Source organism: Oryctolagus cuniculus, chromosome 11, assembly GCF_964237555.1.
Source record: "Oryctolagus cuniculus chromosome 11, mOryCun1.1, whole genome shotgun sequence".
Classification (NCBI taxonomy): Eukaryota; Metazoa; Chordata; class Mammalia; order Lagomorpha; family Leporidae; genus Oryctolagus; species Oryctolagus cuniculus.
Genome location: NC_091442.1, coordinates 10,602,670 through 10,724,565, shown reverse-complemented (window position 1 = coordinate 10,724,565; position 121,896 = coordinate 10,602,670). Strand labels below are relative to the sequence as shown.

The following is a 121,896-nucleotide window of genomic DNA, read 5'->3' as shown; positions in this document are numbered from 1 at the left end:
GCGTGGGAGACCTGGAAGAAGCTCCTGGCTCCCGGCTTCGGATCAGCCCAGCTCCGGGCATTGTGGTCACCTGGGGAGTGAACCCGCGGATGGAGGACCTCTCTCTGTAACTCTGCCTTGCAAATAAATCTTAAAAAAAGAACTAAATATGACCTGAGGAAAAGAACAGAAAACCCAAGCGACTGACTTCAAGGCAGCAGGAACAGGAGACAGGAAGCCCGACACTGCACTGACGATGGAAGACGCTTTATTGTTATTTCTGTGATCACCTCTCAACACTTCAACTCTTGGCAGAAATCAAAGGCAAAACATTCGCGCACACTGACCCGCCTGTCACGGAGGAAGACGCGCGGCCCACCGCCCAGGCGCCGAGGAACACGGGGCTCTGCCGGGCCGGCCCGGGGCTGGCGCTGTGTCCGGCGTTCCGTGGCGTCGCGGTTGCCGTGGTGACTAACGCTGGAAGTGCGGCCCGGGAGGCCGGCGTTCTCGGAGTGGGCAGGCTGGCCGGCTGCTCTCGGCAGTCACAACGGTGGCTGAATTCGGCTTATGTACACACTATCATCTGCAGGCCGGCCGTCGGCCAGGTTTATAAAAAAGAGCCTTAGAAGATTTGGAAAAGCTTAAAATCACTCAGCTGAGTTGGAAGAACGTCAGCAAGTTCACAGTGGCCTCAGGACTCAGCCGCATCGCAACTCCGGAGCGGAACGCCGCCTTCTGGAAAAATCCGCATCCGGTACCCCTTCGCGCTGGCTGCATCACAGACACGTATGGCTACAGGTGTCACTAGTCCGCAGGGAAGCAGTTCATGTTCAGAGTCCCGGCCCCTCCTCTCCGGCCCCCACCAGGAGAGCCAGGGGCCCGCGGCTGGCAGGCGCTGGAGGGGCCCTTGGGTTTGGAGGCTCGGAGGCTCAGCTGAGTGCCCGGGGCCACCTGCTGGGCGCGTGCCCACTCTCGCCCACTTGTAGTGCAAAAGGCTCGCAGGTGCTGTCCCAGACGAGTCCCTGGAGACTGGTGGTGCGCGGAGGACTGGGTGGAGGTGGCGGAGCCGCGGAGGAAGTCTGCAGTGCACGCCCGGCGCGGGCCCGGCGACTCCGCAGGGCGAGGGCCTGCAGGCAGACCGGGCCAGGCGGCCGCCCCGGCCCCGAGTGCACACTGGAGGTAGGTGTGTAGAGATCGAGGGAAGACGCGAGCGCTCCACCAGCTTGGGAACCCGCCGCCGCCTCTCCACGCACCCCGGCGTGGGCGGAGGACACAACTCGGAGGACGCAGGAACCCAGGGCATTTTTATAAATAGCTACATAATTAATTTCTTACCCACTTTGAAACACAGCAAGTTGAATATTTATTTAAAAATAAATCTCAAAAATCTCTATTTACAGTACAGTGAGAGGGGCGTGTGCAAACAACAGAAGGGGAGTGTCCCACCGTGCGAAGGCCGCGCTCGCTAACACCGGGCTGACCAAGCTGGGGCGGCAAAGACGCTCGGCTAACACGGACTCGGTTCACCTTTGACACCTGGGGGGCGGGGGGGGGGGGGGGCTGGGGGTCCTTGTGCTTGGGAAGGGGCGGCCAAGGGCTGAGCCGGTGGGGGGAGGCCCAGTGCGGCAGGAGGGCTCATTTCACAAGCCAGCAGGCCTCTGGCTCACCACTCGGGGGCGCTGAGGTGACCCGGAGGGCCCTTCCCAGTCAAGCTGGCTCTGCAGCGGGAGGGGCGGGAGGGCAGGCAAGGCGAGAGTCCCAGAGATAGAAATTCTCTTTAAAGGAGAAAAAAACACAACTGAACGGGGAGCGGAGAGATCAGCAAAAATGAATCTGAACGGAAGTGCCACCCTCCGTCTTGTCAGACGACAGCACAGCCAGCAGTGGAAGGAGCTGAGCCGCGACGGTACTCCCACGCGGGTCCCCCGGCTGCTGGTCAGGCGCGTGTCCTCCCCACCGTGCGGCCGGCAAGGCCAGCGGGGTAGCCCTTGGAGCGGGGGGCGCCAGGCGGGCCTATCTGTACACGAGCTGGGAGAACGGGCTGCACCTGTAGCTCAGCTGGCTGTGGGGCAGGAACCTGTGCGGTTCCCCCTTCCGGCAGCAGGGGTCGTAGTGGTAGGCGCTGAGGCAGGCGTCGCAGGAGACCTTGGAGCACTGCGTGCAGGTGTTGGTGGCGCCGGGCCGGTTGCAGAAGCCACAGCGGGAGGTGGCTGTGCCGGGGGGCTTGGGCTTGGCGTGCGCGTGTGGCAGCCGCTCAAGGCCCTGGGCCTGGCCTGAGCACTTCTCCCGCAGAGAGGCCCCGTGGGCCAGGCTGTCGTGGGCGGGAGCCTTGCCGGGGAAGGGGCCGGGCTTGGAGGCTGAAGGACAGGCGAGCAGGCTGTCACAGCGCTGGCACAGGGTCGAGCTGCAGGAGAGGCCACAGTTCTGGCACTTGGAGAGAGCCGACTCCTTGGCGGGCGGCGTGCGCTTGTGGTAGGCGGGGTGGGCGTCGTTCCTGACCAGCCACACGTCCGGCCGCAGGGCGTCCTGCCTCCGGTACGCGGCCCTGGGTTCCGAGTCCGTGTACAGGTCCACGTCCTCCTGCGCGGAGAAGTAGGTGCCCCGCAGCAGGCCCAGGCCGTTGCCGGGGGACGTGGGAGGCAGGTCGTCCGGGCTGCCGTGGGGCGAGCTGGACATGGTCAGGAGCGAGGGGGACGGGCGGATGATCTCGTCCTTGAGGTCGTCGCCCGAGTCTGCGGCCACGGGCTCCTTGCGCAGGCTCAACGAGGCCCTCAGGGGCGGCTTCCTGCTCTCCCAGTAGCTGTCATAGGCGTCCACCGACCTGGAGGGCTTGGTCACCCGCGGCTTGTAGTAGTCCTTGGCCGCGCGCTCGCTGGCCGACTTCTGGAGCGCCACCCGGGCCATGGAGGCCGTCAGGTGCTCCCTGCCCTCGGCCCGCCGCCGCAGGGCCTCCGAGCAGCCGCGCGCGTCCTCGGCGCTGCTCCTGCGCTCGCTCACCACGTCCAGCTCGGAGTAGCCCTTGTCCTTCACCTGGGAGTGGATTTCCAGCATCTGCTCGCACTCGACCTTGGCCAGAAAGAGCTCAAAGGAGACCATCTTCACCTGGAGGGTCTCCACGAGCTCCCTGAGCCTGTAGGCGGTCCCCAGCTCGGGCACGTAGCCCATGTAGCTCAGGATGGCTCGGATATCCTCCTCCAGCAACGTGGACTTGACGTAGTACACGAAAGGGCCCGTGTAGGTCTGGGGGAGAAAGGGCGTGCGCGAGGTGGGTTTTCTCCCAGACACGCAGCAGAGGCCGGGTCAAAGCAAAGGGCGTCCCAGGCTATGGCAGGCGCGGGAGGAGGTGGGGGAGGGGAGGAGGGGAGAGGGGCCGGGGGCCTCGGCGGCTCCTCGCAGCAGACCCAGGGCTGCCGCCCACTGGGAGCCCGGCGCCTGGGGGGACCTGCCCGCCAGCGGCTTTCTAAGCCCAGGGGACAGTCACTTGCTTTTTCCACGAGGGCCAAAGGTTCTGCTCCATCCGGAAATGGGGTCAGGGCGGCCACCGTGAAGAAGGGGGGTGGGGATCACAGCAGCTCACTGGGCCAACCCGAGAGCCTGCTGTCCCTCCCGGGCGCGCCTACAAGGCTGGTCACGTGAGGCCGAGGGCCGGCGCCGACTCTCCTGGGCCCCCCAGCACAGGCTTCAGGAGCCCCTCCCCACGGCTCCGCCCACCGTGACCATTCAGCTCCAGCCGCCCCAGCTCGCTCGCACACGGGCGAGAGCCCCCTGACAGCGCCTCCTCGGCCGACCTGTGCCCCTCTCTGATCTGTTTCCTGCGCAGCAGCCGGGGCCTTCCCCAGAGTAAACCAGCTCCTGGCGCTACCTTTGCCCCAGCCCACTCCAAACCTGGGCCTCCTGCTCGGGCTACAGGGCCCTGCAAGACCTCACTGCCGCCTGCCTTGCTGGCCTCTGGGCTTATGGAGTGACTACCCTAAAGTCCCCGGGGGCCCCAGGAGGGCGCGAGAGCAGGGGGAGGAGGCGATCGTGGGCAGGCCCCTCCCGGATGAACAGGAAGGAGGAAGACCCTCACCTTGATGCTTCTGAACTCCTTCTTCCACGGGTAGAGGAACAGGTTGACGGCCACCGTCTCCAGCACGCTGAAGGCGCAGTGCAGGGCCCGCAGGCTGGAGCTGAGCGAGCGCAGGGAGCTCTCCACCGCCTCGTAGAACTGGATCAGCCGGAATCGATGGAAGGGATCCACCTTGTGCAGGCTGAGCAGGGTGCAGGCTGCCGCCCGCAGGTGCCCGTCACCGCCAGGCCGCTGCTGGCCGGGGGCGGCGTCCGCCCTGCCCTCGTGGAACTGCACATACTTGCGAAATAAGTCGTCCTTGTACTTCGCATCCATTGAACTGGGCTTCCCCGTCCCTCGAGGGGCTACCTTATCCCCTCCATGGCTTCCAGGTGAGAGGCAGGGGCGTGGCGAGATGCACCGACATGCTGCCCGCTGGCGCTGGCCCGGCAGAGTGCTGCGGAGGGAGGAAGAGAGCCAGGTCACACCTCGGACTGCGCCCCCGCTCCCACCCTGGAAAGCACGCCTGGCCCGGGCCACACGGCCACCACCAGCCCGGGCCCTCGGCACATCCACCCAACACCCAGCACAGGCGAGGCTGTGGTGTGAACAAGGAGAGGCCCGTGGCTTCCTTGAGCTCACAAAGGAAACATTAACATCCCTGCAGGAAACGCTCCAGGTGAGCGTGTGGGGGCGCCTACGCTGCTTTTGTGGGGAGAACAGGGTGGGCAGGAAAGCCCCCTGGGGGAGACGATCCCCCTTGAGGACGAAGGCCTGCCCCGGAGGGGAGCGAGCGGCAGGGCAGAGGCGCAGGAGGGAGGCCTTGGCCACCGCTGCCAGCGTCTCAAGGTTAACCCACTTCGTCTTTAAACCCAAGTCCCTCTTAGCAGGGCCACCAGCCCTCTGCAGCAGTGTGAGAGCTGACACCCGGGCACATTGGGAAGCCTGGTCAAGAGTGGGAGGGGCAGGCGTTACGGCACCGCGGGTTCAAGTCCCAGCTCCTGTAATTCCAATCCAGCTTCCCAGGACTGTGCCTGAGAGGCAGTGGACATGGTCCAAGAACTTGGGCCTGCCACCCCCATGTGACAGCTGGGTGAGCCTCTGCTCCAGGCTCCAGCCCAGCCGTCTTGGCTGCTGGGGGCAGTTGGAGATGGAAGGAGTGAATGGAGGATCTGTCTGTCTCTTCCTCTTTGTCACTCCGCCTTTCAAATAAGTCAATCTTTGGGGGAGGAGCCTGGAGGCAAGCATTCGGTTCGGGTTAAGTCCCCAGTTGGGATAACCCGTGTCCTTGTCAGAGGGCAGGGGCTGAGTCCTGGCTCCACTCCTGATTCCACTTCCTGCTCGTGCACCGGGAGGCGGCAGTACTTGGGTTCCTGCCACCCTCACGGGCAACCTGGCCCGGGCTCCTGGTCCCAGTGCCCAGCCACCGCAGGCACTGGGGAAGCGAGGCAGCAGATGGCGGCTCTTGTGCGCTTGTTCTCTCTGTCCCTGCCTTCAAGCAAACAAACAAACCAAGCAATCCCACGCCAGTCCTCTGCCCCGCGATCCCGCCAGTCCTCTGCCCCGCGATCCCGTCGCATCCCGTCGCGCGCTCCCTCCTGCCTGTGTCCTGCTCCCAGCCCCACCGCGCTGTCTCTGGACTATCCAGATGACGCATGGCTGGCGCACAGAGGCAGCTCCAGTGTCCAGCCTCAGCTCTGAGACGAGGGACCCTTGGCACGGGGATCACTGGGAGGGAGGGCCCAGCCAGCCTGCTCGGGGCTGCAGCCCGCGTTCCAGAGAAGCGCCTCTCTCACTGACAAGAGCCGAAGATCCATGTGCCAGGGAACCTTACAGGTTAGGGGGAAGAAAGAGTCCTACACTCTACCACTTAAAGATCCATGAGGTGGGGGCCGGCGCCATGGCTCATTTGGTTAATCCTCCGCCTGCAGCGCCAGCATCCCATATGGGACCCAGGTTCTAGTCCCGGTTGCTCCACTTCCAGTCCAGCTCTCTGCTGTGGCCCGGGAAGGCAGTGGAAGATGGCCCAAGTGCTTGGGCCCCTGCACCCGGGTAGGAGACCAGGGAGAAGCTCCTGGCTCCTGGCTTCGGATCGGCGCAGTGCCAGCTGTAGCAGCCATTTGGGGAGTGAACCAACGGAAGGAAGACCTTTCTCTCTAACTCTGCCTGTCAAAAAAAAAAAAAAAAGATCCATGAGGTGGGAGCTGGTGTTGTGCAGTAGCAGGAAAAGCTGCCACCTGCAACTTTGGCATTCCCCTAATGGGCGCAAAAAGAAACTTGACCAATGTCATAGAACTCTTTTAAGAGTGGGTGGTCCGGCGCCGCGGCTCACTAGGCTAATCCTCCGCCTTGCGGCGCCGGCACACCGGGTTCTAGTCCCGGTCAGGGCGCCGGATTCTGTCCTGGTTGCCCCTCTTCCAGGCCAGCTCTCTGCTGTGGCCACGGAGTGCAGTGGAGGATGGCCCAAGTGCTTGGGCCCTGCACCCCATGGGAGACCAGGAGAAGTACCTGGCTCCTGCCTTCGGATCAGCGCGGTGCGCCGGCCACAGCACACCGGCCGCGGCGGCCATTGGAGGGTGAACCAACGGCAAAGGAAGACCTTTCTCTCTGTCTCTCTCACTGTCCACTCTGCCTGACAAAAAAAAAAAAAAAGAGTGGGTGGTTTGGCTGACACTGTGGTGTAGCAGGTAAAGCTACCACCTGCAGTGCCGGCATCCCATATGGGCACCGGTTCAAGTCCCAGCTGCCCCACTTCTAATCCAGCTCTCTGCTGTGGCCTGGGAAAGCAATAGAAGATGGCCCAACTGCTTGGGCCCCTGCACCCGTGCGGGAGCCCCAGAAGAAGCTCCTGGCTCCTGGCTTTGGATGATCGGTGCAGCTCCAGCCATTGTGGCCATCTGGGGAGTGAATCAATCTCTCTCTCTCACTGTATGTGTGTAACTGACTTTCAAATAAATATTTTAAAAAAGAAAAATGGATGGTCATTTGATGCAGGGTTAAGCCAGGGCTTAGGATGCCTGCATTCCGTATCCAAGTGCCTGGTTCAAGTCCCAGTTCTTCCGCTTCCAACCCAGCTTCCTGTTAATACACAACCTGGCAGACAGCAAGTGGCGCCTGAAATTTGTGGGCCCTGCCACCCACGTGGGTGACCAGAATACAGTTCCAGACTCCTGGCTTCAGCCTGGCCCAGTCTTAGCTCTTGGGAGCATCTGGGGAGTGAATCAGTGGATGGAAGATTTCTCTCTGCCTTTTTGTCGTTATAGAGAGGGAAAGAGAAAGATCTCCCATCTGCTGGTCCACTCCCCAAATGGCTGCCAACAGCCAAGGCTGTGCCAGGCCGAAGCCAGGAGCCAGGAGCTTCCTCCAGGTCTCCCACGTGGGTGCAGGGGCCCAAGCACGTGGGCCGTCCTCCACTGCTTTCCCAGGTGCGTTAGCAGGGAGCTGGATCGGAAGTGGAGCAGTCGGGACTTGAACCGGCGCCGGCATCGCAGATGGTGCAATAACCCACTGTACCACAGCACCTGCCCCATCTCTGCCTTTTAAATAAAGGGAAAATAAATGTGTATTTTTAAAAACAGAACATTGAAGAGGCAGCGAGCTAAGATCGGAACGCGGGCAGTGCGGCTCCGAAGCCTACGCGGACCCACCACACCTGCTTTCCTGCGGCAGGAAGGGGCCTGCACACAGCGGCGAGGCTGCAGGAGAAGCAGGGCCCTGCTCCCAGGGCCTCACAGCGACATGGGAATCCTGCGGCTCGGTCAAGGAGCCGTGCGAAGCCACTGAGGCGTGCGGGGAAGGGGAGGGGCCGTGGTCACGGTTTGAGAGAGGCCGCCCAGGCTGCTGTCTCCCGCGCACGCCTTCATCTGCCCCCGCACGCCTTCATCTGTCCCCGGGGGCCTCGCTTCCTTTCCCTGAAGAGCTATCGCAGACCTTGACTGGGGGAGACCCAGGGAGTCTGGAGCTGGGGAGACCGTGGAGGAGGCCGTGTCACTGCTTAGCCACTTGTTAGCAGAAGCTGCACAAAGCCCACAACACCGCTGTCACTACAATGTGCTGAGGGCCATCACCAGGGCCAGGGAGGGCAAGGAGGAGAGCAGGCTGCAGGCCGTGGCCAGGCTGCCCAGGTTCGCCTCTCCGGGTCACCTACCGGGAAATGGTGACCTGCCTCCGTGTGGGTTTCTCATCTGACAACAGCGCCCTCGGCCCAGAGCTGGCAGGGGATTTCACACGGGCAGCAGGGAGAGCTCTTCACTCAACAGCGGCTCCCACGGTCCGAAGGCGCCATGCCCGGGGAGGCCGAGCTCCGCCCAGGGTGGACGTGCCTCATCACCTCTCCTGTCCTCCCTTCCTTCCCGGGGCTCCGAGGTCCGGCTGCGACCACCGTGCTCAGCAAGACAGCGTGCATACAGCGCCTGGGGCAGAGGCCCCGCTCCACAAACACGGGCTGGCGGCGGGAGGTGACGGGGCCCAGAGGTAGCAGATCTGCACTCGGGCCGGGAAGTCCTATAGGCCGACAAGCTGGCCTCCATCGCAAGGTCAGAACGTCACCCACGATTGTCCTCAGCTTAGGGAGACCTAGGCTGGGGGGAGGCGGCCCCGGGAGGCACCTCCTGCACCAGCGTCCTGCTGAGGGGATGCAGTGTGCAGGGGAGGCACAGCACGGCCACTCGGGACACATCTCCCCCGACAGGACAGAGGCCCAACACGGCAGCCCCACGCCACCGCTCTCAGCTGCCTTCCCCTCTTCGTCTGGTCCTCATTTACTGCAGGATCTTTGCACAGGACGCATGTTCTCTCTCAGACCCTTCCCTCCACAGCTGGCTCAATCTCGTCATTCAGGCCTCGGCTCGGAGGCCACCCATTCAAGTCACGTCCACCTTCCTACCCCTCACTGTCGCGCTGACACTGCTGCTCCTTGCTCATTACCAGCTTCCTCTCTCGGTCTGCCCCCATTTCCCAGTAAGGTAACATCAGCGTCTGAGCTGTTCACCACGACACCTTAACACAGACCCCGGCACATAGTAGGTGTTTAATAAAACAGGGAAATGAGTGGCAAAGGATACGAACACATGTAACACCGACCCAACAGTTTCTCACTTCACACCACCCAAGAATCCTGGGAGGAGTCGGCGCTGTGGCACAACAGGTTAAGCGGCCGTCTGCAGCGCCGTCATCCCATACGGGCACTGGTTCGTGTCCCGGCCGCTCTGCTTCCAATCCAGCTCCCTGCTAATGTGCATGGGAGAGCAGTAGAAGATGGCCCAAGTGCTTCGGCCCCTGCACCCTCGTGGGAGACCCAGAAGCAGCTCCTGGCTTCAGCCTGGCCCAGCCCCAGACACTGTGGCCATTTGGGGAGTGAACCAGTGGATGAAAGATGGCTGGCGCGCGCGCACTCTCTCTCTCTCTCCTAACCCTTCAAATAAAAAAAAAAAAAAAAAATCTTAAAAAAAAAAAAAAAAAAGAACGCTGGGCGATGAGCTACAGAATCTCGGCTGAGAAGCTGCCGCGGCCCACCGGTTGCAGACAGTGGACCCGAGACATCGAACGCAGCCTTCCGACTCGACACCCCGAGTCTCTCACCACCCACGTTACGCAGCCAGACCAGGGGCTGGACCCAGCGGCAGGACGGTGATGCTGGACAGGGAGGACGGCAGTGAGGGAGACAGAGCCCGACCTCAACGCTGGCCGAAGAGCTTCCCGGCTGGCAGCAAAACACTGCGTTCCCGAAAAAACTTCAAACACGCTGCGACCCAAGAGGTGCTGCTGGGTCCGTGTTACATGGCCAGACTCAGCCACCATTTGTGATGGAGCTAAGGGGAGCGCCCGTCTTGCCTCCGATCCAGGGACCTCGTGTGGTGCGGCTGAGCACGGCTCACACAGAGGGGCGCCGCGCCGGGGGTGCTTCTCAAGGAAGTCAGCCCTGGCTCAGAGGCCGGTTCCCAGCCGGCCACCCCCCCCCAACTCAGCCACCCCTCCCCCGAGCTCAGCCTCCCCCTCCCCCCCGCTCAGTCACCCCCCCCAGGTTCAGCCATCCCCCCAGCCACCCCTCCCCCGAGCTCAGCACCCCCCCCACTCAGCCACCCCTCCCCCGAGCTCAGCCATCGCCCCCCCCAGCTCAGTCATTCCCCCCGCCCGGGCTCAGCCATCCCCCCAGCTCAGCCATCCCCCCAGCTCAGTCATCCCCCCCAGCTCAGCCATCCCCCCCAGCTCAGCCACCCCCCCAGCTCAGCCATCCCCTCTGGGATCAGCCACCCCCCCCCCCAGCTCAGCCATTTGGCTCAGCGGCCGAGGCTCCACAATCCCAGCGCCGTCCACACCCCTGTTTGTCGCTGGCAAATAAGGAGGAACAGGAAGCCACCGCGCAGCTGGGCTCGAGTCCTGCACACGGGACGGGAAAGCCTGCCGAGAAGAATCCTGGGCCAGTCTGGGGGGTGGGGGTGGAGTGGAGACCCGTGAAGGCCACAGGGGATGCAGGACAGCAGGGAGGACGCGCACAACTGCTGAGGCCCTACTGCGTGCTGGGCAGGCCGCTTCCCGCCCCATTCAATCCTCAGGATCCTACCAGGGAGCCGGGGGCGGGGCTGGGTAGCAGGCCCCGCCCCTCACCCCCCCACACACTGACCGTCCAGCTGCTGCCCTTTCCCAGAGGGTCCTGCTCTGTGAAAACCAACCAGAGTCACCAGAGCCCCGAGGCTCCCAGTCCTACAGGGCTGAGACCCGAGCGGCTCTCGGGGCAGGGGTGAAGCGGCTGCTTGGGCGTCCACATCCCATTTCCGGGTGCCGGGTTCAAGTCCCAGCGGCTCCACTTGTGATCCGGCCTCCCGCTCCAGTGTATACAGAAGGCTGCAACACCTGGGTCCCTGACACCACGCGGGAGACGGGACTGAGTGCTGGGCTCCTGGCTGCCACGAGCATCTGGGCTGTGACCCAGCGGATGGAAGCTGGGTCTCTCTGTGTCTCTGTGCCGTTCAAATAAAATGAAAATGTAAAAAAAAAAAAAGTTTTTTAACTCTCCAAAGCGAAGCCGTGAGGCTGCTGCTGCTGGCCGGCTCCCAGCTCGCCCTGCGTCAGGACAGGCAGCCCGAGGTCTAAACATTCCTGTAGTAGCAAAATCCCCATCTTCCCACACAGCGTGGGGCTGGGAGAGCCACAGGTCTCTGTGACGTCAGCTCCAGGCCAAGGGGAGAGCCGGCCAGGCGCTGGGCAGCGGGGAGGCGGTTACATCACCCCGCCCCTGCCTGCTCGGGCACACAGGCTGCCTTGTGGCTGCGCGGAGCCGGCCGCTTTCCTGAGCACAGGGCCAGCGATTTATCCCTCGCACTCTGCAAGAACAGCCACAAAGAACAGGCTCTCTGCAAAACGGTGTGGCTACAGGAGACAGAGCCCAGCGACGGAGCTGTTCGCTTCTCCAGGCAACCGAGATGGGAACGCCAAGCCGTGCCAGTCTGGCGGGGGAGGGGAGAGACGGGGAGGGGGCAGTGCACCATCCGCATCCAGAGCCGGGCGGGGGCCCAGAGCCCCTGGCCCTGGCAGCGCCTCCTGCACCCACAGCCCGGGCCCGAGAACAGCAGGCCAGGGCCCGCCCGCGGCAGCGCACAGGCAGGGAGGCGGCGGCTCTGTCCGTGGCTGCGTTCTGAACACCTCACGGGGAAGCTGGACCTGTTTCCAGCCCCCGAGTGGCACTGACTCCGGGCGGCCAGGCCTCGGCCTGGCTTCCCCTCGCTGCCCCCGCCCGCACAGGCACACGCTATTTTGGTCCCAGCGCTGCCCCAGCGCACGGGTCTACGCGGGACGGGAGCCGAGGCATCCGGCCAAGCCCCTCCACTCCCACCCCTCTCCTGTGCGCTCCTGCCAGCGCCTGGGAAGCGCCAGAGGCGGCCCACCCCCCGCACACAGCAGATTCCCGAGAAATCCACACGGAGGCCTTGCAAACATCCGAAAACAGCGGGCGGCAGCGGCCCCTGCCAGGGGCTCGGGGCTCGGAAGGCAGCGGGCCCCCTCCCGGCCGGGGGCTCCCACCGCCACCGCGGGCCCCGCGGGCTGCAGGAAACACCCCAGGCTCAAGCCCGGGGCCTTGGCGCGGCTCCGTGCGCGCACCGCGGGGCCCGCCGCACGCCAGCGGCCGCGCTGCACCTGCATCCCAGCCCGCGTCGGCCCGCGACGGCCCCGGCAAGCAGGCGCACGCCCACTACGCCCAAGTGACTCGTCCAAGGTCACAGCGCGAGCCCGCCGCCGGGGCCTGAGCTGCAGACCCCCCGCCCCCCGCGGCACAGTCGGGGTGCCTCCTGCCTGGCTAGCGGCCGAGGCCGGGTGTGCCCGCCGAGCGGCCCGAGCGCCCTCGGCCGGCCTCAGACGCAGCCTCCGGGGAAACGCGGATCCTCGGACCGGCTGAGGGTGCCGGGGGCGCCGAAACGGCGGGCCTGCCCGGCGCCCCGGGGCCGCGAGGGAACCCCGTCCCAGGGCGGCCGAGCCGGCGCCCCCTGCGCCCGCGGCCGCCCCCCACTCACCTCAGCACTGCCGCCGGCGACACCCCCGCAGGGACAAACCAGCGGAAGCTGCGGCCGCCGCCGGAGCCCGGCCCGACTGGGCTCTCGCCGCTCCGGCCGGCTGCAGGGGACCAACACCAGTACCCGGGGGCCAGCGGCGACCCGGAAGCACTTGGCCCGGAAGTGACGGCCGTTGGGGGCGGGCCCAAAGGCAGACGGGACCGCGGCTGCGCGCTGGGCCTGGGACGAGGGCTAAGCCCTCAGCCGGCGGAGACTATGAGAGGGCGGCGGGGGAAGGCGCGGGAGGCAGGAGAGCGCACACAGAAGCCGCGGAACTCCGCTCTGGGGCCTAACGGGCCGGAGCCGCGACCCGGAAACGGACGATCCGGAAGTGACGCACGCGAGCCCGCCGCGGGATGGCGGCTGGCTGGGTTGTCATGGAAACCGACCCGGAGCCGGGAGGGGGAGAGGCGCGGGGCTGCTGGTTAGGTCAGCGTCGGCTTCCACTCGCGGGGCCTGCCCGGTGTCGAGGGGCTCGGCGAGCCGCCGCGCACTGCGCCTGAGCGAGCGGAGCCGGTGGTCGATCCCATTTTACAGATGGGAATACCGAGGCTCAGGGAGATGGCAGGAAGCTGGAGGCCAGGCACTACTTACTAGCTACGTGACCTGGAGCAGGCGCTCAACCTGGCTGAGCCGCAGCTCTCCCACCTGTGAAATGGGGTCATAGCAGCACCTGCCTCAAGACCGTCTCCCGTGGGATTCTCGTGACAGCCGAGTTAATGCCTAGGAACCACGTGGTGCACCGGCTGGCACACAGCTAGGACCTGCATACATTTTGATGTGCAGTCTGGCTAAGTCACAGGAAAGGGTCTCTGCCCTCAGCTTCCCTACAGGGGAGACAGGGGCAGGAGGACCACGCCCCCTGCTTTGTGGCCGCACCGGCGGGCCCTGGGTCTCTCCACTGCTCCCCACCGGGGGCTCCCCGTTGTTGGCTCTCCTGTAACCTGCCACCCCCCGGAGACCCCAAGTCCCTACTCGTCGGTGTTCCCGAGAGCTCCCTGGGCGTCTGTGGAGGACCTGCTGCCCACGGGCTCCTGGCAGGGTCCTCTCCCAGCCTCGGTGCCCCGGGCTTTACCGGGGTGGGGGCCCGCGGAGTCAGTGGCCTGGCACGTCCGGACATGGGCAGCCCCCGCGGCCTGAGCGCCACGCTGGGCCTCTGTGCCCTTCGTCCACTCACGTTTAAGCAGCTGCCAAGTGCCAGTGGTCACGGGGCTCCAGCTGAGGAAACTGCCCGCCAGGACCACGCCGGCCGGGCAGCTGAGGCCTCTCCCCTAGGTGGCTGCTGAAGTCCCCCCGGCCCTGTGGTTCCGCGACAGCCGGAAGGGAAAGCGAGCTTCTGTAGGAGGGCTTTCCCGTGGGAAATCCTGGCCGCTGAGCCCCCGGATGTCCGAGGAGGCACCCTCCTCACCCCTCACCCGGCTGGAGACGCGACTCCGCTGGGCGTCTCTCTCAGGCTTCCTTACATAACCGGTAGCAGGTTATGTAACGCCCACGTGACAGTAAGTGGGCACCTCTGCTTCCTGAGAGCCAGCAACTCAGTCTACCTACCTCTTTCTATTTTTTAGTTTTTTTTTAAATCACAAACGTAACGTGATTCCGGCAACACAGGGTGCAGAGGACAGAGGGAAAGAGAGAAGAGACCTCGTGACCTAGCCGCTGGATTTCTCCGAGTCTTCCAGAGAACCCTGCACAAGCACCCGCAGAGGCCTGTCGCACCGCACCTGGTACCCCAGAAACCACAAGCAGAAGCGTTCTGCGTGGGGTCTGGACTCTGGTCCTCACTGGGACACTCGTGTGTCCACCCACGCGAGTGCACAGCCCTGGGACCGGGTGCCCCAGCTCCGAGACTCCGCGGCAAGAGAAGGGGAAGACGTGCTGTGAAATGGAGGCGCAGTCGGCTGCATGCGTGCGTGTGTGCACACGTGTGTGTGCGTGTGTGTGCACGTGTGTGCGTGTGGCCAGTCAACTGGAGATAGGGAGAAGACACAGACATCAGTTTTTCAGCCCCCCCACAATGACACATCCATGGGATGTTCTAGTCCTGTCTTTCGGTGAACTCCAGGAAGACAGGACTGGATCGGTACCAGCACTTGTGTGCCCGAAGGCCTACAGGTGCCGGGTTTGCAGGTCGTTTAAAAGGCCTGACTGGAAGCGGCTGAGCTGCCTGCCCCACATGGGAGTGCCTGGGCGCTATTCCTGCCCTTGGCACAGAGGAGGCAGGGTGATGGCTCCAGGGACTGAGTCCCTGCCACCGTGTGGGACACCTGAATTGCAGTCTCAGCTCCGGGAGTGACCAGCAGGTGAGCGCGCGCGTGCGCTCGCTCTCTCTCCCCCTTTCAAATCAAAGTTTACTGTGAGGCAGACAGACACAGCCCCAACCCCTAAGGAGTGGATCAGAGAGAGAGGCTACTGCCGAAACCGGAGGAGGAGCAGGAAGTCAGACCCCTCATTCGGGACAGGAGGTGGCAGAAGTTGGGAGAGGGGTCCAGAGCTGAGCTCTCAGGGAAGCCAGACAGCCTCAGGGCCCAGGGCTGCGGGAGCTGAGCCGGACAGCCTTGGGGCCCCGGGCTGCGGGAGCTGAGCCTTGAGCTCAGCTTTCTCTGCGGCTGGAGGGAAGAAAGCCTTGGAGGCGAGGACCAGGGGCTGAAAGTGACCGGCGTGCGTGCCCGTCTCGAGGGCCTGCGCGAGGCACTGGTGCCCGGCGCTGCTCGGAACCAGGGCTGGGTAGGGGGGTGGCCCAACACAGTGCCGGGCCCGCGGCAAGCACTCGGTCAGGACTCTGGAGAGAAGGCAGAGGTGGCAGAACCCCTACCATTGTGGGCGCTGGCGGTGCCCAGCTCCCCGCTCGCCGGAGTGCTCAGATCTGCACGCCTTTGAGGAAGGGCCGGACACCTGGACCGCCGCGTCCTCTGTCTCCAAGAGGCCCAGGAGCGCTGGCAGCTCCAGCCACGACCACCCAGGAGGCAAACGCTGCTTCCTAAGACCCAGTCTCCACTGAAAGGGGACGAGGCTGTTGGAGAAGTGGCTGCTTCCAGGGGACGACGGGGAAGCGGAACAGGAGCCCGGGACATTCACCGAGCCGAGCCGGAGAGAAGCAGTTCCCCTAAGAGTGAGGGCCACAGCTGCCCTGATGTGCGGGCTTCGGAATCCGAGTGACAGCAGGGGGGTACAGCACCCTCGTGGGCCACAGAGGAGACCCGAGCTCACCACCCTCGTGGGCCACGGAAGAGACCCGAGCTCGCCACCCTCGTGGGCCACGGAGGAGACCCGAGCTCGCCACCCTCGCGGGCCACGGAGGAGACCCGGGCTCAGCGCCCTCGCGGGCCACGGAGGAGACCCGGGCTCAGCGCCCTCGCGGGCCACGGAGGAGACCCGGCTCAGCGCCCTCGCGGGCCACGGAGGAGACCCGGGCTCAGCGCCCTCGCGGGCCACGGAGGAGACCCGGGCTCAGCGCCCTCGCGGGCCACGGAGGAGACCCGGGCTCAGCGCCCTCGCGGGCCACGGAGGAGACCCGGGCTCAGCGCCCTCGCGGGCCATGGAGGAGACCCGGCTCAGCGCCCTCGCGGGCCACGGAGGAGACCCGGGCTCAACCGATGCCAGGCGGGAAGAACTCGCCCCATCTGCCCGAGGCCTTGGCCCTGCCCGAGGATGAATGAGGAAACCCTAGCAGCTCTCTGTGTGGCCTGGGAGAGCAGAAGAAGACAGCCCAAGGCCTCGGTTGAGCTGATCAGAGACACGGGCGCAGAGGATGCTGGGAAACCACCCCAGTCTCAGGGGCCTTGGGTCTGGATTTGACCCTGGGAGGGGGGGGGGGGCTGGGCGTGCACAGGAAAGAGGACGAAGTAAGAGACGGCACCTGGGAGCCCAGACACGTGCCGTGGTGGAACAGAAGTGGCCGCAGCCAGCGAGGCCTGGGCGGAAGCCCCCGGCACCGTGCGGAGCAGCTGGGCTCTGAAGCCAGAATGCCTGGGCTCAGAGTCTGGTGTGGCTGCTGGCCATCTAGGTAACCCTGGGCAAAGTGATCCCATGGCTCTGGGCCTCGGTTTCTTCGCCTGTGAGGTGGGGCAGAGAAGAGCGGTACCTACCAAAACAGACACCAAGCGACGCAGTCCCGGAGCAGCACTGGTTACCACCGACAGCCCGGCTGCACCGCGCCCTGCTTCACTCACAGCCCCTTGCCCGCTCTCCTGACTGAGCGGGTGTGGCAATGCTGCCCGACCAGCTCTTACTTCTGGGCCTCAGTTTCTCCCCGTGGTCCTCTGGGGGAAAAGCGCGATTTTAACTCTGTCGCCAGTTTATCCTGACCCTGGTAAGGGCGGACTCCAGTCAGAGTGCCTCGCCTCTCGAGGCCTCGGTCTCCCCGCCTGTGAAGTGGGGCCAGCGCTGTGGCGTAGCGGGTGAAGCCGCCGCCTGCAGTACCGGCATCCCATGTGGACACCAGTTCAAGTCCCACCTGCTCCACTTCCGATCCAGCTCTCTGCTATGGCCTGGGAAAGCGGTGGAAGATTGCCCAAGTCCTTGGGCCCCTGCACCTGCATGGGAGACCCGGAAGAAGGTCCTGGCTCCTGGCTTCGGATCAGTGCAGCTCCGGCCGTTGCGGCCAACTGGGAAGTGAACCAGCGGATGGAAGACCTCTCTGTCTCTCTCTCTCTCTCTCCCCCTCTTCTTCTCTGTGAAACCCTGACTATGAAATAAATAAATAAATCTTTTTTTTTAAATTTTTTTTTATTTGAAAGGCAAGGTGACAGGAGGGGAGAGACAGAGAGAGATAGGAATTCTATTTCTGTTCACTCCCCAAATGGCCAGAACGACCCAGGGCTGGGCCAAGCCAAACCCAGGAGATTCCTCTGGGTCTCCCACGTGGGTGCAGGGGCCCAAGGACCTGGGCTGTCCTCCGCTGCTTTCCCAGGCCATAGAAGGGAGCTGGATCGGAAGTGGAGCAGCCGGGACTTGAACCGGCGCCCATATGGGATGCTGGCACTGCGGGCCTTGGCTTTAACCCGCTGCGCCACAGCGCCGGGCCCAATAAATAAATCTTTAAAAAAGAAAAAGAAATGGGACTAAGTAATAGTACCTTCTTCTCATGGGCAGCAGGTTAAGCCGCCGCCAGCAGCACTGGCGTCCCCTATCAGAGTGCCAGTTAGAGCCCCAGCTGCGCTGCTTCCAGTCTAGCTCCCTGCTGGTGCACCTGGGAAGGCAGCAGATGACGGGCCAAGGACTTGGCTCCTGCACCCACACGGGAGACCCAGATGGAATACCAGGCTTCTGGCTTTGGCTGGGCCCAGATCCAGCCATTGTGGCTATTTGGGACTTGACCCAGCAGATGCAAGCTCTCTCTCCCTCCATCTCTCCCTTTCTCTGTCACTCTGCCTTTAAAATAAATAAATAAATATTAAATCTCTTTTTTAATATAGTACCTATATAAGGTTATTTTCCTTTTGTTTTAAAAGATTCATTTTATGTATTTGAAAGGTCTTCTGTCCACTGGTTCACTCCCCAGCTGGCCACGGTGGCCGGGGCAGCGGCTCCCCGCTGTGTCCACGCTGGCCCCCACACAGGTTCTCCTGCAGGTGGGGTGGCTACTGCAGGGAAATCCTCCCCCGGGGCCCAGAAGGCAGCAACACACGCCATAATGAGGGTTGCTGCTGTGGGTCCACGTGAACATGGGGACCGAGGGTTCTTTCTGGCCCCCCGAATTTAGAGTTCCTTCCAACCCCCCGCGTACAGAGGCTGTGAACCCGCAGAACGCACTCGTTAATCTGAAGCTGTCCCTGTCTGCTCCTCCGCCAGCTCCCTTTTCCCCTAAACATACACCCAGCTGCCTGTCGCTTCAAAGTCCTTGGGGCTGAGACGGGAGCCTCCCGAGTCCAAAGGTGACCTGGGTGGCTGAGGCTGTTAGGAGTGGGACCCACCCTGCCCAGCCCAGCCCAGGGACACCCAGCTCACGGGGTGGCTGTGATGGGCTCCATCGAGCTGGGGCCAGTCGGCGGGGGTCACAAGCTCCTGGTGTGCCCCGTGCCGGCCTCTCGGCGCACTGGGCATCAAAGGAGCCCAGTTTGGAAGGAAACCTCTGTGTCCTAGAAGCAAGCCTGCAGGGAAAGCCACGCCCAGGCTGTCTTTGTGATAAAGCAACCTTCCCCGCCAGGCAGGCCGGGCGGACTTGGGACCCACACCTGGGTTCAGATCCGTCTCTCCGTCTGCTGTGGTTACCTGTGGGAGCCTGGTCCTCAGGGCAGCTGCAAGGGGTTGTGGGTGGCTCCAGTGGGAGGCGGTTACTGGCCCCACCCCATGCTCTGGCTTCCGCTGCCACCTGTGTCACCTGCCATTGTGATGCCACCTGCCAGGTGCCCTGGGGCTAAAGAAGCCTCTGTTTATGAAGCATGCCCAGCCTGGTACTTCCTGGTAGCAATGGGAAACAGACGCCGCCACTGTCCACCTGTGTGCCCGTGGACAAGCTGCCTCACCTCTCTGGGCCTGGATTCTCTTCCCAGTACAGTGGCATTAACGGTACCCCTGAGGAGGGTTGAGACACCCACCCGCTAATGCACCGGCCACGTGTTGGGTGAGGGTGCGAGACAAGCTGGCTCTGAGTATCCACTCCGCGGCACCGGGCCTGCTGGGCTGGGCATCCAGCCAGCCTTGGCCCCGGGACACGCGGTCACACCTGTGCTGGTGCGTCCTGGGCGCTACTCAAGCAGGAGGATTTTATAACATCCGGAGTAGACCAAGAACGCCCACAACGCAACAACAGAAAGACAGCCCAACGGAAAAGTGGCCGTAGGACCTGAACAACACCTGGCCCACGGAGATCTCCAAGTGGCCGATGAGCTGAAAACGCTCAGAGCCGGATCCTTAGGAAAATGCAATCAAACCCACCGTGAGATACCACTTCCTGCCCTGCACGGTGGCTCCAGTGGAATTTTTTTAAAAGATTTATTTATTTATTTTTTGACAGGCAAAGTGGACAGTGAGAGAGAGAAACAGAGAGAAAGGTTTTCCTTTGCCGTTGGTTCACCCTCCAATGGCCGCTGCGGCCGGCGCACCGCGCTGATCTGATGCCAGGAGCCAGGTACTTATCCTGGTCTCCCATGGGGTGCAGGGCCCAAGTACTTGGGCCATCCTCCACTGCACTCCCTGGCCACAGCAGAGGGCTGGCCTGGAAGAGGGACAACTGGAACAGAATCTGGTGCCCTGACCGGGACTAGAACCCGGTGTGCCGGCGCCACAAGGCAGAGGATTAGCTTATTGAGCCGCGGCGCCAGCCGTAAGAGTTATTTTATTGCGGCCGGTGCTGTGGCATAGCAGGTGATGGGGCCAGCATCCCATATGGCTGCCGGTTCTAGTCCTGGCTGCTCCTCTTCCCATCCAAGCCCCCTGCTATGGCTTGGGAAAGCAGTAGAAGATGGCTAAGTGCTTGGGCCCCTGTACCATGTGGGAGACCCAGAAGAAGCTCCTGGCTCCTGGCTTCGGATCGGCACAGCTCCAGCCATTGCAGCCATTTGGGGAGTGAACCAGCAAGTGGAAGACCTCTCCCTCTCACTGTCTATAACTATTGCCTTTCAAATAAATAAATACATCTTTAATAAAAATTAAAAGAGAGGGAGAGACCGTAAGGAGAGAGATCTTCCATCTGCTGGCTCACTCCCCAAATGGTCACAACTGGGGCTGGGTAGGCTGAAGCCAGGAGCCTAGAACTCCATTTGGGTATCCCATACGGGTGGCAGGGACCCAAGCACCCAACCACTTGGGCCATCTGCTGCTGCCTTCCCAGGCACATTAGGATCAAAAGTGGAACAGGGACGCCGTCATCAGACTGCAGCTCAGCCCACTGCACCACAACATTTCACCCCAGTGAAATTTTTTCATAAAATAAGGGGGCCAGCACTGTGGCATAGTGGGTAAAGCCACCGCCTGCAGGACTGGCATCCCATATGGGTGCCAGTTCAAGTCCTGGCTGCTCCTCTTCTGATCCAGCTCTCCGCTACAGCCTGGGAAAGCAATGGAAGATGGCCCGAGTCCTTGGGCTCCTACAGCCGTGTGGGAGACCTGGAAGAAGCTCCTGGCTCCTGGCTTTGGGTCAGCCCAGCTCCAGCTGTTGTGGCCACTTGGAGAGTGAACCAGTGGATGGAAGACTTCTCTGTCTCTCCCTCTCTCTGTCTGCAAGTCTGCCTCTCAAGTAAATAAGTAGATATTTAAAAACAATAAATAAAGAAAATAACAGCTGTTAGCCGGGACAGGAGAGCCGGGAACCCTGCCCCTTGCTGGAGGGGACACGAGCATCCCCGCAGCTGTGAAGGACAGCTCGGTGACTCCTCTAGAAGTGAGAAACGACGTGACCCCGAGCCGCAGCAGGTCGCTGCCGAAGGACAGACCTAGCAGAACCGAGGACGGAATGCGGAACAGACGCCGTACACCAGAGTTCACGGTGGCTCGCTCCAGCCGGGAGAAGCTCCTGGCTCCGGGCTTCGGATTGGCACAGCTCCAGCTGTTGTGGCCAACTGGGGGGTGAACCAGGGGATGGAGGACCTCCTCTCTCTCTCTCTCTCTCTCTCTCTGCCTCTCCTCTCTCTGTGTAACTCTGACTTTCAAATAAAAGAAGTAAATCTTAAAAAAAAATAAAAAAACAGTGTGTATTCTAAAAAAAAAAAAAGACCGTATTGAAACAACTGGCAAAATTCAGATAACGTCTGCAGATTAGGTCGTGGAATGACATCACTATGAATGACATCACTATGGAATGACATCACTATGAATGACATCACTATGGGATGACATCACTATGGGATGACATCACTGTTAGATAAGGCCTGCAGATTAGGTCACGGAATGACATCATATTAGCTTCTCTGTTGAATATTGTACTGTAGTTTTATAAGACAATGGCCCTGTTCTTGGGAAATACACACTGAACTACCACGATTTCAAATGTCTACAAACCACTGAATTGTCAGGAAAAAGGCATACGCACGAAGGCATACGCAATCCGCGTAAACAGATGCGCACACAAAGAAAAAGCTCCCTCTCCCTGTCTCCCTCAAGACAGAGAAAGGAGAAAGGAGACAGAGGAGACGAGAGTTAGGGGCTCGGGGAGAACGAAGCTCTGGGGGTTCTTTCTTCTTACAATTTTTTTTTTAAGATTTTATTTATTTACTTGAGAGGCACAGTTACAGAGAGAGAGAGAGAGAGAGAGAGAGAGAGAGGTCTTCCATCCTCTGGTTTACTCCCCAAATGACCTCAACAGCCAGAGCTGGGCCGATCTGAAGCCAGGAGCCAGGAGCTTCTTCCAGGTCTCCCACGTGGGTGCAGGGGCCCAAGGACTTGGGCCATCTTCCACTGCTTTCCCAGGCCACAGCAGAGAGCAGGATAGCAAGAGGGGCAGCCGGGACTCGAACGGCGCCCACATGGGACGCTGGCACTGCAGGCGGCAGCGGCTTTCCCTGCTAGCCACAGCGCCGGCCCCCACACAATGGACTTGTAAAATTCTCATCCACAGCTGAAGAGCTGCATCTTTGGATCCTGTGCACTGTGGGTGTTTTTCCATTTTTTTTTAAATCATTATCTGCTTTATTTATTGGAAAGAGAGACAGAGATCTCCCATGCACTAGTTCACTTCCCAAATGCCTACAATGGCCCCGACTGGGCCAGGTCGGAGCGAGCAGTCAGAGCACCGTGGAGGTCTCCCGTGGGTGGCAGGAACCTTAGAACGTGGGCCGTCACCTGCTGCCTCCCAGGGTGACCATCAGCAGGAAGCTGGAAAGGGAGCAGAGCCCAGGCCCTGCGACATGGGCTGCAATGTCCCAGGCAGGGTCCTATCCGCAAGGTCAAACACCTGCCCCTGGAGGTGGCGTCCCCTGCGTTCGTCCGGTTGCGTTGGAGTCATTCCCTGCCCTGTCTCCCAGCAGTGTGCTGAGCACACAGGAGTTCTGGCTGCGGTGACTACTCCTGCGCCAGCGTCTCCCTGTCAAAGCTCCTCGCAAGCACAGACCGCGGCCAGGAGCCAGACGGGGCAGGGCTGGCCAGCTGAGAGAGTGTGGTGCTCGCGTGCCCTCTAGTGGTGCAGGGGGGAATCCTCCCGGTCCTCTTCCAGTTTGGCAACCCACACAGGGGCAGACATCAAGATGGAATCATTGCCCATTATAAATGGAGAGGCACGTGATGACGTAAACCGTGCCCCACCTAGATATGGAAAGCGACAAGTTTACTTGTGACCCGAGGCTGCGACAGGGCTCCGCGGCCTGCCAGTGATGCAATCATCTCTAAGCATCTCCATGCATCATGGCTTAATATTTATTCAGAAAAAACCATAACACATGGACTTGGTAGAAAAGTTTGAACAACACAAGAGGGAACAGAACGGCAAAGGATGCCTTCCTGTGGGCCCAGAAACTAAGCACCAGGCCCCCAGTTCCCCTCCTAGTGGGGGCTTCCAGCTCCAAATTCCCAGAACAGTTCCCGGAGAAACGGACTCACGCTGGGTTTTCTGGGACTTTCCCAGCCTCCTGGGAAACCCCTCCCTTCCGGGCAAGCCTGGCAGTGGGCGATCCTACTTCCAGAAGGAGGCATCTTCGTGCTTCTTGCCATGGGAGTCTGCAAGGGGGCTGCCCCCCGCCCCCGACGCCGGCCAGGGAGGCAGTCTGCAGTCTCCCAGCAGAGGGGGTCGGGACACGTGGCGTCATCGCGGGAGTGACAGCCACCGCCTGTGCCACGTTCTGTGGCTTGGCAACCAGTCACGGGCCCAGCTCCCCCCGGAGGGGGAGGAAATATTCCAGTGCGCAATACTGAAGGATCTGGGGGCCGGCGTCGCGCTGCCGCAGGTTAAGCCTCCGCCTGCAACTCTGCCATCCCATACGAGCGCCGCTGTGAGTCCCAGCAGCTCCACTTCCGAGCCAGCTCCCTGTATGGCCCACTGCAAGTTAACAACACCGGGGCTGGTGCCGTGGCGTAGTAGGCTAAGCCTCTGCCTGCGGCGCCAGCATCCCATATGGGCGCCGGTTCGTGTCCCGGCTGCTCCTCTGCTGATCCAGCTCTCTGCTGTGGCCTGGGAAAGCAGGGGAAGATGCCCAAGTGCGTGGGCCCTGCACCCGCGTGGGAGACCCAGATAGAGTTCTCGGCTCCTGGCTTTGGTCTAGCCCAGCCCTGGCCTTTGCAGCCACTTGGGGAATAAACTAATACATGGAAGATCTCTCTGTCTTTACCTCTCTTTCTCTCTAATCCTTTCAAATAAATAAACAAGTCTTTAAAAAAAAAAAAGCATTCAAGGAACTGGACAGAGTGCGGAGTCGGCCCGCCCAGGGGTTGGGCCGCAGACACTCCCACCCTGTTTGCGCACAAGGGCTTCTCCGCTTGTTTGGGGGTACGGGTATTGCTGCTCTTCCCCACTCTTCTCCCAGAGAGCTCCTACTCACCCGCATCACTTCAGCCTAACGCCACTTCCTTAGGGAAGCCCTCCCTGACCACCCAGAGCAGATCTCCCTGAATTTCTCCTTAGGGCTGAATAATTTAAAAAATTATTTATTAAGCCTGCATTGTGGCATAGCAGGTTAAGCTGCTGCCTGCAACGCCAGCATCCCATCTGGGTGTTGGTTCCGGCTGCTCCAAGTCCCAGCTGCTCCATATCCCAGCTGCTCCAAGTCCAGGTGCTCCATATCCCAGCTGCTCCAAGTCCCAGCTGCTCCATATCCCAGCTGCTCCAAGTCCCAGCTGCTCCATATCCAAGCTGCTCCAAGTCCCAGCTGCTCCATATCCCAGCTACTCCTTGCTAATGCATCTGGGAAAGCAGAGGAAGATGGCCCGAATTCTTGGGCCCCTGCACCCACCCAGGAGACCCAGAAGTAGCTCTTGGCTTCAGTCTGTCTGACCCAGTCCTGGCCATTGCGGCCATTTGGGAAGTGAACCAGCAGACTGACAATCTCAGTCTCTCTGTCTCTCTGTCTCTCTCTGTGTCTCTCCCTCTCTCTGTAACTCTGCCTTTCAAATAAATAAACCTTCTGAACAGTGTTTATTATGTGATGGGTAAAGAGAGAGAGAGGGAGGAAGGCGGGGATCTTCCATGCACTGGCTCATTTCCAAATGCCCACAATGGCCAGGACTGGGCCAGGCAAGGCCAGGAGCCTGGACACCGTGTCCCAGGGTGCGCATCAGCAAGACTGAAGTCAGGAACAGGACGGACTCGAGCCCAGGCACCCAAGAGGCGGGCTAGCGCACTGCCACGCCCACCTGCAAGGGATTTAAAGGCCTGATCCTTCGCCTGTTCCATCTCTCTCTCGCGCTACGCCGGGGCGAGCCGTTAGGACTAGGACATTCGGGGCAGCTGCGTACGCGGAGGAAACATCAGGGTGCGGGCCACGAAGCGGCCCAGCCTCAGACATGACGATGTTTCCCCCAGGCCGGTCCTCACACCGAGGCGACCTACAGCGACACACGACCTACAGCGACACACGACCTACAGCGACACACGACCTACAGCGACACACGCACGGGAGACAAAAGCAGCAAGTCCTGCAGGAAGGGGGAGCCGCTCTCCAGCTCACCCCGCCCCCACGTTCAACTGCGCATGGTCAACAAGACAGCGCAAAGCGCACACACAGGAAAGTATGGCCCCTGCAAGTTAACAACACCGGGGCTGCTGCCGTGGCGTAGTAGGCTAAGCCTCGGCCTGCGGCGCCAGCATCCCATATGGGCGCCGGTTCGCGTCCCGGCTGCTCCTCTTCTGATGCAGCTCTCTGCTGTGGCCTGGGGAAGATGCCCAAGTCCTTGGGCCCCTGCACCCACGTGGGAGACCCAGAGGAAGCTCCTGGCTCCTGGCTTCAGCTTGGCCCAGCCCCAGCCGTTGTGGCCATTTGGGAAGTGAACCAGTGGATGGAAGATCAATCTCTCTCTCTCTCTCTCTCTCTGTAACTCTGCCTTTCAAATAAACAAATAAATCTTTTTTTTTTTTTTAAATGAAGGCCAGCACTGTGGCGGAGCACATAAAGCCACCGCCTGCAGTGCTGGCATCCCATATGGCCACCAGTTTGAGTCCCAGCTGCTCCACTTCCAATCCAGCTCTCTGCTGTGGCCCGGGAAAGCAGCAGAAGATGGCCCAAGTGGTTGGGCCCTGCACCTGCATGGGAGACCTGGAGGAAGCTCCTGGCTCCTGGCTCCTGGCTTCAGATCAGCTCAGCTCCAGCCGTCGCAGCCAACTGGGGAGTGAACCAGCGGATGGAAGACCTCTCTCTCTCTCTCACTGTGTGTGTGTGTGTGTCTTTCTGTAACGCTGCCTTTCAAATAAATAAATAAATCTTTAAAAGTCATGGCAACAGGAAACAGGATGATGGCCGCAGAAGGCGACGGGATAAAGTAAGCACCGTCTCGTAAAGGGCACACACTTGCTGTGGTGCAGGACCGGGGGTCTGGCGCCGCCTGGTGGCCACATCTGGATGGCGACGGGCGTGCACCTCACACCGCGGAGCTGGACGGAGCTGGGTGGAGCTGGCCGCTGTACCACGGTCCAGATTCTACCCACAGTAACAAAACCGAAAAGGGGTAAGTCAGCCTCTCCGGTTCAGTGCACAGAGCGACACAACAGGAACAGGCCTGGAACCCCAGCTCGCCGTACTTGTGCACACAGAGTGCTTATCTGCGAGCACCCACTGCACACATCTGGTGCCTTCGAAAGCCCGGCCCCGGGTCTCCTGCCCCTGGCACTGCAGCCCCCACCCGCCCACCAGGGCCTGCAGAAGCCTCCCCAGGGGCCTGCACGTGCGGCACACTCTGCTCCCTCAAGGACACCGCAGCCCCTGGAGGGAAGGCGAGGCACACGCGGACGGGGTCAGCAACAGGAGAAACAGCCAAGAGGACGCACTGGGCTTCTCGGCGGCTGCCCCAATAGTCAGGTCGTCCCGCGGGACAAACATGCCCCTCCCCCTCTCTCCCTCTCTCTTTTAAGATTTATTTATGTATTTGAAAGGCAGAGAGAGAGAGAGAGAGAGAGAGAGACAGGTCTTCCATCCGCTGTTTCACTCCCCAAATGGCCGCAACAGCCAAAGCTGGGCCCATCTGAAGCCAGGAGCTTCCTCCGGGTCTCCCACGCGGGTGCAGGGGCCCAAGCACTTGGGTCATCCTCTGCTGCTTTCCCAGGTGAATTAGCAAGGAGCTGATCGGAAGTGGAGCAGCCGGGACTCGAACTGGCGCCCATATGGGATGCCAGAGCCGCAGGCGGAAGCTTGACCGTCTGTCTGTGCCACAGCGCCGGACACCCCCCCCCCCAATAGCTGAAAGAACCTGCTGCTGTCCGGTCAAGTGAAATCAAGTGAGGGCACGGGAGCGGCCTCCACAGCGTCTAAGGTGCGGGCCTGTCTGCACGCTGCCTTCCCGGTGGAGAGAACCAGGCGGGACCGCGGCAGAGCTTCGTTGGAGGTGCACCGGTGGTGACCGCGGTGTCCACTCTGCACAGAGGCGGCCCCCAGCGCTGGCCACGCTGGCATCCAGCATGAACGCCGGTTCGAGTCCCGGCTGCTCCACTCCCAACCCCGCTTCCCGCTCACGCTCCAGCGAAAGCAGCAGAGGGTGGCCCAATCCGTGGGCTCCTACTCCCACGGGGAGACCCGGCCGTAGTTCCAGGCTCCTGGCTCCGGCCTGGCCCTGCCCCGTGGACGGAAGACCCGCCTTTCTGTGTCTCTCCTTCTAACTCTGCCTTTCAAATGAATAAATAAATCTTAGTAAAAGTGCTGTTGGCTAGCTCCCACACCTAATAACGGCCGAGACCCCTTTGACCATCAACAGCTCCCAAGGTGAATTAATCCTGTTCCCATCGCAATGGATTTTGCGACATTGATTTGACAGCTGCAGCTCAGGAGAGACATCAACTCCCCTTTACGACGTACTGAAGCTCGGGTGGCACTCGGCATGGCAGTGAGGTTGCCGCCTGGGACGCCGCGGTCCCTATCAGAGTGCTCGGTTCGAGTCCCAGCTCCTCCGCTGCCCATCTAGTCTCTGCCTTTGCAATAAAATGAAAATATATTTTTAAAATGTCGGTTAGGCTTATATGAATCGAATGGAGTTGATTCGAAGAGAAGCATGAAATCACAGCGCAGCTAGCGCGAAGCTAACATTTTCAGCTTGGAAAACCGGCCGCGACCGGCAGCCGCCGCCTTCGGGGTCCGCACCTCCCAGACTTCCCTCCCCAGCTCCGTACGGCGTCCGGGGGGCGTGGCCCGCCACTAGCCCGCCCCCAGCGTGCGCACGCACGACCTACAAGCCCCGCCCCTACCGGCGCACGCCGCACGCTCCGCCCCGCCCCCACGCGCGTGCTCGGTCGCCGCCGAGGACCCGCCCCCTCGCCGAGCGCCTCCTTCCCGACCGCCCTTGCGCGGAGCTGAGCGGCGGCAAGATGGCGGCGCAGCAGCAGGGTCGTGAGGGCGGCGCTCCGCTGGCCGCGGCAGCGGCGGAGGCCGACCCCTTGGGCCGCTTCACCTGTCCCGTGTGCTTAGAGGTGTACGAGAAGCCGGTGCAGGTGCCCTGCGGACACGTGTAAGCAGCAAGCTCGCGCCCGGCCGCAGGGCGCCCGGCTGGGAGGGGAGCGGAGCCGGGGAGCGAGGCCCCTACGGGGAGGGTCTCCGGGGCGGAGGCGCAAGGACGGGCCTGGGGGGTGGCAGCTGGCGGGGCCGGCACAGCCGACTGCCCCCGGGCGGCCCGTGAGGCGCCGGGCAGGGGCCGAGGTCCGCCCTGGGAGAGCCAGAATGCGCCTCGGGGCTAGGGCTCTGGGCGTCGGGGCTGGCGTTGCGCACTGAAAATGGGGAAACGCCGAAGGAGGGGGAAATAATGAAAGGGAAGTCCGCTCGGGGCGCGCCGGGCTGTGCTTCTCGGAGTGGGGGGCTGGCCCGGGAGCGGGGGCCGCGCGGGGGCCTCGCTCCGACAGACGCTCCTAAAACTAGGGGAAGAGAAGAACAAAACAAAACAAGCAAACCTGTAGGCGAACGGGTTCACCTGCGTCGTGCTTCCCCGCAAGGCCTTGTTCCTCTGTGGGCTCCCTGTGCTAGGCACGGCCGCCGCCTTGGCGGGGGCCCGGGGATCCTCTGTTGGTCGGCGGCGAGCGCACCTGTAGGCACTCACAGGCGGTCGTCTGCAGGGGGCACCTGTGCAGGGGCGGGGGCTGGCAGCCATTTTACAGGGTAGTCGACGCCGGGCACCCGGCAGAGGCTCTGCGGCCAGGCCGGCTGCTTGCTGCGCCCTTTGGCCAGCCTGGAACCGGACTCCTGCCCCGTGCGCCTCCCGCCTCTGCCCTCGGATCTCGGGTCCCTGCGCTATCACCGTGGCCATCCCTCCCCTCCCTCGGGGTCTCGGGAGATGGCCGCCCTCGGCGTCTGCGCTCGGCTGAGCTGGGGAGAGGTGGTGCCGCCCCGGCTGGAGACCTCCTGTGCAGGGCCGCAGCCTCGAGGAGCCGCGTGACCGCGGAAGGGGCGGGCTGAGGAGTGGGTCCCCGGCGTGGAAGTGGAGCTCGGCCGCCTGCTCTGAGCCTGCGCACCTCGGCGCAGGGCCACCCAGCTTCGTGTCCATCCCGCGGGGTCCATTCACTTAACAGCTTTCGGAAGCCTTGGCCCAGCGTCGAGCCGCCGGCCCTCTCCTGGGTGGGGGCCGCAGCGGCACTGGGGTTCAGGCCGCGGCTCGCTTCTCCTCCCGGCCGTGCAGGCTGCACGTGTCCAGCAGTTCCGTGCTGATGGACGGCAGGTGGGAGCGCCGTGGGGCGCAGCGCGTCTCCCTGAGCCCCAGCCGAGAGCTGTGTCCTGGCCTCGCTGGGTTTTAACGGGTCGCTGGAGACTTGAGCACCACCGTGGCTCTGGCTGGGCACTGGGGTTTGTAAGACTTCATCTCAAAGTTCCGGAGGACAGCACCCTCCCGGTCCGCTGGGCTCTCGCGGAGAGGGGCAGGTGGCCGAGTGCCTGGCAGAAGGGGCGGAGCATCTGGAAGGCTGAGCCAGAGGGAGGCCGGTGAGGAGGAAATAGAAACTGAAACCAGCCTGGGACCCCTGCTGCTTGCTGGGTGTCCCTCGGCGCTGGTGACTTGAGGGGAACAGGGGCGGTGCCTCCCTGGTGCTTGCCCGCGGGCCTTGGTCTCGGTGCTGTGGGACCCTCTGCGTTGGGGGCTCCTGGGCTCTGCCTCTGTCAGCAGGGTCGGGCGCCTGCCCCTCCTGCCGCGCCTCTGGTTGGTGTCACCTCTGCCTGCAATCAGCGAGCGACCCCTCTTAGCCAGGCCCCGGCCCAAATGTGGCCTCAGAGAGCTTCCGGTGGTCCCCCAGGCGCGCTCTGGCTTGTCTCATTCCCTGCCTAGACTTCCTCACTGCATCAGTGAACAGTTGTGTTCCTCCACCTTACGCAGGCCCCGTGAGAATGGGCTTTCTCTGTCCTCTCCCTCGGGCTGAGCCGAGCCCTCTCACCTGGCAGCCCGGCCTGACCGTCCCCAGCAGCACTAGCGTCGAGCTTAATGGCAGAGGAAGGTGTTCTTAGTTAAAGAAGAATGAGCCTGGCAGGTGCGCTGGTCGCCTCTGGTGATGCGCCCTGGGCCCTCCCTGCTGGATCTCGTGGTCCTGGGTCCGTGCGGCCAGGTGGGCGGCCCAGGTGTCCTGCTCAGGAGCTGCCTTGGTGCCTCACCCAGCGTCCGGTAGCTCTCGGTCCCCGAATTCCTGAACCACCCAGTCCTGCTGCTTGCCTTTGAGTCCTTCCCTGAGTCGGGTCTCCGCCTCCCCCGGCCTTCAGGATCCCCTGCTGGGAGCCATCTGATTGGTCCCTGCCGCGCCAGTCCCGCGGGAGACGCAGTCTGCTCCTGCTGCTGGCGCGGGTCTGCTAGCTTCCCACCCCGCAGGTGCACCCTGAGTAGTCGAGTCTGCTGCCAGCCGAGCCCTTGAAGGCCGATGGCGCAGGCCGCCTCTGTGGTCTGCCCCCTCCCCACCCGGCCCTCACGCTCAAAGCCAGCAGCTCCATTCATCCTGCATTTTGTGTGTGCTAGACACTGCCTGAGGGGCACCCTCCCCACGCCATTTCACAGGGGAGGAGGTGGAGGTGCAGGAAGCCCCCACCCACCCCTGTGAGATCGCGCGGGGCAGGGGCTGCCAGCTGAAGCCTTGGCCCCGCACCTTCGCCTTGTGTGACGGCGGTTTGCGTGTTTCCGTTGCTGGGCCTGTGTGTCCTCACCGCGCTCCCTGTCCTCACGCCCAGCTTTTCTGGCCTGGAAGGACTCGGGGCTTGACTGAGGGCAGGGAGCAAGTTGTCTTGAGTCCATCACTCGTGGCTCCATTGTACAAGTGGACGCTGGTGCCGTCTGTCCCCGCCATGCATGACGGAGGCTCTCTGTGTGTCTTGTTCTAGCTTTTGCTCTGCATGCCTGCAGGAGTGTCTGAAGCCGAAGAAGCCTGTCTGTGGGGTGTGCCGCAGCGCTCTGGCGCCTGGCGTCCGGGCCGTGGAGCTCGAGCGGCAGATCGAGAGCACAGAGACATCTTGCCATGGCTGCCGTAAGAATGTATGTGGAGGTAACCGGAGGAGCCGTGTCTGTCCAAGCTGAGCTGGGGGAAGCGTAGTGCTGGCCGCGCCGTGTCCGCACGTGTGCATGCCGGGTCCGCGGTGACGCTGCGCTGGCTCCTTTCTTAACGTAGGGGTTTTTTTTTGTTTTTTTTTTTTTTTTGCTTTTTTTTATGAGTTGGTTTAGCATCATCTACCCCAGCTTTGAAAGCCATAGAAGTCACTTGTCCCAGTTTCCCTGTAAAACCCGTTTTTCCAAACACTGTACACTGTTCAGTTAGACTAGTGACGTGATATTACATGTGACTCAGGCGTGCTCTGCGCAGGCAGGGCCGGGGGGAGAACGGTTGGTTTCACTTCAGCACCCGACAGGCCGCGGCCACGACGGAGGCCAGCGTGACGTGCAGTGGTAGTGAGCAGCCTCTGACCCCGGCGTGTCGCCGCATCTGGGTAATCAGACTGGGCTCGATCGTGTGTGGTTTGCCTCTGTTACAGCTGCTGCTGGGAGGGACAGATAACCGGTGCCTGATTTCCCAACAGATGTGCAGTTTTATTAATTTTAGACTCATTACACTGTCCGTTAAATGCACACGGTTCAAAAGCACAGTGGGGGCTGCAGCCTGGGGCCGTCTCGGCTGGCTTCTGCGGACTCAGACTCAGACACGTGGAGCATGTTTACCAGCACACAGAAATCGTGATGAAATAGTTGAGATCAGACCATTTTTTTCTTCACCTTTTCTTCGCTTTTGCAAGTTTGTTTTGTTTGACTTCCTGGATGGCCTTGCCTGTTGGTTTCCTTAGCACTTCGGTTTGGGCGGGCACGGTATGGTTCTACCTCCCATCTCCTTTGCAGGGAGGTTGAGTGTCTAGGGCTGCGCAGTGGGGCTAACACGGTGCTGGATGGGCTCTTTCGCTTCCCTGCTCACTGGGGGCCCCGTTACCTTCAGCTTCCTTCCTGCTTGTGTGGTGGTGGTCGCTTGTTTTTGTTTTTGTTTTCGTTTCCCTATAAGCTTTTGATTTGCTCCACTTTAAGGTTAGTGAATGCAGGATGGGAGTTGTGGCACAGCGGGTTAAGGTACCACTAGGGCTTCCTGCGTCCCATATTGGGATGGCTGAAATCGAGTCCACCTTGGCTTCAGTCCAGATCCTTGTACCCTGGGCGACAGCAGCCGGTAGCTCGGGTGCCTGGGCCCCTCAGGCCCACGTGGGAGACTGGAGTGGAGCTCTTGGTGTCCGCCTGGCCTCCCGCTGGCTGTTGCGGACGTTAAGGAGCCAATCAGCAGATGCACCTGTTTCCCTCCCTCTTTCTTCCTGTTCCCCCCACCCCTGCCGCCTTTCAAACAAAAATAAGTTGTAGAAGATAGTGAAGTACTGTGTTTCCTCGGAAGGGCCCTCTGACGTGCAGGCCAAGCTGCCACTTGGGTGAGAGTGTCCGGGCTTGAGTCCCGCCTCTGCTTCCAACCCCGCTTCCTTCTGATGCACCTGAGAGGCAGCTGGTGGTGGCCTGAGTACCTGGGCTCCTGCCACCCCCACTGGAGCCCTCATGGAGCTCCTGGCTCCTGGCCTAGGTTGGGCCCAGCCCCACTGTTTCAGGCATTCGGGGTGTAAACCAAATGAAAGATCCCTCTCTGTCTCCCTCTCCCTCCTTCTGCAACCCCCGTCCTCTACCACTGCCTTTCAAATAAATAGATAACTTTACAAGTTGAATCAAATTTCAGTTCCTCTTCTCTCTCCATTCCTCACATGTGTTGAAGAACATCTGTAATGAAGCACTCTTTTGTGTTTTCTCTACATTTTTTTTTAAGATTTTATTTATTTGAGAGGTAGAGTTACAGACAGTGAGAGGGAGAAACAGAGATCTTTAAAGATTTACTTATTTGAAAGGCAGAGTTAAGAAGAGACACAGAGGGAGATTTTCCATCCGCTGATTCAGTCCCCAAATGGCTACAATGACTGGGGCTGGGCCAGGCCGAGGCCAAGGTCCTGGAGCTCCAGCCTCGTCCCCCATGTGGGTCGTAGGGGCCCAAGTGTTCAGGCCGTCTTCTGCTTTCCCAGGAGCGTCAGCAGGGAACTGGATGGGAGAGCGGCCAGGATCCGAACTAGTGCTCACCTGGGACGCTGGCATCACAAGCAGCACTTTAACTTGCTGTGCCACAACGCCACCCTGTTTCTCACTGTTGCAAGCCTAGCTTTTATATGAAAAATAGAATTGAAATTTCATTTTCTTGAGATCACGTATCAGTCTGCGATGGTCACTTTTACCAGGGTAACCAGTGTCACTTAGTCATCCCTTTTACTTAGAGCTTCTCTCTTCTCTGCAGTGCTGGTGGAACGCGATTCCCGCCTTGCTATAAGGAGACTGGTTTAAATGTCAGCGTGGAAAACTCTAAAACACTCCTTGGGAGGGCAGGCGTTTGGGGTAGTGGTTAAGATGCCATTTCAGGGCCGGCGCTGTCGCTCACTAGGCTAATCCTCCGCCTGCGGCGCCGGCACACCGGGTTCTAGTCCCGGTCGGGGTGCCGGATTCTGTTCTGGTTGCTCTCTTCCAGGCCAGCTCTCTGCTATGGCCTGGGAAGGCAGTGGAGGATGGCCCAAGTGCTTGGGCCCTGCACCCCATGGGAGACCAGGAGAAGCACCTGGCTCCTGGCTTCGGATTGGTGCAGCACTCCGGCCGTAGCGGCCATTTTTGGGGTGAACCAACGGAAGGAAGACCTTTCTCTCTCTCTCGCACTAACTCCGCACTAACTCTGCCTGCCCAAAAAAAAGCATTTCAGGTGCTCCATGTTGGAGTGCCTGGGTTCAAGTCGTGGCTCCTCCACTTCCTACACTCTGCTATTGCATACCCTGGGAGGCAGCAGGTATAGCTCAGGTATTTTGGTCCCTGCCACCCACATGAAATACTCAAGTTGAGTTCCAGGCTATTGGCTTTGGCCTGGCCTAGCCAGCTGTTACGGGCATTTGGGGATGAACCACTGGATAGGAGATATTTCACTTCTCTCCATCTCTGGCTCTACTTTTCAAGGAAATGAATGTCCCTGTTCGTAGCAAGTCTCTGAGCAGAAAGCGTATCATGAATAAAGCAGACCTCTAGGAGAGTGATTTTAGAGTGGAAGCAGATGTAGTAGTTTGGCGCAGTAACATGTCCGCTTTGGTATGAGTGGAAAACATGCGGTAGTAGGAGTTTGCTCCCCTGTTAGATTGCTGGGTACTGTGGGTCTAGTTTTCATCTTGCCTTTGATTGGAATGATTTGGCCTGGTACAAGGTCCTCTCTAATCTCGGGGCTCTGATTCTTCCTATTCAAGTTCTTCCTATCCAAGATCCGTGCCCACGTGGCCACCTGCTCCAAATACCAGAATTACATCATGGAGGGCGTGAAGGCCACCACTAAGGATGCATCGCTTCAGCCAAGGTAAACGACCCAGTCGAGCCGGCAGGTGGCGGTCAGCTTCGGCTGCACAGATTTGGACGCTTCACATGCCTGAGTTTGGGGGAGTGGAGCTCCGATTGTTAGTCTGGCCAAAGTCGGCTTCAAGTGGGGGGACTGTCTGCTGGTCACTTCAGATGTTAGCCCATTCAGCATGTGGCCTGGTCAGGGTGGGGCTGTCCCATACCCAGTGGGTGTGGCTCCTTTGTGGGACGGACAGTGGTTGAAGCTGCATGGCAGGGTGCCCGCGGAGAGCTTCTCACCTTTCCCATGTCTGTCTGCCAGGAACGTCCCAAACCGTTACACCTTTCCTTGTCCTTACTGTCCTGAGAAGAACTTTGATCAGGAAGGACTTGTGGAACACTGCAAATTATCCCACAGCATGGACACCAAGTCTGTGGTAAGGACTTTTTGGTTTTTTTTACTGTATTATTGGGGAAAAAATTCAAACTTACTGAAAAATGGTGAACTCCTGATTCACGGATTATTAACATTTTACCACCTTGGCTTACCCGGCCCGTCCCTGTATTGTTGGCTAATCGTCTGGGACTAAGTTATAGAGATGCCATGACCTTTGCCCGAAATCCTTAAATGTATATCCCGAGAGTGTTTTCTTTTAAAATAGAAAAATGCACACTTTTGGGGACAGCAGGCTAAGCCACTGCTTAGGAAGACGCATCCCATGTCCAGGTGGTAGTTCTAGTCCCTGCTGTTCCATTTCACATCCACCCTCCTGGTAACAGATCCTGGATCGGAAGTGAAGCAGCCGGGTCTGAACGGGCGCCCTTGGGGATCACGGCACTGCAGGCCACTGCTTCACCCGTTGTGTCAGTCTTAAAAAAAAGAGGCTGGCGCTGTGGCATAGTGTGTAAAGCTGCCAGCTGCCACCGGCAGTGCCAGCCTCTTTTTTTTTTTTTTTTTTTTGATAGGCAGAGTTAGTGCGAGAGACAGAGAAAGGTCTTCCTTTATCCATTGGTTCACCCCCTAAATGGCCGCTACGGCCGGCACACTGTGCCAATCTGAAGGTAGGAGCCAGGTGCTTCTCCTGGTCTCCCATGGGGTGCAGGGCCCAAGCACTTGGGCCATCCTCCACTGCACTCCCGGGCCACAGCAGAGAGCTGGCCTGGAAGAGGGGCAACCGGGACAGAATCCGGCGCCCTGACCGGGACTAGAACCCGGTGTGCCGGCGCCGCTAGGCGGAGGATTAGTCTAGTGAGCTGCAGCGCTGGCCCATCCGCTGCTTCTCTCTTCTCTGCCTGCAACAGCTGGGACTGGCCAGGTGAAAGCCGAGAGCCAGGCGCTTCATCCCAGCCTCCCACGCGGGTGGCAGGGCCCAGGTCCTCAGCCATGCACTGCCTTCCCGGGTGCACTAGCAGTAAGCCGGAATTCGAGCTGGCACTCTGCTATTGCTGTGAGGCTTAACTCACTGTACCACAGTGCCACCCCACTGTGCCTTTCAGGTAGGTGAAAATAATCCTGTTTTTTAATATGTATTTATTTGAAAGGGTTTTAATCCACTGGTTCACTCCCCAAATAGCCACAACAGCCAGGGCTGAGCCAGGCTGAAGACAGGAGCCTAGACCTTCATCTAGGTCTCATGTGGGTGCAGAGGCCCAAGCTCTCAGACTGTCCTCTGCTACTTTCCCAAGGGCGTTAACAGGCAGCTGGATTGGAAGTGGAGTAGCCAGAACTTAACCCATATAGGATTCCGGTGCCACAGGCAGAGGCTTAACCTACACCACAGCACCGGCCCTGCTGTTTCATTTAAATACCACAGAATGATTAGAGAAACCAGGACACAAACCAGTGCCCACTGGGGATGCCAGTGTTACAGGCAGAGGCTTTACTATGCTATGCCACAATGCCGGTCCCGAAAGAGATCTTCCATCTGCTGGTTCATTCCCAAAATGGCCACAACAGCCAGAACTGGTCCAGGTCAAAGCCAGGAGCCTGGGGCTCCATCTGGGTCTCCCACGCGGAGAGGAGGGACCCAAGGACTTGGGCCATTTTTGCTGCTTTTCTGGGCACAGCAGCAGGAAGCTGGAAGGCACTTGAACCATCACTCTGGAAGGGATGCTGGCATTCTGGCATCGTAGGAGCAGCTTAGCTCACTGTGCCACAACACCGACCCTAGCAGTGTTAGATTTCTCCCTTCGTGTAATGGACCTTGGTCTTCCTGTGTCATTGGGTATCTACCTCCTCTATCATTTTAATTTTCCAATTTATCTCCTACTGCTTCTCTTGATCTCTGCACTCCATTGAATGGGCAGGCTTCAGCTTCACTGCCATAGAAAGCGGTGTACTCCGCAAAGCCAAGGTTTCAACTCCATCTTCAAGAGGCTTTAAGAGTTCTTAATATTATTACTGGAGCTGGCGCTGTGGCGCAGCAGGTTAACGCCCTGGCCTGAAGTGCCAGCATCCCATATGGGCGCTGGTTCTAGTCCTGGCTGTTCCTCTTCTGAGCCCACTCTCTGCTGTGGCCTGGGAAAGTAGTAGAAGATGGCCCAAGTCCTTGGGCCCCTGCACCCGTGTGGGAGACCCGGAGGAAGCTCCTGGCTCCTGGCTTTGGATCAGCTCAGCTCTGGCCATTGAGGCCGTCTGGGGAATGAACCTCTCTCTGTAACTCTTTCAAATAAATAAAATACATCTTTAAAAAATTAACTAATTACTAATTGGAAGAGAGACATACAGATACACAGGGCCCACCTGCCTGCCCTTACTTCCCATCTTCTGTTTGAAAGTTAGACGGGTCTAGTGGCTCAGACCCTGCCCCCGTAGAGGAATGCACGGCTCCTGCCTGGCTGCAGTCCCGACTCCAGTCCGCTGTGCACTGGGAGGCAGCAGGTGCAGCTCAGGTGCTTTGGCCCCTGCCATGCACAGGAGAGACCTGATTGAGTTCTGTCTGCAGCCTGGCCCAGCCCTGGTGGTTGTAGGCATTTGAGGAATGAACCAGTGGATGGTCACGCTGTCTTTACAGCTGCGCCTCTCAAATTTAAAATAAAACAGATTCAGCTGTATTGGTAGCCATGGAAGCTAAAGTAGGAGGTTGAGTAAAACGGTGAGGCACTGTAGTTCACTTCCTGCGCTGTCTCCGCCCTCCTTGTTAGAAGTGGTGGGTAGTGCACCCCCCAAGTTCAAGTCAGGTGCCCATTAACGAGTCAGTGGCAGAACCAGTCCTGGCTCCTAAACCTGTTCTCTTCACTGTATCAGGAATGGTCTTCGTTGAGTGTTCATTAGTATTTGAATAGCGCTCAGCTACGTATATGGAAAAGTGCAAAATCATGATTCAGAGCCATTTAAGCTTTTTGTTGAGATTCAGCTACGTCCTCTTAGGGCCATTCTTCACTCTTGATATGGATGCTTTTCCATGTTATACGTTTTCACGGCCCCACACCTTTCCACTTTGCAGCTCTACCATTATTTAACTGGTTTCTTTAATGGATGCCAAAGCCCGCCCCCAGTGATATTAGGAAATTTAATTAAGGCCTTGATGTTAAATCCTATTAAAGGATTACTGCTTACTAGGTAGAGTAGTAGAATTATGTGTATATAGGGAAATATAGGAGTGTTTTTAAGGTGGTATTGAATAGTTAAGGATTGAATATTGGGTCTTATTGTAATATGTTTCTCTTTTTTTTTTTTTTTATTTTATTTATTTTTTTTTTTTTTGACAGGCAGAGTGGACAGTGAGAGAGAGAGACAGAGAGAAAGGTCTTCCTTTGCCGTTGGTTCACCCTCCAATGGCCGCCGCGGCCGGCGCGCTGCGGCCGGCGCACCGCGCTGATCCGATGGCAGGAGCCAGGAGCCAGGTGCTTTTCCTGGTCTCCCATGGGGTGCAGGGCCCAAGCACCTGGGCCATCCTCCACTGCACTCCCTGGCCACAGCAGAGGGCTGGCCTGGAAGAGGGGCAACCGGGACAGAATCCGGCGCCCCGACCGGGACTAGAACCCGGTGTGCCGGCGCCGCTAGGCGGAGGATTAGCCTAGTGAGCCGCGGCGCCGGCCCTCTTTTTTTTGCTGAAATAAATGTATCAAATGTAAATCTAAGTGATTGGGGATAAGGGAAGGTTCATTAAACTCTCTTACCTCCTTTTCTATAGGTCTGAAATTTTCATAATTTTAAATTGGTGTCATATCTTTGCCTATGCCTGTAAGATACAGTCTGAGGTGTGGATTGATTTGGTCAAACAAAGGTTGCCTACACTCATAATTTGGATAGCCATTACCGAGCTGTTCTGCAGTTTCAGACTGCTCTCATGGCCTGGTCCCCTCTCTCTCGGCTCTCCTTTGATATTCTGAAATCCCTGATAGGGCCGGTGCTGTGGTGTAGTAGATTAAGCCTCCACCTGCAGCGCTGGCGTCCCATATGGGTTCCGGTTCGGGTCCCAGCTGCTCCACTTCTGACAAAGCTCCCTGGTAATGGCCTGGGAAAGCAGTGGAAGATGGCCCAAGTGCTCAGGCCCCTGTATCCGCGTGGGAGACCTGGAGGAAGCTCCTGGCTTCGGATTGGCCCAGCTCTGGCCGTTGCAGCCATCTGGGGAGTGAACCGGAAGCTCTTTTTCTGTCTTTCTCTCTCTCTCTAACTCTGCCTCTCATGTAAATTAATGGATCTTTAAAAAAAAATCTGATTGATTTTGTCTGTTGAAGCCTTCCCACCCTCCTGTCTCCCCTCTCAGCGCCATTGCTGTCAGTGTCTCAGCTGCTCCCCTGGACGCCGTCTGGTCTCCCCGTCAGCCTTAGTCCTGACCTGCATCGCGGCTTCACAGCGCCTGCCTGCCTCTTGCACCTGCCCTGGTCCCGGTCTCTTCTGGCAGTTGAGGGGGTCCTGCTTCCCGGCCAGAGCTCCCCTCTCCTCCCTGCCTGGGTTTCTGGGTGCCGGCCTGCAGTTGCTGCCTCCTGGCCTTGGCCGCGCGCCGGCCTGTCTCTGGAGCTCTCAGTTCTGTCTGCCTTTCTTTCCAGTCTTCCAAGCCCCAGACCCCTGTTTGTGGGAGGATTTTTCCAGCCCGATCCTCGTCATCTGAGCATTTGCTCTCAAATGCATGCGAGGCTGTCACGCCGTGGCTCGTCACTCTTCTGATTGTCTTGTGTGCTGGGCTGGAGGCCACGGGCCCGCCTCCCGGAGCACGGGGCGGCGTTGAGCGTGTTACGACGTGAGCCTTTGCACACTCTGGTGTGTCCCTGGACTCGGGCCTGACGTGTTCTTTTTGTTGGAAGGTCTGTCCGATTTGTGCCTCGATGCCCTGGGGAGACCCCAACTACCGCAGCGCCAACTTCATGGAGCACATCCAGCGCCGGCACCAGTTTTCCTACGACACCTTCGTGGTGAGTCTGGGGCCCGGGCCCTGGGCCTTCCCCGGGGAGCAGCACGGCCGCCTCCGCTTTCTCCAGAGGGGACCTTGGGGGCGTCCCCGAGCCCTGTCTGTGACCTGATGCCAGCTCCGGAACGGCAGCTGAGCTCCCTGCTCTCGGCCCTGGGTGGCCAGAGCGGACGGAGGGGACGGGCTCGGTCGCCTTGGCTGCTCCTTCCTCCCCTCCCCCCGCAGTGTTACCACTTTCCTTCCACCTCTCACAGGGCCTGGTCGGGGACCCGCAAGCTCAAGTGCCCGTGAGGACCAGGCAGGCAGCGGGGCTTGTCCTCGTAGAGTGCACAGGCTGCACAGCGCGAGCCTCGTCACGGGGACGGCAGCTGCCGCTGACCGGCTGGGGGGCAAACGAAGGCACAGCCAGGCCCCCCCCCCCACGCCCCTATGCAGGAAATGAGTTTTGCAGGAAGCATCGCAGGTTGTATTTTTAGAAACACAGCACATCCACTAGCCACACGTGGCCATCGGGTTGGTGTCCGTGCCCCGGTTGGTGTGCGCTGATGTTGAAGGTGCACGCCATTGTCTTATAGTACGATGACTGATCAGTTTGGCCAACTGCTAAAAGTGAATGTTTAGGATTATTCACTGAAGGGCAGAGTTACAGAGAGACAGGTCTTCACCCCCAGATGAGATGACCTCGGCAGCCAGGGCCGGGGCAGGCTGGAGCTGGAGCGTCGTCTGGGTCTCGAGGGTAACAAGACCAGACATGTGGGCCGTCTCCAGTGCTTTTTCCCGGTCTTTAGCAGGGAGCGGCTGGGACACGAACAGCGGCCATGTGGGAACCCCCCCCCCTTCAGTAAATCTCTTTATTTGCACTTACTGGTGTTAGAGTTGTAGAGTAGTGTTTGACCCTGGTAGCTGCATTTCAGGATCTGAGAGGAGACCCCTGAGTCGTCCAGAAGAGTGTTTACTGTGATCACTGTTGATGCCGTGAGTGAGTGATGCCTGCGCACGGCCACACAGGTCACTGCCCAGTGGCCAGGCCGGGCCGCTGCTGCTCCCTCCCACTCTGTTCTCTGCTGGGCGCTGACACTGGCCCAGGCGCCCCGAGCGCGTTGCCCTCTGCTCCAGAGAACCAGGTGGTGTGCCAGCTCCTTCGCTGTGCCGCGTGGGCTTCACGGTCCCCCGGAGGGCGCCCCATCCCTCCAGGTGGAAGGCGAGGCCGCGGGGCGCAGAGACGCAGGGGTTTGCCCAGTCCATAGCCAGCTTCGGGGCCGGGGCTGGGCCTGGTCGCGTGTGGCTGCCGCCTCGCCCCTGACTGCACAGTCGCTGAGCCTGCTGTCCGCTCTCAGGATTACGATGTGGACGAAGAGGACATGATGAACCAGGTGCTGCAGCGCTCCATCATCGACCAGTGAGCAGAGGCCGCGTCCCCGCCGTCCCGGATCCAGAGCTTCCATCGTGTCCAGCGTGAAACCTTCGGCTCCTCCACTCTGACTACCACAGGCCTGGCCGTGGGCCGCGGCGCACACACGCTCGTGTCTGCTGGGGTGGGGGTTCCCGGGCCAGAGCCCCCCTCTCTGCTGGCCTCTTCCGAAGCCGCCTTCTGCGGCCTGTGTGTCACGTGGTCTGCTCTTGTGGGTCCTGCGGCAGAGCACCCAGCGTCTCCCCTGCTCCTGCTGCACTGCTCCCGGGGCTCACCTCTCAGGGCCCCCAGCCAGCCGGGACCTTGTCTGGGTCCCAGATAGCACAATGAGACACGCGCCGCCTCCTTCCCCAGGCGTGCGAGCGCTGCCGGCCGCGCGTCTGGTGGGGCCAAGCTCCTGCGCCCCCGGCTGCTACCCCCGGAAATATCTCCAGTCCTGGTGACGGTTCTGGTCGCGCATACCGGACGCTGCGGCTTGATAGTGACGTCTTCCCATTCCCCTAGAGTTAGCTGGCTCGCTCCTCAGTGCCAGCGTGGTGCCTTGGTAGGACGCGGTGTGACCGCGCGTTCTCCGTGGAGGAGTTGAGGGAAGTGGGAGAGCCGCAGCTTCTGCCTCTGCTCTTCAGACCGACGACGTCTCGGATGACGGGCGCGTCTGCCCTCCTGGGAACCTGCTCACGGTCTTGTCTTTGGAACACAGAGTCGTCCCCCAGCGAGGGGGGGAGGAGTGTGGGGCTGTGGTGGGCTAAGTTCTTTCTGCTTGGTAACAGACTCAGCTGAGCTTTGTGTTCTGTCCCAGAACGGCCCCTTAGGACGCTGGTTCCAGCCTGTGAATCTACCCCTTGAGCGCCGAGAACAGCTGTGGGAGGCGCACTGTGCGGCCCAGGCTCTCCGACAGCACTGTCGCGAGGCACCGGCTGGAAGCCTGCTGTAGCGACAGCCGGGAAGCTTGGGCGTTCAGCACAGTGCCAGGCTGAGTGCCATCGCCTGGTGTGTAGGGGCAGACCTGGCAGTGAACAGGGGGATCTGGGCTGAGGGCCGTTCTTTTGGGTCACACGTCCAGTGCAGCAGGGAACTGTTCTGCGCCGTGGCCGAGGTCGCCTGTGCCCTGCCGGCCCCTGGAGAGCCGCACACAGCCAGGAACCAGCGCAGGCGGGCTCCGGGGGGCGCAGAATCATTGTGCTGAGTGTGGTATAGTTGGGAGGAGCCGGATGTTAGGGTTAGTTTCTTTGCTGTAATTCTGGGGGGGAAGTTCACGGGGCTCCTGAATCGAGATTGTCTGGGTGGGGGAGACGCCCACAGGGCCTTCGTTCGTGGGCGTCTCACTCGTCTCACGGGGGAACCAAGAAACTTCTTTCCCTGTTAAGTGCACTTCATGTATTTCTAACACGATGACTTCCCAGAAAGCGACACTTGTTCTGTTCTGGCTTTTACAAGGTGGAATGTAAATAAATTTCCTAATTTATCCAACTGGTAAGCGGTGACGCCTGCGTTCATGACACATCCTGTGCTGAGTCTGGGTCTGGGTCTGGGGATCGGGGCCCAGAGCCGCTCCCTCCTACACCTGACCAGCTGCAGGAGCGCGGCCCCACCTCTGAATTGGGAGGTGAGAATGGACGGTGCACCAGGGGAAGCGCTGAGATGTCGGGGGTGGGTTGGGGGGGTTCTGCAGCTCAGACTCAGCCCAGACAGCCACTGCCTGCGGGGGGGCGTCTGCCGCCGCCTGCAGTGAGGGGCGAGCGGGTCTGCCTCTTTAATAATTTTTTAAAAGCAGCTTAAAAAAAATCACTTAGTTGAAAAGCAGAGTTAGAGAAAAAGAGCGCTTCCATCTGGGTCACTCCCCAAATGGCTGCAATGGCCAGGGCCAGGCTGATCAGGAGCCGGGAACCTCCTCCAGGTCCCCCGTGTGGGTGCAGGGGCCCAAGCACCTGGGCCGGCTTCCCAGGCGCATCAGCGGGGAACAGTGGGGACCCGAGCCGGCGCCCGTGTGGGACGCTGGGGCTTCGGGCAGCAGCTTTAACCTCTGTACCACCATGCCGGCCCCAGAATCTGCAGCTGTGCCGGACCCAGGCCCAGTGCTGCCGTTGGGGTGCCCCTGTGGTGGTCTGAGCTGCTCCGTACTGATCCTGACCCCATAGGAACCATGGGCTTCCTGTGGCCGTAAATGAGCCCTGCACGCCTGATCCCCACCGCGCCCTCCCTGTTGCTGCCTCAGCCAGGGGCATGCGACTGTCGTCCCCACATCCACGCTGACCGCCTTTGCCCAGCTTAAGTCCTAGACGTAACGAGTCAGGAATTTGTGCAATTTTTTCCCTGAATTTGTGCCTTTGTTTCCTGACGTCTACTCCAGAAGTGAAGTCCCTTCTCACTAAAACAGGTTGAAAAAAACCAAAAGTGCTGCCTGAGTGGGCCAGCGTTGTAGAACTGGTTAAGCCACCACCTGTGACACCTGTGTCCCATATCAGCCAGTTCAGGCTCCTGCCAGTCCAGGTCCCTGCTAATGGCCCGAGTGCTTGGACCCCTGCCGACCATACGGGAGATTCGGATCAGCCCAGCTCCGGCCATTACAGCCATTTCTGGAGTGAACCAGGGGATGGAGGGTTTCTCTCCATCCCTGCTCCCCGCCTGCCCCGTAACTCAGCCTTTCAAATAAAAAGGAAGTTACTTTCAAGTTCATCATGAAATTGGAAACCAGTGCAGAGTGACAGTAGCCTCTGGACCTCTCCCGTCTCCACGTGGGCCTTGTCCGAGCTGGGGCTCCACGGCCCCCTGCTCTTCTTCCCAAGCAGCATGTGAGCGTGATTCGTTTCTTCTACCCTCTCACTGCTGGCCCTAAATCTTTTTTTATTTATTTTTTAAAGATTTATTTGAAAGAGTTACAGAGACAGAGGAGACCGGTCTTCCATCCGCTAGATCACTCCCCAGATGGCCGGAGCTGGGAGCTACTCCCGGGTCTCCCATGTGGGTGCAGGGGCCCAAGGAGCTGGGCCATCTCTGCTGCTGTCCCAGGCCACAGCAGAGGGCTGGATTGGAAGAGGAGCAGCAGGGACTCGAACCGGCGCCCATATGGGATGCCGGCGCCGCAGGCGCAAGGGTAGCCTACAATGTTTGCAGCCAAACATCTCTAGTTGATTGCCCACAAGCTGCCTCATTTTGTTTCCAATGTCTCCCGCCAGAAGGCTCCGCCCTGCCTCCCGCACCCCAGCACCAGCGCTGGGCTGGTCCCGCCTCGGTAAGCCCAGCAGGTGCTTCCGCCTTACCCTGTCCGGCCTGCGGCGTGCGTGCTGCGCGGCCTGCGCTCCCCTGGCAATAGTTGCTTCTGTTGGCCTTCCTGGCGCAGTGCCATCGCCCTGGCTGCCTCCTGCTAACTGTTGGAGTTCCTCGGTCCTCCACTCCCTCCGCCCACCCTACCCACCAGCCCTGGCCGACTGCCCCGCTCACCCTCCTGTCCTTGGTTTCCAGGACTGGCGGTCAGTGCATCCCGATAGACGGTTCTAGAGCGGGCAGCTCTCGGGTCACCGGTGCCTAGAGCCGGCCCCTCATACACCTGCCCAGCTCTGACTTCCGGGAGCCTTAGGTTCTGCGTGGCTCAGCTCCTGCCGCCTCCTGCCAGCCCACGCGTGCTAGGGCCCGCTCTCCCGCAGCCGATCGTGAACCAGCCCACGCGTGCTAGGGCCCGCTGTCCCGCAGCCGGTCGTGAACCACCCACGCGTGCTAGGGCCCGGTCTCCCGCAGCCGGTCGTGAACCAGCCCGAACGTCGTCATACAAGCCCTTTGCTGTCTTCACTCAGTGTCCCACGTCACCAGACCAAACCGACTGCAGCCACTGCCCAGCTCGTCTTTTCCTCGCCACCCTGCTGCCGCCGGCGGCTCACGAGTCTCCACGCTCAGCTCGGAGTTACTGCCGCGACATCCGGAGCCCTGGCAGCCGGAGGGTCTGGAAACGCGGAGTGATCGCGTCCTGTAAAACCCTTCCGCGGCTCCGTCACCGTCACGTCCCTGCACCTGGCCGTGTCCCTCGCGGTGCTGTGTGCTCTCCCACTGCCCACCTCGCCAGCCTCGGCTCCTGCCACTAATGCGCCCTGGGCCCCCGACCTACAGGCCTCGCGCCCCTCGGGGGGATCCTGTTCCCCACTCGAGGACCGCACACGGGCCACGCGCCCGTCACTCTGCGGTGTTTGGTGTCCCGCCCCCACCCCCACCTGCCAATCACAGCTTGGGTGTCGGGGTCGGTGCCGCCCCCCCCCCCCCCCCGCCAATCACAGCTTGGGTGTCGGGGTCGGTGCCGCCCCACCTGCCAATCACAGCTTGAGTGTCGGGGTCAGTGCCCTCCCCCTGCCAATCACAGCTTGGGTGTCCGGGTCGGTGCCCCCCCCTGCCAAACACAGCTTGGGTGTCAGGGTCAGTGCCCCCCCCACCTGCCAATCACAGCTTGGGTGTCGGGGTCAGTGCCCCCCCCCCACCTGCCGATCACAGCTTGGGGGTCGGGGTCGGGGTCAGTGCCCTCCCCCTGCCGATCACAGCTTGGGTGTCGGGGTCGGGGTCGGTGCCCCCCCACCTGCCCATCACAGCTTGGGTGTCGGGGTCGGGGTCAGTGCCCCCCCCACCTGCCGATCACAGCTTGGGTGTCGGGGTCGGGGTCAGTGCCCCCCCACCTGCCCATCACAGCTTGAGTGTCGGGGTCAGTGCCCCCCCCCCGGCTGATCACAGCTTGGGTGTCGGGGTCGGGGTCAGTGCCCCCCCCCCCCCGCCGATCACAGCTTGGGTGTCGGGGTCGGGGTCAGTGCCCTCCCCCTGCCAATCACAGCTTGGGTGTCGGGGTCGGGGTCGGTGCCCTCCCCCTGCCAATCACAGCTTGGGTGTCGGGGTCGGGGTCGGTGCCCCCCCACCTGCCCATCACAGCTTGGGTGTCGGGGTCGGGGTCGGTGCCCTCCCCCTGCCGATCACAGCTTGGGTGTCGGGGTCGGGGTCAGTGCCCTCCCCACCTGCCCATCACAGCTTGGGTGTCGGGGTCGGGGTCGGTGCCCTCCCCCTGCCCATCACAGCTTGGGTGTCGGGGTCGGGGTCAGTGCCCTCCCCACCTGCCCATCACAGCTTGGGTGTCGGGGTCGGGGTCAGTGCCCTCCCCACCTGCCCATCACAGCTTGGGTGTCGGGGTCGGGGTCGGTGCCGCCCCACCTGCCCATCACAGCTTGGGTGTCGGGGTCGGGGTCAGTGCCCTCCCCCTGCCGATCACAGCTTGGGTGTCGGGGTCGGGGTCGGTGCCCTCCCCCTGCCGATCACAGCTTGGGTGTCGGGGTCGGGGTCGGTGCCGCCCCACCTGCCCATCACAGCTTGGGTGTCGGGGTCGGGGTCGGTGCCCTCCCCCTGCCGATCACAGCTTGGGTGTCGGGGTCGGGGTCAGTGCCCCCCCACCTGCCCATCACAGCTTGGGTGTCGGGGTCAGTGCCCTCCCCCTGCCGATCACAGCTTGGGTGTCGGGGTCGGGGTCAGTGCCCTCCCCCTGCCGATCACAGCTTGGGTGTCGGGGTCGGGGTCGGTGCCGCCCCACCTGCCCATCACAGCTTGGGTGTCGGGACCGTTTCAGGTGTGACTCCTGTAGAAAGGTCCCTCTGTACTCCCCGGGGCGTTGGCTACACCCGTGGAGCCCGGGTTCCCTGAGGCCGGGCTGTGGCAGTCTCACTCGGGAACCCCACTGCAAACGACAAGGCTTGCGCCTAAATGGGAATCTCTAAGCACAGGTGATCATTCGGTTGCCCCTTGCGTGGGAGTAGGCGGGGTTGGCCTGCATCGGGGAGTGACTGCCAGGAATATTCATAGCAGCAACTCGTGTACCGGAAACTGACGTTTCAGTGGGCGTCCTGTGTTTGCTGGTTCCATCTGGCTACTCGGCTGCTGCCCGGACCTTGGGGGATACACTCTGAGCACCTGCCGCGGACCTTCACGCCACCTTAGACGACGTGCGTGATGGCTTGCTTTGTCTTCTTCCACGGAAGTTAGGCTCTTGAGGGCAAGGACTGTGTCCGGTGCACTACTGACCTCCATACTTGACCCAGAGAAGACTCAATAAATATTCCTGGATTTGAAGTAGAACCAAGAGGAGGCCTTTCCCAGTAGGTCCTTGGCCGATGACAGTCGGTGCAGCTGTGCGGAGGGCCTGCAGGGGGCAGTGTCCCCCGAGGCCCAAGAGGCAGACGGCTGGGAAGGCAAAGGCAGCAAGATCAGGTGGACAGGCCCAGATGGCCACTGCCCGCTGGGTTCCTCGAGGCAGGCCCTGGACACTGGCCTCCCGCCCTGCCTTCCCGCGTCTCTTGTCCCGCTCCCTTGGGCGCCGCGGCAGCAGGATGGCCACGAGGGTGATGACCATTTTCATCCCTGTCCCCGAGGACGGCTTTCCTTTCCTCCCTTAATCCCTGAAAGGCTCTGGAAACCCGGCGATCCGGCCATGCAGGAAGCCAGCCTCACTTCACCGGCGGCCTGCCCTGCAGGGGGTGCCGACAGTGTTCCCGTGGCCCAGTGCGGCACTGGAAGCCACAGGGGCTGAGTAATTGGCCAAGCCAGGAAGAGAAGGACTTGGCGTTCCAGGGCAGAGGCGCGGCATCCACACTCCCCGGCCGGAGTTAACTCTCGGTTTCCTCATCTGTGAAATGGAACTAATAGAAGTTCCCCCCTGGGGGGCGGGTGCGGCGCAGCAGGTGAAGCCACTGCCTGGGTCCGTGTCCCATGTCGGCTACGGTGCCGCTGTGCTTGGCCCCGGCTCGCCCTGTCTCTCCTCCTCCTGTCACGCTGCCTGTGAAGTGCGTAAATAAATACATGTTTAAAAAGTAAATCAAGGCCGGCGCCGCAGCTCCACAGGCTAATGCTCCACCTAGTGGCGCCAGCACACCGGGTTCTAGTCCCGGTCGGGGCGCTGGATTCTGTCCTGGTTGCCCCACTTCCAGGCCAGCTCTCTGCTGTGGCCAGGGAGTGCAGTGGAGGATGGCCCAAGTGCTTGGGCCCTGCACCCCATGGGAGACCAGGAGAAGCACCTGGCTCCTGCCTTTGGATCAGCGCCGTGTGCCGGCCGTAGCGCGCTGGCCGCAGCGGCCATTGGAGGGTGAACCAACAGCAAAGGAAGACCTTTCTCTCTTTCTCTCTCACTGTCCACTCTGCCTGTCAAAAAATAAATGAATAAATAAACCAAAGCAAGAAAAAAAAAGTAAATCAAGAGTGTCTTCCTCGCCAGGCAGCGGGAGTGCCGAGAAGCGAGCCAGGGAAGCTTTAGTGGGGACCCGGCCGGCGGCAGTGCTGCGTGCTGAGGTCACCTGCACGCCCGTCTGGTGCCCGAGCGCTGCTGGGGAGCCAGCCCGGGCCCAGATGCGGCCTGAGGGCTAAGAATCCAGTCTCGGCCCCTCGGAGATTCTGATTGCTGGAGCCTACTCATTTATATCTTCTTCTTCTTCTCCTTTTTTTTTTTTTGGACAGGCGGAGTGGACAGTGAGAGAGAGAGACAGAGAGAAAGGTCTTCCTTTGCCGTTGGTTCACCCTCCAATGGCCGCCACGGCCGGCACGCTGCGGCTGGCGCACCGTGCTGATCCGATGGCAGGAGCCAGGTGCTTCTCCTGGTCTCCCATGGGGTGCAGGGCCCAAGCACCTGGGCCATCCTCCACTGCACTCCCTGGCCACAGCAGAGAGCTGGCCTGGAAGAGGGGCAACCGGGACAGAATCCGGTGCCCTTACCGGGACTAGAACCCGGTGTGCCGGCGCCGCAAGGCGGAGGATTAGCCTAGTGAGCCGTGGCACCAGCCTATATCTTTCTTTTAAATTAATTTATTTGAAAGTCCGAGATTGATGGATCTTCTGTTTATTGGTTGCAGGGACCGAAGCCCTTGGGTCATCTCCCACTGCTTTTTGCAGGCCACTAGCAGGGAACCGGACAGGAAGTGGAGCAGCGGGGTTAAGAACGATGCCACCACACCAGCCTCATGGTTTGTAGCTTTTAAAGAGCTTCAAGGGGGCCGGCGCTGTGTAGGTTAATTCTCTACCTGCGGTGCCAGCATCCCATGTGGGCACTGGATCAAGTCCTGGCTGCTCCACTTCCGATTCAGCTCCCTGCTCTGGCCTGGGAAAGCAGTGGAAGATGGCCCAAGTCCTTGGGCCCCTGCACCCACGTGGGAGACCGGGAAGCAGCTTCTGGCTCCTGGCTTCGGATCGGCACAGCTCCTTGGGGAGTGAACCAGCAGATGGAAGACCTCTCTCTCTGTCTCTCCCTCTCTAACTCTACCCCTCAAATAAATAAAATCTTTAAAGAAAAATAAGAAAGCAGAGCAAGCTGGGAACCCAGGCACTGTGATGACGCGGGTCTCAAGCACTAGGCCAAACGCCCACCGCAGGTGCTGGCGGTGGCTGCACGCTGCTCTGGGAAGGTGGGCCAGGCGTTGGCTCTGTGCCTGTTTGGCCTGACAGGCACCTCACCCCTGCCGACCTACGATTATTGTGTGAGAGGGCTTCAAAATTCTTTGTGGAAAAATGGAATTAAAAGATAAGGGTCTCTTGGTTCGAAAGCGTTTTGAAATCCGTGCACACTCAAATGCACTTTTCAGCAACTTTTGGAAGACTCTGCAAAGCTGCTGGATCAAAAGGGAGCAGTGGGGCTGGCGCTGAGCCCTGGCTGCAATGGGAACATAAAACGTGGGGCCACCGCGGCTCCACTTCCCATGCAGCTCCCTGCTAAGGCACCTGGGAGAGCAGCGGAGGACGGCCCGAGTGCCTGGCCCCTGCACCCACATGGGAGACCTGGATGAAACTCCTGGCTCCTGGCTCTGGCCAGGCCCAGCCCTAGCCGTTGCGGCCATCTGGGGAGTGAACCAGTGGATGAAGATCTTTCTCTCTCTCTCTGTCACTATGCCTTTCAAATTAATTAATTAATTTAAAAAAGAGAGACGAAGAGAGAATCAGACAGAAGCAGAGCCGCTCTGCCTGGTTCCCGAGGGGCTGAGGTGTGGGGTCCCCCGCAGCCTGGCCGCTGGAATCCGGGCAGAGAAGTGACTAAGGGACTTCTAGGAACACGCCCTAGAGATACCATTGTGGAGGAGGCCAGGGTCCTTTGTGCAAGGATTTTTGTGGCACTATTGTTCCTGGAAAGCCAAAGGAGAGAAGCAACGGAACAGCCCATGAACTGGGGACTGGCCTGGCCGGGGCTGCAGACGCCGGTAGGAGCCGGACTCCCAGAAGGGCTGGCGGCCTTAGCAGGCCACCCCGCAGGGGCCCAGTTACATTGAATTTTCCTATAAAATATAAGCATGCAGTTTGATGCTGAAAACGTATTTGTGATTTATCTGAAATTCAAACGTAATTGCTTATCAGTATTTTATCTGACAACCTTATCTCAAGATAAGTGAGACAGCAAGGTGAAGTCAGGCTGGGGTTCCCGTCAGCGGGCGTGGACCTGTGTGCGTGCGGGCAGGGCCGCTCCTGGCCGGTGGGCGCGGTGCGGCGGAGGACAAGGGACTTAGCTAGGGTCACACAACCAGCGCCGGGGCTAGGGTCCACCCAGGCTCTGAGCTGCGCAGGAAGTCGTGCCTGTGTGTTCCAAGTGTTCACGCACTTAGTAAACAGCTAAACCCCAGGTGAACGTTTCTGACGGTTTACAATGCTGTCGGGGCAAGCATGTGGTGCACTGGTTAGGCTGCCCCTGGGACACCTGTGTCCCACGTCACAGGGCTTTGCTTTGGGTCTCTGCTGCTCCACTTCTGGCCCAGCTTCCTGCTAAGGGACACCCTGGCAGGCAGCAGATGGCTCCACCCACCTGGGGGACCCTGGATGGAATCCCTGGCTCCTGCCTTCCTCCTGGCTCAGTCCTGGCTGTCTGGGAGTGAACCAGCAGGTGGGAGAGCGCCGTGTGTCACTCTGCCCTTCAGATAACAAGAGAAGAAACAGGTATTTTTGTGAAAACTCAGACCCCAGGGCGCCTGGCGCCCTCCCAGGTCCCTCCCGAACACTTTCACTGTCTAGCACTCTAGTCCCTGCCCCCAGTCCCTGGGGCCTGGAAGACCCTCTCCCCCGCTTCTCGCACCTGCCCCTGCCCCTGCCCTGACCTCACTCCTCTGACTCACCTTGGACCCTCAGGGCTGCCCTGAATCACCGGTCACCTCCCGCCTCCCTCACCCCTGAGCTCCATGGGAACCGGGCCTTGTCTGCGCCTGGCTGCTTCACCACATCCTGGCCCACTGGGACCTGGGCGTGTGTGTTTCCTAAGCCTCGGTTGCTTCAGCTGTAAAATGGGACTGACAGTCTTGCCTACTGTGGAGACCCAACGGGCCAGTGTGACGGAGACGGGTCAGGGAGAGCACATCAGGAGTTCTGGCAGAGGGGACAGCAGGGCCAAAGGTCACACAATGGCCAGGGAGGGGATGAACCAGGCAGGGTGTGGGGCGTCTTGATGGCTACGATTAGGGCTTGGGTTTTGCGAACTTGACCTAAGGAAATCCCTGTTCTCAGCTCTCTGCTTCAGAGACGTAAAAGGTGCAGGGGTGAGAGGTGAGAGCAAGGGGGAGAGAGAGGAGCCCCGAGGGCTTTTCCTGGAGGCGGAGCCTGCCTTCTGCCCGGAAGAGGTGATAGACGGGAGGCAGGACAGGCTGGCCTGGGGGTGTGAGCCCCTCGGGCTGCCCGCCCCACACCTCAGCAGGGGCCCAGCAGCCTCTCCCAGCCTTGAGCTCCAGAGGTGGGGACCTCCCACCTCCCGGGTGTGACGCTGGGCCCTGGCAGGTGTGCGGTGCAGGTGCAGAGACCTGGCTTCCCGCCCGCTCAGCCCACACCTGCTCACGGTCGACTTCCTTTTCCCAAGGCCATCGGAGCTCCGCCTCCAGGTCTGCCCAGGACGCCTCCCGAGGTCCCCTGCCCCCCACCGGTCACACTAGTTATGCTCACTGGACACAGGAAGAGAAGCCAGTCCCAGAGCGTCCTCACGTGCCTCATCTTTGTGGTTGGATTTTTCCCACGCGAAAGTATCTTAGTGGGATGGCGACAGGCACATCTGCAGAGCAGCCGATCCTCTCCAAGAAAGGTTCTTTGTGAACGGGGCACCTCCAGCGCACCCGGCCCTGTGGGTCCCCTCCTGAGACACAACCGGGCTCTCGGGCCTCTCGGCGACTGCCTCAGCCTGCCCAGTAGGCACTATCTTACTATGTACTCCTACACGAAAGCCAGCTGTTCACTTAAAAACAGACCAGGGCCTGTGCTGTGGCTGCAGCACTGGCATCCCATATGGGTGCTGGTTCGAGTCCTGGCTGTTCCACTTCCCATCCAGCTCTCTGCTATGGCCTGGGAAAGCAGTAGAAGATGGCCCGAGTGCTTGGGCCCCTGCACCTGAGTGGGAGACTAGGAAGAAGCTCCTGGCTCCTGGCTTCGGATCAGCACAGCCCCGGCTGTTGCAGGCATTTGGGGAGTGAACCAGCGGATGGAGGCGCTCTCTCCATCTCTCCTGTCTCTGTAACTTTGCCTTTCAAATAAATAAATAAATCTTTTGAAAGAATGGAGGCCGGCGCCGCGGCTCACTAGGCTAATCCTCCGCCTTGCGGCGCCGGCACACCGGGTTCTAGTCCCGGTCGGGGCACTGGATTCTGTCCCGGTTGCCCCTCTTCCAGGCCAGCCCTCTGCTGTGGCCAGGGAGTGCAGTGGAGGATGGCCCAGGTGCTTGGGCCCTGCACCCCATGGGAGACCAGGAAAAGCACCTGGCTCCTGGCTCCTGCCATCGGATCAGCGCGGTGCACCGGCCGCATCGCGCTGGCCGCGGCGGCCATTGGAGGGTGAACCAACGGCAAAGGAAGACCTTTCTCTCTGTCTCTCTCTCTCACTGTCCACTCTGCCTGTCAAAAAAAAAAAAAATGGATCAGTTCATTCACTTCTTTCAGCTCCTCGTTGAGCACCCACTGTACACCCGAGGTCCTGTGCTAGGTGCTGATGGCCCAGCCTGCGGAGGACAGAGCAGCTCCTGCTGGGCGGGGCTGCTGGGGCTCGCGGGCCGGAGCAGCAAGGATATCATAGGGGCGCCCATGGAACCAGAGGACACAGACACAGACTGGGAGCACCATCTTTGTGACGGGTCGGGGGGTACCGAGAGGCGTGGCTCCTCTCTGGAAGGTTAACACTAACGGGGTTAATGAGGTTAGCGCCTCGGAATCAGGGTCCGGCGGGCCATGCAGCCATTCTTAGTGCCTGGGCTTAATCCAATTTGGCCCACGGGCTGCGGGTCTCCAGCTTCGGGTGCGAGGGGCAACCCGGTAAGTAAATGCACCTGCTGGGGTTGCCAGCGCTGTGGAGAAGGGGCAGGCTGGCGGGGAGGTTTCCCGAGAGGGTAAGGGGTGAGCCCGTGGACCAGGGCGGTGTCAGGCCAAGTCACTGCGGCTGGAGCTGCAGGCTGGCCGGTGGGGAGCTAGGAGGGTGCAGTGCCGAGGGGCCACAGGGTGCAAGGCTTCTCCCACGCAGGATGGGAGCAGGACAGCGTCTGCACACACAGAAGGGCTTTGTGATTGATTTATTATTTTTAAATAAGATTTATTTATTTGAAAGGCAGAGTTGAAGAGCAAGAAGGGGAGACAGAGAGAGACAGAGACAGAGAGACCCTCCACCCACTGGTTCGCTCCCCAGCTGGCCTCAGCAGCCAGAGCTGGGCCAGGCTGCAGCCAGGAGCCGGGGACTCCATCCTGATCTCCCAAGCACCTAGGCTGTCTTCCACTGCGTGCCCAGGCGCATGCGCAGCGGCCGGATCAGAACACGCACAGCCCAGGCCGCAGTGCCTGCCCTGTCTTGACAGCGTTCCACATTCATGACGGCTCCAGCCTCCTCCTTTCTTCTCGGCCTGCGACTGTGCAGCGACCACCAGTAACCACCGGCGGCCCCGGGGGGCCTCGCTGTGGGCAACACCCCACTGGGATGCCACAGGGACAGCCCGGGGGAAGCCTCTTACACAGAGCCCAGCAGACGTGGCAGGTGCACAGCGAGGGGAATGAGAAGGGCCGCGCCTTATCTCGGCCCCCAGCTCTGGGCCAGCCCCAGCACACTTGGACTCTGACCCAGAAACCTCTGAGGCAAAGTCTCCGGGGACTGTGACTGATTCTTCATGGGGGGGGGGGAGGGGGCTCCTGGCTCAGGCCCAGGGCTGAATCACTGTTTTCTGCGAGTGTCAGACTTGGAAGCATTTTTGTTTTGTTTTGATTTTTTAATCAAAGACGAGGGAGGAGCGGAGCCTTGACGCGGCAGGGGCTCTCCCCAGAGGCTGCTGACTCCTGGTCCTGGCTGGGATGAACCTCCGACTGGTGAGCCAGTTGCCAGAGGCCACTTAGCCTACCAGACTCGGAGCTCCTGGAAAGGAAGAGGAGGCCGGCGCCGTGGCTCGCTAGGCTAATCCTCTGCCTGCGGCGCCAGCACCCCGGGTTCTAGTCCCGGTTGGGGCGCCGGTTCTGTCCAGGTTGCTCCTCTTCCAGGCCAGCTCTCTGCTGTGGCCAGGGAGTGCAGTGGAGGATGGCCCAGGTGCTTGGGCCCTGCACCCGCATGGGAGACCAGGAGAAGCACCTGGTTCCTGGCTTTGGATCGGCGCAGCGCCAGCCGTGGCAGCCATTTTGGGGGTGAACCAACGGAAGGAAGACCTTTCTCTTACTCTCTGTCTCGCTGTCTAACTCTGCCTGTCAAATAAAAAAGAAGAAATAAAGAGGGGCCGGCGCTTGGCGTAGCGGGTAAAGCCGCTGCCTGCAGTGCTAGCATCCCATATGGGCTGGTTCAAGTCCCAGCTGCTCCACTTCTGATCCAGCTCTCTGCTATGGCCTGGGAAAGCAGTAGAAGACTGCCCAAGTGGGAGACCTGGAAGGAGCTCCTGGCTCCTGGCTTTGGCTCAGGAGTGAACCAGTCAATGGAAGACTTCTTTCTCTGCTTCTGCCGCTCTGTAACTCTGCCTTTCAAATAAGTAAATTTTCTTTAAAAAGAAAAAAGAGAAGAAATGAAGATGAGCACCAGCGTGGAGTCCTGAAACAATGCTGTGTTCAGAACACACAGAACGGCTGGCACCGCGGCTCATGAGGCTAATCCTCCGCCTTGCAGTGCCGGCACACCGGGTTCTAGTCCCGGTCGGGGCGCCGGATTCCGTCCCGGTTGCCCCTCTTCCAGGCCAGCTCTCTGCTGTGGCCCGGGAGTGCAGTGGAGGATGGCCCAAGTGCTTGGGCCCTGCACCCCATGGGAGACCAGGAGAAGTACCTGGCTCCTGGCTTCGGATTGGCACGCCAGCCGCGGCGGCCATTGGAGGGTGAACCAACGGCAAAAGGAAGACCTTTCTGTCTCTCTCTCTCACTGTCCACTCTGCCTGTCAAAAAAAAAAAAAAAAAAAAATACACACAAGGCAGCCGGCTTCAGAGCAGGTGAGAAAGCCCCGCCCCCTGCACGTGAAATGCAGACCGCAGCCAGGTGACCCTGCTTCTCTGATCGGATGGACAGAGAGGAAAACAGGGCCCACCACGCCCCCGGGGGCCGCTGCTGGCGGGAGTGCAGTGTCCTGGGGCCTCTTTGGCGGTCGGGTGGACACATGTGTCAGCGTTTTGTGTAACGTTTGACCTGGAGTGCAGGATGTGCGACAAAGACATTCCCGGAATTGCCACCTGATTCGCAGCAGCAAGAGACAGCTGTTACGTGATCCTGATGTCCTGCGTGATCCCCTGCAGGAGGTCAGCTCCGGGGGCCGGGGCTGCGTGGACCCGTTTTCAGAAGGCTGAATATCGTTACAGCCACGTGCACACATCTCCCACTTCCGGGACCTTGGAAAACCTCTCCCCGCGGACGGAGACCCTCCTGATGGTTGTAGATCTCGCCTCCCTTTCGGACACCTGCCCCAAACGCGCGCATCTGGTCCATTTCTCCTGTTCCCCAACTGCTATCCAAAGCCGAACCCGCTTTCCCGCGCCCAGCAGCCCGCGACGGATCCCGGGAGGCGTCTCAACCAGCAGAGGGCGGCCGAGGAGCGCGCCCCGGGGGTGGGGGGCGGCGGACGTGGCCGGACGCCTCGGGGAAGGGCAGGGCCCGGCCGGCCCGCGGCCGAAGAGGTCGCCCATTGCGGGAAGCGCTGACGTCACAGCATCAGCAGAATCCCTTCGCCTTCTCGCCTTCTCGCCGCCCGGGGCCACAGCCGGTGCGCAGCCCGAGGCTACTCCGTGGTCTCCACCGCCCGCTCTGGCAGGCAGGAAGGCGAGGGGCAGCCAGGCGGGGCGCGAGGGGCAACTCAGCCAGACCAGGTCCCGCGCGGACAGAGGTCTGCTGCCTGGCGCTGTGCCTGACCGGACCCGGGGTGCCCCTTTACCGATGGGGGCATCTCCCGGAGGTGAGCACCGCCCACTTTTCAGCCGTCGGGGAAACAGGCCGGGGGAAGCCAGGTCGTTCGCCCAGGCTGACCCCGTGGGGAGGAGGTGGGGCTGGGAGAGGCCGCAGTGAGCCCTGCTGCTGCTCTGCGGATACCCCGGGTGGGGCCGGCGCCTCGCCCTGCCAGGGACACCTCGTGGAGCACCTGTTCCCGCCCCGCATCGCTACTCCCTGTCTGTCCAGCTTCCTGCTCGTGCGCCTGCCCACGTGCTTGGGTTCCGGCCAGCACCTGGAGAGTCAGGTGGAGTTCCCAGCCCCTGACTGTGGAGTGAACCAGAGGATGGAAGATTTCACTCTCTGTCACTCTGCTTTTTCAAATAAATAAACAAATATTTTTAAAGAGAGAGAACAGGATGATGGGCTATACCGTAGGTGCTGGGGGTGGGGTGGGTCCTACTATGGCTACAGTTATCAAGACACGGTTTTTTTTTAAAAATTTTTATTTATTTGACAGAGTTAGCCAGTGAGAGAGACAGAGAGAAAGGTCTTCCTTCCATTGGTTCACCCTGCAAATGGCCGCTATGGCTGGAGCTGCGCCGATCCGAAGCCAGGAGCCAGGTGCTTCCTCCTGGTCTCCCATGTGGGTGCAGGGTCCAAGCACTTGGGCCATCCTCCACCGCCCTCCCGGGCCACAGCAGAGAGCTGGAGTGAAAGAGGAGCAACCGGGACTAGAACCCGGGCCCATATTGGATGCCGGCGCTGCAGGCGGAGGATTAGCCTAGTGAGCCATGGGCGCCGGAAGGGCGTGTGTTAAGTATACCATTCATACCAGGTGGGTTCAGATCTCACTTCAGGAAACAGAATATTCCCAGAATTCCAGGTAATGCCTTACCCTGTCCCCCCAGCCAAACAGTATTCGCAATTTTACATTAAACACCTCCTTGCTCTTTCCACTGTTACCAGCTCCACACAGCCAGGTCTGCGTCCCTGGGAGAGGCTGTCAGCCGGCTTTGAGCCTCGTGTAATTCTAATTACCGAATGCAGCTGGGTGCAGCTGTTTCTGCCCAGCCCCGTGTGTTCTGAGGTTCATCACTGCTGCTGTCCGTGCGCACTGCTGCATCGTGTTCCGAGGCAGAGCTACACCGCGGCGTGTTACTGCAGGACGCTGCTGGCAAGCGTTTGGGTGGTACCGTGTCGTTTCGCTGTCAGGAACGGGGTGCCGTGAATATTCTCTTGTTCCTCGGGGTGGTGGTTCTGAGGTTGCCTGCTCATTAGAATACCAGGGGAGGGAGCTTTTCAAGCCGCTTACCCCAGAGGCCCCCACGCAGACATCATCTGGGTGTGCTTGGGAGGGACCGAATTCCCCAGGGAAAGTTAGGGCTGAGCTTCTGGGATGCCACTGGTCGGGGAACAGGGCTGAGTGGGATCACCTGCGGGGGACTGAGGCCAGGCGCTCCCCCATGGCTGTGCCCCCCCCCCCCCCCCCGGCCAGTCCCCACATCCTCACCCACCAGGGAGCGAACTTTACTTTTTGTCCTTCTGTTGGGCGTGAAATGGAATCGCGCCGTGGTCTCATTTGCATTTATCTCATCAGTACGGAGGCGGGGCGGCTGGTAAAACTGCAGCCCGCGGGCACAGAGAAGGCGAAGCGGGAGAGATTCAGGCAGGAGAGGGTGGGTGGCAGGTGCCTGGGTCCTGCGGCGGGCGGAAGAGGGCTGGTGTGCTGCAGGAACAGGCCAGGCTGGGGGAAGGGAGAGTTGTGGAAAGCCGGCAGGGGCCGGCCGGGCGGGCTGAGCCCTCTCGGCGAGGCCTCCGGCTTTGACTCCGAGGCAGGACCGCGGGCGAGCTTTGAGCAGAGGCCCAGCAGGTCTGACTGCCACCTCTGGCAGTCCCGGTACCACAGGTGGAACCGAGCTCACACGCCGCTTGTGGGATGATGCACACCTCGCGGGGCTGTCAAGCCTTGCAGGGGGGCTGGGGGGCAGGGCCAGCTGTCTTCGCCCCCCCCCCCGACCCGCTCCCCACCCCCGAGACAGCTGGCCCCGGTCGGGGGCGCCCCTGCCCGGCCCTGCTCCAGTGCTGGTCGCTCCCCAGCGCCCCCGAGGCAAAGTCCAGGCTCCTCCGAGGCCTCCCCTGGAGTCCCGCGCCCCACCCCCACCCGGGGGCCTTTCCTCCTCGATGTTTCCTCACTTCCTCGGGAAGTCGCCCCTGACCCCCTGTCAGGTGACCCGCCCCCCGGACGGTCCCCGCGTGCCGCCTCTTCAAAGCACACCTGCCTGGGCAGTATAATCATGTTTACCCCGCCTGCCTCCCCCGCCCGGCGGGAGCTGCCCTCGCTAGAGACCCCGAGCGACCACGTGCCGGGTGCGGGCACGGACGCGCGCGGCCAGGTCGCTGGCACGTCGGGTGGCCAGGCGCCACGCGAGGGTGTCCGCCCCCCGTCCCCGCCCGGCGCTGTGTACGGTCTCCCGCCGACTCCGGCGGAGGAGGCTTCCGGCCCCCCGGCGAACCCGCGGCCCCGGGCGGGTCTCGGGAGGTCAGGTGCCGGGACCGGCGGCGCGCGGCGCCAGGGGGCGCTGAGCGGGCTGGGGCGCCGCGTCCCGCCCGAGTTCCGCCGCGCGGGGGTTCCCCCCAACCCCGGGCGCCCGCCCCCCACGAGCTCTCGGCGCGATCCCAGCTGCGGGCGCCGGAGCGCCCCGGCCGGGCCCCCGCCCCGGCCCTCAGCGCCACGCGGCGCGAGCCCCGCCAGTCCCCGGCGCACCTGCTTGGGGCGTGGCCTCCGGCCGGGGCGCGCCTCCGATTGGCGCGGGGGTGACAAAGGGGGCGTGGCGCCCGCGGCCCCGCCCGCCGGCGCCGGGGTAGTTAAGGCGTCGGCGGCGGTCCGCACTCACAGCGCCGCGGCACGGCCTGGCGAGTGGAGCTTTCTGTGGCCGCTGCGCGACCCCGCCTCCCGCTGCCTCGACCACCATGCCGCGCTCTTTCCTGGTCAGGAAGCCCTCCGTGCCTCGCAGGAAGCCCAACTACAGCGAGCTGCAAGATTCGTGTCTGGGTGAGCGGCGGCGCGGGCCCCGGGCGAGGACGGTGTGGGGGCCCCGGCGCCGAAGTGGAGTCGAGGGAGTTGTGTGGTGAAATGGGAGGAGGGGGCCCGGAGACTGGGGCAGGGGCGGTCCCGAGGCCCGGAGCTTGGCTGTCGGCAGACGGGGCTGAGGAGGGGTCGGGGCGGAGGGGACGCTCTGGCCGGCGCGGGGCGGAGAGGCGCCGCGGGTGTGGACGTGCGAGGGGGCGGCTTGGCCGGGATTGTGGAGTTGGGAGTCCCGGGGATTGCGGGGCAGGGTGCAGCCGTGGGGTGACTGGGGTCCCGCCCCAGGCCGGGTGGGAGCCCACTGAGCCGAGGCTGGGGAGCAGGGCGGGGGGCGGGGAGGGCGGGAGCCGGGCCTGTGCGGTTCTTTGTGCTCACCCAGTGAGCCCTGAGCCCAGCCCCCCCCCCCCCCCCGCGACCCCGGGCTCCCCGTGGGCTGACGATTGTTGACTGACTGACCGACTGCCCTCTGCCTTCTCTCTCCCCAGAACTGGCCTTCCAGCAGCCCTACGACCAGGCCCACCTGCTAGCAGCCATCCCGCCGCCCGAGGTGCTCAACCCCACGGCCTCCCTGCCCACGCTCATCTGGGACTCTCTCCTGGCGCCCCAAGGCCAGCCCGTGGGCTGGGCCTCCCTCCGGCTGCAGGAGAGCCCCAGGGTGGGCGAGCTGACCTCCCTGTCGGACGAGGACAGCGGGAAGGGCTCCCAGCCGCCCAGCCCACCCTCGCCGGCCCCCTCCTCCTTCTCCTCCACCTCCCTCTCGTCCCTGGAGGCCGAGGCCTACGCGGCCTTCCCGGGCTTGGGCCAACTGCCCCAGCAGCTGGCGCAGCTCCCGGGGGCCAAGGACCCCCAGGCCCGCAAGGCCTTCCATTGCAAGTACTGCAGCAAGGAGTACGTCAGCCTGGGCGCCCTGAAGATGCACCTCCGCAGCCACACCCTGCCCTGCGTGTGCCCGACCTGCGGCAAGGCCTTCTCCCGGCCCTGGCTGCTGCAGGGCCACGTGCGCACGCACACCGGTGAGTACCCGGCCCGGTCCAGGCCAGGGGCCTGGCTGCCTGGCTCAGCAGAGGGGCAGGGAGACCAAGCGGACGCGGGAGAGCGGCGAGCCGAGGTGTGAGGGAGCCGCCCTGCCCCACCCTGGTCCGACAGGAAGTTGTCAGACCCCCACCCGGCCCGGCCCTGAATCCTGCTGGGGGCTGGGGCTGCCGCGTCCCACCGTGGGCCTCGGTTTCCTCACCTGTAAGCCGAGCGTGAGAGCGCGGCGTGGGGCTCCGGTGTAGCTCAGCGGGAAGGATGCATCCGGCCGGGAAGCGCGGGGTAGCTCGCGCGGGAGCTGGTACGTGTGCTGCCTCTGCGCTGTGTGACCTTGGGCAGGCGACTCGGCCTCTCTGAGCCTGAGAGGATTATGGAGGGTGGCTGTGAGTGTGTTGTAAGCCTATCAAGATACCCCTGCCGCCTCCCCTCCCCCACCCAAGGCCGTCACGCAGGGCAGAGACCCCGGTGCGTCTATCTGTCCGGGTGTTGCCGAATGTGTAGGAGGTTTTCTGGGCGCGGGCCAAGGCAGCGCCTCGTCGGCAGAGCGGTGGGGGCTGCTGTGTTGGGGCCTGATGGTTGCAGGATGGCTGTTGAGGAGAAGGGTCAAGGGTCACGACCCATGGCCTTGGGGTCAAGCTGGCCTGGTTGGAGGCTGTCCTTTCCTGGCCTGGGAGGCCTGGCATCTGGCCGGTCCTCATCACCGTCACTCCGCTGTGGGGCGACGCGGTCCCTTGCTTCGCGCACAGATAGCCCTGGGCTTAGCTTGGCCAGCGCCCGTGGCCTGGCCTCCCTCCTGGGTGCCCGCCCAGCTGATGGGGGCTCTACTTGGGAGGATTGAGACCCTCTGGGTGCTCTCCTGGGGCCCGGCCTCTCTCCCCTCCCAAGTATTTTAATGTAAAGGCACGGCTCAGACACAAAACCCCGTTGAAATGCACCGGTTGACTCCCATTGTGTGCTTGATGGTGGGCCCAGTGGGTGGGGGCTGGGAGGGGCAGAGCAGGTGCACGGGGCAGCGGTGCCCAGCACCTGTTCCGGGCTGCAGCTGCTGGCCCTTTAATCCGGGGGTATCGCATGTACAGTGCCCCCCTTGGCGGCCTTTGTCCCCGCCGGCCTGGTGCCGATTTCACACTTGCCAGGAGCAACATAAAGGCGTCTGGGGGGCGGGGGAGCCGTGAGGGGTGGGGGTCTGCGCACGGACCCCCCCCATCCTACAAGGTCCCCTTCCTCGTCTGCTGAGGTTTCTGTCGGATCACTGACCTGCTGGGCGTGGGGGCAGCTCTGCCCCCTTGCGGATCCCTGTGCTCGGCCCCGAGGGCGCGGGACCTGGGCCACCTGCCCTCAGGCCCAGTGTGCAGGAAGGTGTAGCGGCCAGGCCAGTGGCCCGGTACCCCAGCCGCCCGGCACTCCTGCACGGAGCCCCGGGCGCCTGGGGTGATGGAATCAAGTCCTTGGATTAGGCTCTTGGATTCCTGTCCCGGGATTTAGTCGGTGTGCTGCCAGCGATATGTCTGCTGCTCCCCCACTAAGTACTTGTTACTTACTTATTTTGCTTCTTCATTTACAGAGTATGTGTGTATATATATATTCTTGAATTTATTTGAGAGACTTGTTTATTCACTTCAAAGGCAAAGTTACTAACAGAGCGGGTGAGAGATCTTCCAACCCCTGGGTCACTCCCCAGATGACCAGAACAGCCAGGGCTGGGCCGGGCCAGAGCCAGGAGCCCAGAATTCCATCCGGGTCTCCCACAGGTGCAGGAAGGTGCAAGGGTCCAAGGCGCTGGGCCGTCTTCCGCTGCTGAAGCAGCCGGGACCTGAACTGGCTCCGCTATGAGATGCCGGCCTTGCAGGTGGTGGCTGAACCCACGGCGCCACAATGCCGATGGCGTTTGGAAAGGCGGAGTGACAAGAGGCAGCCCATCCACTGATTTCACTGATCAAGTGCCCACAGTAGTCAGGGCTGGGCCAGGCTGAATTCAGGAGCCTGGAGCCCCCGCTGGGCCTCCCAAGTGGGTGACAGGGTCCCAAACACTTGCCATTGTCTGCTGCCCCCAGGACGCAGGAGCCGGGAGCTGATGGAGCTGGAGCCAGCGCTCCGGGAGGGATGAGGGCTCCGCAAGCCACGGCTCCCTCCGCCGGCCGAACCTCAGCACCGCGCCTACCTTGCTTTCTGCCGAGGGGCGCCCGTTCCCAAGCACAGCACCTGTTAGCCCCACGTGCACGGAAGAGCTCGCTGGCTGTCTAATAAGTGAGAAATGCGACCTTGACGTGAACAAGGCTACGCCCCCCAGAAACACCGACAGCCTTTCAGTGTCTCTGGGACTGTGTGTTCTTGTTTGGGGTAGGCGTGTGAAAGAGTGCTTGGAGAATGAGGGTCGGGTCCTCTCTAAGACTTACTTACTTGGCAAGCACTTACTGAGCACTTGCTGTATACTCAGCCCCACGTCCCAGTCCTAACCCAGCCTTGGCCAGGCAGGGGTGGGTCAGGGCTGCAGAATCTTGGGAGTCCAGGCCCTGGACTAGGCTGACTGGGGTCAGAGCGGGAGACCTGGGGTTACTGTGGTGCAGTAGGTGCTGGGAGGGAGGCGGGTGGCCGCAGGGCCAGAGGAGAGGCCTCGCCCGCCTGGGGCGGGGTGGGCAGCCCCTTAACAGGCTGTTAAGACAAAGTGAACCCGAGTGACCTCTGGACGGATGGCTCCCGCGGTTAAAGTCAGGGGGCGCTGCAGTCCTGGGTGACCCTCAGCCTGCCCCTTCACCCGTGCCTCAGTTTTCCCGTCTCTAAGATGGAACAGCAGTAGCCTCCATCAGCCCGGCCCCGTGCTGGCCAAGCACTGCCCGTGCAGTGAACTGATGCGGATTAGTACTTAACCCTGCCCCTGTGTGTGTGTGCTTGGGGGGGATGAGTGGCCCCATTGTACAGATGAGAAAGTGGAGGGTCGGAGAAGCCAGACAGCTTGCTCAAGGTTGCACAGTGCGGAGGCCGCAGAACTCCCGGTCAGATCCAGGCCTTTAGGTACCAGCTGCGTGTCTGGCCCGGGCCTGGTCTTCCCGGGGTCACGGGATTCTTGCCGGCTTGGCATTCTGCCTCGAGTCTCACCAGCTCCTCCTGGCTTTCTGTCCGCAGGCGAGAAGCCCTTCTGCTGCTCACTCTGCAGCCGCGCCTTCGCCGACCGCTCCAACCTGCGCGCCCACCTGCAGACGCACTCGGAGGTCAAGAAGTACCAGTGCCAGGCCTGCGCACGGACCTTCTCCCGCATGTCCCTGCTGCACAAGCACCAGGAGGCGGGCTGTGCGGGGGGCCCCCGCTGACCCCAGGGCCTCCCTCCGCCTCCTGCTCCCTGCCGCGGCCCCAGGAGCCCGCCTCCTCCCAGCTGCGGCCGCCCCACGGGGCTGCGGCGAAAACCGGTCTCTGGTTCCATCCTCTGCATTCTGGGTGCTCCAGTGGGCACCTCCGTGGCCGGCCGATCCTGTGGCCGGCAGGCAGATGGGAGACCCTTCCCGGACCAGGCCTTCCTCTGTGGGTTTGCGTATCCAGAGGGGTTTGGATATAGCTGCTGAGAGCCGCAGGACAAAAGCGACAGACGGACAGGACCTCACGCCCCAGCCCCCCGCCACCCTCCACGAGGTGTGACTAACTATGCAGTAATCCGCCCCCAGCTGCATCTCCGGGTCCTGCGGGGGCGGGCGCCGACGCGAAGACGTGTCTAGACCCCAAGGTGCCCCCGGGCCCGGGCAGCTGTGTCAGCCTCCTGTTTGTCACCGCGGCACCTGTTTCCCGGGCAGGGCAGCAGTGCCTCCCAGGGCCTGCGCGGCGGCCCTCGGCCTGACCCGTGTGTCTCCCTGGACTATTTTGGGGGCCCAGCAGGTGGGCCTGGAGGAAGATGTTTACATTTTAAAGGTACACTGGTATTTATATCGCAAGCAACATTTTGTATTATGTTTTGTACAGTTTGTGTACAGTTTATTGATGTTCAATAAAGCAGTTAATTTATATATAACAGCGCATCTACTGGGTCTTACAAAGAGTGGGCATTTCAGAATGTCTCGGGAATGGGAGAGAAGCTCCTGGAGTCGGTTTCTGACAAAGCCATTTCAGTCTTGCCCTCCGAAGTGTCAGGTGGCACCGGGGGGACTTCCTGCCACTGCTCTCCCCCGGGCCTGGCCCGTCTGCAGGTTTGTGGACACTCGGCGGGGGGAGCGGTAGGGTCACCGCGAGTTCCCAGCGCTCTAAACACTGCAGAGCTTTTAAAGTTATTTTATAAAAATTTCTTTATTCATTCTGAAAGAGAGATCTTCATCCCCTGGTTCTCTCCCCAAATGGCTGCAACAGCCAGGACTGGGCTAGGCCGAGGCCAGGAGCCAGGAGCTTCATCCAGGTCTCCCACCTGGGTGGCAGGGACCATCTGCTGCTGCCTTCCCAGCCCATGAGCAGAGAGCTGGATGGGAAGTGGAGCAGCTGGGACTCGAACCGGTGTCCATATGGGATGCTGGTGTTGCAGGTGGAGGCTTTACCGGCTACACCACAGTGCTGCCCTCTTTTTAAATTTGTATTTCTTTGAAAGACAGGCGGACAGAGATCTTTCCTCCCCAGACGCCCACATCAGCTGGGGCTGGGCCGGGCTGAAGCCAGGAGCTTGAAGCTCAGTGCAGGTTTTCCTGCCCGGGTGGCGGGAACCCAGCTGCTTGCGCGGGCACCTACTGCCTCCCGGGCTGTGCACGGGCAGGAGGCTGGGATAGGAAGCGGAGGCAGATGGGAATCCAGGTACCTGGATGTGGGTGTCAACGCCCCACGTGACACCTGCCCCTGCCTCTGCTCGCCCATTCTTGCTCTGATTTTCTCTTTCTTTCTTTCTTTGTTTCTTTCTTTCTTTTTCTCTCTCTCTTTCTCTCTCTCTCTCTCCCTTTCTCCCTTTCTTTCTTTTTTTGAGAGACAGAAACAGCTCCCATCCGTTTCGTCCATTTGGCTTCCCCCTCAAATGCCCCCAGTGACTGGGAGGGAGCCAGGAGTGCCATCCAGGCACCCAGGTCTCCCACGTGGGTGGCAGGGACCCCGTCACTTGAACCACGTGCTGCCTCCCAGGGTCCGCATTAGCAGGAAGCTTGGAGCAGGCCCAGATGGCCTGGTGTGGGGACTGGGTCACCCCAGCTGGCGTCTTAATGGTGAGAAGACACCAGCCCCTCACTCTTGCGTTTTGAAGCTGACCAGGCCCGGAGTGCGCCGAGCTGGCTCCCCGGGGCCTTCCCAAGCAGAAGGCCTGCAGGCCGCGGTTCGGGCTTTGTGGCTGCTGGGCCAGGGACTGGCTGCTCCTCCCACACCAAGGAGAGAGGATGTCCTTCCTGCCCAAGGGCTGGCCCCGCCGGCCTCCCTGTTGGGCAGGCCCACACCTCCGTCTGGCTGCTGGGTACCAAATGGCCTTTGATGCGAGGAAATTGGCTGGCTGGAGCCAGGAGGGTGAGAAGCCAGGCCAAAGGGTAGGGGTCATTGAGCTTCCTGCGCGGAGGCTGCGGCTGTGGTGACCTCGCCGCTGGGGCCTCCCGGGGCCAGGAGAAAATGAGTGACCTTGCCGAGCACAAAAGGTGCTGAAGGTGCCAGCTTCCTGTGGGGAGCGGGGCAGGAGCCCCGGAGCCCGGCTGGGGGGAGCCGCGTGTTCCAGCGAGAGATGATTCTTTCTTCTAAACAGGAAATGGTGACCCGCAGGCCGGGAGCAGCCCTAATGACTTGCAGCTTTCCTCCCAAAAGGGAAAAAAAGTTCTCTGGAACAATCGCCAAATTGTGGCCAGCCTCCCTGAAGGGAAGTTAGGGAGCCGGGTGGATGGGGGCTGGGCACCGAGTTGCTGCAGGCCCGTGTGTCCCTTAGGCCCCTGGAGGTCGCTCCACGCACCCACAGCGGGCGCTGAGCCTGGTGGACGCATGACCACACCGCCCTGAGCGCTGGCCTGAGACGCCGCTGCCCACGATCCCCAAGCCCTGGCCGGTCATCCTGGGAGACAGGTGGGCCCGCCTCCTGCCCTTGACTCTCAGGGTAACTGGAGCACGGCTCTGCCCCTCTTGGGGACTGTGGAGAAACATCCGTCCGTCTATCCATCCGTGCCTGCCTTCCTTCCGTGAGCCTGACGGGCACTGTGTGTGCCGGACGCCGTTCTAGGCCCGGGTGACAGCTGGGAATAAGCCAGACAGTCCCTGCGCTCACGAAACTTCTAGCCCAGGAGACAGAAAACAAACAAGCCGGCTTCCTGCAGAGATGGAGCTAGGATGGAATGAAAGCCGCTGGAGGACGGCGGGGCGGGGCGGGGCTCCCTGACCCAGGGGCAGGGCCCGACCCAGGGGCAGGGCTGGGACCCGGGGCAGGGCCCGACCCAGGGGCCGGCGCCCAGTAGGAAGAGGTGGGGGAGGGACAGAGCGGCTGGCACGCACCGGGGGGTGCGGTGGCCGGGGGAGGTCCCCCCCGCCCTGCAGAGCCCACGGGCACGGGGGAGTTGGGACTTCAGTCCCAAGCCCAGGGGACAGCCACCAGGGCCTTTAAGCTGGGGGAGAGGGGAGGGCTGCCCGGGGCCCTCTTGACCTTGGACAAAGGTTCCCTGCCAGTGGGAAGAAGGGATGAGAGAGGGTCAGGGGAGGAGAAAATGCAAGACAGGAGGTGAGAGACAGGTGACAGTGGCCTAGGGCAGTGGTGGCCTTGGTGTGGAGACTGGGGGGCCGGCACTGTGGCACAGCAGCATCCCATATGGGCGCCGGTTCAAGTCCCGGCTGCTCCACTTCCAATCCAGCTCTCTGCTGTGGCCTGGGAAGGCAGTAGAAGATGGCCCAAGTGCTTGGGCCCCTGCACCCACATGGGAGATCCAGAAGCAGCTCCTGGCTCCTGGCTTAGGATTGGCACAGCTCCAGCCAATTGGGGAGTAAACCAGCAGATGGAAGACCTCTCTCTCTCTCTCTCTCTCTCTCTCTCTCTGCCTCTCCTTCTCTCTCTGTAACTCTGCCTTTCAAATAAATAAATAAATCTTAAAAATAAAAAAACTCTCCCTACCCTGTAACTCTGTCTTTCAAATAAGTAAATACATCTATTTTAAAAAGAATCTCAAAATTAACTAAATAATTAATAAAAGTGGTCCCCTGGGGGCTGCAGGAGGTGGAATTGGGGTGAAGGGAGTAGGCGGGGGCGGGACTTTGTGTAAGATGTCAACTTTTCCTTTGGAGGGAATTTCAGCCTGAGAGAGCGACAGGAAAGTGTAAAGGGGGGGGGGCTCGTCATGGAGGCCCTGCAGGTGTCCCGCTTTCTCCCCACACCCGCACCCAAGGCCAAGGTCGGCCTCTCAGCAAACCACGGCTGTGCGCAGAATCCGGGAAGTCGTGGGGTCAGCGCTCTGTGGTCACCCCCGGCCACAGCCACAGCCACAGTCCCGGCGGCTGCTCCGCCCACCTTGGTCTTTCAGGCGGGACACCTGCTCCCCGGGGCGTCTTCCGTGACTGGTCCTGGTGTTTCCTCTGATTCCACGGGGCTCCTGGCACTCCGGCCGAGCCCCGGCCTGCTGCGTTCTTGTTCTTCCTCTGTCCCCAGCAGTTCTGCTCCGAGGCGGAGCGGGGCTGTGTGTGTGTGTGCAGGGTCTGCCCAGCACTCGCTCCTCCCTGGGGACTTTCTTTAAACCGAGTCCAGGAAGTAAAGCAGCCGCAAAGCCAACCTTGGTGTGAGCGTCCAGGCCGGCCAACGGGGCCAGGGCTACCTCTGGGCACACACAGTGGCAGGGGACCGCTCCCGGGAGTCCCCCGAGCTGGGGTGGGGGTGTGTTGGCAGGCAGCGCTCCGGGGTGTCCTCGCTCCTCCTTACTTTCAATATTGTCAATCTCAGGAGCACCACGAGAATCATTCCCTCATTAGAGAAAGAAAAGGAAGGGGAGGGGAGGGGAGGGGAGGGAAGGGAAGAAGGAAGGAAGGGAGCCTGGTGCCGTGGCACAGCAGGTAAAGCTGCTGCCTGCAGTGCCGGCATCCCGTATGGGCGCTGGTTCGAGTCCCGGCTGCTCCTCTTCCGATCCAGCTCTCTGCTGTGGCCTGGGAAAGCAGTAGAAGATGGCCCAAGTCCTTGGGCCCCTGCACCTGCATGGGAGACCGGAAGAAGCTCCTGGCTCCTGGCTTCAGATCGGCACAGCTCCGGCCATTGTGGCCATCTGGGGAGTGAACCATCGGATGGAAGACCTCTCTCTCTCCCTCCACCACCTCTCTTATTTGTCTTTCAAATAAATAAAATAAATCTTAAAAAAATAAATAAACAAGATGAGAGGTGAGGCCGGGCTGCCCCCATGTGATGCCCTACAAAGACCTGTTTACCCCCTCCTTGGTTCAGAGCTCTATAAATCCATAAGCGGCTATGTCCACACACACGTGGCTCCGCCCCCTCACCCCGGGCCAGCGTGATCTGGCTCCAAGGCCACGTTGTCCCTTCCCAGTCCCCTCATTCAGCCTCCCCAGCTTTGCTGCCACCCCAGGGCCTTTGCACCTGCAGCTCCAGCTCCCTGATGCTGCTTTCTCCACTGACAAAACACCGCTCGGGTTTCCGGGTTGGCCTCTGCGCCCCCGGGCGCTCTGCCTGGTTTACTGCGCGTCCCCACACACGAGGCGTGCACAAGGGAACACAGTGCAGAATGGGTGACGGTGGACTCACACGTGCTGTGGGAAGCACGGGGCGGAGCCCACCCTCCCGGGGTGCTGAGCCCAGGGCCCCACACAGGTGAACTCGCTCGGCTCTCAGCCAGCCTCAGAAGAGGCGCCCTCAGCACACAGAGCTCACGTAACTTGCCCCAGTCACACCGTGAGTGCGTGGCGGAGCTGGGACTTGAACCCCGGGTTCCTTTATTGCTGCGATGGAGTTTTCACCGCCTTCGAGATGCGGGTTCAGTCGTAACCTTCTAGGTGCAGAGGGACAGAGTCTGGGCTTTGTTTGTTTGTTTATATGTATATTTTTCAAATCAAAAGGCAGAATTACAGAAGAAGGGAAAGACAGAGAGAGAGAGAGAGAGAGAGAGAGAGAGAGGTCTTCCATCCACAGGTTCACGCCCTAAACGGTTGCAGCAGCTAGGGCTGGGCTGGGCTGGGCCAGGCCAAAGCTAGGAGCCTGGAACTCCTTCCAGGTCTCTCATGTGGCTGCAGGGGCCCAGCTTGGGCATCTCCACCGCCTTCCCAGGCGCATTAGCAGGGAGCTGCACAGGAGGTGGAGCAGCCGGGACTTGAACCTGTGTCCCTATGGGATCCGGCATCCCGCTGCGCCCCAGCTCTGGCCTTCAGACTCGGGGTCTTCTGCGCAGAGGCTCAGCTTCCTGCAGCCAGGTCCTGCGGCGGGGGGAGGGGCAGCTCAGGCCCCAGGGGAACCTGGGTGGGGCAGGGGGTAGTCCCAGTGGCCTGGGAGAAGCTTCCAGAATAGGAGCTCCAGGGAGGGCAGGACCACCCACCGTGCAAGCCTGGCCAGTCCTCCCTCTGCTCCCTGCTGCACGCCCCAGCCTGGGCCCCCGCCGTGGACAGAGTGTTACTTTCCTTGGGCTGTCCCCAAACCTCCAAGTGCCCAGCGGCTCTCGCAGTCCTGGCCAAGGCTGAGAGTGAGGCGACAGCGGGGGGGAGGGTCTGGGGCGGGGGGGGGGGGGGAGCTTGTCCTGGCCTCGGCTCCATCCCGGTTCTCTGGGTGTCACCAGCCGCTGGATTCGGGATTACAGGAATCCACTGTGATCTCATCTCAGCTCAATCACATTTGCGAAGATCCTGAATCCAAATAAGGTCACGTTCACAGGCTCCGGGGCTGGGATTGCCCATTAGAGGGACACAACTCCACCCACTACAGGTGGCGGCCGTCAGGGGCTTGGCAGGGCCTCCCGGCGCCTGGAAGAGATCCCAGAGTTTTTTACTATTCAGCCAGCAAACTCCGAGGGAGGGTCAGGAAGGCAGCCTGGAGGAGGGGACCCCTGGGGCAGGCTTGGGAGTGACTCGGCCTGCGCCACGTGGCCCCTGGGAGGAGGGGGCCCTGAGCTCCGTGGTCGCAGCCCGAGGAGGCAGCAGGGCATGGCCACGAGGTCGCAGGAATGGGGTGGGGGTCACACAGCCTGGGCGGGGGGAAGCGGGAGGACCAGAGCAGGTTTGTTCTTGGTTGGATCCCTTGGGCAGCAGCGAGGGAGGAGCTTGGCAGGGCCGGTGAGGCCACGCCCTCCCTCCTGGCAGGTGAGGCAGAGGGCGGGGTCGGGAGGAGGCGGGGAGGGCAGGGACTGTGGCTGCTCAGTCTGGGCCTCTTCATTGAGGGAGGCAAAGATCGAGCCGCCAGGCCAACAGCGATGCCGGCGTCGGTGCCGGCCTCCCGGATCGTCCGGCTCCGTCGTGGCAGCCCTGGGCAACGCGGGTGTGCGGGCACCTGCTGTGGTAGAAGAGCTCGGGTTCCTGGGCTCACGCCTCTGCCTGCTGCCTGCCTGCTGTGTGACACGGAGCAGATTGCACAGCCTCTCTGTGCCTATTCTTATCTGACCAGCAGTCCCTCCTTCCCGGAGAACCAGTCAATATTGACAAATTGGTTGGCCTCAGGCCTAGCGCTGCAAAGGCTCTGTAAACAGTGGCTATTATAATGCCTTAGAAACTATTTAAACACTTACCCGAGTAAGCCGCAGCTGGTGATGCTGGCATCCTCTATCCCAGGCCCAAGGACCTGCCCCCGTGTGGGAGACCTGGATGGAGTTCCTGGCTTCAGCCTGGCCCACACGTAGCTGGCAAGTGACGACCTACCACCACCACCCCGATCCACTGTGCCTTTCAAATAAATACAGCTTTCTAAATTTTCTATCTGAAAGTCCCATAGATAGCCAGGGATCTCGCATCTGCTGGTTCACTCCCCGAAATGCCCACAACAGCCAGGGCTGGGCCAGGCTGAAGCCAGGAGCCGGGAGTCCCAGCCAGATCTCCCATGTGGGTGGCAGGGGCCCGGGGACTCGAGCCAGCACCTGCTTCTTCCCAGGGTGCAGATGCCTGTCAGCAGGAACCAGGGCAGAGTTGGGACTTGAACTTGGACACGGACGCAGTGTCTCAACTGCTGCGCGCATGCCTGTCCTGGCTATGCCCCTTCCATGGTGTGGGGAGGAGGCTCTGAGAGAGCAGGGAGGTTTTCCAAGGCCACGCAGGGGACAGGCTCTGTGTCCCTTCCCTTGGGCGGGGGCCTATGTCCTCCCCGGGACCGTGAGTGCCAGGGCTGGGCAGGCAGGGCCTGGGGAGCCGGAAGCCTTTCCGCTGTGTGCTGTTCGCTGCTCCCAGACTTTGGCTGGAAGGGCCCCAGCTTGGAGGCCTCCATGCTCCCAAACCCAGTTCTGCTCGGCCGGTGCCTCGGCCTGAGACAGAAGCTTCGTTGGAGGCTGAGGCAGCGACAAGGAGAAATGAAACCCCGGGTCACTCCGCGGAGCGCTCGGGCGGGGATTCCCCAAGGAAACTGCCCTACCCCAGGGACCCTGCCGGGCTGGGCAGGGGGCTTTCCGAAGGCCCCCAGTGCCTTCTCCGCAGGTCGGAGTGCCCCCACCGCTCCTGGGCCACCTGACGAGTCCCTGCCGCCCCTGGCCCATGAGCGATGGTGGGATCCCTACAGCACCGACCCTGCGTGCAGCCGGAGCCGAGGGCCGCACAGCTGCGCGCTGAGCTAGGGGCACATGCGCCTCCCACGTGCAGTGAACGGGTAGGTGAGGAGGAGAGAAGGAAAAGAAACGGACTGACCTGAAAGGTGGCACCTACTGACCTGGAAGGCGGCGCCTACTGCTCCTGGTGATTTTCTTTTCTTTCTTGCTTTCTTGATTTTATTTAGGGGCTGGCGCTGTGGCGTAGCCAGTAAAGCCACAGACTGCAGGCCAGCATCCCATATAGGCGCCAGTTCAAGTCCCAGCTGCTCCACTTCCAATCCAGCTCCTTGCTAATGCACCTGGGAAAGCAGTAGAAGACAGCCCAAGTGCTTGGGTCCCTGCACCCACGTGGGAGACCCAGAAGAAGCTCCTGGCTCCTGGCTTCGGATCGGCACAGCTCTGGCCGTTGTGACCATCTGGGGAGTGAACCAGCGGATGGAAGACCTCTCTCTCTGTCTCTCCCTCTCTCTTTCTCTGTAGCTCTGCTTCTCAAATAAATAAATCAATCTTTAAAAAAATCCTGGGTGGCAGGAACCCAGTCACCTGAGCTGCCACCGCTGCCTCCCAGGGCAGCCTTAGCACGAAGCAGGAGCCAGGAGCTGCCCGCAGGAGTTGGCCCAGGCCCTCCGATGCTGGCCGGGAGACGTCTGCACCCCTGGGCCAACCGCCTGCCCCCATGTCACCCGTCCAGGCTGCGTCGGCACTGTTGCTCCCCAGAGAGCAGCCTGAGTTCACGGTCAGATCTCCCATGCTGCCTTGGGAACAGGTGAACAGAGGCACGTGCAAGCCGTCTCTGTGCGATTTTACCTCCACCCTCCATCATCTTCGCCCTCACAGAGCAGCACGGCCTGCCCCAGGGTCAGCTGTGGCTCTGTCGGCATGGCAGGGTGGGGGTGGGGCACTCATTCCCTGCAGTGGGCCTCCCAAGCAAAACGCTCAAAGCACGGCATTGCCCTGGGGTACAGGGCGTCCCTCTGGAGGGCTGGGGGTGGGGCAATGCATCTGCAGGGAACTGGCCCCCTCAGCCGCCGTGTCTGTGGGTGGCACATTCTCCCCCAGCTGCCGGCCGCTCGTTCCCAGGAGGCAGGCAAGTGGGCGACAACCCAGGGGAGGGAGGCTGGCGCTGAGCTCCGACAGGACAAGGGATTCGCCCAAGGGCCCAGCTTCTGGCCGGTGATGACATAGGATTGTGTGTGGCTTTTTGTTTGTTTGTTTTTAAGATTTATTTACTTATTTGAAAAGATGTGTTACAGAGAGAGGCGGGGAGAGGGAGAGATCTTCCATCTGCTGGTTCACTCCCCAGACAATGGCCAGGACTGGGCCAGGCAGAAGTCAGGAGCCAGCAGCTTCTTCCAGGTCTCCCACGTGGGTGCAGGGGCCCAAGCGCCTGGGCCATCTTCCACTGCTTTCCCAGGCCACAGCAGAGAGCTGGATCAGAAATGGAGCAGCCAGGACTCAAACCAGCACCCATATGGGATGCTGGCACTGCAGGTGACGGCTTCACCCGCCACGCCACAGCGCCGGCCCCAGCACTAGGATTTTGAAATGGCTTTAGTGTGGGCGTTGTGGCTGAGCAGGTTAATCCACTGCTGGGGACACCTGCCTCCCCTATTGGAGTCCTGGCTGCTCCACTTCCAATCCAGCTCCCTGCTGACGCACCTGGGAAGGCAGCAGAGGATGGCCCCGGTCCCTGGGCCCCTGGATGGAGTTCTGGGCTCCTGGCACAGCCCTGGCACAGCCCCAGCTGTTTTGGCCATTTGGAGAGTGAACCTGTGGATGGAAGATCTCTCTCTCTCTCTTTCTCTGTTTCAAGTAAATAAATAGATCTTTTCTAAAAATGGATTTATTGCAGTCTGACTCCCCTACTATGCAGTTTATGCCTTCAAAGTGTACAATCCAGGGAGTGCTGGTAGATTGCCCAAGTTGTACAACCACCACCGCTATCTACTTCCAGAATGTTCCATGGCCTGAGAAAGCAACCCCAACTCCATCGGCAGTCACCTCCCCATTTCGCCCTCCTCTCAGACCCGGGCAGCCACCGGTCTGCTTTCAGTCCGACGGGGCTGCTCACTTTGGACATTTCAGGTGAGCGGGACCGCAGAGCAGGAGCGCATAAACCAGGGTGTGGCCTCCGGGCCTGGCTCCTCTCTCTCGGCTGCACCCTGGAGCAGAGCGTCCCTTGGTCTGCGGCCGAATCACAGGCAGCGTGTGGACGGAGTGCACCATGCACAGGGGCTGGTGCCAGTTCACTCCCCAAATGCCCATGACAGCCAGGGCTGGATCAGGCTGAAGCCGGGGGCCAGGAGCTCCATCCGGGTCTCCCATGTGGGTGCAGGGGCCTAAGCACTTGGCCTATCCTCTGCTGCCTTCCCAGGTGCATTAGCAGGGAGCTGGATTGGAAGTGGAGCGGCCAGGACTCGAACCAGCGCTGCTATATGGGACGCTGACACTGCAAACAGTGGCTCAACCTGTTGTGCCGCATCACCAGCCACCACCATTCATTTTTTTTTTTTTTTTTGACAGGCAGAGTGGACAGTGAGAGAGAGAGAGAGAGACAGAGAGAAAGGTCTTCCTTTGCCGTTGGTTCACCCTCCAATGGCCGCCGCGGTCGGTGCGCTGCGGCTGGCGCACCGCCCTGATCCGATGGCAGAAGCCAGGTGCTTCTCCTGGTCTCCCATGGGGTGCAGGGCCCAAGCACTTGGGCCATCCTCCACTGCACTCCCTGGCCACAGCAGAGGGCTGGCCTGGAAGAGGGGCAACCGGGACAGAATCCGGTGCCCTGACCGGGACTAGAACCCGGTGTGCCGGCGCCGCAAGGTGGAGGATTAGCCTATTGAGCTGCAGCGCCAGTCCACCATTAATTTTTATCTTGTATTTTAACCATCTTAGCAGACAAGTGTGAGTGCGAGGAACGGTTTTCTAAAGATGTAATTGACATACAACAACCGTCACGTGTAAAGTACAGCTTTTGTTTCTCTTGGGAAATAAAGGTCTGGCATTTCTGGGGCCTGTAGCAACTCTGTTCAGGGTTCAGGATTTGAACCAGGGTCTGCCCGGCCCTGGGTGCCCACTACTGTGGAGGGGAGGGCCTGGGTGCCCCTGATGGGGCTCAGTCCTGGCTCCCATCTGGGTCTCTGGGCAGAGGCAAGTCTGATGCTCCCACAGGCCCAGAGCCCTACCAGGCACAAGCGACACAGCTGGGAGCAGGCATCCTCTCGCTGTGACATCCACCCGTCCACTCCGGGCAGGAAGGGCACAGCCTGGGATTTAGGCCAAGGCAGAACAGCTGGCTCTGGGGCCTAGGAGCCAAGCTAAGCACAGCAGCCCTGGGGCGAGCCTGGCCCTGTTACCCTCAGAGCCCCGTGTTAGAGACGGGGTGTGGGAGGGGGACCTTGGTCCCAGGTGACACTGGCGGAACATGGCAGAATCACACAGCGGTGCCGGCTCAGTCAAGGGTGAGGACAACAAGGGAGCCTCCCAGAGATGGATGGGGCAGGGGTCAGCCAGGGCCAGGAGGCCAGGGGCAGGGCAGGAACGGGGGCACTGGCCGAGGCAGTGGGGACTGGGAGTGTGCAGGAAACTGCTGGGGGCTGAGGCAGCGCTGGGCGGGACAGAAGAGCAGGGTGGAGGCCGAGGGCCAGGTGTTTGGATTTGATTCTGTGCCACGGGAAGCCACCAGGGGGTTTTGTGCGGAGGAGTGACCCGATCTGACTTCCCTCTGGCTGCCTGTGGGAAGCAGACCGAGGGGACCGAAAGGAAGTGGGAGACGGAGAGGAGGCACCTGCAGGCCCCAGCGGCTTCCGCAGTGAGGCAGTGGGGGGAAGGTGGGTGCCAGAAGCCTGTTGGGCGGCTGGGCCCAGCCGGAGCGGGTTACCTCCCAGGGACGGAGCGGATCCGGCAGGGGAGGGGCTGCAGCGCCCGGCTCCCGGCTTGAGCATGCCAGGGTGGGCATGGGCGGCGGTGCCAGGTGACACAGCCGAGTGCTCTGGCGGGAGACAGGAGGGAAAAGAATGGACCCCATTTCTTCAGGATTCTCTGCACGGGGCACCCCCGTAGCCTTCCGTACCGGGCTCACCGCACCCCGTGGGCAGCTCCCGCTGCAGCCTGAGGCCTGACCTCTGACCTCACACAAGCATCTGCATGGACAGAGCCCTGGACTCGGCACCTCCTCACCCCCACGCACCCTGCACCCTGCTGTCTCCTCCCAGCCGACCGCGAGCTCGGGGGAGCCCGGGTCAGGGCAGGGCCTCGGCAAACACTGAGCCGAGAGCAGGTGTGGATGGCCTCCATGCCCTGACCGCTCGCTCTCTCTGCCCTGCTCCGTGGACGGGCACCGTTGGAGGCCTTGCCAAGGTGCAGCACTGGTCCCGGGGCCCAGGGATGGGGTATTCCCGGCAGCTCTCACCCTGGCACAGCCAAGCAGAGCCGAGTCCCAGAGGGAGGAGGGTCTTGCCCAGGGTGCCCCCAGGTATAATCACCGAGCAGGCACTCGAACCCACACCCGTGTACTTGTCCTGAAAAAGGCTTGTTCGCAAAAGGGGCGGGAAGACTTCCTCCTGGTAGAGGTCCTTCCAGAAGGTTCTCAAGTCTAATACAGACCTGTGTCAGCATCTGTGTCTGGTGGTGTCTGTGGGTTTGGCTCGGGGCAGGAAGGAGATGGATTTGTCACAGTTTTCTTTCTCGAATGGTCTGGGTTGTTTCTCAGCCTTTAGCTCATCACGCGTGTTCGGCTGGGGTGGATGTTCCGAGCTATGGCTGGGATAGCCCTTGGGGTGCTGGCGTTCTACCCAGGAGGGCCTGCACCCAACTCCAGCTTCCTCTTAATGCAGAAGCCGGCAGGCAGCAGGTGATTGGTCAAGTCGTTAGGTGCCTGCCCCCTGGCTCCTGGCTTTGGCCTGGCCGTTGGCTGGCATTTGCAGAGTGAACCGGCAGATGGGAGATCCGTCTCTCCCCCTGCTCTGTCTCTCCCTATATTCTCATCTTCACCTGCCACACCACAGCGCCCGCCCCTGCTCCACCTCTGGTCCAGCTCCCTGCCTGTGCGCCTGGGAGAGCAGCAGAAGACGGCCCACACACGTGCTTGGGTGCCTGCGCCCACGTGGGAGATACTGAAGAAGTTCCTGGTTCCTGGCTTCGGACTCGCCCAGCTCCAGCTGTCGTGGCCATTTGGGGAGTGAACCAACAGATGGAAGATTTCTCTGCCTCTCCCTGTCTCTTTGTAACTCTGACTTTCAAATAAATAAGTAAATCTTTAAAAACGAAAGTTCTGCTCAGTTGTTTTTTTTTTTTTTCCCCACAAAGTGAACTTACCTGTGTGGTCAGCACTGAGATCAAGAAATGGAACACTCTGGTTCTATAGAAGCCAATTTTTTATAAAGACCAAGAGAGATCTTCCATCCACCGGTTCACTCCCCAGATGCCAGCACAGCCGGGGCTGGGCCAGGCCAGAGCCAGGAGCCAGAAACTCGATCCAGGCCCTCCAGGTGGGCGGCAGGGACCCAAACACTCGATCCAGGCCCTCCAGGTGGGTGGCAGGGACCCAAACACTGGAGCCATCACCTGCTACCTCCCAGCATGCACTTTGGCAGGAAGCTGGAATCAGAAGTGGAGCGGGACTCAAACTCGGACACTCAGACATGGGATGCAGGCAGAGTTGCAGAGGCAGAGAGAGAGAGAGGGAGAGGGAGAGAGGTCTTCCATCCATTGGTTCACTCCCCAAATGGCCACAATAACTCCATCCAGGTCTCCCACGTGGCTAACAAGGGCCCAAGCACTTGGGCCATCTTCACCGTCTTCCCAGGCCATAGCAGGGAGCTGGATTGAAACTGGAGCAGCCAGTGTGGGCCGGCAATGTGGTGCAGCAGGTTAAAGCCCTGACCTGCAGTGCCGGCATCCCATATGGGCGCCAGTTTGAGTCCCGGCTGCTCCTCTTCCAATACAGTCTCTGCTATGGCCTGGGAAAGCAGTAGAAGATGGCCCAAGTCCTTGAGACCCTGCACCCACGTGGGAGACCTGGAAGAAGCTCCTGGCTCCTGGCTTCGGACTGGAGCAGCTCCGGCCGTTGCAGCCATCTGGGGAGTGAACCAGCGGATGGAAGACCTCTCTCTCTCTCTCTGTAACTCTGACTTTCAAATAAATAAGAAAGAAAGAAAGAAAGAAAGAAAGAAAGAAAGAAAGAAAGAAAGAAAGAAAGAAAGAAAGAAAGAAAGAAAGAAAGAAAGAAAGAAAGAAAGAAAGAAAGAAAGAAAGAAAGAAAGAAAGAAAAAGGAAGGAAAGAAAGAAAAAGAGAGGAGCAGTCAGGACTTGAATAGGACACCAGTGGCGCAGGTGGCGACTAAATTCACTGTGTCGCAATGTCAGCCCCACAATCTATAGATATTTACAAATGTTTAGGGGCGGCTCTGTGGTGTAGAAGGCTAAGTCTCTACCTGCAGGGCCGCATCCTATGTGGGCACTGGTTCGAGTCCTGGCTGCTCCACTTCCAATCCAGATGACCCGGATGAAGCTCCCAGCTGGGCCTGGCCCAGCTCTGGCCATTGTGGCCATTTGGGGAGTGAACCAGAGGATGGAAGACCTCGCTCTCTCTGTGTCTCTCTGTAACTCTGCCTTTCAAATAAATGAATAGATCGTATAAGAATACGAAAGTTAAAATGTTGAAATCTGTTTCTCTGAGAGACAGAGATACCGAGAGCTCCCTCTGCTGCTTCACCCCCCAGAGGTCTGCACTGCCTGGGCCTGGGCCGGGTCGAAGCTGGCAGCCAGGCACTGGATCCAGGTCCCCTGTGGGCACAAGGCCCAGCCACTGGGCCCTCACTGCTGCCTCCCAGGGGCCACATTAGCACGAGCTGTGGTCAGACACAGAATGCAGGTTCTCTGGTGTGTGACATGGGCATCTTTTTTTTTTTTTTTTTAATATTTATGTATTCATTTGAAAGAGTTACAGAGAGATCTTCCAACCACTGGTTCACTCCCCAGATGGCTGCAAAGACCAGGGCTGGGCTAGCAGCCAGGAGCTTCATCCGGGTCTCCCCTGTGGGTGCAGGGGCCCAAGCACCTGGGCCATGTTCTGCGGCTCTTCCCAGGTCATTAGCAGGGAGCGGGACCGGAAGTGGAGCAGCCAGGACTCGAACCGGCGCTCCACATCCGGGCTTCGGGCATTGCAAGTAACGGCTTAACCCGCTGTGCCTCATGCCCGCCCCTTTCGAAGCGGCCATGGAGAGTTCTTTATCTGTTCTGGAGACAAATCCCCTAAAGTGGGCTGCGGACAGTGGTCCACTCTGCGAGGGTTCCCTTCGCTCTCCCTGATTTTCCCCTGGGCTCTGGGGCGGCTCCGCATTTCTTCCCCTCTCCAAGTCCCAGCTGCAGGCGCTGTCTGCTCTAGCTCAGGAGAGCTGGGGTGTGGGTGGCGCTGCCTAATCCAGGAGCACCCCCGCACCCCCAGGCTCCTCGCTCCTCTCGTGGGGACAAGGGCTGGCCACCGCCGCCATCAGCGTCACCGCTGGCCCTGTCTGCACGCAGGTGTCACATCCCAGCTCCTGCCCCAGGATGACCGCAAAGCCCCTGCCAGAGCCTGGGCACCAGGAAAAGGCATTCCCACAGCACACACCTTCCCACAGCAGGTGCACGGCTGGACACGGGCCTCCTTCCTCTCCTCCTCCACCAGGCGAGCACAGGGACTCGGAGCTGAGCCAGCCCTGGCCATGTACAGGCACCCGAGGCGCTGGTTCCAATCCCAGCCCGGCCTGACTTGCTAAGGGGCCCGATGCGGGTTCCTGAAAGGAAAGAGGTTACACAGAGCGGTGCCTAGGGCAGAGATGTCTGAGGGGCCGGCGCTGTGGCCCAGCAGGTAAAGCTGTGGCCGTGACACCGGCATCCAACACGGGCGCGATTCCAGCGCCGGCTGCACCACTTCCGGTCCAGCTCCCGGCTGATGCGCCTGGGAGAGCAGTGGAGGATGGCCCAAGTGCTTGGACCCCTGCACCCACGTGGGAGACCGGCAAGAAGCTCCTGGCTTTGGATCAGCACAGCTCCAGCCACTGTGGCCACCTGGGGAGTGACCATCACAGGGAAGATCTCTCTCTCTCTCTGTAACTCTTTAAATAAATAAATCTGAAAAAAGGAAATCAGGTATCCTCTAAAGAAAAGACTGCGAAATGGCAGCCGGACCGGCTTTGCTGCAGGACCCCTACCCGACCTTTCTGGGAACCGTCTGCGGCCCCCCACCCCTCACTTCAGGTGTTTATTTGCCAGTGTCTGGCTCCTCCACGGGAGGGCAGCGACCCCCAACCGAGAAGCCCCGGTGGGTCCCGCGGATCCCCACCACGCGCTCCCAGGCGCCCTCGGCCCGCTCCTCCGGGCCAGAGCCCAGCGGCGTGCGGGCGGCTCCCTCGCGTCCGGCCCTGGCGCCTCCCGCAGGCCCCGCGCACGGACAGGGGCCTCCCGGCTGCGGTGGGCGCCCCTCCAGGCCGCGGCCCCGCCCGGCCCGCGAGACGAATGCAGCACACGGCCGCCTTTATGGGGCCCGCAGACAGCGCGCCGCCAGCCTAACCCTGCGTGGAAAATTCAGAGGTGCATGGCGCGGCGCCTTAATGAGCGGCCGCCAGCAGCGGGGGCGGCGGGGGCTGCGGGCCGGGCCGGAAATGTGAGCCGGCCGGGGAGGGGAGGGGGCGTGAGCCGCTGGGAGGGGGGCTGTGGTGTGAGCTCCGGAGGCGGGAGGGGCGTGAGCCGCGGGGGAGGGGGCGTGAGTCCGGGGGGGGGGGGCTGGGGGTGCGAGAGCCGCGGGCTGGGGTGAGCCGGAGGCGGGAGGAGGGGCGTGATCCGCGGGGCGATTTGGGGGTCGTGAGCCGGAGGTGTGGTGAGCCGGCGGGGACCGAGGCGCAGTCACCCACGCGCATTCCCGGCCCCGACCGCGCGCCGTTCCCGACCGGCAGGTGGAGGGCGCGGACACGCCTGGGCTCGCCCCGCCGTCCTGGCCAGGCCTGACTCCTGGATCCCTCCGCGCGCGGGGGAGGACTGCGTGCGTCCAGTGGGCAGCAGTGCCAGGGCGTGGGAAGCGCCTGGCCACTCCCTGGCGGACACCGTTAACTCCAGGGTTGCAACAGCCCCGAGCAGAGCCAGAGATCCCAGACAAGGGTGCCGCACTGGCGCGTTCATGGCCACTTCCCACCAGCCGGGGTGAACCTGAGCCACGCTTGAAATCGGGGCAGCCCCTGGAGGCGGAAGCCTTGAGGTCCGTGTGACCAGCCCCGCGGGGCGCCTCTGTGAGCCTGCGTTCCCTCCTCTGTGCAGCGGGGCTGATGAAGCTCGGAGCTGGGGCCGTGGGCCAGCAGCCGTCAGGACCCCCGCAGGGCTCCCTTGCAGGGGCCCCCGGCGGGCGAGGGTGTCGCGGCCTCTCTCTGCCTGCTGTACCCGAGTGCCCGAGACTGTACTTGCAGAACAGACTCTGGGCTCAGGGTTCTGGAAGCTGGGAAGTCTCAGCTCCTGGCGCCAGTCTCGGCTGGGGCCTTGACCTTCATGGTTCCGTGGCAGAGGTGAAGGGAGGGACTCCCTTGGCTGCGGCCGCCCCAGGGCCCTCATCTTGTTACTGGGAGTGACTTGATGATGTTTGAGGAATCCAGGTGCCCCCGCACCTCCTAGCTGTTGCACCTGCTGTTCCGTTTCCAGCACCAGAGTGTGTGTGTGTGGGGGGGGGGACGGGACTCATGCAAACCCTAGACCTTGGGATCAGGTAGTCCCTCCAGGTGCACACTTAACTTACCCCCCTGGAAAGAGAGGGGGACCGAGTGGCAGGATGAGGGAGGAAAGGCAAGCAGGGGCCTCCTGGGGGGGGGGGGACTTGGGGAGGGGCACAGTTTGGGAAAATTGCAGACTCAGCTTCAAAGAAGGCAGAGAGTAGAGCTCCAGGCAGCCTGGCACACAGTAGGTGCTTAATAAATGGTTGAGGCATGAACACACGGATGAATAGAGCCAGGCCGTGGAGGACAAGGACGTCTCCCTTCTGGCTGGCAGGGGCCAGGTTTCCTAGGCACGTGCAGAGAGACAGGTGATCCGAGAAAGGGCTGTTCTCACCGGCTGTTCTCACCTCCGGGGCCCTGCCCAGGGAAGCTCATTTTCAACTTGCTGCAGAATGCCTGGCTGCCTGGGGCCTGGGAGCTGGAGCTGCCCTGCCGCCTGGTGAGAATTCTCACACGTTGTAAATGCGCTTCTGGCTCCCTTCTGGCTGGACCCGCCCTGGGCTGGTTGGGGGGGGGGTGCTCCCCCGTCTCCAGGCTGGATAGGGTGTGCAAAAGGGCCTCCTAGACCCTTCGTCTTCCTGAGGGCGGGGGACGTGAGCCCTGGGTTCCCGCAGACCAGCTAGCCCCGTGCCCGTTGGGGAGCCTGGGCTGCAGTCATTTGGAGCGGTGTGGCCTCGGGGAGCTCCCCCCTCCTCCTGGCAGCCCACCTTAAGCAGACAGAATACTAGTGAAAGAGTCTAAGAGAACAGCAGGTGGGGCTGTCATGGCGCAGTGGGATAAGCCACTGCCTGCGACTCCGGCAATCCCGTATACAAGCGCTAGTTCGAGTCCCGGCTTCTCCGCTTCTGATCCAGCTCCTTCCGAATGCGACTGGGAAGGCAGCGGAAGAGAGGCCCACAGGGCTGGGTCCCTGCCACCCACAGGAGAGGCCCGGATGGAGCTCCTGGCTGCTGGCTTTGGTTTGGCCCAGCCCTGGCTGTTGCAGCCATTTGGAGAGGGAACTGGTGGATGGAAGATCTTTGCCTCTTGTTCGGTAACTCTGCCTTTCAAATAAACCAGAAAGTCTTTAGATGTGAGTAGATGCATATGAAGAGTGCAGCACCTGGCGTGCCAGCGGCTCCCACCTGCTGGAGTGCCTGCTCCGTGTTGTTTGTAAACTTAGATTTGAACTTGTAAGTGACAGTGCAGGGTTAGCAGGAGCCTCTTAGGTTGACGAGGGCTGTTAGGATATTTAAGAACCGAACGTCTGGTGGCAAAGGTGTTTTGTGTGTGTGTGTGCGTGTGTTTGACATCGAGCTCCAGCAGTGGGGTGGGAGGAACACACTCTAGACGCTACAGAGACCAGGACGTGCCCGGCAATTCCTAGTGAGAAAGCCACCGTCGGCTACCGCGCCAGTGCCTCCCGGTAAGGAAGGAAATGCCAGAGCCCAGCTGGAGGGTAGCGGAAGTCAGGCCGTGGCCTCCCCCCAGCCCGAGTGCAGGGCTTTCGGGATTCCACCTGCGGGGGTGGCTGGTGGTGGGGTCTCCCTGGGGACAGAGTCAGCGCCTGGCTCCACACTGCTCTGCCCACCCTCCCGGGGCAGCGTCGGGCACCGGCTGCTGGGACGGGCAGCCGAGCGGGAACGAGGAGGAGGCAGGACGGAGGGGCCTGGGTCCCTGCCGGCAGCGCCCAGATTTGGGGATACAGAGATGGGGGTGAAAAGGAGGGGAGGGGAGGGGGGAGTGGGGAGCAGCCATCCTGGGCCTGGGGCCGAGGCCTCTTCCGCTCTGAGACTGGACTGGATGGGTCACCGCTCTGCGTGTGTGCAGGGGGCGTGGGGGCAGGTCTGGGGAGGGGATGGGTGTGTTTGCGAGTACTATGCCTGTGTGTGGGTCCGTCCTGCGCAAAGATTGGGGGGCTGGGGGGTTGGTGTGGAGGTCCCTGGTGTGTGTGTGTCTGAGTTGGAGGCTTCCGAGGTCCGGGGTCTGTGGTGTGCGAGTAAAAGCGTTTGGGGGTGGATTGATGTGTGTGTGTGCGCCTGCCCGAGGTGGGGGGCGGCGGCGTCCAGTGTGTGTCTGCGTGCGCGTGTGTGGCCCTGTCACTGCCGGCTCCAGCCTCAGCCACATAAACTTCACACTCCTGAGGGCGATGGGAAGCATATGGGCCCGGATGGAGGCCATATGGGGCTGGGAGGAGGGGGCGCATTCCTGCCTCGCACAGCCGCCAGGAAGCCCCCTGCCTGCTGGCCGCCTGTCGCTGTGGGAGCTGGAACTGACACAGTAACAAATGTCCCGCAGCCAGTGTGGAGCCAGCAGGAGCAGCCGGCCCCTGGGGAGCGTGAGTGCGCGCGTGTGTGTGTGTGTGTGTGTGTGTGAGAGAGAGAGTGTGTGCAAGCATCCAGGTTGAGGCCGAACAGTGGGAGGTGTGGACCTGCTCTCCAGATAGCCCCAGCAACAGGGCGGACGGCAGTAGTGGCGCTAACCCTGGTGGCCGTGGGCCTCGGGTCAGGGTTGGGAGGCAGGCTCTGGGACGAGACGGGCCTGGCTTCCGAACTGCGCCTGCCCCTTCCCGACTGTGTGATGGGGGGGGCAGGCCACGGCTCCCTGGGGCCTCAGTACCCCCCCCCCCACAGCGAGCTGGAGAGATGCTCACAGCACCTGCCCGTGCCGGCGGCAGTGAGGAGCGAGTTCCTGGGGGTGGGCCCTGCGCGGAGCAGCTGGGCTGAGGTGGGGGGGGGGGGGGCGGTCCTCAGCCGCTGTCGGCCACCGGCAGCTGCATGGGGTGGCGGCTCCGGAGGCAGCTTTGCAGACGGACACAGGAGACGAGGCCCTGGCCCTGGCCTGGTTTCCACAGGGCGGAAGGGGCAGGGCTGGGCGCACACCTGTGCCCCCCCCCCCCCGGAGCGCATCTATCTCCACCTGTTTCAGGCGCTGCCTGGGGTGAGCCACGGGGCTTCTGCCACAGGGCTGCGTTCCTGGGCCCATCTGGCAGCTGCATCAAGGTCCCGGAGGAGGCTGGAAGGTGGCGTGGCCAGGCGCCTGGCTCCCCGGAACCCTGTCCTGGCCCTGCGGTGGGAGCAGGCGGCTCCCGGCGCAGACCCTGGCTCCAGTCCCTGCAGGGTGACCCGGGCAAAGGCCAGAGCCCCAGGTGTGTCAGCGGACCTGGCCGTGGGAACAGCTGTTCTCTCGAGCGGCATCTGTGAGCCATCCCGGCCTCTTTCCTCCTGGACGCTGAGGTTACGGACGGGCGGGGGCTTAGGGCAGAGGCCACCCTGGTGGCTTTGGTCCAAGTCCTTCCACCCCTGGGATTCCCCCTTTTCCGTTTTCCTAAAGAACATTATCGGGGCCAGCATCGTGGCACAGCAGGTTAAGCCGCAACCTGTGATGCCGGCGTCCCGTGTGAGCACTGGTTCCAGTCCCGGCTGCTCCACTTCCGATCCAGCTCCCCGCCAATGCGTGTAGAGCAGCAGAGGGCGGCCTCTGTCACCCACGTGGGAGACCCAGATGGAATCCTGGCTCCTGGCCTCAGCCTGGCCCAGCCCTGGCCGCTGTGGCCATTTGGGGAAGGAATTTGTCTTTCAGGTAACTAAACAAATCTTAAAAAATAAAATAAAATAAAATAAAAAGGCCACTGTTAAGTCAGGAGGCTTGCCAGGATCAAGTGTGTAACATGTTTGGTGCAGCCTAGGTGTGCAATCAGGGCTGTTTTTTTTTTTTTTTTTTAAGATTTATTTATTTATTTGAAAGAGTTACAGAGAGCATGGGGAGAGAGAGAGAGAGAGAGAGAGAGAGAGAGAGAAACAGAGAGATCATCCACCTGCTGGTTCACTCCCCAGATGGCTGCAAAGGTCAGGGCTGAGCCAGGCCTAAGCCAGGAGCCAGGAGCTTCTTCTGGGTCTCCCACACGGGTGCAGGGGCCCAAGGACCTGGGCCATCCTCTACTGCTCTCCCAGGCCATAGCAGAGAGCTGGATCGGAAGTGGAGCAGCAGGGACTCGAACTGGTGCCCGTATGGGATACCAGTGTCACAGGTGTCCCTTTACCTGCTAGGCCACAGTGTCGGCTCCCACCCACCCCCGCTCCTGTCTTATCCCTTGTGAGCCCCTGTAGGGATGTCTTTCCCTTCTCTGCTCTGTTCCAGAGTGTTGGGTGAGGCCAAAGCCAGCCTGGGCACGTGACCAGGACTGGCCAATCAGAGCTTCCTCTCAGCCAGTAGGCGCCAGGCCTGGGAGTTTAGCTGGACCTACGGGGACCCCTGGGCATGGGTCCATCTTGCCTCCAGGAGGGAAGCCCGGCCGAGAGGGGGGCAGCAAGGGGGCGTATGCAGGCACGTACCCACGAGGGGGCACACCCACGAAGCAGGAAGATGCTGCCGTCAAGGCTCCCCGCGTCGTGGGTGAGGAACGGAGGCCAGCGAGGGGCAGCGCTGGGATCCGAACCCCGGGGTGCCGGCGGTGGTGCCGGCGCCTCCAGGGTCTGCGGAGCTCACTGGTGCAAGTCCCGCCTCAGCCGGGCTCCTCCTGGCCCTGCCTGCCCGCCTCTGAGCGCAGCTATTTCTGAGTTCCCGAGGGACCGTGCTTCCTGTCTCCAGCACAAAAGTCGGGAGGAATGAGAGCGTGTGGTCTGGCTGGGACTGGCTGGGACTGGCTGCGCCGGGCTGGGGGCAGGTGAGAGCGCGTCCTCCCCCCCTCCCCTCCCCCTCCCTCCCCCTCCCTCCTCCTCCCTCCCCCTCCCTCCCCTTCCCCTCTCCCTCCCCCTCCCCCCTCCCTCCCCTCCTCCCCCTCCTCCTCCCCTCCCCCTCCCCCTCCTCCCCTCCCCCTCCTCTCCCCTCCTCTCCCCCTCCTCCCCCTCCTCCCCCCTCCTCTCCCCCTCCTCCCCCTCCTCCTCCCCCTCTCTCCTCCTCTCTCCCTCCCCCTCCCCCTCCTCCCCTCCCCCTCCTCCCCTCCCCCTCCTCCCCCTCTCTCCTCCTCTCTCCCTCCCCTTCCCCCTCCTCCCCCTCTCCCCTCCTCTCTCCCTCCTCCCCCTCCCCTTTTTCCCTCCTTCCCCTCTCCCTTCCTTTCTCCCTCCTTCCCCTTCCCCCTCCTCTCCCTCCCTTCCCTCCCCCTCCTCTCCTTCCCCTCCCTCCCCTCCTCCCCTCCCCCTTCTTCCCTTCCTCCCCTCCCCCTCTCCTTGCCTCCCCCTCCTTCCCCTCCTCCTCTCCCTCCCCCTCCTTCCCCTCCTCCTCTCCCTCCCCCTCCTCCCCCTCCTCCTCTCCCTCCCTCTCCTCTCCCTCCCCCTCCTCCCCTCCTCCCCTCCTCCTCTCCCTCCTCCTCCTCCCTTCCCCCTTCTCCTCCCCCTCCTCCCTCTCCACCTCCTCCTCTCCTCCCCTCCTCCTCCCTCCTGTCTGTGTCTCTCTCTCTCTGTGTCTCTCCCTCCCTCCCTCTTTCTCTCTCTTTTTCATCTCTTCCTCTGTCTGCCTCCCTCCCTCTTCCTTTCCTCCTTCCCCTCCCCCCACCCCTTCCCCCTCTTCTTCCTATGTGAGAAGAAGCAGAGCCTTGGGCCCGGCTCTCACCCCTGCCCGCCTCACCCCTGCCGGCCTGGCCTGCACCTCGGTCCTGGGCAGGCCCCAGCACAGCGCCGGCCGCAGCAGTAGTCACACAAGCAGGTGCGCAGGTGTGCATCGAGGGCGGGGCTCCTGGGCAGCCTCCACCCACGTGGTCCAGGGACCCTGCCTGAGGGGGGCTGGGCATTAGAGGGCCTTGAAGACGGTCTTGGTCCATTCCTTTTAGAAGGTTTATTTATTTACTGTATTTGGAAAAGGAGGGAGAGAGACGAGGGTCCTACCACTTGGGCAGGGGGGCCCACGCCGAGCACCGGGTCTGCTGTGCGTCCGCACGGGTTATCTGGCTCCAGCAGCTTCCACTCCCAGCCTCGCTGTGCCTTCCTGGCGTGAACGTGTCTTTCCCACAGGCCTCGCACACAGTAGGTGCTCAGGGGAGAGGGACAATGACACGAACACTTGCTGCTGCTTGCTAGGGTCTTACTCATCTGATCCACTCCGCCCAACAACCAATCAGGAAGGGGCCCAGTAGACCCTGCATGGATGTTTGTTGAGTGACTGAGTGACCGCAGCGCTGCGGTGTAGCTGGAGTGGCCGCCCACCGCCCACAGTCTGCCAGCTCAGAGCTGTCCTGAGTGTCCACCTCTGTCGGTGCTGCCAGGAGGTGAGAGGGCCTTGGGGGAGGTGGTTCCCGGCTGCGGAGCCGGGGACGGGCAGGGAGCAGCCCGGGCAGGAATTTCCTTCGGGCACTTGGCCCAGGCTGAGTGATTCCTCGTCCAGCCCTGGACGGGGCGGCTGCAGCGGGCGGGCGTGGGGCTGCGGGCGTCGCCAGCTGTCCGCTGAGCCTGGTGCTCTGCAGACCACGGCCGAGAGCCCCTGCAGGGCGCAGTGGCCCGGGGGTGCTGCCGGCGCCTCTCTGCGCCCCAGTTTCTCCTTTGGCGGCCGTCCCAGCTTGGTGGGGCTGAAGCGGTCACATGTGCGGGGCTGGGCGGGCTTATTACGGCTGCCTGCCGGGAAGTGAGGCCGGCAGCGGCTGCGGAGAGACAGGCCTGGAGGGGCTTGCGTGAGTCATTTCCTTCTGCAAGTCCCGGCTGCTCCCGGTGGCTCTCGGGAGCCTGAGGTCGCGGCATGCTCTGTGCGTGTTCTGTGGAACCGTGCGCGGGGACACGCCGCCCGCCACGGCAGCGAGGCCGTCCCCGCGTGTCCGCTCCTGTGTGCCTTCAGCTAACGCTGGGGAGCCTCATTCATTCATTCATTCATTCAGGGGACATGAGCGCGCACTTGTTTCATGCCAGACCCGGACAGCACGAGATTCGGCAAACGCAACGGACGAGATGGAACACAACACAAATCCGAAAATCAGCTTGACCTTCAGATAAACAGCAAACACGTTCCTTTTTAAAAAAAAAAAAAATCATTTGACAGTTTTCCTTGAGAGGCAGAGAGAGACAGGCCACCGATCCCCGCCCAGAGGCTGGTGGGGGCTGGGGTGGCGCTGGGGGAGGGGCGAAGCCGGGAGCTGGCACTCAAGGCAGCCCTCCCCCGTGGGCGCAGCCGATGAAACTCTGAGCGTCCCCCTGCCCGGAGCCTGCGTTAGCGGACGCTGGGGCCCGGAGCTGCAGCGGGGAGTCGCGCCTGCACACAGGGGTCTTTACTGCGAGGTTCAAGGTTAAACACTGTTCTCCTGCTTGTGACCCAGGCAGGGCCCCCCGCGGGCCCACAGCAGGTGCCCCAGCCCTGTCTCACGGTCTCCGAGTGTTGCCCAGGAGGGGACCGGGGCTCCGGGAAGTGCGCACGCCTGGCCGGGTCCCTTGGGCAGCTGTCCTGGCTGTGGGCCCGCGCCCCTCGCAGCGGGCTCTCAGTCACCCCCGCTCACTTCCTGGATGGCAGTGTTGGGAGCGCTGAGCCACCGGGGCAGCCGCCTGCACCTGCTGCCTGCCCCAGCCCTCACCTACCTGGGAAAGCCCCGTGTGTCCCCCCAGCTGGAGGCCGGCACAGCCCGGGGTGGGGGCCCGCAGCGGGACAGAGGGGTATCACGAGGCGGGGCAGGGGTCCCCGCGAGGCTTCCTGCCTGTCCCCAGCCCCTGCCTGCAAGCAGACCCTCGGCAGCTCCCCACGTGGGTCCTGTGCTGGGAGGGGCCCGGGAGCCGCCTTCGCTCCACCTGTGTGTGCCGGGGGATGTCCGGCCCTGTCTGGGTCAGGGCCCCCTCATGTCTACCAAGAAGGCTCCATTCGCTTCCACAGCTATTCCTTGAGCACCTACTGTGTGCCAGCTCCCGTTCCAGGCACAGGACATACATCGGGGGGGACACGTCGAGAACGAGCCCGACAGAACGCTTGGTGTTATGGAGCTGATGGTCCCACGAGGGAGGCAGGTAATAGACGGAAGGAAAGATAATTTGGGGAGGACAAATGACTAAGACGGGATCTGTGTGAAGTGGAGGTTACGGAGAGTGATGGGAAGGACCTCGAGTTGGTGAAATCCAGGAAGGCCTCCGTGAGGAGGTGACGTTTGAGCTGAGACCCGAGAAGGAGCTGGTCCAGGGAGGTGTGGGGAAACTGTTCCTGGCAGGGTGAGCAGCAGTGCAGGGGCGCTGGGGGCAGAGCAAGCTGGTGCCTGTGAGAGGAGGCGCTACCGACGCAGAGGGGAGGGAGCCTGGCGGAGCTGGGCGGGCAGGGGTGCGTGGTGCAGCATTGCACAGTCACAGAGACGTCCACTGGGCTCCTCCCTCACTGCCTCTGGCCTCTGTACCTCCTCCTCCAAGAAGCCTTCCCTGCTTGAACTCCACGCCCGTGGCACCGCAGCCTCTGTTTAGTGGGGGGTGGGGCGGGGCAGGCCGCCTGCCTGTCCCACAATTACGCTGTCCGCGGGTGGGGCTCCCTCCGGGCGGAGCAGGAAGCCCCGTGCAGAGGCGCGATTTGTTTTGACGGCCAGGAGAATGGTGCCCTGTCCCGTGGACCGTCCGCCTCGCCCAAGCCCAAGCCCAAGCCCGGCCCAGCGAGAGCCCCCGGAAATACCCGTACCTAGCGTGGCTGCCCACGGGTGGGCGCCTGCTGGATGCCAGACCCTGCGCTATTCCTCTTTTCCTACTGTGGTCAAATCCGGGGGAAATTCACCACTCGGACCAGCTTACAGCGCGCCGTTCCCCGGCGTGGACTTAGCCTCGCCGCAGTGTTGTGCAGCCATCACGCTGTCTGGTTCCAGAAGCTTCCACCGCCCCAAGGGAACCGCCCGGCTGCGGGGCAGTCCGCAGCCTGCTTCCCGTCTCTCAGCCGGCATTCCGCGTGGGCGGAGCCTTCTGGGTCCCGCACCCGGGTTGCAGCACGCGCGGCCTGGGGCTTTTCAGGGCTGAGTGCTACTCGGGGCTGGGCCCCGGCCCCTGGGAGGCGCTGCGGCTGCTCCCACGACGTCTGCGCACGGGTTTGCTTGAACGGCGGTGTTCGGTGGCTTTGAGCGGAAACCTCGGCGTGGCGCTGCGGGCTCCGCGCCCACTGAGCCCTTGACAACATTGTGTTTGTATTTATTTGAAAGGGGGGGGGGGTTCACCCATGTGCTCCTTCACTCCCCAGATGCCTGCACAGCCAGGAGCCAGGAACTCTGCCGGGGCCCCTCGTGGTGGCGGGGACCCCAGGACTTGCGCCGTCTCTGCTGCCTGCTGCCTGCTGCGTGCGCGTGCGCGTGCGCGTTCGCAGGAGGCCGGAGCGAGCAGAGCTGACTCAGACCCAGGCCCTGCGGCGTGGGCTGGGCACGTCCCGCGCCGTCGTGGCCACCGCACTGCAGAGCCACCCCCAAGCGCTCTTCTGTTCTTAAAGGCCGAGCTACTTGTTTGAAAGGCACAGTTCCGGAGAGAGGGGGATCTCGCGCCCCAGGCGACTGCAATGGCCGAGGCAGAACCAGGCCGGAGCCGGGAGCCAGGAGCTTTCTCAGGGTCTCCCACGCGGTGGCAGGGCCCAAGGACTCGGGCCGTCTTCCGCTGCTTTCCCAGGGCGTCACTGGATAGGAGGTGAGCAGGCGTCGCAGGCGGCTTTTGGCCGTGTCTGTGGGGGCCAGCGTCGGGGCGCAGTGGGACAGGTGGCCCATGGTTCGAGTCCCGGCTGCTCCACTTCCCGCCCAGCTCCCTGCTAATGCCCTGGGGAGGCAGTGGAGGACGGCCAGGTGCTTGGGTCCCTGCACCCACGTGGGAGACCCGGACGGAGTTCCTAGTTCCTGGCTCCTGGCATTGCCCTGGCCCAGAACTGTCTAGTGCATCCATTAGGGGAATGAATCAGCAGAAAGATCTCTCCCCGCCCCCTCTGTTGCTCTTTCTTTCAAATAAACAAACAAATAAACCTTAAAAAATACAGCAATGGACATAACCTTGGGGCGTTTTTCCCAACCAGCCAGCAGCGGGGACCCTGCACTGCCCCCATTCTGCAGACGTGAAACCGTGGTTCTAAAAGTGGAATTCGGGGTGGACCTCGGGCTGGGCCGCCGCCTGCAGTGCCGGCATCCCACTTGGGCGCTGCCCCGGCTGCTCCACTTCCCATCCAGCTCCCTCCTAAAGTGCCTGGGAAAGCAGCGGAAGATGCTCCAACCCCTCCCTGCACCTGCGTGGGAGACCCGGATGGAGCTCCTGGCTCCTGGCTTCAGCCTGGCCCAACCTCAACTGTCACTCTCTGGGCCTCCATCCCCATCAGACGGCGCTAAGGGGAGAAACTGCCCGAGATGAGACGGGGTTTGGCGGCCGGAGGCCGGCTCTGCTGCGGCGGCCCATCCTCTTCTGCTCCAAGGGGCCAGGCTGCTGGTCGGAGGTGGGGGGAGCAGGAAGTCGTCTCCAACGGGGCTGGAAAGGGTGTGCAGTCCAGGAAGGGGCGCGGCAGCCGCCTCACACGGCCAGGCCCCTGCTGCAACCCCCAGTTCTAGATCACCCAGGGGGACCCGGTTTTCCCAAGGTGCCCGGGGCCGCCTCGGCCCAGCCCACCGAAATAACAGCGGCTGTGCCCGCTCAGCAGACGCCAGAGCACAGAAACCCACCCAGACCCGCAACAGACGAGCGCCACGGGGTGACCGGGAAGTCCCCCAGCCATCGGGGTCCCCGAGCCTCTTGGCCGCGGCAGCCTGGCCCAGACTCGGGCGTCGTGGAGAACAGAAGGGTTTGCTGAGGCTTGCCGGGTGCTCAGGACCGGGAAATGGAGGCCCCAGAGGTGGGGTGCTTACCCAGCGTCGGGGGCCTGGCGTGGTGGGGCAGCAGGTTAGGCACCGTCTACAATGCCGGTGTCCCGCCTTGGAGCGCCGGTTTGGATGCAGGCTGCTCTGCTTCCAATCCAGCGTCCTGCCACTAAGGCCCTGGGGAGACCTGGATGAGCTCCTGGCTCTTGGCTTCGACTTGGGGAAGTGAACCAGCGTATCAGAGATTCTCTCTCTCTCTCTCTCTCTCTTTCTCTCTCTCTCTCTCTCCTCCCCCCATCTCTCTGTCACTCTTACAAATAAATAAAGTCCTGGAAAAAAATAAAAGAGTGGCTGAGCCGCTGGCCGATGAAGGGCTGTTGGGACCCAAGGCCAAGCGTGCAGCCCCCAGGGTCCCCCTGCCTTGGAGGGGCCTGGGAAAGCGTGTGGCTGTCTCCCCTGGCCAGGGCTGTGCCCCGCCCCCCCAGTCTGCTGGCCCGGAACCACGCGCGGGCTGCACCTGCAGGGCGTCCCTGGGCTGCGGTTCTGCCGAGTGACAGGCAGCGTCTCCGAGCCTCGGCCTCCCCCCGGAAGATGGCAATCACCAGAACCCCTGCTCCTCTTCCCGCCACGGCTGTGGGCAGAAATCCCCGGGCCGCGTCTGCCGGGCGGAGAGGGCTCAGGCCCAGGGCTGGCCCCGGCCCAGCCGCCCGGACATGGAGCAAGGGAGGCCTGGGACCAGCCTGAGGCACAGCTTCCCAACTCTGCCAAGCAGGGCGGGGCGAGGGCGCGAGGGGGGCTAAGACCAGGGGCAGGGGCCCATCACCCGTTGCCAGAGGGGACAGAGCGAGCCAGCTGGTCAGGGCAGGGTCCTTGTACCCCTGGGGCTGCAGGCTCCTCCTCCCTCCCTGCCAGCCACACACACACACACACACACTCTACTTCACAGCCTTCCTTCTGTTGTGTTTGCTGGTCAGCTCCCAGCCCCAGGGCCTTTGCACTTGTGGTGTCTTCTGCCTGGAACTTGAAGCTCAGGCTTCAGCTTAAGTTTGGTCTCCCGAGAGCCCTGAGCACAGGTGTTGGGGGGGGGGTTCCCAGTCACCGGAGGCCGGGTGGGGTAAGGAAGGCACAGTCCCAGCAGGCGATGCCAGGCCAGCCCCCGACAGGAGAGGGACAGAGTCCCTGTGGAAAGTGGGCTCCGGCAGGGAGGCAGGAGGACGCGGCCAGCTTCGGCCCAGCAGGCGGGGTGAGTGAGGCCGGCAAGGGAGGGGTGCGGGCGGGGCCGTCACCAGCACGGAGGACCTGGCTTTGCTGCAGGAGGGGAGTCCCTGGGAGGCCCCATGTGCAGGGCAGCAGAGATGCTGGGTGGAGGGCAGAGTCTAGGTCGATGTCCCGGCGATGGACGGAGGCGCGCGCTGAGGGAGGGGGAGGCGGCAGGGAAACAGGCCGGCCTGCCGCCATGGCTGAGGCCCTAGGCTCGGTCCAAAGCCTGCCCACAGGCGCACTGCGGCTCCCAAGGCCAGGCCCAAGTCTAGGCTGGACATGGTCAGCCCACTCCAGGAGGGCTTCTTGGGGGAGGCGGCCCCTAGTTCCTCCCCCTTTCTCATTCTCTGTTTCATAACCATCAGTGTAGCTAGAGCCTTGCTCAGGCCGGAAGGGGGCTGGCGGTGGGGGGCTCCCTGCCCCGACTGACCACGGGACAGGTGAAGCAGAGGCCACCCGCGAGGGGCAGAGGCCTCTGTGGCCGGCCCAGCACCCTGCCCCCACGCACACGTAGTGTCTCGTCTCCCGTCCCCAGCGTGACGAGGCCCGTGGGATCCCGGCCAGGGCCGTGGCCAGTGACTCAGCAGGAATCACTCCAGACAGGAGCCAGGCCCCGGGCCCCGGCCAGCAACCACCTCGGACCTGCCCCGCGGACAGGAATAGGGACAGAGCGGGTGGGAGAGACCTGGCACCGGGACCGCTGGGCCAGGCCTGCCGGGGGCGGGGCATGGGAGACCCCCGCCCCGCCCCAGGCTGCCTCGGGGCCTGGTGGCAGTTTTAGGAGGGGATTCTTGGCCAGTCCTTTCCAGTTCTGTCTACGGTCAGCCGGGCTTTGCTGGGCTGTGTGAGGTTGCTCTGTGAGTCATACCATGCGTGCCATTGGCTTGCTGCTGCTCCAGTTTGTTCCAGTATGTTCCAGAGCCTTCTATCCTTTCCATTCTGGTGTATTTATTCATGAAACAGACACCAGTTGAGCACCTACTATGTGTCAGACCGTGTTCTTAAATATTTCCTTTATTTTCATTTTATTTGAAAGGCAGAGAGACAGACAGGGAGAGAGATCTTCCATCTGCCAGTTCACTTCCCAAATGGCCTCAGTAGCCAGAGTTGTGCCAGGCCAAAGCCAGGAGCCCACGGCTCCATCCGGGTCTCCCATGAGGGTGGCAGGGGCCCAAGCACTTGAGCCATCCCCTGCTGCTTTCCAAGGCGCATTGGCAGGGAGGTGGATCGGGAGCGGCGCAGCCAGGACTGGAAACGGCACTCACGGTTGCTGGCATTGCCGGTGCTGGCTTAACCTGCTGCGCCGCACCCCGAGGCACTGTTCTCTCTTTTTAAAAATACTATTTGCATGGCAGAGTGACAGGGAAAGACAAAGAGAGGTCTCCCATCCACTGGTTCACTCCCCCAAAGCCTGTAACAGCCAGGGCTGGGTCAGGCTGAAGCCAGGAACCAGGAACTCCATCCAGGTCTCCCACGTGGGTGGCAGGGACCAAGTCCTTGGGCCGTCAACAGGGCAGGCGTATTAGCAAGGAGCTGGGGCGGAAGTGGGGCAGCTGAACTTGAACTTGTGCTCTGATGTGGGATGCCCGCGCAGCCGGCAGCAGCTTAACCCATTGCACCCAAGGCGGTGCTGCGGATCCTGGAACCACAGCTGGGGATGAAGTGAGACCCCCGTCCCCCACCCCACCAGGCAGCTCACAAGCCAAGAACCACACAGGCAGCGCCGGGGGCAGAGGGGACCCCCAGCGGCAATGATCGTAGGAGAGAACCGAACCGGAAGCCGGGGCAGGCTGCTTCCCTTAGTGGGACCAGGAGTGGCCTCACCCAGGAGGAGCGGACGTGAGCGGAAGGGCAGGCGCGCAGACACCTGGGGGGTCAGGAAGGGCACTGCAGGCTGAGGCAAGAGCAGGTGCCAAGGGCCTGAGGCTGGGGCGTGCCTGGTGCGCCCCAGGAGCAGCCGGGGGGGCCAGCGTGGCCGGGGCAGATGGCCAAGGGGGCCGTGGGGAGGCGGGTGAGGACATGGGGTCTTCTGCATGTTTCCTGCACTTGGAGGAGGTCCAGGTGTGTCTACACCTTCCCCAGGATCAGCAGCGAGTCCCCTACCCCCACCTCGAGGTGTGCCTGCCGGCTCTGGCCTGAGCCTTTGCTGCCTGGGGCCTGAGCTTGCCTGGGGGGTGTCCCAGTTGCCTGCCCGGGCCAGGCCGGCTGGACCAGGACCGCCCGGGACTGCTCCCTGCCTGCCCGGGCCAGGCCGGCTGGACCAGGACCGCCCGGGACTGCTCCCTGCCTGCCCGGGCCAGGCCGGCTGGACCAGGACCGCCCGGGACTGCTCCCTGCCTGCCCGGGCCAGGCCGGCTGGACCAGGACCGCCCGGGACTGCTCCCTGCCTGCCCGGGCCAGGCCGGCTGGACCAGGACTGCTCCGTTGGTTCCTTCTTGCCTTCATTTGTGTTTTCAGCCATCCCACCAGCATTTTCTGAGTGGCAGGAGGGAGACAGACAGAGGGCGTTAAAACACATCAGCACTGGGGCCGGCGCTATGGCGTAGCAGGTGAAGCCGCCGCCTGCAGGGCCGGCATCCCATATGGGCGCCGGTTCGAGTCCCAGCTGCTCCACTTCTGATCCAGCTCTCTGCTGTGGCCTGGGAAAGCAGTAGAAGATGGCCCAAGTGCTTGGACCCCTGCACCCGCGGGAGACCCGGAAGAAGCTCCTGGCTCCTGGCTCTGGATCAGCGCAGCTCTGGCCGTTGCGGACATTTGGGGAGTGAGCCAGCGGATAGAAGACATTTCTCTCTCTCTCTCTCTCTCTCTCTCTCTCTCTCTCTCTGCCTCTGCCTCTCTCTAAGTCTGTCTTTCAGAAAAATAAATAAATAAATAAATATTTTAAAAATATAAAAGCATCAGCACTGACCTTCCTATCAGAGAGGAAAAGCCAATCTTCCTCATGACTGGAGCCAGCCCTGGGCCCATCTTACAGATGAGAAAACTGAGATCCGAGAAGGTAAGACCCTTGCCAGGACCACACAGGCAGGAAATGCCAGATCTAAGATTCTATTTTTTAAAAAGGCAGTTGGGCCAGCACTGCGGCTCACTAGGCTAATCCTCTGCCTTGCGGCGCCGGCACACCAGGTTCTAGTCCCGGTCCGGGCGCCGGATTCTGTCCCGGTTGCCCCCCTTCCAGGCCAGCTCTCTGCTGTGGCCCGGGAGTGCAGTGGAGGATGGCCCAGGTCCTTGGGCCCTGCACCCCATGGGAAACCAGGAGAAGCACCTGGCTCCTGCCATCGGATCAGGGCGGTGCGCCAGCTGCTGCGCACTGGCCGCGGCGGCCATTGGAGGGTGAACCAACGGCAAAGGAAGACTTTTCTCTCTGTCTCTCTCTCTCACTGTCCACTCTGCCTGTCAAAAAAAAAAAAAAAAAAAAAAGGGCAGTTACAATTTGAGAGAGAGAGAGAGAGAGAGAGAGGAGATCTTGTGTCCACTGGTTCACACCCCAAAAGGCCACAATGACTGGGGCTGGGCCAAGCCATAGTCAGGGGCCAGGAGTTCCAGGGTCTCCCACGTGGCTGCGGGGGCCCCAGCACCTGGGCCGTCTCCCGCTGCCGTCTCAGGCGCATCAGCAGGGAGCTGGATCGGAAGCAGAGCCGGGACTCAGACCCGCGCTCCGAGCCGGGATGCTGGCGTCCCCGCGGTGGCTTAGCCCCCAGGATGCCCGGAACTCAATGTGGTCCCCACGCGGGCAGCAGGGGCCCAACCCCTTGAGCCCCACCTGCTGCCTCCCAGGGCGCCCCTTGGCAGGACGCTGGAATTGAGAGCAGAGGCCGGACTCCAGCATGGCCAGGGGCCTCCCCCAGATCCAAGATCTGAGTTCCCCCGAAGTCCTCTGCCCCCCCCCCCACGGCTGCACGATGTGCGCATGCTTGGGAGAAACCTCAGGAGCAGGAGAAGGGCGCTGACACAACAGGGCCCGAGAAGGGCAGAGGGAGCCCCCGCCCCGCTCTGCCCCGGCTCTGCCCCGGCTCTGCCCCCGCTCCGCCCCCGCTCCGCCCCCGCTCCGCCCCGGCTCCGCCCCCGCTCCGGCCCCGCTCTGCCCCCGCTCTGCCCCGGCTCCGCCCCCGCTCCGCCCCCGCTCCGCCCCCGCTCCGCCCCGGCTCCGCCCCCGCTCCGCCCCCGCTCTGCCCCGCCAGGGCTGCGAGTTTGGTGGCTCCAGGGGCTGCTCTGTAGGCCGATTCTTCCTCCGCCTGAAGTCCCACTGCTTATTCCTTTCTTCCCTTGCTTTAAGCAAAGGCCAAGTGACTCCAATGCCTGCAGATCCCGGGCCGGGGGAGGGGCATTAGGGCTAAGTGGAGACTGTGGTGTGCAGGGTTCACGGCCGTGCGGGAAAGCACACCTTGGCTGTGGGAAGCCGAGACGAATTCTGCTGGAGTCTTGTGGACAAGGGTGTTGAACTCCAACCCTGCGGGGAATGAACAAGGCGCCCGAGTCCCCCTGCGCTCTGGCCTGGCTCAGAGGACGCCAGATTGTTGTCTGTGCCTGTTGGCGGAGGTCAGAGGCTGGGTGCTTGCTGTGTGCCCCGGAGAAGTCCCTGGGCCTCTCTGGGTTCAGTTTCCATGGCCGGGCCTGGGGTGGACACAAGCTGGGACTGCCCAGGAGAGAGCCAGACTGGACCCGGGGGCGGCACAGCCCTGCCTGTGAAAGTCATTTCTCACCCCCGCCCATGTCCCCGTGTCTGCCAGACGTCCTGCCAGGCGCTGGGCCCTCGCCTGCATCCTGAGACGGGCGCCGGCCCCAGACAAGCGGCTCTGGGTACCCGGGCTGGAGGGGGAAGTGTCAGAGTTGGCCTGAAAGCCACAGATGAGGCAGATCCTGGCAGGCCAGTCATCCCGGAAGGCTTCCTGGAGGTGGTGGTGGTGGTGGGGTGTCGGAAGCAGTTCTATGGCTGCTGCTGGGAGTCCACACAGCAGGGGTCCTGGGAGGGCGGGGCCCTGTCGTCTTGGTCACTTCCGTGTCCCGTTTCCAGGCCTGAGCGTGCTGCAAGCAGCTGCTGAATAAAGATTCACAAAAGGACAGCACAGAGACAGTGGCTTAAGAGCCCTCCCTACCCGGACGAGGCGTGGACGGCCCCCGAGGCGGTGTGGATGGCCCCCCGAGGCGGTGTGGACGGCCCCCGAGGCGGTGTGGACGGCCCCCGAGGTGGTGTGGACGGCCCCCCGAGGTGGTGTGGACGGCCCCCGAGGCGGTGTGGACGGCCCCCCGAGGCGGTGTGGACGGCCCCCCCGAGGGGGTGTGGACGGCCCCCGAGGCGGTGTGGACGGCCCCCCCGAGGGGGTGTGGACGGCCCCCCGAGGTGGTGTGGACGGCCCCCGAGGTGGTGTGGACGGCCCCCGAGGCGGTGTGGGCGGCCCCCCGAGGCGGTGTGGACGGCCCCCGAGGCGGTGTGGACGGCCCCCCGAGGCGGTGTGGACGGCCCCCCGAGGCGGTGTGGACGGCCCCCGAGGCGGTGTGGACGGCCCCCCGAGGCGGTGTGGACGGCCCCCCGAGGCGGTGTGGACGGCCCCCGAGGCGGTGTGGACAGCCCCCCGAGGCGGTGTGGACGGCCCCCCGAGGCGGTGTGGACGGCCCCCCTGAGGCGGTGTGGATGCCCCCCCCCCCAGGCGGTGTTTTCGGCAGCTCCCGGTGTGTGCGCGAGGCAGCAGAAGCACCAGAGGCTCGGAGATTGCCCAGAGCCACACAGCCAGCAGTGTCGGGGTCCAAGCCCAGGCCTGCGCCCAGCTCGGTGCACAGCCAGCGAGTGTCGGGGTCCAAGCCCGGGCCTGCGCCCAGCTCGGTGCACTTCAGTTCTGCATGGCTCAGCGGCGGCCTCTGCACTGGGCCGTGCATCTGTCTTGGTCCCCGTTAACCGGGCCTGCACACAGTAGGCGTCCCTACCTGAGAGGGTCCTGGGCCCGAATGCGAGGCCCCTGCCCCGCGCCACTGTTCCTCTCGGCCGCTTCCCCGATGCCCTCTCGGGTCCCTGCGCCTTCCGGGTGGGGGGGGCACCGATGGCCGCTGGTTTCCTCCGAAGCCCCTGGTTGGTCGTGAACTTCCTGGTCAGCGGTCAGTCCCAGGAGGAGAAGCTGAGCGGCTGCTGTGAGCGAACCTGGGGCTGGCACGTAGTAGGTCTTCAGCACAGACGGCAGTGACGTCAGCTGCCCAAGGAGAGCTGAGCAGGAGGAGCGGAGAAAAAACACACGGAGTCGGGGCTGACGCCTGCTGCCCGTGACCTTGGGCAAGTGCCCTGCCCTCTCTGGTGCGGTTTCTGAGCCTTCAAGGCCTCAGTGACCGTAAGGGGTGACACAGCGACTGCCTGCAGGCTCCTTGGGGGGCCGAGGGGATGCCGTGAAGATGGAAGCCCGCAGAGCCCAGCAGGTGCCCTACGCTGCTCCCCTCCCCCACCCACTGCAGCTGCTCAGCTGGTGGGGTGAGCGGGCAGGGGCTGCTGCCAGGGGTGCCTGTGGGGGAGGAGTGGAGGCCCCTCCCCGCTGCTGCCTCCTCCCCAGGCCGGTGCACCTGCCCCAGGTCACAGAGCGCGCAGCAGGGAGCCGGGCGTCCTGGGTGTCTGTGAGGACAAACAGCCTATTGTGGCCCTGCGGGTGCGGAGGGAATGGCAGGCCTGAATGGCCGTGAGCAGGCAGGGGCAGGTGTGGGAGCAGGTGTCCCGCTGGGTCCCATGGCGTGGCCCAGAACAGCCCGGCTGCTCAGACACCTGTCCCCTGCAGCTTCTGGCCCAGGCCGAGACAGGCGGGAGTTGGCAGGGAGGGGGTGTTGCAAGGGGGATGGTGTGAGGAGGGAGGGGACAGAGACCCTGGTGTCTGGGGCCAAGGGGCGGCGGGTGGTGGGGGGGCAGTCCTGCTCCTTGAGGCCAGGGACACTGGGCGAGTCAGTCGCGTCTCGGTGCCCAGCTTCCTCGTCCACACAGTGGGGCTCAGGAAACTTCCCAGGAAAGCGCGTGGGGAGGGAAGGGGGGCTTCGATGCTTAGAGCCCTCGGGCCCCTCTGAGCGCCCGCCTCCCAAGAAGCACTTCCTGGGCGCCCGCTGCGTGTGCCCGGACCGCGAGGGCCCTGGGGACCACAGAGGTGGCTGTGTGGGGAACAGCCGGGAGATGGACAGGGGAACTCTGGACAGAGACGGGGCCATGCCGCTCCAGGAAGCGGGGGAGAATCAGGGTGGTCTCTCTGGGGAGGTGACTTGGGGCAGCCTGGAGGAGGAGGGGCCTTGGAAGGGCCGGCGGCAGAGGGCGGGGCCTCAGGTGGGGCTGAGCTCCGTTTGCATCTGCAGGGCCCAGGCCCCCACCCCCGGGGGCCCTCCCTCTTCCCAGGGTGGAGTTCAAGGGGCAGGGCGCGGGCCAGGCAGCAGGAAGCAGGGCCACGACCCTGGCCGGCAGACTCTCCAGGGACTGCTAATATCCCGAGTGCCGGTGACGAGACACAGCCCCGGGTGGCAGCGGGTGGGGGCCGGGGCTCCATAAACAGCGGCCGGCGCTGATCAAAGCTGCAGACGCGTCCCAGCCCTGGCTGCTTCCTGCAGGGCCTGCGTGCTCAGACTTTGCAGGTCCCTGTGTGGCTCAGGGCAGGACCCCCGAGCCTGTTCAGCCTCAGTTTCCCTACGCGTTCCCAGCCTCTGGAACTGCGGGTCTGGGTTCCAGCCTCAGTCCTGGCTCTGCGGCCCCAGGCACGACGCCCCCTCCCCCACTGCCCGAGACCGCCCTTGGCCCCCAGCAGCCTGAAGATGGCACCGGGCCTCCTCCTATCACCGAGGTTCATCCCTCGCCTAAGGAGAGCCGTGGAGAGCATCAGGGGCCACGGTTTGTGGTCCCCTCCCCCACTTGCACCAGTAATGGGGGAGGGGGCCAGGAGAGGCCCCAGAGCGAGGTGCGGGATTTCCACGTCCAGGGCAGGTTTGTCCGGCCGGGGCGGCCTTGCCCTGCCTGCCTCCGGGGCCCTGGGTCTCAGCAGCCCTCTCGGAGCCACCGTTCCCCCGGCTGCCCAACACCTGTGTCTCCCCGACACACACCCCCCTTTCATGCGGGGGCCCTGGCTGCGGCCTCCTCCGGGGCTCCTCCCTCCCCCTGCCCCTCTGTCCGCACTCAGCCAGGGAACCCAAGTCAGACCACACCCCTCCTCGCCTCAGGGGCCCCTGCGGCCCCCAGTCCTGTCATTCACTGGGACCCCGTGGGTGGCTGCTCCCTGCTCTGGTCCCAGCTCTCGGTGTGCTGAGTCCTCTCGTTCTAGAATCTTGTTCACCCCGCCTGCCCCAGCGGCTCCTCGCAGGCCCCGCGATGCAGGCGCTGCGGCTCTCTCCACGCGGGAAGCAGGCACGCACACAGCGCGCCGTCCAGGGTGGCCAGCTGGGCCACGCGGAGTGAGGGCTCTAACCTCCCTGGTGGAGGCGTACAGGGCACCCACTGTGTGCCCAACCCCACTCTGGGGTTGGAACCTTGGGCGTCTTCTGCCGGCCCCTCTGTGTGTGGGGGGGCTGTTATCCCCAGTGTACAGATGAGGACCCTGAGGCCCAGAGGATTAACGCAACAGGGCTCAGGTAAGGCCAGCTCCAGCGGCAGCCCCGGCTGACCGAGCTGTGTGTGCAGGGCCTGGTGACCCCCGCCTACCCCACATGTGTGTCTTTCTCTGCGCAGGGAGCCCCGCCTCCATGGAGCTGCCAGTCAGCGCTTCTGCCGGGGCCGTGCCTGGCGCCACGGCACGGACAGGCCCACAAGCACGCAAGTCTGGCGGGGACCTGAGACCCAGCCTACCCCGAGCTCCGGGCTGGAAAGCCGTGGCCGTGCCTCTGTGTGGCCCTAGGCGTGTTGCTGTGCCACTCTGATCTCCAGGCTCAACCTACCCCATGGGGCTGTGGACCGCGGTGAGGGCTCTGGGCTGGGATCTGTGGGCTGGGGCTGGGGCTGGGGGGCGTGAGGGCCACGCATGGCAGGCCTGGCTCCTGGGGACACCTGCCCCCCCACCGCCCTTGCTGGGGCGGCAGAGGCTCGGCTGGGCAGGTGTTTGGCTGGTAGCTGAGACGCCCGCGTCCATACTGGAGGGCCTCCTTGGAGTCACAGCTCCTGCTGACGGCTCAGGCGGTGGGGCTCCCGCACCGGCCTGGGGGACATGGGCAGAGTTTCCAGCTCCTGCTTTCAGCCTGGTCTGGTCCGGCTGCTGCAGGCCTATAGGGAGTGAGCTCTCTTTCTCCCTCTGCCTCTCTGCCTCCCTCTCTCCGTCAGGTGGGACGTCGTGAGAGGTGCTTGCACCTGCTCGGTGAACCGCTGCTTCTCAAGGCCTGGCCTGGGCTCACAGGCCGCTTCCCAGACAAGAAACCCAGGCCGTGAGGTCAGGGGACCTGTGTGACGACACAGCGGCTGCAGTCCCCACTGCCACTTCTTAGGAGGCAGCCATGCAGTGCCAAGGGGACACCACAGACTGTACCCAACCCACTCAGTCCAAGCTCACTGCTGTGTGGCCTCGGGCAGGGCCCTCTGCCTCTCTGAGCCTCAACTTTCTCTTCTGCATAATGGGGAGAAAACCAGCCTGGTGTCAGGACGCCACGAATTAAGTAAGCGTGTGTACCATGGCTGCAGAGCCTGGCACCCAGGGGTCGTGCTAGGATTTCCTCTTGCAGGGGGAAGCCGAGGTCTGCTTTGTCAGGTCCATGGAGGCGGGAAGATGGCCCCTGGCTGGCTGGGAAGGTCAAGAGCCCAGCTTGGGGGTGGGGAGAGGTGGGCGGTGCTGTGGTGCAGCGGGTTAGGTCACTGCCTGCAGCCTCAGCGTCCCATATGGTTTGAGTCCTGGCTGCTCCTCTTCTGATCCAGCTCCCTGCTAATGAGCCTGGGAAAGCAGTGGAGGACGGCACAAGTGCTTGGGCCCCTGCACCCATAGGGGAGACCCAGATGAGGCTCCTGGCTCCTGTGTTCAGCTTGGTCCAGCCCTGGTTATTGCGACCATTTGGGGAGTGAACCGGCCCCTGCCCGCCCTCCCTGCCTAGTCCCCCAGCACTGGCTCACAGGCGCTGCCGTCGGACCACACCACCCTCGTCTGCTCCTCCATTCTTCAAGTTTATGGCAGCCAAACACTGGGCACCTTCACGTCTCTCTCCCCGTCACCCCTCCCTCCATGTTCCCCCCACTTTAACTGATTTATTTCATTTTCTGTCATTAGACCCGAACACAGGGCCTAGAAAAGCTCAGGTACTTGTTAAACGTGTCCAAAGTAATTGAGGGAATTTTGCTATTTGATCCCATTTGAGAGTCTTCATTTTTTTAACCCATTTACATTTATTGTGTAAATGCATCTTTGGCCATGCGCCATCCTGTTTGACGTTTTCTGCTGATTGAGCGGATGAGCGCATGAGCAGATTCCAACGTGCTGGGGGGCTGGAGAGTGGGCTTCTCCAAGCTGACTTCCCATCTAGGGGGAAAGAGTTCGGGATGCCCCCAGAGCCCGCACTCCTGCGAGTACTTATTTCCCAGCAATTGGTCCCCCAGATGAGGGCCGCATCCGCTCCCTCATCTCCCATCTCCAGGGTACCCTCCTCCCTTCCCCGTGGCCCCCTCCCCACCCAGGGAGCCCCAAGTTTGTGTGTCTGGATTCTGGAGTCGCGTGCCGGCTTCCCCTGGTCGTGCCCTCCCTCTCGAAGCCGTCCCTGCCTATCAGACGAGGGCCTGGTCTGAGCTTCCTGCGATGCATTGCATGAAAGACCTTGGGTCAAAGGGCTCAGCAGAGCCTGGCCTGGGCGCAGGTGCGCACGCGCCGTGTGGCCTGGATTGGTTGTTGTACCTCAGTTTCCTTCCATTGTCAAAGAAGCTGACTGTCACTTCCTTCCAGGCACCTGAGGGTGCCCAGCCCCAGGGTGTGCGGCGGGGGCGTCAGTCCCGCCCGCCCTCTCCTCTCCTCGACCCCCAGCCCCCAGGGAACACCGCAAAGGACTCGCTCGTGGTCCCCGCGGCCGTATCAGCTCGATCCTCACCACGCAGAGAAAGCAACTGAGCCCGGGGCCCCCCAGCGAGCTGTGTGCTGGGCTGCGCCATTGCTGGGAGGAGCCGTGGGCCAGAGAGCCCACAGGGCGCGCAGCTCAGCGGGGAGACGGAAGCAAGCCGGGCGGTTGGGCCGTAGGCACTGGGGGGCTGGAATCCAGGGCCTTGCCAGCCCCTGGCAGCCTCCCGGAGGACATCCCAGCACCCCTGCACTGCTCCCTTTTCACAAAGGGGAGAGCCGAGGCCAAGCTGACGCCCGCCGGCTGTTCCTGGCTGCGGCCACGGCTTCCGAGGGTGGTGCCGGTCTTCCTGCGTCTGCCGCGAGTGCCCTGCCGGGAACGCGCTTCCTCCCGCGCGGCCGCCGGCAGGGCAGCCAGCGTCACTTCCCCAGGATGCTCCTGGGCCGGAGGCCGAGTCAGGCCCTGACACTTGCTCAGCGCCCCGGGGGTTTCCTCCGGGGAACCTGCTTCCCAGCCTCTCCAAGGTCCCCGTCCCTGGGGACTGAGTCTCAGCACCCGGCTTTGCCGGCTCACCTGCCCCCTCCAGAGTGACGCCAAGCAGGTCCCCTCAGGTGGGGGAGGGGGAGGCGCCCCACCTCTGCCCCCGGCGTGGACAGAACGGAGGACCTGCCTGTGCCTGCACCTGCCGCGGAGAACAGGGCCCGGCATGCAGTAGGTGCTTAATAGCTATCTGCAGGAGGAGGGTGGGAAAGGGGGGGTAGTCATTCACCTGCCCGGTTTTTCACGCATCTGTTCTGTAGACACTTATTGAACACCAGCTGTATGCAGGCTCTGGGAGGCGAGTGGTGTGGCAACGGCAGACAGTGTCCTGTGTGCAACGCCTGGCTCTGGTGAAGTGCACGGCACGGGGGCCCAAGGGGGGGCCTGGGGGGAGGGGTCTGCAGGCCCCAGCTCCCCTGCCCCCTGCTGACAGAGGCTCCTCGCTGTCGTAACTGTGGGCAGCCTGGGTTGCCCAACACCACCACAGCTGCGTCACCGAGAGCAGCAGGGCCCGGGGCCAGGAGCGCCGGGAGGGGCCTCCCCGGCCAGGCCGGCTTGGGCCGGGGCAGGCAGAGCTGGCCGGAGGCCCGCCCCAGCCTGGCTGTTACTCACTCGGCGTGCAGCGGCTACGTGGCCACTTGCTGTTGTGGGCTGGCTTTGACTCACAAAGGGGCACGGACACGGCCCTCTAGCATCTGCGTGCCCACCTCCGGGAGGAGTCGACCCTGGCAGAGACCGGGGGGGGCCTGGCCGGCCCCCCCCACTGCAGCCCCTCCCCCCACACCCCCCCAGAGGGGCCGCGTGCTGCGCTTGGCATCACGGCCCTGTGTGTGACCGCACACTTGGTACCTATTACAGGCCTCTGTTTTCTGGTCTGTAAGATGGGCACACACAGGCCCTGCAGGGGTAAATGAGCGTCGGGGAGAGCACTTGAATGAGGGCCTGGCACGCAGTTGGTGCCACATAAGTGTTGGTGAACGGCTTTGCACCCAGCAGGGGCCCACAGACATGAGCAGGCCGTGGCTCCGGGTCTGTGCCAGCTGCTGGCTGCTGTGGCCCGAGGCGCCCCGGCTCCCTCTGGCCCATTCTGCTCCGCTCTGAGCCCCAGAAACCCTGTGGCAGTGCCCGGCGCCCCTCGGCTGTCGCCCCGGTCCCCAGCCCCGCCGGCTGGCGTGAGACAGGTGCTGCCGGGCGCACGTGACAGGTGACTTCTAAGCTCTTTGCTTCTCCTTCCTCTTCCTCCCACCCCCACGGTGAGCCCCCCCGCAGGGTTGCTCATTCATTCATTCATTCATGCAGGCGTGCGTGCGTTCAACACTCTTGTTTCTAAATTTTTAGTTATTTTTAAATTTATTTATTGGAGAGGCAGGAAGACAGAGGAAGCCAGTCCCTCCCCCAAAGGCCCACCTGGGGCTGGGCCAGGCCTAGGTCAGGAGCGTGGAGCACCCCCCCCCCCAGCTTAGAGCCCTCACTGCTGCCCCCCAGGGTGCGCTGGAGCGGGAAGCCGACTGAGCAGCTCAGCACCTGGGCGCCCCCAGCCCGCCCCTCGGGAAGTCGCTGGGCACCTGGGGGCCAGGCTGTGTTCTGGCTTCCCGGGACACAGGAATACGGTGGGGGTGGGGGCTTCCTGAGGGCTGGCTCTGAGGCTGGACGTGGGCGAGCAGAGGGGACGTGGAGCCCTGTCCCCTGACAGTGGCCAGGAGGCGGGCTTCGCGGTCACATGCCCCGCGGTGCCAGCCCGGGCCTCGGTTCCCTGGAGCCGGCCTAGGACGCGGCGCAGGCACCAGCAGCGCCTCCCCGCGGGGGGCAGCTGGGCGTGGGCCTCGGCCTCCAGGCAGCTCGCCCCACGACTGCCGGCCCCGGCGCGATGACGTCCTTCCAGGCTGTCCTCTGCCCGGTTCCCTGCAGCCACGAGGGACACAAGCCAAGGGCGCAGCGTCTGAGACCTCGGGCCACGAGGGCCCGGGGGCTGTGTGGGCCCAGCTGGGCAGCACCGGGCAGGTGCCTCCCCTCTCCGCTTCTGCTGAGCACCGCAGCCCCTGCCGATGGGTTCCCGGCCCCGGGCCCCGCAATTCACCCACGGACCTGCGGCGGTGGCGGTGGGAAGATGGATCCTTCCAAGATGGGCGGGCCGCGGGGGGGGGGGGGGGGCAAAGCACGCGTCAGGAAGCCAAAGCGGAGAGAAGGAGCCTTTATGGGAGACAGAATCAAAATTCCTGGGAAAAAGATGTTTATGTTGACGCAAAACTTTCTGCAATTCCTAGCGAGAGTTTCCACGCACTTTCAGAACGACCCCGTGTGTGTGTGTGTGTGTGTGTGTGTGTGTGTAGGCACTCACCCATCTCGGGACCCCCCAGCCGCTGGGAGGAAGGGGAGGGACCCCCATTCCCCCACCCGCCCCGTACCCTCCGTGCCTTCTCTGCTGTTTGTTTTTCTGCGCGCGCGTCTCTGCACGCTTGGAGAAAGAAATTCTGCAAGAGGTCTCCTCCCCCAGGGCCGGCCTCCATCGCCCCGCCCCCGCCCCCGCCCCGGCCTGTGTGTGGCCCAGTCGCGATGTCGTCGCCTGAGCTGCGGGCCTGGAGCAGATCCGAGCTGGAGTGCCTTGGAAGAAAGGGGGCTCCTGGGAGACCCCCCGACGGCCTCGGCTCCCGGCAGCGTGGGATCCCGCCCGACTGATGAGAACTCCAAACGCTCCCCAGCCCCGAGCCGCTAATCGCTTCCAGATTGGCCGGGTCAGGGCCAGGGCCGCCGCCGCCTGGCTCCATAAACAGCCAGTCGCTCCAGATGGTGGCTGGCTCCAGCCTGGCGAGCAGGTTCACCAGGGACTGGGAGGGGGGGCGGCAGGTGGAAGGCCCCCTCCCCCCGGCCGCTCCCCCTGAGTCAGCGACGTCGGGCCGGAAGGGGCTGTGCGGGGTGAGCCCATTGCTCAGAGGAGGGAAACTGAGGTTCAGAAGGGACAAAGGCGGGTGGCAGGGAAGGGGAGCGTCTCGAAGGTTGGCGCATGCGCAGTGGAGTCAGAGGAAGCGGGCAGCGAGGCGGGAGGGGGGATTAGCACCTGCGGAGCTGAAGTCCTGACTCAGGCACCGCGCTATTGCTGCGCTTGGCCTCAGTTCCCAGCTCTGTAAAATGGGGTGAGGAGCGCAGACCTCGCAGGACTGCCGGAAGCTTCCGTGACGTGGCCTCTGCACGGCGCTCGGCTGCGCAGGCTGCACGCACAAAGGTGCTCCGCCCACCTGCCCCCTCGTCCCGTTCCCCACCCCCTGGAGAGCACAGCAGCCTCCTCCAGGAAGCCACCCTGACTTCTTAGCAGCTGCCCCACGCCTGAGGAAGGGGCACCAGATGCTGCTGTCGCTCCGCCAGTGAACGGGCAGGGAGGCAACCCGTCCCCGCCGCTGTGCGTGCCCCCTCTCCCTGCAGACGACAAAGCTGAGGGCCAGGGGGCAACAGGACCTGCGGGGCGGGTGGGGGCAGCACCAGGACAGGACTGAGCCGGGTGTGTGCCCCCGGGCAACCTGGCAAGGTCACGCAGAACTGGCCCAGAGCCAGGGCACCCGGCTGCTTCCACCCAACCCACCAGCCCCAGGGACAGCGCAGGGGGCAGAGGCCCGAGCCCCTCCCCCAGGCGGGCGCTGGGCTGTGACCCCCTCCTGAGCTCCCCTTCCCAGCAGTGGCTTTGTCACCACACAGCCTGGATGTGGGGTGCTGTCGGTTCCTGGTTATCAGTGAGGGGCCTGAGGCTCAGAGAGGGCGAGTGGTGGGCCCAGGGTCACCCAGCGGGGCCAGGATTCGAACCCAGGCCTTCTAGCGGCAGTGCGCACTGCCTGGGCCAGGGCGGCGAGCAGGGAGCCGGGTACGCGGTGGGAGCCCAGCCTGCGGCAGGCACTCCTCCGAGGCCCCTCTAGCCTGGGCAGCGCCCGGATTCAGATTTCGGCCCAGCCTTGAGGTCAGCGGCCCGTTCTGCCCTGTGCCTGGGAGGAATGTTTACGGTGGCCTCGGCCCGGGTCCGAGAAGAAAGGCAGCCTTGTGGGCGAAAGGTGAGCCGCTGGGTGGGCGCGGGCGTGTTTACCCAGGGCCGGGCGTGTGGCTCGGGGTGGCGGGTGGCGCCGCTGTCAGCCGCGCCGGCCGCCTCGGGCCTCTGCTGGCCTGCAGATGTGCGCTGGCTCCAGCCGGCCGGGCCCCCTCCCGGCGCGGGGGGTTTTATCAAAAGCGGCTGTGAGGAGGCCCCGGAGGCCGCCGGGCTCCAGCCTGCTGGCTCCCGGCCTGCAGGAGCCCAGCGCACACGCTGGGGCCCCGGCCAGGCCTCCACCTGCTCGGCCACCCCGCGCCCCTGTCCTCCTCCTGGGGCCCAGGCCGGGGGAGCCGCGAGGGGTCCGGGCAGTGACAGGGCAAGCAAAGCCCCTTCCCGTGGGTTTGTCTACGGCCGGGAGGAGGAGAGGCGGCCACACAGAAGCAAAGCCCCAGCGTTCACAGATTTGGGTGCGAGGCGCACAGGGATGGCAGGGAGCCCCGGAGGATGAACAGAGGCTCCTGGGTTGGGGGGGCCGGGTGCAGGGGTGGGGCGTCCAGGGCTCCGTTCTCGCTCTGCAAGCCTTGTTCTTGGGTCAGGGCTGGGATGTCACTCGCTCTGTCTTTGTCGGCCAGAACAACGACCGGGGGGACAGCAGGAAAGCAGCCCCCGTCTCGCGCCCCCCCCCCACTCCCGCTGACAACAGCTTCAGGGCAGGTGTGGGTGCAGCGGGTGAGCCAACGGTCAGCACGCCCGCATCCCACATCAGAGGGCCTGGGTTCGAGTCCAGCTTCCTGCTAATGCCCCCCTGGGAGGCAGCAGGTGCTGACTCAAGGCCTTGGGCCCCCGCCACCCACACGGGAGACCGGCATGGCGGGCCAGGCTCCTGGCTTTGGCCTGGTCCAGCCCTGGGTGTTGTGAGCCAGTGGGTGGAAGATCCCCCTGTCCGTCTCTCTCAAATAAATAAAATTTAAACAACAGCAAAGGATTCTGCTACTTCCTACAGGCTGTCCCACAGCAAAGCCACATTTCTGTTTTTTTTTTTTTTTTTTTTTAAACAGATTTATTTATTTGTTTGAAAGGCAGAGTAACAGAGAGAGAGGGAGAGGGAGAGAGGGAGAGATCTATTCCCTGACTCATCCCCATTATGGTCACAGTGGCTGGGGCTGGGCCAGGCCACAGCCAGGAGCCTGGGGGTCTCCCACATGGGTGCAGGGGCCCACGCACTCAGGCCATTCTCTGCTGCTCCCCAGGCCACAGCAGGGAGCGACCGGGACTGGAACCGGGGCTCACAGGGGCCGCGGGTGTCATCCCAGGCGGTGGCCCCAGGTGATCGGATCTCAGAGCAGAGCCACGGCTGGTCTGCCCCGCCCAGCGCTGCGGGTGACAAGGACACGGGGGACAGGGAGCCCCCAGTGCCACAGGTGACAAGGACCCGGGGGACAAGGACCCCCAGCACCGTGGGTGACAAGGACACAGGGGACAGGGACCCCCAGCACCGTGGGTGACAAGGACACAGGGGACAGGGAGCCCCCAGTGCCACAGGTGACAAGGACCCGGGGGACAAGGACCCCCAGCACCGTGGGTGACAAGGATCCCCCAGCACCACGGATGACAAGGACACGGGGGACAGGGACCCCCCAGCACCATGGGTGACAAGGACACAGGGGACAGGGAACCCCCCCAGCGCCGTGGGTGACAAGGACCCGGGGGACAGGGACCCCCCCAGCACCGTGGGTGACAAGGACCTGGGGGACAGGGATCCCCAGCACCATGGGTGACAAGGACCCGGGGGACAGGGACCCCCCAGCACCGTGGGTGACAAGGACACAGGGGACAGGGACCCCCAGCACCGTGGGTGACAAGGACACAGGGGACAGGGATCCCCCCAGCGCCGTGGGTGACAAGGACCTGGGGGACAGGGACAGCCGGTTGTTCAGGGCGCGTGGAGTCTCCCCAATAAACAAGCCAATAAAACGCTTTCTTGGTTTCATTTCTGGTTGCAACAGAGGAACGCGTTCCCTGAAGCAGGGAAAGGCGTGGGTGTGTGGGCGGGGCCGGCCGCCCCCAGGGGCTAAGTGCCTGTGCCCGGGCCGCACCTGCTGCGTGACCTCAGGAGGGTCGCTCAGCCTCCCCGGGCCGCCGCAGCCTCACCTGCTCCCTGGGCATCCACGGCACCCCAAGCTCATGCGGGGAGACCCTGGGTTTCCTCCAGGGAGCGCCGGCATTTTCTGTCCCCTGGTCCGCACCCCAGGACGCCCAGCCCTCCTGTCCAGACCTTCCCACCTCCACCCAGAAGGCACAGCTGGGCCCCCCCCCCGACCCCGTCCTCACATCTCAGCCCCTCCTGACAGCTCCCCACTGCTCAGCCTCCCTGCCCGCCCTGGCTGGATGGCTGCCGCCTCCCTGATGGTCTCCAGGCTTCCAGCCTCACCTCTGACTGCAGCCAGTTCAGCTTGGTGTCGTGGGGGGCGGGGGCAGAGCTGGCACCATGGGGAGGGAGGGGGCGGGGCTGGCTCCGTGGTGGGGGTGGAGTTGGCGCCTTGAGGGGCGCTGGAGGTGGCTCAAGGCTGTGCGATGCTAAGGACAGCACCCAGCAGTGATCGGCCCCAGCATCAATTGGCCAGGATCGTGAACCCTGAGCCAGACCAGGCCCCACCTGTGCTCGGAACCTTCCAGAGAGCTGCTGAAGTCCCCATGGGGGCCCGTGGCCCTGTGGGATGTGCCCCCTCCCCTCTCTGGACACCTTCCCGGCTTCCCTCCGCTTCCTTCGGGGGTCTCCAGCGCTGCCTCCGCTCCTGACTGCCCTACCCAAATGTTGCCTCCTGCAGGAAGGCTTCCCTATTTCACGCCCACCCCCTGAACCCTTCTCTGCCTCCCTGCTCCCCGGCACTAGGGCCCTGACGCCTCACGGACCAGTCTCGCTCTCCCTGGCCAGGGCACAAGCTCCAGGGCTGCAGGACTGACCGACCGCCCCTGGCACGGGACGCAGCCCCTGCTCACGGCGGGGACTCGGTAAAGCCAGAGGAAGATAGAGGGGGAGACGACACGGTGCCAGCTCCGAGCCAGGGGACACCGGGCCCAGGGCGAGAGGAGGCCAAGGCGGTTCCCCCACAGCCGTGAGAGCCGCACTGCCCTTGGTCCAGGAGCTCGCTCTCCATTTATTGGAAAGCGAGTGTCGGGGTGGGGGTGCGGGGAGAGGCTCTGCCATCCGCTGGGTCACTCCCCGATGGCTGCAGCGGCCAGGCCCGGGCAGCCGAAGCCGGGAGCCAGGATCCTTGCGCAGCCCTGGCACGGGAGCCATTGCGCACTGGACCGGAGCTGCCGCTCCGAGCCGGGTGGCCTTGCTTGCGCTGGCCCAGCGCCTGCCCCACGTTCTCTTGTCTGAAGCCACGATGTTTGTGGCCATTTTTGCTGCAGCCCAGAAAAAGGAGCGGACACAGGAAGGAACAAGCGAGCACAGTCGCTGACCAGGGGCCTCTGCAGACGGCACAGGCCAGTGCGCTGATGGGCACGGGGTGCGTGACGGGCACAGGTATGGGTGATGGGTGCAGGCGTGCGTTATGTGATGGGCGTTTGCCCTGTGCCAAGGCGGGGAGCCACACAGGGCGCACGCGCGGGCAGGGATCAGGCCGTGTGGGTGGGACGAGGCAGCGGCCTTGTGGAGCCCGTGTCTGCAGCCAGCCTGGACGCCCAGGGCTCACCCCTTTCAAGTCGGGAGCAGAAGGGGGCAGAGGGAAGACCCTAGCTCCAGCTCCGAGCTGACCCCGACCCCAATCCCTAAGCCCAAACACCCTGACCCCAACCCCAATCCCTTAGCCCAAACACTAACCCTGACCCCAACCCCAAACCCTAAACCTAACCCTTAGCCCAAAACCCTAACCCTAACCTTAACCCCAAACTGTAACCTTGACCCTAACCTCTAGCCTAAACCCTATCCCCAAACCCCAAATCCCTAACCCTAACCCCAAACTCCAAACCCTAACTCTAACCCCTTACCCCAAACTGTAACCCTAACCCTAACCCCTAACCCTAAGCCTAACCCTTAACCCAAAACCTGAACCCTAACCCTGCTTTGCTGCTTACTCGCTGAGCAGCACTGGGCAGTAGCCTAATCTCTCTGTGCCTCAGTTTCCACACCTTTCCGGGGAGGTGACAACAGTGTCCGGGGGTTGCAGCGAGGGTCAGCGCGGGACTCTGTGACTCATCCCTGGGCACCGCTGGCTGGCGCCGTCAGGGGCTCCCCGACACCGTGACTGCTCCGCGTCCTCCTGCGAGCCGGGTCCTGCACAGGCTGCAGCCCCGGGGCTCGGAGCCGGGGAGCAGAGCTGGGGTGGGGGCGCCAGTGTTCCGACGCTCGGGCCACTCTGTCAGCCACGTCCCTACAAGAGACAGGCGAAGCTAAGGTGGGGAGTGCAGAGCCCCCCATTTGCACAGGCTGGGGCACATGGGGGCGGCGGGGGGCGCCCCAGCTGCAGTCTCTCAGCCCTGGTTTTCTGATGGCCCCCAGCACACACACAGCCGCCGCCCCTGAGGCTGGGAGAGGAACAGAAGCAGGTGGTGAGTGGGTGTCACTTGGGGCCCTCGGTGTCTGCCTGAGCAGAGCCCACCCCATGCTCAGACCTGGGGTTTGGGGGCCATTGCCCGTTAAGTCACCACCTGGGACACGAGCATCCCGTATGGGCGCTGGCTCGGGTCCCAGCTGCTCCTCTTCTGATCCAGCGCTCTGCTATGGCCTGGGAAAGCAGCGGAGGGTGGGCCCCATCCCATGAAGGAGACCCGGATGGAGTCTTGGGCTCCTGGCGTGGGCCTGGCCCAGCCCTGGCCGTTGCAGCCATTTGGGGAGTGAACCAGCGGGTGGAGGATCTCTCTGCCTCTCTCTAACTCTGCCTTTGAAATAAATCAATAAATCCTCAGGCCTGGGGGTCTCCCATGCCCCCCTGGCCCTCTGCAGGGTGCAGCAAGGGGCCCACTGCACTCAGGGCCTGGGGGCACTCGGGAGGGGTCGCTGGCAGGTTTGTGACCCCCCGGGCCTCTCTCAGGAGCCACCTTGACTACAGCAGGGGTCTCTCCTGGCCTTGCAGGCGTCTGTGTCTGGAGCAGGCTCTCCCGGGAGCAGGGGGAGGGAGGGGAAGGCTGGGGCCTCGGAGCACCTGCTGTGGGGGGCGGGGCACTGCTGGCCGGCCCAGGGCTGACAGCTCCCCCACAGCCTCACGCCCACCAAGGAGCACCTGTACCGGGGCCATTGTCATTCTTATGTCGCATAGGGACACTGGGCCCCCGGGGTTGGGTCACTTGCAGTAAGTGGGACCCTGGGGTATCCGCCCCGAGCCCACGTTTCACACACGTGTGCGGTGCACAGTCACAGCTGCTCCCCCAGACTCCAGGACCCTGCCTGGCTGCTGTCTGAGGGCCCCCAGCCCGCCCCTGCCGCTCCGGCCCCCAGCCACTGCAGCCCAGCTGTGCGTCTCGGGGCTGGCGGTGCCCCTGTCTGGGCCTTGGGGCGATTGCTGGGGTATCCTGAGCCGGGCAGGGTCAGTGGTGGTGGCTTCTGCGGCCCCAAGGGAGCTCTTTGGACACAGTCAGTCCTGGGTTCAAATCCCGATTCTGGTGGGTCACCCTCAGCCAGCGACTTAACTCTTCCCGGCCTCAGTGTTCTCGTCTGTGAAACGGGTTGGGCGGGGGTGAGGTGCAGTGACCACATTGACCCAATGGCTGGGCCACCGGCTCAAGGCCACGCTGCTCAGAGTTGAGTCCTACTTTGTGCCCTTGGGCGAGTCCCTCGGCCTCTCCGTCACACACAGCAGACAAGCCCAGGGCTGCATGGCCAGGGGCCGCGTGTGGCCTGCATCCTGACTGCCTGTGCCTGGCCCACAGCCGCCACACCAGGACGGGGGCTGCGCCTGCGCGAAGGGGGCCTGAGGTCTCCCCCCGGGGTTCCAGCTCAGACCCTAAATTGCTCTCTCCCAAGGCCACTCTGGACCTGCCCAGCGGCCGGGATCCCTCTGCGGGGGGCCTTGTGGGCATCAGGTTCAGCAGTGCCCACCCAGCCCCGGCGCCCTCCACGAACTGCCCTGTGGAAGCGAAAGGCGGCGCAGGGCCTGCCGGGACCTGGGACCTGGGACCTGGCTCCTCACCTGGCTCCCACAGTGGGGCCTCCCGGCGTCTCCCTGGGCCTGGGGCCACGGAGCCGGCCACACTGGTCCTGCATCCGGCCACTCTGCCCCCTCTGCTGGGAACTCCCGGGCCAGCCCCGGGCCCCATTTCCAGCCTTGCCCTGCGGCCTGTTCTTGGCACAAAGCCAGAGGGATTCCCCGAGCGCCTGTCCCCTCCTGTCCTGCCTGTGCTGCGCCTCCCGGCGCCTCCGAGCAGAAGGAATGAATCTGTGAGACCCGCCCGCCTGCGGCCCTGTCCCGCCACGCCTCACCTGCTCCAGCCACCCTGCCTCCTGGCTGCTTCTCCAAGGCCTCAGGGCCTTTGCACTGGCTGCTTCCTGTGCTGGAATTTTCTTCCCCCACTTGTGGGCTTGACTCACTGTCCCAGCTCCTCGGGTCTCGCTCAGGGCCCCTTCTCAAGTGTCACCAGCCCCACCCGGCCCCACCCCTGCACCCCTGCCTTCTGATTGTTGGCTGTCTCTGCCCCTGGTGTGTGTGGGGGGTCCTGCCTGCTTTGTTTCCCGCTGCACCCCCGGCCGGCCTGCAGTGGCCACTCGGTGAACAGGTGTGGAAGCAGTGCGGCTGCACGCCACGTGCTCACCCGTCCCTCTTACAGCACGAGACCCCGGCCTGGGGTCCCTGGGGGCTGTAGGGTGCCACATCAGGGCCAGCATGTTTTCAACTGGGTCGGTGGGAAGGGGCGGCCGCGGGTCCTGGGGGCGTACAATCAGGGTCCCAGAGCTGGGGAGGGCGAGGCAGGGAGGGCCCTGGCCGGGAGCGGCTGGCCCAGTCTTCTGGCCTGGATCAGCTGGGAAGAGAAATCAGAGTCCGAGGAACCCGAGGCTTGGGCCCCAGCGCTCCCCGGGGCAGGAGCGGGCAGGCGGCCCTGGCTGGGGCTGAGTGCACGGCGCCGGGTCTCGGTGATCCAGCAGAGCTTCAGACCAGACGGGGAGCGGTGTCCCCCAAAGTGCGAGTGCCAGGGGCTGCAGCCAGGCCACTGCTCCTGCTGCGGCGGGGAGGGGAGCCATCCCCCACCCCTGGGCCCTGCTGGGACAACGGAGCCAGCAGAAGGGCAGAGGGTGCTGCTGAGCCCATGGGCTCCCAGTGCCTCGCGCTGGTTCCTGCGCCAAGGCACAAGCCTCTTCCCACCCAGGCCAGGCCGGGGGCGGGGGTCCGCCAAGGCGGGCTTCATCTCTTCGTGCGGCCATGTTCCTAGCACGGGGCCAGGCACACAGCAGGCAAATGAACCAACTAATGGCGGGAGGCTGCCTGACGCAGGTGGAGACACCCGCGACCAGGGAGGGGCAGCGCCGACTGGGCGGGGCTGGGGTTAAGAACCCTCCGGCCTTCGGTCGTTGTCACCCAAAAACGGAGCCAGCGCCCGGTGCCAGCGGAGGGGCTCGGCCACCAGGATGGCACGGCGGCCCCACAGCCCCACCAGGTCTTCGAGGCCACTTCGTGCGGCCACGCCCACCAGCGACCTTGATGGGCCTCCCCAGCCCCGGGGGTCCCCGGTGACAAATGGGCTGGAAGCGCAGCCGAGGGGATGGGGAGGTGCGCAGCTCGTCCCCGGGGCTCCTGTGGCTCCCCACCACCGCGCCCACGCAGCGGCCACTCTGTCCCTTCCTCCAGCCCAGGGCCAGGGGCCGGCCGGGAGCTGACGCGTGGCCGGGCCGAACGGGCGCCTGGGGCCGCGCTGCGCGGGCGCCCTCTGCTGGCCGCCAGCGGGCGCGCAGCCCCGGGGTGCAACGCGGCCAGGGCGGTGGCTTCCCACCTGGGACACGCCCACTCCGGGGCACCCTTACGCCATCCCTGCGGTAACCCCGTGAAGCGATCCCCAAGGGCACAGAGAGGTTAAGGGCCCTGCCCGGGCTCGCACAGCTCGTTGGCAAAAGAGCCGGAATCCCAGGTTTGCAATGAGGTGCTGAGGCTCCCCGCAGGTGTCACCTGCCACCCACTCAGCTGCTTGTAAGTATCTATTGAGCACCTACTGTATGCCAGTCGCTGTGAGAGAACACAGCAGGCTCTGTCTCACAGCTGAGACTCCATGGGGAGGGGAGGGGCAGCCAGCAGCGGGCACGACCGGTCCTCAGCGTGGCCGATGCCCAGCCTCCTGCAGGCATGCGCGCACGCCGGGCCCGACTTTGCCACACCCCAGCCCCACCTGCACTGCTGGGCCTTTGTCTCTAGCCCACTGACGCGTACTTAATATTTGAAAAGCCAATTCCACGTCGGCCCCCCCCGTCCCCGCTGTCCTCCGAGAGCGGAACCCACTGTCGAGGGTGGCGGCGGCGAGGACGGATTTGGTGCCCTGACCCATGTCCTGGATGCTACCTCTGTACCCCCAGCCCATGCCAGCCACGTCCGGCAGTGGCATCGACTGCTCCTGGGAGTCCCGGGACGAAGCCAGCCCCGGGCAGCGCAGGGACCAGAGGCGCTGTCGGCTTCCACGGGCAGTGGGCTCCGGGCTCCTCCTGACTCTGCGCCTGGCTGAGACCCCCACCCTGGCAGGGCACAGGGCTTCCCTAGCTCTGCACCTGTCTCCTCCTTCCTCCCCCTCCCCCTCCTCCCTTTTTAAAAAGATTATTTGTTTGTTTGTTTATTTGAAAGGCAGAGCAACAGAGAGAGGGAGGGAGACAGCGGTCAAGGCTGGCCAAACCGAAGCCGGGGGCCTGGAACTCCATCCCGGTCTCCCACCCAGGTGCCTGGGCCGTCTCCGCCGCCTTCCCAGGCGCGTCGGCAGGGAGCTAAGCTGCAGGCCGAGCAGCTGGGGCTCAAACCGGCACTCACACGGGCCCAGCGCCTGCCCTGGCCGAACTCGATGTCAGTCCTGCTCGGCCGGCCCCCTGCCACCCAGCGCCCTTTGGTGAGCTCACGGCAGAGGCGGCAGGGTCCGTACAGTCCCGTCACTGCCCGCAGCCTGGTGGCCCAGCCCTGGGGAAGAATTCGCTGTGGTCAGCCCCGAGCAAGCCAGAGGCGGTGCCACGGGTGCACGGCCCCCACTGCGGCAACCGGAAGCGTCCCGGCCACGCCCACACGCCCGGGCTGGGGACAGCTGGCGCTCAGGAGACACAGCTGCTGTCAGGGGCAGGACAAGGGGCAGCGAGAGCATTCTGGGCGGAGGGACCAGCACGTGTCAAGGCCAGGATGGGCACGGGGGGTCAAGGCAAAGTGGACAGCACAGGAGTTGACGGCAGCCCCGAGAAGCGGCTCTGGAGAGGGAGGGGCTTCCAGCGCACCTGCTTCCCTGCCAGGCTGCGAGCTCGGCCGCGAGGCCCAGGCTCCCCAGCCCCGCCGTTGCCAGCATCTCCTGCTGGGCACGTCCCCAGCTGGCCATGGGGAAGAGGCCCCAGTCTGAGCCGTCCACGTGCACCTGCCTGGCCCACAGGGCCTCCCAGCAGCCAGCCCCGCAAGGCATACAGGGAACAGCGGGGGCGGCCCTCCTGCCTCACTTGCGCAGCAGGGTGGACGAGCCAGGATCTCAGGGGCAGGGGTCAGCCTCCCACGGAGGCTGACGGGCAGGCTCAGCGGGACGCTCAGGAGAGAGGGAGGGGCAGCCCTGCGTGCTTCCCTGGTGGGCGACCCGGACGGGTCACGGGGGAGATGCTGGTGTCGGGGTAGGCACTTAGCCTGGCGGCCACGAAGCTACCTAAAACACCCAGGTCCCGGGGCCAGCGCTGGGGCCACCTGCGGCACCGGCATCCCATATGGGCACCAGTTCGAGTTCTGGCTGCTCCTCTTCTGATCCAGCTCTCTGCTGTGGCCTGGGAAAGCAGTAGAAGATGGCCCAAGTCCTTAGGCCCCTGCACCCATGTGGGAGACCCGGAGGAAGCTCCTGGCTCCTGGCTTCAGACTGGCCCAGCTCTGGCTGTTGCAGCCATTTGGGGGGTGAACCAGCGATGGAAGACCTCTCTCTCTGCCTACCTGGGTGTTGGTCCAGGCTCTGGCTTGATTCTTGTTTCTGGGGAGGCAAAGGTGATGGCTCCAACGTGGGAGATCTTGGCTGTGTTCCAGGCTCCTGGCCCCGGCCTGGCCCGGCTCCAGCCACCATGGGCATTTGGGAAGTGACCCAGCAGATGGGACCTCGCTGCCTGTCTCCCAGCAGCTTCCCACGCCCACCTCCCTGCACAGAGATCTACCTCCCGTCCTTGCCCGGGCGGCGCGGTGCCACCGCAGTCTCCGTCACGGCCGAGAGGCGCATCTGCTCCCCGGGCCTTCCCACCTTAGCCCTCCTGCAACTGGGCCTGCTCTGACGACTCAGTGTCTCGTGCTGGAACCAACAATGATTCTATTTATTTGTGAGGCAGAGTCAGAGAGAGGGAGAGACAGAGAGAGAGGTCTTCCATCCACTGGTTCACTCCCCAAATGGCCGCAACAGTTAGGGCTGGGCCAGGGCAAAGCCAGGAGCCAGGAGCTCCTTCTGGGTCTCCCATGTGGGTGCAGGGGCCCAACACTTAGGCCACCTTCCACTGCTTTCCCAGGCCATTAGCAGGGAGCTGGATCGAGGTGGAGCAGCCGGGACTGGAACCGGTGCTCACATGAGACACCCGTGTCATGGGCAGTGGTTCACCTGCAGTGCCATGATGCCATCCCTCAACAGCATTTTCCACGGGGGACATCAACCAGTGGTGACCCACAGCGGACTCCGTGACCTGTGGGTCCACACAGGTGTTGCCGCCCTGGCTCCGGGGCACAGTGGGTCCCTGGGCAGCACTTCCAGGACCACGCCTCCTGGGGGAGGGGTTGAAGAACACACGGATGACTCTGGCGGGACGAGGGGCAGCCGGTGACAGGGTCTCGGGTGGTCTGCCAGCCGTGCGTGGCCCGCGGATGTGTCTGCGGTGTCCTGTGTGGGGTAGGAACTGTCTGACACAGCAATGCTGAATCTCACGTAAAGCCTGCACCTGTGGCTTCTTCCAGCCAGAAAGCTCTCGTGCTCACTGAGCCACACTGCCGCACGCACCTGTCCCCACCCGTGTGGCAACACTTGCCCGAATCCAGCGCCTCCTGGTTCATGGCTGTGGGATTGGCCGCTGTGGCGGCGGCGAGGCTGCCTCGGGCATGAAGACCTCGCTCCCCCAGGGCCACTCCAGCCGTGGGCTCAGCGCCGAGCGCACGCGTGTGGCCCGCCTGGGAAGTCCACAGATCTGCTGTCACCCCAGGAACTCAGGGCTGGGCACACCCAGCCCGTCGCCAACTGTGAAGCTGTCACAGCTGTCCCCCCTCCAATGTCCTCCGTTGTGGGGTAAGGCACAGCCAGCCCGATTCCCCACTAGGGACTTGCTCCCTTGGGCCCCTGGCGGGGGCAGGGAGCCCTTCCATTTCTCCAACAGGGTCCCCACCACTGGCCAGCACAGTTGAGGCGGCAGTGTGGTCAACGGTGCCCCTACCCGAGGGGCCCAGAACTTTGTAGAGTGGAGGCTGCAGCTAGGGGAGCTAGTCACAGGGCAATGGAGACCCCTGCAGGCCTAGTGGTCCACCCACGGCCTCCCTCAACATCGCTAGCCCGCTGTGATGAGCTCCCTGCACCCGAGTTCCCAAGGGGAAGTCGCAGTGGATGACCTTCACTGGGACCCAGGAGGGCACAGGTCAGGGGTGTGCTCCAGGAGAGGCACCGGGCACAAACCCGCGGGCCCTGAACCTCAGCGCCCCGCGCATGCGTGAGACCACCTCCCCCGCCCCCAGGAAAGGCCATCCCCTGCGGCGGGGCTGGGCTCCCCGAGTCCTAGGCCAGCTTTCTCTCTGCCAGCAGCAGCAGGAGGCGCCTGCTTTAGGCCGTGGGCCCCCTTAGGGTTAGCCCCGACCTCACTCTGGGGGTTCCCTGTAGCATCTGGGAATGACGGAGCCCCCATCCTGCTCCCTGCCCGGGGCACCCGGGGCACCCGGGGCACCGCCCACTGTCAGGACCGAGGTAGGCTGGGCTCGCAGATTAGAGGGGAACCACGGGGCCCCCTCCCCAGCCCCGGCCCGGGCCCCACAGCCAGGACCGCAGTGCCTGTTGGTGGGGAGACTAAAGTCCAAACCCCGGGTGAGACAGCTGCAGGTGCGTGCCCACTGCGCGCAGGTGAGGCCACACCCGTGGGCCTTCCCCCAGGAGGCTCCAGCCGCCACCGCGCCCGGCTTCGAGGGCACTGCTAAAGGCTAGCGTCCCACACGGCTGCTGAAACCAAAGAATTCTTTCTTTATTAAAGATTTATTTATTTGAGCCGGCGCCGTGGCTCAATAGGCTAATCCTCCACCTTGCGGCGCCGGCACACCGGGTTCTAGTCCCGGTCGGGGCGCCGGATTCTGTCCCGGTTGCCCCTC

The 121,896-nt window shown here is 62.8% G+C and overlaps 3 protein-coding genes and 1 long non-coding RNA gene across 15 annotated transcripts; 2 read left to right on the top strand and 2 right to left on the bottom strand.

Annotated features, from left to right (window-relative positions):
* Window positions 1-230: 230 nt before the first annotated feature.
* On the bottom strand, window positions 231-30,349 carry SPATA2 (spermatogenesis associated 2). 7 transcript variants are annotated; one of them, XM_070051705.1, is made up of 4 exons: window positions 13,751-14,010; window positions 4,329-4,484; window positions 4,049-4,245; window positions 231-3,219 (listed from the first exon to the last, which is right to left on the bottom strand). In XM_070051705.1, the coding sequence occupies exons 2-4, from the start codon at window positions 4,357-4,359 to the stop codon at window positions 1,993-1,995; spliced, it is 1,455 nt and encodes a 484-aa protein (XP_069907806.1). In that variant the 5' UTR covers window positions 4,360-4,484; window positions 13,751-14,010; the 3' UTR covers window positions 231-1,992. The 7 variants fall into 7 exon arrangements, with proteins under 7 accessions (XP_069907806.1, XP_069907805.1, XP_069907807.1 ...); XM_070051704.1 differs by lacking the exon at window positions 13,751-14,010 and adding an exon at window positions 12,535-12,901; XM_070051706.1 differs by lacking the exon at window positions 13,751-14,010 and adding an exon at window positions 8,175-9,477.
* Window positions 27,903-42,687, top strand: RNF114 (ring finger protein 114). Its single transcript, XM_070051708.1, has 6 exons — window positions 27,903-28,083; window positions 30,915-31,065; window positions 34,368-34,474; window positions 34,775-34,889; window positions 39,703-39,810; window positions 41,144-42,687. Exons 1-6 carry the CDS (start codon window positions 27,944-27,946, stop codon window positions 41,207-41,209), a joined length of 687 nt encoding a protein of 228 aa, XP_069907809.1. The 5' UTR covers window positions 27,903-27,943; the 3' UTR covers window positions 41,210-42,687.
* Window positions 42,688-57,017: 14,330 nt separating this feature from the next.
* Window positions 57,018-58,529, bottom strand: LOC138844279 (uncharacterized). Of its 2 annotated transcripts, XR_011379840.1 has the most exons (3): window positions 58,064-58,528; window positions 57,571-57,799; window positions 57,018-57,237 (listed from the first exon to the last, which is right to left on the bottom strand). It is a non-coding gene; the product is annotated as an uncharacterized lncRNA (long non-coding RNA). The 2 variants fall into 2 exon arrangements; XR_011379839.1 differs by having other exon boundaries at window positions 57,018-57,799; window positions 58,064-58,529.
* Window positions 58,530-59,263: 734 nt separating this feature from the next.
* SNAI1 (snail family transcriptional repressor 1) lies at window positions 59,264-64,644 on the top strand. 5 transcript variants are annotated; one of them, XR_007913456.2, is made up of 4 exons: window positions 59,264-59,584; window positions 60,103-60,630; window positions 62,704-62,896; window positions 63,773-64,644. XR_007913456.2 is itself a non-coding variant. In XM_051831149.2 (3 exons), the coding sequence occupies exons 1-3, from the start codon at window positions 59,503-59,505 to the stop codon at window positions 62,754-62,756; spliced, it is 663 nt and encodes a 220-aa protein (XP_051687109.1). In that variant the 5' UTR covers window positions 59,264-59,502; the 3' UTR covers window positions 62,757-63,915. The 5 variants fall into 5 exon arrangements, 2 of the variants coding, with proteins under 2 accessions (XP_051687109.1, XP_051687108.1); XR_007913455.2 differs by having other exon boundaries at window positions 62,704-62,989; window positions 63,773-63,909; XR_011379838.1 differs by having other exon boundaries at window positions 62,704-63,661; window positions 63,773-63,901.
* The last annotated feature ends 57,252 nt before the right edge of the window (window positions 64,645-121,896 follow it).

Bases quoted from the DNA above. Each gene is read 5' to 3' on its own strand.
- RNF114 (XM_070051708.1), top strand. From the start codon at position 27,944: ATGGCGGCGCAGCAGCAGGGTCGTGAGGGCGGCGCTCCGCTGGCCGCG. The intron at 28,084-30,914 runs GTAAGCAGCAAG...GTCTTGTTCTAG, and splicing joins CAGGTGCCCTGCGGACACGT to CTTTTGCTCTGCATGCCTGC. The intron at 39,811-41,143 runs GTGAGTCTGGGG...GTCCGCTCTCAG, and splicing joins TTTCCTACGACACCTTCGTG to GATTACGATGTGGACGAAGA.
- SPATA2 (XM_070051700.1), bottom strand. From the start codon at position 29,109: ATGGACACGAAGCTGGGTGGCCCTGCGCCGAGGTGCGCAGGCTCAGAG. The intron at 4,485-28,519 runs GTTTGCTTGTTT...CTCCCTCCGCAG, and splicing joins GTGAACCCGTTCGCCTACAG to CACTCTGCCGGGCCAGCGCC. The intron at 3,220-4,048 runs GTGAGGGTCTTC...TTTCTCCCCCAG, and splicing joins AGGAGTTCAGAAGCATCAAG to ACCTACACGGGCCCTTTCGT.
- SNAI1 (XM_051831148.2), top strand. From the start codon at position 59,503: ATGCCGCGCTCTTTCCTGGTCAGGAAGCCCTCCGTGCCTCGCAGGAAG. The intron at 59,585-60,102 runs GTGAGCGGCGGC...CTCTCTCCCCAG, and splicing joins GCTGCAAGATTCGTGTCTGG to AACTGGCCTTCCAGCAGCCC. The intron at 60,631-63,772 runs GTGAGTACCCGG...TTCTGTCCGCAG, and splicing joins CCACGTGCGCACGCACACCG to GCGAGAAGCCCTTCTGCTGC.